We start from the raw sequence: 130,024 nt of genomic DNA on the forward strand, positions 1-130,024 counted from the left end.
CGCTTTTTGAAGAGATTGGCCAGGATTCCCCTAGTCCAATCTTTTGGGATTGTTTTGTTATTTTAGATGACCATTTGGAAAGCAGTAAAACCAGTTATGCAGGCCCGAAGGTATGTCCTCAGTATCTCTGCCGTGAGCCCATGAACTCCAGTTGCATGTCCATTTTTATAGTTTTTCGCAGCTCTCGTCACTGGTTTGGTGCTGGGAACAGAATTTAATTTAATGTGGTCAATTAGGTCGAACGCTTTCTGGAGATCAATCAATAAAAGATTCAACCAAGTATTAGGGTTTTCAAGACTTTTAAGAATGGTGTCAAGAAGACTAACAAGGTAGTGTTAAAGTAGACGTCTCCTTCAGGTTTCCAAACTATTGTTTGTCAATATGCTCAAGAATCTCTGCCTTTAACCAATTAGCTAAGAAACCTTCGTAATTTTTGAGAAAACAGGGGTCAAGGTGATCGGTCGTATTCAAGTAAAATCATTCAGGCCTCCTTTCTTTTGGATTGGAGTAATATAACCCAGCTTCCAGCACGACGAGTGACATCTGGAATTATTAATATCATTAAAAATACCAACAAGGAGTGTTGATAGTTTATTAGGGAATGTTTTGGTTTAGATCAATTGGGATATCAATGGGACAAATACTAGTTTTTTTCAGTTTCTGTATTTTTTCTGTTATTTGCTTCGCTGAAATTTCCGGTATTTGTAGTTTCAGGGATTAGTTGGTTTTCCGAGAAGGGGAACGCTTGCACAATGCTAGCTAGGTCTTCATTCAGCTCGTTGGCTGTCTGTTCAGGCGGTTCATCCAGAAGGAAATGAAGGTTCTTGCACAAGTGACCCCCTGTTTCTTTCATTTTCTTAAACCATTGCTGAGGTTTGCTCGGTTTTAAACCATTCAATTTATTCCTACCATAACGAGAAGCACCACGACGTATTTCTTTCTTTTTTTACGGAGGGTTGAGGCATCATCTTTCTGTAGTAGTAGGGAAATCAAGAATTTGCTTAAGCTTCTGGTCTTTGTACAGATTAAATAAAAAAAACAAGTTTTTTCAACTGAAAGTAAGGAGCGACATTAAAACTTAAAACGAACAGAAATTATTCCGTATACGAAAGGGGTAGTCCCCTCCTCGACGTCTCGCTTTTTACGTTAAAGTTTGACTCTTTCGCACAACTCTACTTTTTAAAACAATAAAAAACTTTAGCGTAAAGAGCGTGGCGTCGAGGGGGGACAACCCCTTTCATATACGGAATAATTTCTGTTCGTTTCAAGTTTTAATGTCGCTCCTTACTTTCAGTTGAAAAAAAAATGTTTTTTTTTAATTTAATTTCTGAACGTTTTTGAATTAATTCATGTTTTGATTTTGGCTCATCGTACATGAATAATTAAAACAAAATCTGTATATTAATTTTTTCTTCGGCTAAATGGATTTCTTATAGTTTTAATCGGATGATTTTGATAAAAAAAGGGTGGGGGAGGAGCCCCAGTTGCCCTCCAATTTTTGGTTACTTAAAAATGCAACTAGATTTTTTTTTACGCACGTTTTTGTTAGTAATAAACATACGTACCTTACAAATTAACTCACGTAACGAACTTCTATATTTGTGTATTTTTATTACGTATATGAGGGGGTTCGCCCCCTTGTCTATACCTCGCTCTTTACACTAATGCTTGAATTTTGTCCCAAATCTTTAAGAACGACCCCTGGATTACAAAGGGCGTAGAATAAATAGTTGAAATTACTAAAATACTTTAGCGTAAAGAGCAAGGCACTGTGGAGAAAACGAACCCCCTTATATACGTAATAATTTCTGTTCGTTTTAAGTTTTAATGCTGCTCTATGCTTCCAGTTGAAAAAACTTTTATTTTATTTATTTCCTCTTTTTTTTTGGTTTAAATAATGCTAGAAAATCCTGCACCCCCTTCATGGAAATAATCTTACCTCATCATAATTTTCTCCGTGGAAAGATCCTCCCGCGTAACCTCCCTCCGGGGCTAGGTGCCCTCTAATTTTTGTTCACTTAAAAAGAGCACTAGAACTTTTAATTTTCGTTATAATGAGCCCTCTTATGACAATCTAGGACCACTGGGTCGATACGATCACCCCTGGAAAAAAACAAAAACAAATAAACACGCATCCGTGATCTGGCTTCTGGCAAAAATACAAAATATCACATTTTTGTAGATAGGAGCTTCAAACTTTTACAGTAGGGTTCTCTGGTACGCTGAATTTGATGGTGTGATTTTCCTTAAGATTGTGTGACTTTTAGGGGATATTTTCCCCTATTTTCTAAAATAACGCAAATTTTTTTCAGGCTCGTAACTTTTGATGGGTACGACTAAACTTGATGAAATTTATATATTTAAAATTAGTATTAAAATGCGATTCTTTTTGATGTAACTATTGGTATTAAAATTCCGTTTTTTAGAGTTTCGGTTACTATTGAGCCGAACTGTTTGGTAATTAAGACTTAGTTCGTTTGCGTCTCCTGCTATGAAAATGCATTTGGACATCTTGTCGTCAAAAGTCAAGACTTGCAAGTAAAATATTATGAAAATTACGACAAGAACAAGCATTATGTCGGTGTGAATAATAAAATGAGGAAATGATCAGTTTAGCATAAGGCCGAGGCTGGCATTTGGGCTTAGTAGATATCCATATAATTTCATCACAATCACCTTGACCTGGCGCATGGTTAAGGGTAGGAGATAGGCAATTCTTTACGAAAATTATTACTACTCCTCCTTTTTTCCTCAGTTGGTGGTCAACCGGATGTAGCTTTATAAACTCCTGAAAACCAGTCATTTTAAGGTCACTAGTCGTTTACGCTAAAGTTTGACTCTTTCTCTTAACTCTACTTTTTAAAACAGTAAAAAACCTTAGCGTAAAGAGCGGGGCGTTGATGAGGAAGCAGCCCCTTTCATATACGAAGTAATTTCTGTTCGTTTTAAGTTTTAATGTTGCTCCTTACTTTTCGTTAAAACAATTTTTTTTTTATTTAATTTCTGAACGTTTTTGAATCAATGCATGTTTTGATTTAGGCTCTCCGCAGATAAATAATTAAAACGAAATTTGCATATTAATTCTTTTTTTGGCTAAATGGCTTTCTCATAGTTTTGATCGAATAATTTTGAGAAAAAAGTACCGGGGGAGGAGGCCTAGTTGCCCTCCGATTTTTTGGTTACTTAAAAAGGCAACTAGAACTTATAATTTTTACGAATGTTTTTATTAGTAAAAGATATACGTAACTTACAAATTAGCTTACGTAACGAACTTCTGTATTCTCATGTTTTTAATTACGTATATGAAGAAGTTCACCCTCTCGCTCTTTACACTTAAGCTTAAATGTTGTCCCAATTTCTTAAGAATGACCCCTGAATCACAAAAGCCTTAGAATAAATAGCTGAAATTACTAAAAATACTTTAGCGTAAAGAGCGAGGTATTAGGAGGAGGTGAGCCCATGATATGCGTAGTAATTTCTGTTCGTTGTAAGTTTTAATGCTTCTCCTTACTTTCAGTTGAAAAACTTTTTCATGTTAATTTTTTCATTGTTTTTTTTTTTTTAATAATGCTGGAAAATCCTGCGCTCCCTTCATGAAAATTTTCTTCCCCATGAGAAATTCCTCCATGGAAAGTTCACCCAACATATCCCCCTCTTATCAACCCCCCCCCCCACAACCTAAAAATTCCCCTGAAAATGTTTGTACACTTGCAAATAACCATCACTATATGTAAGCACTGGTCAAAGTTTTTAACTTGTGGCCCCTCCCACGGGGACTCTAGGGGGTGTAAGTAGTCCCCAAAGACATAGTTATAAGGTTTTTTGACTACCTGAATAAAATGGCTATCTCAGAATTTTGGTTTGGTGACTTTGGGAAAATAATTAGCGTGAGAGGGGTCCTAGATGCCCTCCAATTTTTTTGGTCACTTAAAAAGGGCACTGGAACTTTTTATTTCCATTAGAATGAGCCCTCTCGCAAGATTCTAGGACCCCTGGATCGATACAATCACCCCTGGGAAAAAAAACAACAAAAAACAAACAAACACGAATCCGTGATCTGCCTTCTGGCAAAAAAAATACAAAATTCCACATTTTTGTGGATAGAAGCTTGAAACTTCTACAATAGGGTTCTCTGATACGCTGAATCTCACTATGTGATTTTTGTTAAGATTCTATGACTTTTAGGGGTTGTTTCCCCCTATTGTCTAAAATAAGACAAATTTTCTCGGGCTCATAACTTTTGATGGGTAAGACTAAACTCAAAAACAAAATTTCATTTTTTAGAGTTTTGGTTACTATTGAGCCGGGTCGCTCCTTACTACAGTTTGTTACCACGAACTGTTTGAAACCCCTATTAAATAAATATCGATGACCGCACAGTTACCTGTCACATCCAACAGAATGAAAACTTTCTTATCTTAACGTATCGATTTACTAGTTAAAGCTGTTACGTTGACGGTTGGAATTCGAAGCTTGTTGCAACAATTTGTCAACGTATTCAAATCCTTATATAATAAATATTGATAACCGCACAGTTAACTGTCACATCCAACGAAATGAAAACCTTCGTAATTTAACGCATCGATCTACTAGTTAAATCTGTTACGTTAACGGTTGGAATTTGAAACTTGTTGCAACAATCTGTATACGTATTCAAACCCCTGACTAATAAATACTGGTAACCGCATAGTTAACTGTCACATCCAACGAAATGAAAACCTTCGTAATTAAACGTATCGATTTACTAGTTAAACTGTTACGTTAACGGTCGGAATTTGAAACACGTTGCAACAATCTGTCAACGTATTCAAACCCATATGTAATAAATATTGATAATAGCATAGTTAACTGTCAATCCAACGAAATGAAATCCTTCGTAATTTTACGTATCGATTTGCTAGTTAAAGCTGTTTATTTATTGCTTTATTTAGATATGTTTAATTTTTGTTTCAGCTTAGATAAATAGGAATGACTGCCTAAAATGCGAAGCAATTCTTCAAACTAACTGCTTAGTCCGTCTTGCACGGGCTATGAGTCTTGCCTGGACTAAACGGCTTATAATTCGTAGGCAGTTTTTAATATTATAAAATTATTTTGTCTTCCCTATGAATCAAGAATACTTACATAACTAAGAAATACACAGGTTTTGATATAGTTGTGGAAATGGATGAAGTGTAGATTAGATTCCAAAAGCGTAGAGAGCATACCATTGCTTTTCCTCAGGATTGTATCTTACCTGTAAAGGTAACGTTTACACCTGTTACATTTACACCTTACTGTAATGTAACAACATTTACTTGATACATTTACACCTGTAAAGGTGTTTCCATGTTTTTCATTTCCTGCGTGTAGTTTGTTAACTGATACAGGAACTATACCTTTTTAATACTTTTGTTTTTATGTATTTTCATCTTCTTTTTTTGTTCGTATATATTTCCTCTATATATGCATTTTTATGTATTTTTATGGCACTTGGTATTAACCAAGTGACATATAGCAATCGCAAATTCTGTCGGTCTGTCTGTCGGTCCCTGTTTTGCTACTTTAGGCACTTCCAGGTAAGCTAGGACGATGAAATTTGGCAAGCGTATCAGGGACCGGACCAGATTAAATTAGAAATAGTCGTTTTCCCGATTTGACCATCTGGGGGGAGTGGGGGACCGGTTAATTCGCAAAAAATAGAAAAAACGAAGTATTTTTAACTTATGAGCAGGTGATTGGATCTTAATGAAAGTTGATGTTTGTAATGATATTGTGTCTCAAAGCTCTTATTTTAAATCCCGACCGGATCTGATGACATTGGGGGGAGTTGGAGGGGGAAAACCTAAAGTCCCGGCTTTGCTACTTTAGGCACTTCCAGGTAAGCTAGGACGATGAAATTTGGCAAGCATATCAGGGACCGGACCAGATTAAATTAGAAATAGTCTTTTTCCCGATTTGACCATCTGGGGGGAGGGAGTGGGGGGCCGGTTAATTTGGAAAAATTGAAAAAATGAAGTATTTTTAACTTACGAGCGGGTGATTGGATCTTAATGAAATTTGATATTTGGAATGATATTGTGTGTCAGAGCTCTTATTTTAAATTCCGACCGGATCTGATGACATTGGGGGGAGTTGGAGGTGGGGGAAGCCTAAAATCTTGGAAAACACTTAGAGCGGAGGGATCGGGATGAAACTTGATGGAAAAAATAAGCGCAGGTCCCAGATACATGATTGACATAATTGGAACTGATTCGCTCTCTTTGGGGTAGTTGGGGGGGGGGAGTAATTCTTGAAAATTAGAAAAAAATGAGGTATTTTCAACTTACGAACGGGTGATCGGATCTCAATGAAATTTGATGTTTAGAAGGATATCGTGTCTTAGAGCTCTTATTTTAAATCCCGACCGGATCTGGTGACGGGGGCGGGGAATTGGGAGGGGGAAACCTAAAACTTGGAAAACACTTAGAGTGGAGGAATCGGGATGAAACATGGTGGGAAAAATAAACACAAGTCCTAGATAGATGATTGACATAAACGGAACGGATCCGCTCTCTTTGGGGTAGTTGGGGGGGGGGGGGGTATTTCTGAAAAATTAAAAAAATGACGTATTTTCAACTTACGAACGGGTGATCAGATCTCAATGAAATTTGATATTTAGAAGGATATCGTGGCTCAGAGCTCTTATTTTAAACCCGACCGGATCTGGTGACATTGGGGGGAGTTGGGAGGGGGAAACCTAAAACTTGGAAAACACTTAGAGTGGAGGGATCGGGATGAGACTTGCTGGAAAAAAAACACGAATCCTAGATACATGATTGACATAACTAGAACGGATCCGTTCACTTTGGGGTAGTTGGGGGGGGGGGGTTAATTCTGAAAAAATAGAAAAAATGAGGTATTTTTAACTTACGAACGGGTGATTGAATCTCCATGAAATTTGATATTTAGAAGGATATCGTGTCTCAAAGCTCATATTTTAAATCCTGACCGGATCTGGTGACATTGGGGGAAGTTTTGGGTGGGGAAACCTAAAATGATGGAAAACGCTTAGATTGGAGGGATTGGGATGAAACTTGGTTGAAAAAATAAGCAGAAGTCTTGCATACGTGATTTACATAATTGGAACGGATCCGATCAATTGCGGGGGGGGGGGGTAATTCTGAAAAATAAGAAAAAATTACGTATTTTTAACTTACGAAGGAGTGATCGGATCTTCAAAAAACTTCATATTTAGAAGGACCTCGTAACTCAGATATCTTATTTTAAATCTCAACCAGATCCTGTGACATTCGGGGGAGTTGGAGGGGGAAACCGGAATTCTTGGAAGACATGAAAATTGGGGTATTTATATCTTACGAATAGATGATCAGATCGTGATGAAATTTGATTTTTAGAAGGAATTCATGTCTCAGAGCTCTTATTTCAAATCCCGACCAGATCTTTTGACATTGGGGGGAGTTGGAGGGGGAAATCTTGGAAAAACACTTGGAGTGGAGGAATCGGGATGAAGCTTGGTGGATAGAATAAACAAATGTCCTTGATACGTGATTGACAGAATCGTACTGGATTCGCTCTCTTTGGGGGAGTTGGGGGGAGGGGTTCAGTGATTTGGCGAGTTCGGTGCTTCTGGACGTGCTAGGGAGATGAAAATTTGTAGGCGTGTCAGGGAGCTGCACAATTTGACTTGATAAAGTCGTTTTCCCAGATTCGACCGTCTGGGGGGCAAAAGGGAGAGTAAAAATTAGAAAAAATTAGGTATTTACAACTTACGAGTGGGTGATCGGATCTTAATGAATTTTGATATTTAGAAGGACTTTGTGACTCAGAGCTCTTATTTTGAATCTTGACCGGCATTAAGCCTCTTATTTTCCTTTTTAAATCAATCTATTGATTCATAGAATTTTGTTAGAGCTCATACCATATGATCTCTTGGCTCTTAGCTCTTCTCGCCTCGTCACAAGTGCCATATGAGCTCTTAGCTCTTGTTTTATAGGGTAGAAATAAACTGTTCATATTTCTAAGACAAAAAAAATAAAAAAAAAATGATGCCACTCAGAGTGGCCATAGCCAGGGGTGGGGCTACAGGGTTTGAATCTCCCTACCCCCTCTCATCCAAAGAGAAATTGTCTGACTTGTAAAAAAGTAACAATAATGCATATACGCAAATTTTTAATCCGTTTTAAAGTTTTTTGTACCCTCCCCCCCCCTCGAGGTAAATCCTGGATACGCCCTTGCTACCCTGCATTAGAGTTCATTTACGACCATAGGATGATGCCTGTATTAAAAGAAAAATGGTGTTGCAAATAGTTTTTTCCAAAAAGTTTTTCGAATAGCCTTAATTTAGGCTGTTGAATATTAATTTCATCTGCTTTGATGTTATTTTTTATTTAGTTTTTTTTTATAGAGAGAGTGAACCCACGGAAATTGAACTGACGACTCCTCCACCAACAAATACAAAATCTACTCCAATGAATATGCCCAGTGATGCCACATTTTTATTTGAAGATTTTCGGAATAGCCTACCAATGGTTATTGAAACAGCTGGATCAGCTGGTAATATATTTCTACTGCTGATTTTATTTTATTTTATGAATTTCGTAGAAGTTACCGATAGTAATTGAAAATCCAAATATTCCGGCCGAGACTTCCACTCAGCCGTCCTCAGTGCGAAGATAGAAGAATAATAAAAGACCTTAAAATACACACACTAAAATAAATAAAAACAAACCATCAAAAACAAACACTAAAATAAATAAACCATTTCCATTTAACGATGAAAAGGCTACTTGAAAAGGAAGTGAAAAGGAAATTATTTATACCCTGTATCGATCTCGATATATTTTTGGACGTTCGAAATGATGGACGTTCTTGATCCTTTGCACATTTGAAATGATGGATGATGTTCTTGGTGGATGTTCTTGATCCGTGGGACGTTCCAAATGATGGACGTTCTTGATCCTTTGGACATTCGAAATGATGGACGTTCTTGATCCTTTTGGACTATTGAAATGTAAAAAAGACACCATCGTAACAGTCGGGCATTTAAAAATGTGTTTGTGACTGGTCGTGTTGTTGTCAAAAATGTGCTTTTGACAACAACAAACAAAGTCTGGAAATATCTCTGTATGTTCTGATTCCAGTTGTCGCTGCCTCTTTGAACTTCGGTTTTACATAGAACGGACTACACAAGTGGTTTTTGTGCATATTTTACGTTTCTATGGTTAAAGTTCTTAACCATGAACCGAAAAGTTAAAATTATGAACTATGAGAAGTATACTAGAAGTCACGGTAATGACACTGTTTTCAAGACTGTCTCTAAAACATGTTTGCCTGAAATATGCACCTGCTGTCTCAGATTCAAATGAATAAAAGGTTAAGTTGGCTATGGCACGTTTTGCCAAAAAAAAGATATTTTATTGCAGAAAATTGTGCTTTTTGTCTATGCTGTTCGGGGCCAGACAAAAAGTAGGATATTCGAATGAAATGGAGAGAAGTCATAAGATTATATTTAAAAGGAAACTGAACTTTAAAGGAATCAAAATCGAAGCTTTGAAGAAATTAGGAGAATGGAAATCACGTTTAGCTGCATTAGTCGTAGGTGCTGCAATACGATAGCGCCTTGGTACTGCAGTTGAACTGCACAAGGCAGCTTAGTGCTATAATGAGATCATTTTAATTCCCATCGCTATCATTTTCATTTTAACACGTTTTTTCTCTAACTGTCACTTATCTGCTAACCCCTTTTTTTGTTCTACTTCATTTTTGATTTTCATTACTTCAGACAATTTGCCAATGCCCTTTGCTTTAGCTGCCCTTATTGGTATAGTCTTGCATGATGGTCTATGTTGTAGATTTGTTAATTGTTCAGGTGGTGGAACAAAAACTTCTTTTTCTCCAATAAACTATCATTTATAACACTTGTAAATTTTCGCTTTTTTTATCTACCTCTAGATAAGTTTTTCAGTCTGATATGTCTTTTCATACTGAAGTATTTTCAAAGATATTTGATTATTACCACAAGTCTGATTCGTAACACCAATTGTATTCTTGGAATAGTTTGAATAGTTAGAGACCAATTTCAGAGAATCAAGCAGGTAAGTAAGTAAAATATTGTGCCAAACTCAGAAAAGTTTACCAATCATAATGATGCCGCTAAAATTAAGGCTACTGCTATCAATCAATATTTCAGTTACTATTAGCTAGCGTTCTTTCTTTATTATATTCAAGTAAATTTTCTTGTTTTCCAAGCAAACCTATTTTCTTTGTTGTTCAAGCCAAGAGACTGTAAGCTTCCTGTATAGGCGTTTAGGAGAAGGCGGTTCTAATAGTGTACTTTGTGTTTCGATCTGACCCTATTTTTAGGAGTTATAGGTTATTATACTTTTTATTGATCTTTTGTGCAAAATTGGTCCTCATTTGTAATGAACTATATCGGTCCATTATATATAAATTGTTTTATTTAAATACTTTAATCACTATTGGCCATAGTGTGTTCTATAATATAATTTAAGTATAACATAAACTAGTTTAAAATTTTTACTTGAAAGCTTTTGTGGTGCAGTGGATAGCCTATTGGAATTATGCTTTGAAGGTCCCGTAGGAGGTTCAATTACTGCCGCAGTCAACTTTGACACATTTGCCAATTTAAAGTCATAACAAAACTTCTACTAATAAGTACAACATGAGATTCTCTTGACTAACACTATTTTTAGGAGTTATGGGTTTCTGGGTTCTTCTTATGGGTATTTCTTAGCATTGGATGTGATTGTCTCTTACTAGGTTGAAAGGTGCCGCTGCAGCCCGGATATAATTAAAATGGTGTACTTTGTAGTTCACTTACTATAGGTTATAGTTTGTTCTTAACTAAATCGATCCTTTATGTAATTAAATAAAAAAAACTAGTTTTTTTTTAACTGAAAGTAAGGAGCGACATTAAAACTTAAAACGAACAGAAATTACTCCGTGTATGAAAGGGGATGTTCCCTTCTCAACGCCCCCTCTTTACGCTAAAGTTTGACCCTTTCTCTCAATTCTACTTTATTAAACAGTAAATAATAAAACTGTAAAAACTGTTAATGTCGCTCCTTACTTTCAGTTAAAAAAAACACTAGTTTTTTATTTAATTTCTGAACGTTTTGAATTAATGCATGTTTCATTTTGACTCTCCGCACAAAAATTATTAAAATGAAATTTGCATATTAATTCTTTTTTTTTTTGCTAAATGGCTTTCTCTTAGTTTTGATCAAACGATTTTGAGAAATAAGGGGTGGGAAAGGAGGCCTAGTTGCCCTCCAATTTTTTGGTTACTTAAAAAGGCAACTAGAACTTTTAATTTTTAACGAACATTTTTATTAGTAAAAAATATACTTAACTTAAGAATTAACTTATGTTACAAACTTCTATTTTTTTATTTTTTATTATGTATATGAGGGGGTTTGTCCCCTCGTTAATACCTCGCTCTTTACACTAAAGCTTAAGTTTTGTCCCAATTCTTTGGGGATGACCCCTGAATCAGAAAGGCTGTAGAATAAATAGTTGAAATTACTAAAAATACTTTAGCGTAAAGAGCGGGGTATTAGGAGGAGAAGAACCCCTCATATGCGTAATAATATCTGTTCGTTTTAAGTTTCAATGCTACTCCTTACTTTCAATTGAAAAAACTTTTTCATGTTTATTTTTTCATTATTTTTTTTATAGTAATGCTAGAAAATCCTGTGTCCCCTTGATTGATTTTCTCTTCCTCCATGACATATTCCTCCAAGGAAGGATCCTCCCACATAGCCCCTCCCCTCAAACCCCCCAAGCCAAAAAATCCCCCTGAAAATGTCTGTACACTTCCCAGTAACCATTACTGTGTGTAAACACTGGTCAAAGTTTGTAACTTGCAGCCCCTCCCCTGCGGACTGTGAGGGAGTAAGTCATCCCCAAAGACATAGTTATTATGGTTTTCGACCATACTGAACAAAATGGCTATCTCAAAATTTTGATCCGTTGACTTTGGGAAAAAATGAGCATAGGAGTGGGCCTAGTGTCCTCCAATTTTTTAGGTCACTTAAAGGGAACTAAAACTTTTCATTTCCGTTAGAATGAGCCCTCTTGCGACATTCTAGGACCACTTAATCGATACGATGACCCCTAGAAAAAAAACAAAAAAAAAACACGCACCCGTAATCGATCTTCTGGCAAAAAATACGAAGTTCAACATTTTTGTAGATAGGAGCTTGAAACTTTTGCAATAGTGTTCTCTGATACGCTGAATGCGATTGTGTGATTTTCGTTAAGATTCTATGACTTTTAGGGGGTATTTTCCCCTATTTTCTAAAATAATGCAAGTTTTCGCAGGCTCTTTTTGATGACAAAGACTAATTTTGTGATGTAATTTATATATTTAAAATCAGCATGAAAACCCAATTTTTTATGTATCTTTTAGTATCAAAATTCCGTTTTTTTAGAGTTTCGTTTACGATTGGGCCGGGTCGCTCCTTACTACAGTTCGTTACCTCGAACTGTTAGATACCCTGAAATAAAATTTATATCCGATTTTCTTAGGAGTGAGGCTCATAGATTTCGTATTCTGGCGGAAGATTTGTATTTTTAATGAACAGATATAACTCGAATTTTTTTAAGGGAGCTTTGAGCAATCGCCGAGATTTATGGCATCTAAAATATTAGAACAGAGAGGATCTTGTAGCTCTGTGCCAAGAAGCTCTGAAGTTGAAAGCCAGCTACAAGAAAATATCGCTGACGCCATGCTGGAATGTGGTACGGTCACTTTACCACCTCAAGGTGAGTCAATCTGTTTTTGTGCAATAATTTCTCAAGTACCAATGACAGTGCAATGATCAAATGGTCTGATAATGGTGTATCTCATTGAGTATGCAAAAGCATCGTATACAAGAGTGGGAGCTGTTATTTTCCTACCTATTAGAGCTATAAAGGGCTATCTATATAGGGCTCAGCCTGACTTGGGAAGACTGTCATGATTCTTGAAGTGTACGGGAATCTTGACACGGACAGTGACCGGGAAATAAAAACAGTTTCCGTCATTGTCTGGGTGTTTAAACAAAGTCCAGACAGTAATTTGAATGTTTTTTGGCTGCTTGTGCTGGTTGTTGTTGCAGTTGGTTCAGTGGAAACAAACTGTCAAATATGTTTAAAGTAATAAAATATGGATTTCAATTTTTAACGGAAAAGACCTCTATATGCAGATACACAGTTTTAATGATAGTGGGTGCCGAATTTAGAAAAAAGAAATCTGGTTGAAAAATCAGCAAAAACAGAGCTAGCAATAAACAGCTAAAGAAGGTGCAGCTTTCCTGAAGTTCATGAAGTTTCTGAAGCTTCATGAAGCTTTATTTGTCCTTAGCAATCAACGTATTATTACAGAAAAAAAACCGCTTTCTAATTCAGTTAATTAGTTGGTGTTTATTTTCACGGCTCAGTGTGGCATTACTAACGAAAACTTGATGCTGCCCTAATAACTTCATATTTTTGAGACAACCAAAGGGAAAATCTTAAGAAATCGCGGTTTTTAGATATGAATAGGTATAAAATGGGCCCAGAGGATGGGGGACAAAAGTTGTTTTTTTTATTTGGACGTCCTTGGCCCGTTAACACTATTTACTTTGCTAACTCTAATTCAGTTAATTAGTTGGTGTTTATTTTCACGGTTCAATGTTGCATTACTAACGAAAACTTGATGCTGCCTTGTCGGATACCCACAGCAATTCTTAAGCAGTTTCTCTGGGAAAAATCTAGCCAAATCCTCCTCTGTTATTTGGAGCACCTATGTTTCAGAACCATACTTGACCACTCTCATCGCTGCAGCTTCCATTATTCTAATTTTGGTTCGCAGACTTATTTTCTGTTTCTTCTAACCTTTTTCTAACGGCGAAAAAAACACCCTGGGCCTTGGGTATTTGTACTACTAATTGTATTATTGATCTTCTATATTTGGACGTAAGCCCTGAAGGTGTTTCTAAAGAATTCTAATTTCAGTTTCTAGTTTCGCGCTTCTAATTTCTAGTAATGTTTATTTTGTTGGCTATGCCTTTTTTAAGTATGTTTAGATTATTTCTAAGTAAAGAATTGCTTATCCCTATTCTTTCTTACTTAAAAGTAAGGTCATTTGAATCTTCAACAATAACTGGTTAGGCTCGAAGATTAAACTGGTTGTATCGATTCCACAGACTCAAGTACCAAGGACATCAAAATTAAATCTGATTCTTTAATTTGGTTAAGTGGAAACGTATACAACCAGGTTAAGAGGAAACGTTATACAGAAAACAGGGGAATTAAAATTAGGAAATTGAGAAAACCTGGGAACTCAATTTTTCACGAAAAATATCTCCATACGCCGCCATGCAGTTTTAGTCCTTAGCGGGTACCAAGTTTGAAAATAAGAAACGTGTGTGAAAAATCACCAGAAAAATAGCGAAAAAACTGTATTGCCACGGAGCTCTATATAGCGTAACTTTTCTGATCGTTGTGGCAGAAGACAAACGCTGGTATTAATTGACTGTAAAAAAAAAAAGCTTTTTCGTATGCTGACCCATGGTTTAGCGCTGGTACCGATCTACTGATTCACTGTCTTTGACTGGGAGTAGAATGTAGGGTTGGGGGAAAATCATCTGAAGCTGCCAGTGTTTTTTCCTAGGATTTCTTCAGGTGCTCATTTGGAGCTTTCAGTTTCTAATCAAATGAGCCTTTTCCAAAATTTATCGAACTACTTCTTCCATAAAAACCTTATATGCCCCCGGGGCATAACTTACAACCCTAGCCCCCTGGTTCTGGGAATTTGTGTCAACACTGGAGGGATGGTTATTTGCTCTTCAGAATATTTTAATAAAATAGCAAAAGTTCAATCGGGTGTATTTGGAGAAAAGAGGACGGGTGGGGGTTAGTTGCCTTCCAATCACTTCTGACTTCTATAAACGGCGCTAGAAATTTCAACTTTCAATTAAATGAGCCCCCCTCCGAAGTTTTTACGAACACCCCTTCCATAAGAACCTTATGTGTTAGTAACGGGCAACTACCTTAACTTTTAGCTCTTTCCCTGAGGGCTGTGGGAGGGGGGTGAAATCCCCAAAGACATAGTTAGTTTAAACTTTTTACTAAGATAAACACATGGCTATCTCGTTTGGAAAAATAAAGGGCTTCGGGGGGGGGGGGCTGCTTACCATCTAACTACTTTTGACTCTTAAAAAGGGCACTATAACTTATTATTTCCAAATGAATTAGATCCTTTCGAAGTTTCTACGACAACTCCTCCTATACCAAGTGCCTTGGTCATGAAAAAAACATTGTGCCCACATTGCTCTTTACTTAGGCAGTTCTATTGCGTTGCCTGTCATTATCTAAAAATAACCAAATATGGAAATACAAGTTATTATGATTTGGGCCATATCTGCATACATAAAGGGGGTGTACGTAAATTATCTACTTAGAAAATATGTTGGAAAACCTGATTCAAATGTATGAAATGCTATAAATCTGCAGGGCTTGAAAGGCATTTTCCACAAAACGCTTAAAAAATTAGTTTATATGCTTTTTTGGAACTTTTTTTACGCGTCTAACAAAAAAATTGTACGGGGGGGGGGGGGACGAAACCTGGTGCTACATCCTTGGATAGGGCCTTGCCCATGGGTATGATGAACAAAACTCATTGAGCCATGAATTGAAGATAAATTGAATCATATTCCTTTTAACATTGTCTCTTTGACTATTTTACGAGTTTTCAAATTTTGGTGAATTCTAAATATATTTTGTGTGCTTATCAATATCGCCTTTTTTTTAGTTCCGCGTTCTTTTCACTTCTTTCAAATCGATCATCGGATGTGTGACATCTTTTCACCTGTTCGCGTTACCGTATAATGTCTTATTCTTCTTGTGTATATGTGTTTTAATCATCTTGTGATTTGACTGCTACCTGAGTCTTATTTTAATGAACTAACCTTTAACTTGGAAGCGTGCCCTTTAGTGACCTAATAATTGTTATCATTGCATGATCTTTTGCGGATAAATTCTGAAACCGAAATATTTTCAAGGCGGTGCTGTGGTCCACTTTTATGCAGAATCTGGAGAGGCGTCCACCCACTCGCCAGCTATACAAGGTGAATATATTGCACGCCCTTGTGAGTTTCGACCAATCAGAGAAGGAGAGCTGAATTTGCTTTTTATTGATGAAAAACGTGGAGAGCCAGTGATTCATAAAGATTTTAGTGACGTGTTTGAAGATTTTGGCATCAGTCCAGAAGTGGCCGAAATATTTAAACCAAGTGTCATTAAAGAAAATTCAACTGTGAGAAACACAGGTATTACGAAAAATGCATCTTGTGAAGCAATTAAGCGTGTGCAGATCAGAGTCACAGCTGATAAATCGTGTTTGACAAGCGACCTTGAACGAGACTCAGAAACTCAGAAACAGAGTCTGGATATGGCGAATATAGTTTCCAAAGTAGAAGCCAAAAAAACTTATTCGCCGGCCATTTTTCCAGTTGAATTTGACAATTCTGAATTCCGCTCTTCGGTTTCAGAACGGACTTCAAACTCTGTTGCAATTAATGACTTCTCTGTGCTGCCAGCTTTAGTTACAAAACCTAATATCTGTTTTGAAAAGGAAAACAGCAGTGACTCGGAAACCAATCGGTTTCCGATGACTCAAAACAGTAACGACTCGGAAAACCGACCGGGTTTAATTAAAACTGAATTTACTCGAGTAGAGGATGATGCAGCTAAATCTCCCAAGTTTATTGCAGCTAATTCAGGTAATAAGGTGGAACAATTCGAATCAGAAGCCTCGTATACGTTAAACTCTTCCTGCATTACCGCCCCGGGGCAGATATCTCATTTTGCTGAATTTAAGCCTAATTTTGATTCCAAGCTAAATTATTTGTCTGTTGAATCAGAATCCAAACTTGGAAATAAAAGGAAACCCTTTAGCTGGACTGCCCTTGAACAAACTTCTGATTTTCCTGAAGTAAAGATTAGTTTAAACCCAATGGAAATCGAATCATTTGACGCATTTGAAAGTAGCCCAGAAAATAAAGAGAAATGGTATGACAAATCAGAAAAATCCAAGGCTTCAGAATTAAATCGTAACTGCATCATTGCCCCTGAACAGACTTCTGATTTTTCTGAACTTCAGATTACTCTAAATCCTGAGAGAAGTACCTCTCTTGATGCGTTTGGATATAGTTCAGAAAAAGAAGAGAATCACTTTGAAGCAGAATCTGAAATATCAAAGGCTTCAGTATTAAATCGTAACTGTATCATTGCCCCTAAACAGGCTTCTGATTTTGCTGAGTTTAACCTCAGTTTAAGTTCTCATGAAAATGATTCATCTGATGAATTTGACATCAGCCCAGATAAAAAAGAGCGACGCTTGGAAACAGAGTCGGAAGATTCAAATATGTTTGATCATAACATGATCATTGCCCCTGAACAAGGTTTGAATTTCGGTGAATTTAAGACCAGTTCAAATTATGAGAAAAACGACTCATCTGATGAGTTTGATATTAACCCAGAAAATAGAGAAAACATTTCGGAAATAGATCTAAAAGTATTAAATACATCTAATCAGAACTTAACAACTGCCCCTAAGCTGATATCCGATTTGGTCGACCCGTGTCACAGTGACTGTGAATATGAAATTAACCTGATGGCTCAGCTTCATCCACTAGATTCAAATATATCAACTGACCAACCTTCAGAAGCTTCTGATTCTGAAGAATTTGAAATCCGTCCATTGCAATTTGAAACTCATCTTGATTTGGAAATCCCTGATCTTGCTGCTGACTTCTTAAAAGGTTTATCAGAAGCTAGGACAGATTCAGACATGTCTAAACTTGCTGTCACTGCAGGACTTGCTTTAAATGCTACAATTCTGGATAAGAACAATAGTGCTGATGTAGCTTGTGAATTGGATAAGAATTTAGTCAATGCTCATTCAGATGAGAAAACAACTAATAGTGATGAAAGTGATAAAGTGGTGCCTGAAGAAGGTGTTGAAACTCACTTGAAACCAATAAGTAAAAAACAAAAGAGAAAGGGAAAAAAGAAAAAGTAGTAACATAATTAATGAAAAGTCAAATCAAGAAGCGAAGCATAACAAAGTTCTTCTTTTTTCTTTTCGTTTTTTTTTTCTTTTTTAGAATCGGTGTGAACCAAATCGTAAATTAATTTGCGACGATATAGAACTAATGTAGATAAGCATCGGTGTACACAGGTCGGACCTTTGAGGGGGAATTATTTAGAACATTTTTTGGAAGGAGTATTCCTTCCATCTGTCCTCTGTGCAGACATTCGAATCAGTTTATTAATATAAGAGAAGGTATGAAGAAGAAGCTGTTGAAACTCACTTGAAACCAATAAGTAAAAAACAAAAGAGAATGGAAAAAAAGAAAAAACGTAATTTATGAAAAGTCAAATCAATAAGTGAAGCACAACAAAGTTCTTTTTTTCTTTTTCTTTTTCTTTCTTTTTTGGAATCAGTTTGAACCAAATCGTAAATTGATTTGCGACAATATAGAACTAGTGTAGATAAGCATCGGTGCACACAGGTCTGACCTTCTAGAGGGGGGATATTTGAACATTTTTGGAAGGGGTATTCCTTCCATCCGTCCTCTGTGCAGTCATTCAAATTAATTTATTGATAGAAGACAATGTGTGAAGAAGAAGATGTTGAAGAAGGTGTTGAAACTCTTTTAAAACCAATAAGTAAAAAGTAAAAGAGAAAGAGAAAAAAGAAAAAGTAGTAACGTAATTTATGAAAAGTTATATCAAGAAGTGAAGGACACTAAGTTCTTCTCTTTTTATTGAATTGGTTTAGGTTTACATCTTAAATTAATTTGCAATATTACAAAAATAGTTTAGATAAGTATAGGTGCGGTATCTTTCGGAGGGGGTATTCCTTCCATCCGTCTCGTGTGAATGCATTCAAATTAATTTATTAATATGTAACTAGTTCAAGGCAATTTATCTTCAAGCTTTTGCTTTAAACAAAATAAAGTCCCAATTTCTTGCAACGTTCATAAAACTTCCTCTTTTGCTGTTGCTAATTATTCCCCCCCCCCCTCACTCCAAAAATACCTTATTTTTTGAATATCACATTCCTCTTGGCCCCAAATTTCTAACGTTTCTCTTTTGCCTTAAGTCATTTTTGTAGAAAAAAGTCATGAATGCCTGTTGTCACAATATAAGTACAATTGTTCATGCTGTCATTAACATGAAATTGCCGTATTTTATTGTTTTACTGTTATCATACAGTTGAAAACCGCTAGAGAAAACCGTCCGTATCTGTGTATTGATTCAACAAATCTAATGATTCAACTAAACATTCAAATAAATAAAGAATAATAATAATTCAAATAATGTTGAATAATAATAATGTTGAAAAACAATAATGTTGAATAATAATTCAACAAATCTAATGATTCAACTAAATAATGAATAATAATAATGTTGAGTTATAATTCAACAAATCAGTGATTCAAATAAATATGATTCAACTAAACGCTAGTTTAAATGATAGAGCATTAGACCCTCAATTTCGAGGTCATGAGCTTGAGTATGATCTAAGGCTAATTTTTATAATATATTCGTTTTTGGGTAAAAGTTGTATTTTTGTGAAAAAAATCGGTCTTATTCTGTTTATGTGCGCATATGGATAAATCTCTTTATAGATAGATCTCTTTATAAATGAGTGTTTTTAAAGTTAAAGTTTGGTAAGTCAGCTCTGTTGTGTCTCACGGCATAGGGATCGACTTGTTGGGGAGGGGGAGGTGACTACGAATTTAGAGTGTTAAGCCTATTGCCCTACATGCTTTGCTACTAGTTCGTTATCATATATAGTTATATACATGATAATGTATAGTGATACTATACAGCTATGGCTACTCTGTTGTATTAGCTTGTAGTAATATTGAAAACTTCTGTCATACTGAGCTCTGAATCTCTTAAAGTATCAAGGAGGTTAAAATATTTTGTTCTGTGATCCTATATTATCCTTATTAACATCTGGAAAGTGCCAAATTCTACAATTTTTATTTAGATTATTGCAAAATTCTGAAGCTTTTAGGGCAGTACCTCATTGTCACTGTTACCATATTGAACTGTGAAAATGAATAAGCAAAACTAGTTAGTTAAATCTGACAACGCTTTTGGCTCGTAAGATTTAAATATTAACAGTTTGTTGATTCCCAAAGACAGGTAAACCTTTAAATTAGAGGTACATTTTTTTCAGGCTGTTTAGCCCCATGTGTTTTTAGCTGATTTTTCGTTGTTTTTTCATCCACGTTACTTCTTTTTCAATATGGCTTTTGCTGCTTCCAAAAACTGGATCTGGAGGCCTTTTTCATCTCTATAAAAAGAAAACATGAAATAAGGATGCAAAATATATAGGGAAAGCCAAAGCAGTCGCTTTCCTGGATCTTCGCACAAAATTGTGCATTCCTTGGCTAAGGTTTTTTTGTGTTTGTCTCGCTGACACGCCAGCTCCGGCCTTTGGTGCTTGTGAATGGCCATCCGATTTTCAAAAGAATTATGATGAGTGACCATCCAATTTAGTGGGTGATTGCCAGTGGCGGTAATTCATGAATATGTAGAGGGGGAAGTTCCTTCAATTTTTTGGAATTAAGATAAAAAATAGGTATTTTCTAAATTTGGGGCTTGGCCTTTTTTTTTATCCCAGTTGTTTTGATGAAAATGCAGAAAAGAAGATTTTGCAAAACCTAGGAGGGAGAAATGATCTTCTGTCCCCAATTGGTTTCCTTGATGGTTACGCCAACGTCACTTTTAACTGTAGCTCGGGATTGTAGGTTTGACCTGTGTATGCCTGCATGTATTCGAAAGCAATGCTGGCTGTTCGCAAACTTTAAATTTTGTTTTATTTTTAGTAACTTATTTTAGTTTAAGTAAATTATTTGATGCTTCTTATTTCATTAATTATCGTTCATTAAAAGAGTTTTAAACATGCAAAAAAAATTTTATTTGGTCATGCCATCTTTCTTTGAGTTCTATGTTGAAATAGTCTTAAAAAAAGGTAGCGCTAGTGGAAAAATCTTTGATTTAACCCCGTTCAATGTTTATTTTAATTAACTTGTTTGGCAGCTTTTATTTGATTGATTGTCTTTCAGTAAGACAAATTAAAGCTTTTCTAGTGTTTTTTTCTCTTTTGTGTCATCTTGTTGTGTAATTTATGTTTAAATTTTGCATTGAAATAATGCTGAGAAATAGCTTTAGGCCAAAATCCTTGATTTAATTTTGTTAACGTTTGTTTACTTAATTTGTTTTGCACGAGACGTCGCTGTTTGGATTTTATTTTGAACCAGTACCAAAGAAAATAATGTCTTGGTGCTACACATTTTCAGAGCAGTTGGTTATCCTTTTCTAGAATTTCCAAAATTTTTGCTGGATATCCGGAAGTTTTAGTCCTATATTTAGTGCCATAAAAAATCATTGAAAATCAACAAAAATTGCTAGACATTAGCCTTTGCCCCTGACAAATGGGATGGTAAATTCATAATCTGGACTGAAAAGTTATAATGTTCAACTTACAATCTAGATCATGAAAATGCTGTTCCTTCCACTGATAGGTGGGATTATGAATTCATAATCTAGATTGCAAATTCAGCTATCTGCAACAACCAAGATTGTGTTTTAGATTATTGATTTTGCCCTTTTTGCCCGGGGCCCGGGCCTTAGATCGTTTTTGGTTTTTTGGTTTCGTTTTTTGATTTTGCCCGGGCCTTAGATCGCGGGTTTGGAAATTGTGATGCATGCAATTATTGATTCGAGAGTCCGATTTTGTGGATTTCTTTTTACACTGATAATTCTGAATCTTGTTTCAAGAATCTGGTTTATCGTTAAAATATAAGGCTTAATATATCAAATTATTTCTAGTGGCTTCAATGCACTACAATTCAGGAGTGTCAACGTATAAAATAAAAGGAATTTAATGTCAGATGTCATTAAAACTTGGGGCGCTACTGCCCCCCTTTCCAGATCTAGAACTGCCAGTAGTATATATTATAGTACAATCTATACATTTTTTTTCTATATATTCAGCCTTATATATAATAACTTCATAATTTTGTGTCCACTAACAACTCAGGTTAATAACACAAGTTGAATCATAGTTTTTCTTAATAACACAACTTATATAGTCACATTAATATAGTCACAATTTATATAGTCACATATATAGTCAAATTACATTTCAAGTTTCATGACGTTACATAGTTACATCGAATGTTGTCACCGTATCATCTAAAAAGCATTTATGACACTCTTGTACTTATGGGACAACTATTTGCTAAGCTGGTCTCAAAGGGAAGATCAGTGGGGCAATATAGATAAGGGGATCGAAGTATGATTGAACATACGTGGTCCCGCTGATGCATTTGAGGGTACATTGCCTTTGAATACATCTTAGAAAACTGTTATTTTGAATTCTTTAAGAACTTGACAGAAAGTGTCAGATACGGCCCTTTGGTTTAATAGAGCCGGTATTACGTTGAAAAGTTGTTAAGTGGCAATAACACGAATTATATATCGGTTATATAGTTTTGGAACAACACTAGTTGAAGTATAGTTATAATATTTACTATTTTTGTTATCATTCTTATTTATATTTTCATTATTATTATTACTAATTTATTAGCAGCTTTTTAGTTTTTTTTTATTATTATGATTTTTTGGTTTCGTCATATAAAATCTGTCTTATTGAGTCGAAGTTACCCCAAAAAGTGGTAGTCAAATCGTTTCTCTTTGAATATTATTTTGAAACAATTTGGAAAATTATTATGTTTGGCATTATATTTTATTCTTATCTAGGATACCACGGAGCATCATGGGATATCCGCAGATTATAGTCATATTTTTGCTGCCACAAAAAACTGTTTTTTATGTTAACAAAATGAGTTAGATTTATCGATTAGATTAAACACTTTTAATGATTGAATTATTTGCACTCGGTGCTGAATTTGTAATTTCTATTTGATTTTAAAACTGATTTATGATTTTAATGTTTAATTTAATTTGTATATATATATATATATATATACATATATATATATATATATATATATATATATATATATATATATATATATATATATATATATATATATATATATATAGTGGCGGATCCAGTGGCATATATCAGTGGCGGATCTAAGGGGTGTGGGGGGCACCTCATCCCCCCACGTAGTGGTGGATTTGTAGTTGGGACCATTTGCTCCCGTTTGGGTTGGGACGAAAGTTACCTTTTTTTCGTACTTCGTTTTTAGTAGTTTAGTTTTTTTTATTATTAAGACTGTTCCTTTTTGCAAACAAGTTTGAAACAAGGTTTTAGTTGCTTTTTGCGGTCTCTGTTAGAGTTTACTAATGACGCATGCCGCTAAAAAGTATTTAATTAAATTTAGGTTTATCAAGGGAATCTTTCGTATTACCACAAAAGCCAACTGGGATTCGAGAATCTTCATTTCGTAATAACAATCAGGGAAAATTTAAAATCCTAACTTTTTTAGGCTGTCGAAATAATATTTCAGGATTGTGCTGTCACAATGGGGCTGAAAAACTAAGTATTGACTTGTTTTTACTATCAAAAACTTGTTTTTGAGTCTTGCTATGGCACTGAGGCGAAGAAAATTGATATCATTACTTTTTGGCTGTCTGTTTCAGTTCTTTTAGTTCGCTTTGTTTGCGAAGCGGGGTGATTTTTACACCATTGTTGGTTTTTACGGGGTTTGTATAATAGAAAATAAATGTGTGAGAAGTGAAAAAATTGTTAATTTAAGTTCTAGATTTTGGTGAGCTAATGATGACCACTTTACTGCCTATTTTCATTTAATTAAAGGTCTGGATTATATGACACACCACCTCCTCTGTTCACCCTAAAACATCAAAATAAAGGCCAAACTCATTAGAATTTTAATAAGGGTTTTTACATGTATATACTTAAAACTAAGTATACGAGTCGAAATACTCTTTCAAAGGTCGGAGTAATCATTTAAGAACGATGGATTGTCGAAAAACTGTTTATAAAAGTAGGCAAATAATTATGTGTTTATTTTTTTTTTATCTAGCTAGTATATATCGGTCTCTGAATTCTCAGTTTGAATCAGTGGAATGACATCGATTTTTTTTTTTTGTTCAAACATTTGCTAATAAAAGGTTGATAAAAATTGGAAATTCACACAACTTGAGTTAACCACGGAAACGGAATGCATCTACAGTATTACTTCGGAATTTCTCACATTCTCAATACCAACCGGTCACAAAATATAGTTATGTTTTTGTATAGGGGCTGCATATATTTGCCCATAATTGTCTAAACTGCTGTGTATACCGCTGACGATTTTTATACTTAATTTGATACATGCCATCCAATTATATTTCCACGATTAGTTGTTTATAAATCATGATTTCTATAGGACAGTTCTCTTACTTAATGCTAAATCTGAGTCAATTTTCAGATTTTATTTTTGTGTTCAACAGACAAATCGAGATTTAAATGTTTAAACTAAATATCTGAAAATCTCAAGATAAAAAAAAAGATTAATTAGAAATCTCCACCGCTTGAAACCCTGAAAATTTATATCACCAATTCGTACTTATCAAATACACAGAAAACAAACTCATAATTATTTGTTTTTTAAGGGGTATTTCAACTCATATACCTAGTTTGAAGCACAAACCTACATGCATCTTTAATAGAGTTCATATTTTTCTGAAGATTTTGGCCTTTATTCGAACATTTTAGGATGAATAGAAGAGGAAATCCTAACAACAAGCTTTAAACTGACAGGACTTGCCGTTATAAGCGTTCACCGAAATATTGAGGTGGACGTCGACCGTGTAATAAATAGATATGGCGGGGTGAAAATATATATATATATATATAATATATATATATATATATATATATATATATATATATATATATATATATATATATATATATATATATATATTCAGAAATTTTGGAGCTATTTTTCCTGGGTCAATTTCGGCATCTTTAATGGGATTTTCCCATTGTAAGAAAAAAAATGTAGTAATATGATTTTTTTAATATAAAATTATTTAAATTGCTGTAAATTATGCACTTATTTTATGGGAAATTATATGAGATAATTTCCTATAATTTTTCAGCCCTTTTGAGCCCTTTTCTGAATAGTTCTTTTAACTTTTTTTGGAAAAAAATTTATGATCTTTAGAAAGTCATTCATGGCGGAACCAGCTTTGTCTTTTGTTTATTGTTATTTTGCATAATTTTTAGGTAAACAATCGAAAGGTTTTTTAATGTATGTTGATAATTCTGACAGTTAAAATCAGCCGGTGTATTTTAAGGTGTGTCACATGTTTTGGCTTGAGAATCAAATAAGCCAGTGAAGCCTTTTTTTTTCTTTTTCTTTTTGTATAATAGATAAAAACACTACAGGGATAAGAAGAGACACTACTTGTGTGGCTAAATTAAAGGCGTTTTGGCCATCAGACCTTTGAACTTTTGGTTAAGACTACATTTTAGAATTTTTAGCTGGCAAATCATAAAATTTTAACCCATAGAAAAAGAGGGTTTACTTGTAAGAAATGTGGTGGCTCAAAATTTTTCATTTTGTTTACTGCTTTTAAATTTTTTACAAGAAATGCAAATTTTTTTACAAAATTGAAATTTGATATAGCAACAAGAGGTTCAAAAAAACAGTGGGTAAATGAGATGGGGCTGTTTGGCTGTTGCTTCTGACAACTGCATAAGGAGTAATGCTACTGGCTGAAATATGACAATTTACGTCGCAGAAATAAACCAATAGAATTAAAGCACACTTTTAACATGGAAAATAAGGACAGATATCTCTCTTTGGTGCTACTGTCTACTGTGAAACTTCTGGGTGCGCTAGGGTGCGTTGGAATGTCGTTTAGGGTACGTTGCATCAACAATGATGACGGGTGGTAAATTTTGCGTTGAAATAATGTCGGGAATAAGTATTGGGATACATTCTCTGGTTTAATTTAATTTTGTTTAATTTATTTATTTTAATGTTAGTTGATATATCTTTTTTATTTGATCATATCGTCTCTCTTTGAAATTTATTTTGAAAAATGCCGGCAAATAATGTACTTATTCTAAGTGAAGCTGGCTATCCTTTTCTAGTATTTTGAAAATTTGGGTTGAATGTATGGGAATATTGATTTTGAGTGCAATTCATCTCGTTCCGTGAATCTATCACAATGTGAATCCCCTCTTTCCTTCTTTTTGCTCTCATGTATGGAAAAGGGGAATTAACTCTGCTTTTACATATATTCTAAATTGATTTTTTGACTGAATTGTAACATAAGGTAGATTTTATAATGTATTTGGATTTTTTGTTGCAGCCTAGGTTTTCCTCCTTTTTTTCTTGTGTCGGAATATCAGAATTGGAATGTTGTATTCCCAATTCTTACACAAAATATAGACATACAATATGTTTATGTCCAATTTTAATTGACTTTTTGACTGAATTGTAACATAAGGTAGATTTTATAACGTATTTGGATTTTTCGTTGCAGCCTAGGTTTTCTTCCTTTTTTTCTTTCGTCGGAATATCGGAATTGGAATGTTGTATTTAATTGCGTCTTGTGGAACAATAAATCATACTAAGCATGTTTCTTTGTGTTGTTGATAGTTATATTTTTTAATCTTTTTACATTATATATGTTTAAATTAACGTCTTCAGTAGAGTTTGGTGGGAATTCAGATATATTCCTTCGAATGATCTAGACGATTTCTCTGATTCTTAGTCCTTTTGGTTTTTAAAAAGCCAAAATCACGGGATAAAATGAATAATAAATAATTGTTCCTTGTTTTTATGTAGCGTATTGTGCATTCGTAAACATATCTTAGAAATTTACTCAATGAGGATGAGTAATAGTTCTTACGACTTCTGAGTCTGATCATAGTGATTCCTGATGAAAATAGTGATTCCATAGTGATTCCGTTTAAGCGACGAAACAGAGTGGACCATTTAATAAGAAACCAGCTCCCTGTTGCACAGAGCCGTTAATGGGGCCCAAATCCTACAACTGGAATGAGTTAGTTCCGGAAAGGTCTCCTTTTTACAGAGAACATCATTCAGGCTCGTTTCTGAGAGGCAGCAATCGTTTATCCTATAATTTTTGAGTGTCCTTGCTTAAGCTTCTGTGGGGGTTCAGCCTCTTTTCACTCGCGCGGCTCGTCATACAAGACACCCCCTTGACCTGGTCCTATAACTTGAAAGCCGTAGTAGTATTATCTCTCTATAGTTCTTCTGTTTGCGTAAGGTGTTTTGTGGGAATAGATTTTATTCCAGTTCCTCAAGTCCTTTGTGTCCCGCTGCAGAAGCCATTTTACTGATCGGCCGTACAATCGATAGAATGTTTAACAAACACACCGCAGTGAGTTGCACCTCCGACTCTCAGCTTGCTTAGGACTGGGGCTTGGATTCCTGACTCCGAGTCTCCAACCATAGATTTTGGACACTGTAGCTCTTCAGATTTTGACTCCCATCATGGAGATTGGGAGGTTCAAGTGACAAACAAAACTATAAATGACCCTTACCTCCAAACGCACAAGAAAGAATATTTTTTTTTCCCTAAGATGTGATTAAATTGAATTTTTTAAGACTGAAAGGGGTTGGCGATTATTACATAGGAGGTCTACCTTTACGGGACTTCGTTGTGAACTAGTCATAAAAGTTAGTCATGATAAGTCACGTCCAACGCTTTCATTTTCTGTCTTACAAAAATTACTTGGGCAGGAACAATTTATTTTTATTTTTGTGCATTTGGAAATAAAAGTGTTTCTTCCAATTCTTCTTCAATAATTTTATTTTGCTTTTTTTTAATAGTAAGTAGTTCAGGACAGAAAAAGAATATATTCCCGTATCAAACAGTTCATGGTAACAAACTGTAGTAAGCAGCGACCCGGCTCAATAGTAAACGAAACTCTAAAAAACGAACTTTTGGTGCTAAAATATACATCAAAAGAATCAGATTTTCATGCTGATTTTAAATATATAAGCTTTATCAAATTTAGTCTTTGTCATCAAAAGTTACGAGCCTGAACAAAATTGCCTTATTTTAGAAAATAGGGGAAAACATCCCCTAAAAGTCACAGAATCTTAACGAAAATCACACCATCGCATTCGGCGTATCAGAGAACCCTATAGCAAAATTTTCAAGCTCCTATCTACAAAAATGTGGAATTTCGTATTTTTTGCCAGAAGACAAATCACGGGTGCGTGTTTTTTTTTTTTTTTTTTTTTTTTTTTTCAGGGGTCATCGTATCGACCAAGTGGTCCTAGAATGTCGCAAGAGGGCTCATTCTAACGGAAATGAAAAGTTCTAGTGCCCTTTTTAAGTGACCAAAAAAATTGGAGGGTACCTAGGCCCCCTCCCACGCTCATTTTTTCTCCAAAGTCAACAGATCAAAATTTTGAGATAGCCATTTTGTTCCACATAGTCAAAAACCATAATAACTATGTCTTTGGGAATGACTTACTCCCCCACAGTCCCTGGGGGAGGGGCTGCAAGTTACAAACTTCGATCAGTGTTTATATATAATAATGGTTATTGGGAAGTGTACAGTCGTTTTCAGGGAATTTTTTTTTGGTTTTGGGGGTGGGGTTGAGGGGAGGGGGCTATGTGGGAGGATCTCTCCTTGGAGAAATATGTCATGGGGGAACAGAAATTCAATGAAAAGGGCGCAGGATTTTCTAAAATTACCATAAAAGAAAACAATGAAAAAATAAACATGGAAAAGTTTTTTCAATTGAAAGTAAAGAGTAGCATTGAAACTTAAAACGATCAGAGATTATTACGCATATGAGGGGTTCTAAAAATACTTTAGCATAAAGAGCGAGGTATTTAGGAGGAGATAAATACCTCACTTTATGCTATAGTATTTTTAGTAATTTCAACTATTTATTCTACGGCCTTTCTGATTTAGGGGTCATTCTTAAAGAATTGGGACAAAACTTACGATTTAGTGTAAAGAACGAGGTATTAACGAGGGTAAAAACCCCCTCATATACATAATAAAAATAAAAGAATATAAAAGTTTGTTACGTAAGTTAATTCTTAAATTAAGTATATTTTTTACTAATAAAAAAATTCGTTAAAATTAAAATTTATAGTTGCCTTTTTATGTAACCGAAAAATTGCATGGCAACTAGGCCTCCTTCCCCATCCCTTATTTCTCAAAATCGTCTGATCAAAACTAAGAGAAAGCCATTTAGCCAAAAAAGGAATTAATATCCAAATTTCATTTTAATTGTTTATGTGTGGAGAGCCAAAATCAAACATGCATTAATTCAAAAACGTTCTGAAATTACATAAAAAAAACTAGTTTTTTTTAACTGAGAGTAAGGAGCGACATTAAAACTTAAAACGAACAGAAATTACTCCGTATATGAAATGGGTTGTCCCCTCCGCAATCCCTCGCTCTTTACGCTAAAGTTTAACTCTTTGCCACAATTCTGCTTTTTAAAACAATTAAAAGCTTTAGCGTAGAGAGCGAGGGATTTCGAAGGGGACAACCCATTTCATATATGGAGTAATTTCTGTTCGTTTTAAGTTTTAATGTCGCTCCTTACTTTCAGTTAAAAAAACTAGTTTTTTTTATGTAATCTCAATTTAAAGAATATCCTACGCACGACAGTGTGAAAGTGACGGAAAAATCCCCGAAAAAAGTTCAATTTAGCAACCCTGAGTGACTCTTAGACTTTAATATTAAATATTGCTTTTAAAACTAAACGCCCTGACCACGTCTACATCTCCTTTGCACATATTCATAGTAATGCTGGTAAGTGATATATCCCATGCCTGTAAATAGGTATTGGTAATTCTGAAGATTGGATTCTTGAAAAACTTAATTCTTTAAATAGTCAAAGGCTTAGAAATAACAGCCTTTTCGTAACGACTGTTTGTAATGAATTTGGTAATGACTGTTCTTACAGGCTAGGTGGCCATCTTTTCAGTGTGTTTCTACAGGCTTTTGGTAGACAGTGTAATCGAATATTTCGGTTTCAATGATTTGTTTTCAAATGTTAGAAATGACGCAATGGGAATCCACATATGGCTTTTCATTAGATTGTTAAGGACTTTTCCATTATTAATTTATATCTGATGTCGCCTAGATCTTGCACTTTAAATACATCAAATTTGAGCTAGCACAAAGCTACTTGAAAACTAAAAATTTCAAAAGTGAAAAGTCAACCTAATATCTTCCCCCTTTCATTATTTTTGGTTTTGACAGTTCAACTATAAAATTAATTCTTTTTTAGTTGTTGTTTAATGTTCCGTTTTCTAAAAATTGTTTTCGATGTTTTATTTCCATTTTTACTTGAAACAAAAATATATACAAAAAACGGGTATTTTTTAATAAGACAGTGAAATTAAAATATAAAAGTCCTTTACTCAAAAACAATAATAAAGTAAAATATTTGTATTTCATATCCTGAATCGTTTACCAACGGACAAATTGATAGACTGAAAAACTAGCTGAAAAAAAAAACAAACAAAGAAAACACATCAACACTAAACAAAACTCAGAAAGAAAAACAATAGGGAACTCACATTTAAACAAAATCCAATAGTGGATTATTTGTTACGGGGCATGGCAGGAGGGTTCATCATGTGGTTCTGCCAAATCTAACTAAAGGAAGTACGAGCCAAGAGTATTTTAAAGTGTTTTAGCTATTTTATTTACTTCTAAAGATGACCCATTTGTTTTAACTATTATGATGGTTTTACGCATTCAAGAGACAGCAACTGTGATTTTGTTATTACAAACAAAATGTTTTTGGTGAAAATACTCCTTATTTTGTGGCGTCAAGAAAGTTGACAAACATCATTTTTTGGGAACTAATTTCCTCTCTTGTCGAGAGTATGTCGATCGGGTCCAATTCGCATGCGTGAGGAAGCTGAGTGTGACTTCGTTCCAAGAATCTGCTACGATCCCGCTCGATTATCCCTCTGTACAAGTTACATTAGCCTATTGCTGAATACGGGTGTATGCCTGCTTTACGCAGGGGCTCCTGAGGCCAACTGGTATCATTCCTTGAGATCCAAACTAGGGCCTGAAAAGCAAGCTGCAGCCCGAATCGGGGACTTTTATCGGATTATGTTTAATACTGGTTTCTTATTCCTAAGATAAAAAGATGCTAGATCTAGCAGTTGTTGCAGATGTTCTTTACTTTCCGCTACTAATGCTATGTCATCCGCAAAAAGTAATGCTTGCACTTGAAAGCTTAATTATGGGGGCGCCTCTGCCTATCAAATATTCTTCAAAATCATTGCCTACTTGCCAAGAAAATCCTTGCCTACCCGTACCACAATCTTAATTATATTACATATAGATGCTATAATCTTAACAAATACGCTTGGTAGCCCTAGTGCTAACAACGACTCTATCATTAAACTTCTATCCTCTCCATCAAACGCCCTTTTAAATCCAAAAATGCAACAAATAGCCTGCCCTTTTTTCTCCTAACTTGTTTCCTAATTATCCCTAATAAAATAAAAATCTGGTCTATAGAACTATAGCCTTTTATGAATCCTGCCCGTGAATCTGATGAAATTCTATTTTGGTCTATTCAACTATCTATCCTATAACATAATATCTTAGCAAAAACCTTACTAAACACATTACTTAGGCTTATACATCCATAATTCCCATGGTCTAATCTATCCCCCTTTTTAAATAACGGCACTAGAATAGACGTAGCCCAAGACAAGGGCCATCCTGCGCTGTTCAGTATACCGGAAAACATCCCTGCTATAATAGGCAGTAGCCACACCCGTCCCCACTTCCAAAGTGCGGTTGGTATTTCATCTATACCTGGAGCAGACCCGCCTCTCATTACTTTCATTGTCTCCCATACTTCATTTACCGGGATGGGAGCAACCAATTCGTAATCACATTCTTTATTGGCCTATCAACTACATCAGGTACTGTAGATACCAGATCTACACTCAAACTAGCTCCTCCTTGGTCCCTAATCATTTCATTTTCTCTCTCCTCAAAATATGTAGGCCAAGAATCTACTGCTGGAATACCATCATAAACCTCTATTCCTCCTATAGAATTTTTAACTATATGCCAAAGGGTCCTAATATCCCCTTCTCTGTCATCTTTTTTCAGTTGCTCTCCTGTCCTAATTTCATGCTCTTTTTTCTTAATCTTCAACATTTTTTATACTGATTCCGAACCAAGTTATAATCCCTATAAAATGTAGTATTTTCCCTACTACCTATGCTATCCCTTGCTTTCCGCAGTGCCTCCAAAACCTCCTGGGGTTCCTTTTCACAATCATCATCAAAATATCCATTCTTAAAATCATTCTTAACTCTGCGATTTAACTTTGAACCTACCTCATATACAACATCATTAACAAATGCTAATGACTCCTCCACCATCACCTAATCAAACCAAACATTTCTCTACTTCCTGATGAACGTCTTCACTCGTCATCATACTCTGAAAATTTTTCTCTTTCTCTTCTGTTACTTTCAGTGCCTTTCTAATCCCTAAATGCTCATTTTCCCTGCGTTTTTTCTTCCTATAACTATTAGCCGCTAATTCCTTAGAACTAATCCACTCTAAAGTAGCCTTAAAGGCAAGTGATCCGAACTACCGCTGCTATCTCCTCGAAATCCACACATACACGCCAAAGAGGAACATCCACCAAAATATAATCAATCACACTTGGAGAAGCCTCAGAAAATAAGTGAAATTTCCCACACCTCCAGCTTTTCAAACTCTTCCATTCAAAATAAAAAAAATTCCTTACCACAAAAATCCAAAATTTTACGGCCCCAATTATTCTTTCGTCTACTATGGTGCTTACTCGTCCTCGGAGGGAGATGGATTACTAAACCTCTCAAGCATCTTCATCCGTACAGGCATGAGGTGACATCAAAACTTCTCGAGTAACCACAACATAACCATTAAAGTCCCCCATAAGACAAAACGAATTGGAAAGAAACTGAATAGAAAATTTACGTTTTTCATCCTCTAATATACACCACGTATCCTCCTCGTTGTACGTTTTTCACCGTTCATCGGCTTCGACTCTCAGCCATATCGAATTACAAGAAACAATCTTCAGTCGTTAGACTTTATGCATAGACAAAAAATTCTCAGATACAAAAATTGCCACTCCACCATAATTTCGTCCATTCCTAGATTTTTTACGATGGAAAAAAAAAAAATACTTAGCCTTGCGACACGTGGGATTGAACCTCCAAACCTTCGGTTAAAAAGTACGGCTATATCCATTACGCCATCACAAGTTTTTTTACGATGGACACCGTAATACCGAAACCTTTCAAACTGATTTTCATTTTCCAACTAAGTTTCAGATAATGCTACAATATCTAACATACACTGCGATACCAAGAGACTATTAATTTTCGATTTCACTCCATCCTTGAATGTTCCAATGCACTATATTTATTGTTTCCTGTACTACACCATGGCCCTGATCTCCTTATTCTTGCGGCTGATTACTTTGATCTTGGAAAGGTAGCTAACGAGGTGCGATCTACCTTTCATTTATTGTGGCCCTTCCTGTAAGAAAAGGTGGCTCCGTTGCATTTCGTGCACTATCATTCGGGCTAATAATTTCAGAATCTCCTCTCTTTGGAGCGCCCCTTTCAACTTGTGGTGCAACAACAGAAAAGGGTGTTTTATGCACTTCGATTACACTTTGTAATTGTACAGGATCACTAAATGCGCTATCGAAGGACTGCATAGATCTGACGCATGAGTTTGATAACTGCGAACCCGCTCTCGGTCTTACGCCATCTGTCAACGTTACGTTTGAACCTAGCCGATATCTGGTGTGCACTAGTAATTCCCCTTCTATATTCACCACCAGGTACTGTGCGCTCCTTTATCGTATCAGTTGCGAAATTGAATATATAACTCTTGTTCTCTAGAAACAATTTCATACCGCACAACTTAGCCTCTTTTCTCGCTGATTTCGGTGCCTCAAGGGCAAATTTGATTTTCTCTCTCGCAAGCAATTTTCGCGTAATCCAAATTTTTGCGTGTCTAAAATGTTGACCTGATTCTAGAACAAAATCGTGGCAAAAAGCGCTCGTGAATTTAACCAAAACGGGGCGGTGGTTTTGGGGCGGTGGTTTTGATTACATTTAATACGGAAAACGTCTTTTATGTCGCTAAGACGTATCGAGGCATTCGGAATAAACTGGTTAAAAGTGGCAACTGCATCTTCAAGTACTCTCTGTGCTCGTCTTGACGGATTGAAGTTGCACAAAATCATATTTGTTCTTTTCGAAACAGCCTCCATATTACTCATTTTAAGTCGCGTCTTCTCCAGCTCTGTTCTCAGAGAATTCACTTCTCGCTGCGTATTTATGTTTTCTGTCTGAACTTCAGTGATTGCTTCCTCCAACTTAGTTGGTAACTGTCCCCCATTTATTTCCACTATTTTTGATGAAATTGGGTCTATTGTTGCTAACTGACCGTTCATTATAGTGAGAATCGCCATTATTCGAGATTCCGCATCATTTGAGATATGACTACCCTTTGGATTCTGGCCTTGTGTAAACATTCCTTGGAACAAAATGAACAAATTCAAAGCTCTGCTTATCACAGGTCTTGCCAATACGAATGTAATTATGTGCCACTATAATCCTTATTATTGCCAAACTGGTATACCGCTCTTTCATTTTGTATGAAATTGTCTTACTTTAAGAATGCCAAAAGTTCAATTAATGCTGTAATGCTGTGGGCAAAAACTCCAGTCAATTCAATTTATCCAGTGACGTCACATATTCCACTCGGTTGCAGATACTGAATAAATATTTCTAAGATTAATCCTTTTAAAACAATAGATAGATCTTAAGTGTTCAACGACTGAATAGCTGAATACTATCATGTCTTAATTCCAAGGTCAATAAGGCTTAAAAGACCAAAATGTCTAACGAACTCAAATATCAAAGGTCAAATGGAATATCATCATGACTCTCAGTGTCTGTCCAAATCGTCAGCCATGTAAAAACCACCCAAATGAATTATAAACCGCCTCTAGTCTCTTGATGTAAAAATAATGGCTTCGGAGACTTGGTAATGTTAGGTATTTACCCACAGGCGAAAAACATATAATACATTTGTCCAAATGGCTTATCCTGAATTGTAAAGAAGGGGTCAGGCATTAGGCCAGCCTTGAAACTATTAGAAAATATGACACTGAATGTCGGAAAACAGTGTTGTTATGTATATTGAACGATCCTAGGATCAAACCTTATGATAAATCGCGAGAACACTTGTAATTATTCAACGATCAATTTTCATTTCTCTTGCGTTTCTTTTGTAGAGGAAATATTCTTAAAGTTTGTTTTTAACTGGCAATATTCATATAAAAATATTTTTGGAAGAAAATGAAGACAGACGAACATTCACCGACTTTGTTGGTTACCATAAAATTGATCAGTTGGCTGTCTATATTATATAGTCTTTGTCTGTGTCTTTTACTATGACTGTTTTTTCGCAAAATGATTTTTTAAAAGCAGGAATTTATCGTTTTGCAAGGTAATAGGCACTTTATCGGCAGGTCCCATTTTACCGAGTGCTCATTGAAATTTTTACCGTCAGGGGCAAACTTTGCACCGTTTCTGGCTGTTTTTTCGTTTTACTAATTTCTTGAAGATTTGTTTTTTGTTTTGTTTTTCAGAGCTTTATCGATTTCTCATGAGAAACAAAGGGTGGCCTTTCCAAATGTGAAATAAAGTTTTTAAAAGGCTGCTCGTCGTTATGTAAATTATTTTAGGATTTACGTCGATTTGTCGTAGTTTTCATTTTTTTTTCTTCTTTTTTTTGCTTGCTACTGTTTGGCACACTGACGAATTTTTCTTTAGGTTAATTAGAAGTAGCACGACAACATTGTCTTTACAAATGTTGGAATTTTCTAAACCAAGAGTGTGTCTTCTTTACTATTGTATATATTTCTTAATTTTTGAAAGGCTGTAAGTCAAACTATTTGTTATGAAGTTAAAACCGGTGCTTTTAGTAGGTACTACAAGACATTTCACCTAATTGCATTTTACATTGCTTGTCTTTCTTTTTCAGGTTGCGTATCTGTAGATGTTGCCCTTGGAAGCATTGAAGATTTGAGCTCAAGCAGTCTTGGATCAGCTAGCCAAGGCTCGAACCCTCGTCTTGATACTGAGAGCCGGTCTTCACCCTCTTTTTCTGCAGATGGGGTGTTTCATGCTGATTAAGTTTGGATCGAGTAAGTAAATATCTTTGAAGTTTTCTTCGAGACTTAATGACCGCTTTATGAACAGTAACAACATAAATTTACGAAGCCACCCTATTGAAATAAATACAAGTGATTAATCCAACCCACTTCTTTGTCTAGTCTATAACCAACATAGGCTATGCATTGAATACGTAGCGCTTTAATATCCTATTTTATATTATATATAGAATATTCTATATCCAGAGATCGCTTCTATATTCATTATATAAATATTCCAGGATATTAATTACACCTAAAATGCGTTGCGTCTCTTTTTCTCAAATATAGAAATGGTTGCAAATTCGCCCTGCTTTTTATCAAGACCACATCTATCTTTTCTTTAAATCCAAATAAAAACCTTCCTTACGCAAATATCTCTTTAATAATAATCATTGAAAAGCCCCAAAACATATTTTTCGGCTTTCTCGTTCTCCAGGCAAATTTCCAGTGAGGACTCTTATATTGTCTGTCAACGCTGACAATGCAAAAGCTAATAGCAATCCATAGCAAAACGGAATACAAGGCTCTGTTGATATTTTCATAGTTTTAGGTTGAACTACTCTAGAGTAGTTAATTAATATTAAAAGCAAAGTATAATTAAGTACCAGATCTACAAACAACCTATGGCTTAGCAAAGAGACATATGATTTCAATATACGTATATGTATGTATGCCTTCGATGTATTGTTTGTGTGTTTGTTGTTTTATTAGTCCCGGCCACTTAACACGAAAGGGATGGTCGTAGAAATCTGGGAGGTGTCTCTTTCGACGGATATCAAAATTTTAGTTTTCCTCTAAGGCTCAAAAGTGATTAAAGGACAAACTGTCCAAGTTCGCTCCGGGGAATTCCCCATTGCATCGAATAAAAATGTTCAGATAACGATTTTCTCAGAGTTGCTGAAAGGTCTAATGAATATGTCTCGGGTCCAGGGATAACATGACCCAAGCAGGCAGGTCCTATACTGTGCAAAATGCCCACTGTTTACGGATAACTTTTTAGAATGAAAGAATTGATATTTTCGACCGTGACTTTCAGATTGGTTTTAAACTTTCAGGGACTGTTCCGTGGCCTAGGGACCATACACTTTTGTTAGGAAGAGATAATGTATTTGGGGTTGCATATGAAAGTGGACCAAAAACCTTTGTCTCTTATGAGGTTAAAACTTACAGCTGTAAGTCCCTTGGCCATGGAGAGCATATTGTAGAAAAGCAAATCGATTTGGGTCGATTTCGTATAAAATATGACCCTCAACAGGGCCTTAAAAGGTTTTTTATTAGATCGGAAGTTGTATCCTCAAGTCTTAAAAAAAAAGGTGATCCTAGTTTCCAAAAAAAGTTTAAAAAAATTGTTCCCTTGGGAGAAGACCAAAAAATGTCTTTCGAACAACCTTAAACTTACATGTGTCAGATCTTAGACCAAGGAGACCACCCTCATGCGCAAGGTAAAATTAGGCTTGGGTCACGGACCCTCCAAAAATGAGGTTCATAACCAAGCTGAAAACTTCTTTGAGACGCAGGAGTTCCACGTCCGTCAATTATACGGTTGCAAATTCCGCTTCAGCTGAAAAAAGGAAAAGAAATTAATTTAGAAAAAAAAATTTGAAGGAAAAGTAAAGAGAAAAATTAAAACCTAAAACCAACAGAAATGTAATAAATCAAACCTAATACGAACAAAAACTGCTAAGGATGAATAAAGGAACCTAGAACGAACAAAAAGTGAAATGAATAACCAAGTCTGACATAAAAATCAACAGAAAATACCGCAAATAAAAGTGAGGATAATTCCCCCACAAACCCTCCAAAAGCTATAATGCCATTCGCGCTTTAACAATTCCTCCGCAGGTAAGCCGAATTTCCTTCAATGAGGCTTGAAATTCCTAGGGTTTCACGTTGAAATCTCTGGCTCAATAAGTGTAGGAGATTATCTTAATTGGCGAATAACGGTAATAAGTTAGTCAGTAAAATAGGTAAGGTTAAAAGGGCTTGTAACGGTAAAGTTAAGAGTCATTGTTTTTTTTTCTTATTCCTCTTATTCGATCAAAAGGGAGCAGGATATTGCCTTTTCTAATTGTTTTAATGAAAACACAAGGAAACTAATAAACGAAGAAACAGTTCTAATCTTCTTCAGGGGCAGATCCAAGGAGACTGGGGGGGACCTTCCTCCCCCCATATTTTTCTAGTGCCATCTTTTTTCTTTTCTTTTTTACCCTTTTTCTTTAAATAAACTTGTGAATTTTGTCAATTATTGACGCTCTTATCACATTGCCCCACTCCCCAGAGATTTTGGTCTAGATCCTTCTGCTCTTGAGACAACGAAAATGAATACTTCTGATTGTACATTAGCATAAGGGGATTGTTGCTTATTCTTTGGCTTGGCTTCAAGCAGCATAGCCACTACTCTTAGCCACTAGGGTCATGGATGTTGAGTAAGCGTTCTTTTTCTTCCTTTAGCGGCCAGGTTTCGCATCCATACAGTAAAATGGAACGAATACATGCCAAATAGACTCAGACTTTGGTCATCTGGCTGATATCTCTTCTAGATTAATTTAAAAACTTTTTCCAAAAAAAATTTTTTTTAAAGAACAGTAAAAAAAACTCCATAAAACCGAAATTAGCAAAAATACAATAAAAAAGTCGACCTTACGTAAAACTACCACAAATCAACATCAATAAGTAAAAAAAAACGAACAAAAATTACAATAGATAACCGAGTCAAATTCAAAACGAGCAGAAATTAACGTGAGTAGGGCTCACAACCCCTATGTCTTTTCAAAGCCAGAACATAATTTACACTTTCCTAAAAAAATATTTAAATGTTTTTACGTTTTTTAACTCTAAGAAATCCAAAATTAAAGACTTTAAGGAATAAATATCAGCATATCTATATTGAACTGATATTACAAATTCATTCGTGTTATTTCAATGAATTGTAAGTTCGAAGAAAGACAAGAGCCAAGAGCTCATATGGCACTTGTGACCAGGTCGGAAGAGCCAAAAGCCAAGAGCTTCTTCCCACTAAGTTTCATTACGATCTATCCACTCTAAGCGTTTTCAAAGATTTCTGGTTTCCCCCTCTAATTCCCCCCAATGTCACCGGATCCGGTAGGGATTTAAAATAAGAGCTCTGAGATACGAGGTCCTTCAAAATATCAAATTCCACTAAGATCTGATCACCCGTTCGTAAGTTGAAAATTCATCGTTTTTCTAATTTTTCAGAAATAACCCCCCCCCCCCTCCAACTCCCCCAAAGAGCCTGCCAACTTTCATCGTCCTAGCTTATCTGGAAATGCCCAAACTAGTATGTCCCCCCAACTCCCCAAAGAGAGTAGATCCGCTCTGGTTATGTCAATCACGTATCTGGGACTTGTGCTTATTCTTCCCGCCAAGTATCATCACGATCTCTCCACTCTAAGCGTTTTCCAAGATTTCCAGTTTCCTTCTCCAACTCCCCCCAATGTCACCAGATCCGGTCAGCATTTAGAATAAGAGCTCTGAGATACGAGGTCCTTCTAAATATTAAATTTGATTAAGATCCAATCACCTGTACGTAAGTTAAAACTACCTCATGTTTTCTAATTTTTCCAAATTACCGGATTAGGTGCCCCTAGCTCTCCCAAAGAGAGCGGATCCGGTCTGGTTATGTCACTAACATATCTAGGACATGTGCTTATTTTTCCCACCAAGTTTCATCCCAATCTCTCCACTCTAAGCGTTTTCCAAGATTTCCGGCTCCCCCCAACTCCTCCCAATGACACTGGATTCGGTTGGGATCTAAAATAAGAAGTCTGAGTTACGAGTTCCTTCTAAATATCAAATTTCATTGAGATCCTATCGCTCGTTCGTAAGTTAAAAATACATATTTTTTTCAAATTTTTCCGAATTAAACACCCCCCCACTCCCCCAATGTAAATCATGTATCTAGGACTTGTGCTTATTTTTGTCACCAAGTTTCATCCTGATCCCTCCACTCTAAGCATTTTCCAAGATTTCAGGTTTTCCCCTCCAACTCCCCCCAATTTCACTGGATCCGGTCGGGATTTAAAATAAGAGCTTTGAGACACGATATCCTTCTAAATATCAAATTTAAAAATACCTTACGAATGGTCACCCGTTCTTAAGTTATCACTTGTTCGTAAGTTAAAAATACCTGATTTTTTTCTATTTTTTCTGAATTAACCGTGAATTAATCTGGGAAGCGACAAATATCTAATTTAATCTGGTTTGGTCCCTGATACGCCTGCCAAATTTCATCATCCTACCTTAAATGGAAGTGCCCAAACCAGCAAAACCGGGACAGATAGGCCGACAGATCGACAGATTTTGCGATTGCTACATGTTACTTGGTAAATACCAAGTGCCATAAAAAATCTGAAAAAAATCTAAGGCATTCCTTATTCTGAGAGGTATCTAGAGAGCATCAAATTTCTGTTTTCCACTCATAAACAAATGAGATATTTGAGATAAATCTGTCGGGGGAGAGGGGTGATTTGACTTGGATTTTTTTTCAGAATTTTTGTTTTTCGAATTCACAATTCACTGAAAAAAACACAAATGAATATGTAATATCAGTTTAATATACACATGCTGATATTTATTCCTTGAAGTTTTTGATTTTGGATTTCTTAAAGTTAAAAAACGTAAAGACATTTAAATATTTTTAATAGGAAAGTGTAAATTATGTTCTGGCCCTGAGAAGGCATAGGGTTTGTCAGCCCTACTCATGTTAATTTCTGCTCGTTTCAAGTTTGACTGGGTTATCTATTGTAATTTCTCCTCGTTTTTTTTTTTTTTTTTTTACTTATTTATGCTGATTTGTGGTAGTTTTACGTATGGTCGACTTTTTTATTTTACTTTTTCTAATTTCGGTTTTATGGTTTTTTACTGTTCTTTAATTTTTTTTTTTGGAAATTTTTTTTAAATGAATCTAGAAGAGATATCCGACTGAAGACCAACGTCTGCGTTTATTTGGCAGATTCGTTCCATTTTACAGTATGGATGCCGGCTAAAGGAAGAAAAATAACGTTTACTCAACGTTCATGATCCTAGTGGCTAGGAGCTAGTTACGGCTTGCAGCCTAGCCAAAGAACAAGCAACAAGCACCTAATGCTAATATAGCACCTAACGTTCATGCATATAGTGCTATATAATATAGCACCTAACGTTATGCATATATTAATGCTAATATAGCACCTAACGTTCATAATATAAGCACCTAACGTTCATAATATAAGCACCTAACGTTCATGATCCTAGTGGCTAGGAGCTAGTTGCCGCATGCAGCCTAGCCAAAGAACAAGCAACAAGCACCTAATGCTAATATACAATCAGAAGCATTCATTATTTGTTGTCTCAAGAGCAGAAGGCTGGTAATTTTATATGATACCCAATGAATTTTTAAAATTCTGTTTCATTTCTATACTATATGGATGTCAACTTTTTCCTCTTTTTCTTAAAAACCACTGTCAAAGTTATATGATGAACCAAGGACGTTGTATAGGAACCAAATAGTTCTACAATTAACCCGTTACTTGGAATTAAAGTCACTCTAGATTCTCTCGGTGTCTGCCTTTCACTTTTCTTCAACTCCATGAAAATGTTCTCGTAGCCCTAAAAACTACTTCATCTTTCGTAACTGATTAATCACCGTACCATTTTCGCAATTCAAAGAATATTAATGTTCTATTTACTCCACCGGTGAGGTCTGATTTCAATCCTCTAATCGCTAGTCTTATCGTGTGGACTACCCTTCATGAGTCAGCTCGAGAACGTCACTCGTTTGGTACCTTCAACAGAATTTTACAGCATTTTTGTTGTTTAAGCCAATTATTTTATTATTATTATTATTATTGGATGGATGTCTCTGGGCTGTTTGGGATTTTTTTTAGTTGTAAATGATGTTTGCCTTGTGCACAGCATCTCTCATGGCTGGGTTGTGGCTGGCTTTGAAGGGTGGGGAACAGTTTTCCATTTGAGGGCTATTGGGTTTTTTTTATGTGTTGGTTTAGTTGTGTTTGTTCCTTCTACGCGTGCAGGCCATAGAGCCTATTGTGTGACCAGATGTCTGGTCACACAACTGGTTTTTTATGTCTTATATCTGGGTTTTTTTTTATATTTTTTTATGTGTTGGTTTAGTTGTGTTTGTTCCTTCTACACATGCAGGCCATAGAGCCTATTGTGTGACCCGATGTCTGAATTGTTTTTATTTTGCTTTTTTATTATTATTTTCATTATTATTCCTGTAAATTCTTATTTTTGATATGTGGAATTAAGAATATATGAAACACCTTTCTCATTGTGCAAGGTTATATAGAAATAAGAGTCACGCTATGCTTTATAGCTGTTTGCCTTGACTATGGATTTATTACATAATTAGATACCACATATTCTAGAAATAAAATATAGCAACACGCCAGCAGGCATACAGAATGTTTCATTTTTTTATTATTTAAAAAATATATTATCTTACCTGGTCCCCATTCCCTCAAATTAAATCCCTCTTCCCAGAAGAAGAGAAAACAAAGAGTTCAAACTTAAACCTGGTCTGTCCAATTAAAAAAAAAGACCTCGAGCATGAAGATGGATTCCAGAAGCGCGGATGCGAATGAGAGGAAAAAGAAGAAGAAGAAGAGGTTTATTTTTATTCATTACAATACAAAATAAAGTTCAAAATGGAATTACAATACACTTATTCCCCCTCGAAAGGCTCCATGGAAAGGGATACAAGGGGTATACTTGTATCCCTGGCTATTTTCAACTATGGTTGAAAATCATTTGCCCCCAAACAGTTCACTGAACACATTGGTAGAATATGGTCTAGCGTGTTTCGGTGCAGAGTTGGGCTAAAAAAAAACCTGTCTCCTATCAAGTACAAGACGTTTCAAGACGGACCTAAAGCCTAGCTTTAAACTTGGGTGCTGTTAAAATAATTGCTATAAAGTGTTTAAACTCTTTTCGTTCTAGGGTTTTGAAGAGGGAAGTACACACGGTGATTCGGACTGTGCATCGTCGAATCTTCTGGTCATTCGGAAAGAGAAGTTAATTAAAAAGTTTTTATTTTAGCTTTTACGCGTACGAACGTTTTAGTTTAGTTTTTTGTATCATGGGTCGTATTCCATTAATTATTCGAGACTATTAAATAAATTTGTTTTTCAACTGTTCACTGTAATGGGAAAGGGGTAAGAATCTATTCTGTTTCTTGCTTTTTTTTTTATTAAATATGCTTTGCAATGTTAGTTTTTTTTTCATTCTCGTTCGGGTTATATTAAAGGGTAAGCTAAAATACGGTAAAGTGCTTTTCACAGTAAATAAAAGTAAGATACTCATCTGATTCGATATACCGTCACCCATCCACTTCAAACTCATGTCTCTACCATCGCTAACTTTTTGGCAGAAAGATTGGTATTTTGCACCATGTTTGAATCAGAATCACGCAGGGATTTTTAATCGGTAGGATTCAAGAGACAAATTTAGCTATTGACCCTACCAACATCACCTTGCTTCTCCCCCTAACAACATCACCTCGCTCTTCCCCCTTCCGACATCACCTTGCTTCTCTCACTACCAACATCACCTTGCTCCTCCCCTTACCAAGATCACCTCGCTCCTCCCCCTACCAACATGACATTGCTCCTCCCCCTACCAACATCACCTCGCTTCTCCCATTACCAACATCACCTCGCTCCTCCCACTACCAACATCACTTCGCTCTTCCTCCTACTAACATCACCTCACTCCTCCCCTTAATATATCCTCGCTCCTTCCACTACCAACATCACCTCACTCCTCCCACTACCTACATCACTTCGCTCTTCCTCCTACCAACATCACCTTCCTCCTCCCCTTAACATATCCTCGCTCCTTCCACTACCAACATCACCTCGCTCCTCCCACTACCTACATCACTTCGCTCTTCCTCCTACCAACATCACCTCCCTCCTCCCCTTAACATATCCTCGCTCCTTCTACTACCAACATCACCTCGCTCCTCTCCCCACCAATATCACCTCACTCCTCCCATTGCCAACTTTTCTGCAGAAACTTAGGTAAGTTAACAATGTTCGAAATAAGATGATCCTCAATATATATGATCAGAAGACCAAAGTGTCTTCTCAAACAAACCCCCATCCTCCCTCATCGTCAACTTTTTAGTAGAAATACTTTCACACAAACAGTGTTCTTGTTATGAATATTGGGTGCTCAAGTATTTTTTTTTTTTTTTTTTTATTAGACTTACCCTTTAGACTAATCCATTACAAATCAGCTATATACTTATATTAGCCATTATTTACTAGTTGAATTGATATACATTTGAACTTTGCGCATGCACTTTTTGCTCAGCGGTTTTCTTGAGTGGCAGAGGGAACAAAAACCTACCCCTCCTTCTTTTGGGACAAGAGAGTCAAGTTTATATACAAGACAAAATTATAAAATTCAGCAATAACTAAGGTAACGAAAATTAAAAGATTTACAATGTTATAATTATTTTACACTGGAATGAAACGAGAGCTCCCCACGAGGTCAGTCCCTCTTCTCCCTCGTAAAAGCCTTTAAGATGAATAATATAATATATTGCAAGTAATTTTTTGGATAAAAAAAAACTGTTTCCCTATTTTAATAATTGATTAATTAATTAATAGTTTTCCTATTTAAGTTCTTGACCCTACTCATTCAGTCAATCACCTAAGACCAAACAGTATAACCAACAAAGAAAGAAAAAGATCAAAAATGGGGTTTTTAAAAACCAAACGAAAATACTGAAGAAAACACAGAAAGCCAATATTTTAAGAGGACAGCCACCTCTCTTCTTCTGCGTGAACAGTTTCAGGGGTTGCACCATTATGACAAGAGCTGAAACCAAACTGACATTGTCCCTTTTTCTGAATGAACGTATCAGTTTGACGAAGTTATACGTAAAACAGTATATTATAAGTTAACTTCACCAGAAGTACAACTGGGTTAAAAGTATTCGTTCAATAAGTAGTAATTTTTAGAGATAATATTCGAAATGACATGTTTAAACTTCTGTTTAAACATGTCATTAACCATGGATAGAAAAATTTTGGTGAGAAAGCCATATTAACTAAAAACGGCTGTCTTTTAACTTCAAACTGACGACTATTACAGCTAACTTTCAATTGATAAATTTTGTAGAGAAAAGCAAATTAATTTAATGACCAATAAGTGCAAAACGGTCAAATCAGGAAAGGTTCATCAATATAAATTAATTTCAAATTAAAGAAATTAATTTGAAAGACGGTCAGCCGACATTGAGACTTGAAAAATGATTTTTAAGCATTGATTTAAGTCAATGATTGATTGATTTAATCAATCAATTGATTAAATGATAATCAAACATAAATTTAAATCAATGTTTGAGGCGTCTGACCCTCAATACCTTTGACTTGCTTAGGGTTAGCTGCCCCGAACACCACATCTGGGGGGGGGGGTTGTCCACTTTCATTAAATTTTTCAACCATTTATGTTTTAGGAAAACTTCGTGCATCTTCCTTAATCATAATTTTTATTACGAACTGGTAAACTAGATAGATGGCAGGGGCAGATATTTTTTTCATTTTGATTCTTGCGTCTGTTAAACAAGAAATTAGAGATAAGGCGGGAATTAATCTTTGTTATTACATGTATTTGTCTATTTTAAATTTTGTTATCAGTTGAAGATAAGCTGGAATTTGCGTTTTGTTTATCGCCTGTTAGTACTTCCTTACTAATGAATTAACTTCGAAATTTTGTTTACAAAATGGAAAATTTTAAACATTAGCCGGCACGTACAACTATTAAAAGCCATCTTTCGTTCTAGTATATTTAAATAAGATTCGTTATTATATGAGTGTTAACACGAAAATCGTTATAAAATTGCCAAACTTTGTACCGTTAAATGCAACGTTTTGTAACATTATGATAACATTTTAAACGTTGGTGTATTTAAACGGTTAACTTTTCTTAATGTTAATGTTCGGAGAGATTTTGTCGAATAACGTTTGTAATGTTAGTGTATCTAAACTGTTAACTTTTATTAATCTTAATGTTCAGGGAGATTTTGTCAAGCCTATTTGGAAGCTATTTAGGGATTTACTCCCTCTAAAGGAAATTATAAAATTTTGATAATTGCTCTAAAAGCTCTAAAATACTTACACCATTCCTAAAGGCGCTTTAATCCCCCCCCCCCCGCCCTTAGTGATCAAATATGTATCCCAAACTATATATTCTCCATGAAGTTTTCCGTCGCTTGTTTGCAAAATTTTGTGCTAAAGTCACGTGTTTGCCCCTAAATTAATTTGAAAAAAAAGAGTCACATATAGAAATTCATTTAAAATATTTATTTTGGACTACATATTTAACCATGGGGGTTGGGGGGGGCGGGCAAGGTAAAGTGGATTCCTTTTAGGAATGGCATAAGTAAATATTTTAAGCGTACGATGTAAAATATATATGGTTCTATCCCGCTTTCTAGGGCCATAATGTTAGAAAGGTTGAGATGGCTAAGATACTCTCTGTGAATTAAGGATGACAGATTGCCAAAGATCACCTAGAGCCAAACAAAAAGCAGGTCGTCCTCGAACGCAAAGGGAGGACATCGTAAGCAAGGAGTTAATAGAGGTTGGAAGTTCGGTAAATCTATAGCAAACCATATAACTGGCTTTCGTATAAAGTGAATATGCCACTCAATGCCTTTTTTATGCTCTTTACGAATGTAATAATTGCTTCTACCTTAAATCCAGATTTAAGCACCTTTGTAGCTCTTAAAAATAACGAATTTTCAAACATCATGACAGTTCATATGACTGACTTACCAATAAAGCGGTCATACCACTTGAGGCCTTTTTTTATGTTCTTTACAAATATAATACTCGCTTCTACCACAAATTCAAGTTTAAGCACTTTTAAGCTCTTAAAAATGACAAAATTTTCAATTAAAGTACGAGTTATCCGTAGTTTCCGACAAAATAATGCTGCGTTTTCTCCGCGCCGTTTTCGACAAAATAATACTACAGGTCCAACATATAGGAGGGAGGGAATCAAAATGTTTTTCCATTGGGGAAGAGATCTGTTAGCATTTTAGGCAATATTCTCTTGTTTTTCTCGGTGATAAAATTATTTATAATAAGGTTAGGTTAGGTTGAAAGTGCTTAAATTTGAATTTAAGGTAGAAGCGATTGTTATATTCGTAAAGAGCATAAAAAAAGGCATTGAGTGGCATGTTCACTTTATACGAAAGCCAGTTATATGGTTTGCTATAAATTTACCAGAAGTTCTTGGGAAGGTGTAAAGAGGGAGGCTTTGGATAGATTGGGATGGAACAGGAGTGTGCGTATATGTGTTACAATCAGGCGGCTTGGTGCTGTAGTGAGTTGTTAGTAGTAAAAGCAGTATAAGTATAATAGGATTTTTAAAGGTAGTTTCGGGAATTTTATAGTGTTTCCTTCTGACTTTACCTAGAGCCTACTATTTCCAACTCACTAAACTTCTAAACTAGAACTGTCCAGTTTCTTTTGGGAAGTTTGGGGAAGATGCGAAGAATTGAGAACTGTGTAATCACTGCTAGATAGCTCAAAATTTAATTTAATTGAATTTTCAAGTAAAGCGTCTGGAATTAGCTGGACGGTACTGTGAATGTCTTCTGCCATCTATCGTGGATAATTCAGTTTTCCTAATTAAATACCCCGTGCATATTTACTTCGTGTTCCTAGTCAAATTACATTGTTAATCATTTTGGGGTTTAAAACTTGGATTTTTTTTTCATAACTCTTTTTTTCCTTATCCAGTTGTTTTGGGCATGGGGAGCTGAGGGGTAAATAAATTCCTAAAAAAACATCTGAATGATGGTAGATGGGTAGAAAACGTTTCGTCCTACTGCAAGTACAAAAGAGATAAATATTCGATACTGCTGTCATTTTTTAATTATTAACTGAAAAAGAAAATTACCGAAAAAGAAGTTTTTCAAAGAAAGGTAAAGACCATATTAAACTTGAGATCAGTAAAAATAAACTGGAATATTTAAAATTAAAAGGATCAGAAATTACTATTAAAGAATAAATGAAACCCAAAACGATTAAAAATTAAATTAAAATCATAGCAAAATAAAACTTAATTGAATATTCAAATTGAGTGGGGGGACCTAGCCCTTTTCTTCTGAAAGGGTAGTGCCTTCATTTTTTCAATTTGGTCAATTATTGGCGCCTTTTTCACATTGCTCCTCTTCCCCCAAGATTTTGCTTATTGGTGCCCTTATCACAATGCCTCCCTTCCCAAGATTTTTTTCAAGATCCACCAATGCGTGTGACTATTAAATATGATAGTATTGTTTTTTTAAACTTTATTGGTTCCATTCGCAAGAAGTTCAAATTTGGTATTTATTGCTTGTGAAAGCTATTTTCAAAATTAAACTTGAAAAAAAAAACTAAAAAAGCAAAGATGGAGAACCTCCTTGTAAGTAACAGTGACCAATTGAATAAAGGATTACAATAAAATCCCTTTTTTTCCAGCAATGCATTTGAACTCAAGTTTCCGTATTTATGACGAAAAAATAATGGTTTTAAAGTCTGCTAGTATAAGCTTAATTATTACTAAAGTATATTCGGTAAGTACAATGTAAATATATTTGCTACAAGATCATACATAATCTTCAAAAAATTTTGAAATGTTTGCTGAAATATAGTAAACTGCAATTTTACAAATTTCAACACAAACAGTTGCGAATTTCAATTGAAAATTAAGTTGGCTTAGAAAAAAATGGCTCAAAATTGTTGTTAATACTGACTAAAAGGCGAGCCATTGAATTATCAAATCATTCAAGAAAAAATATTAGCCTCAGGAATTTATTGAGGTATTACTCCCCATCATTTTATAATCTTGAACTTCCTTGCACTGGTTTCACATTCCAAGCCCTTGGCGTCTTGTGGTACTCCAGACAAGTGAAATGACATCAGAGTAGAAACTGGTGCTAATGCCGGAAAGTATTCGAGCTATCTAGAGTTTGATTTTTTTGGCATTTTTAAAAACTTCGCAATTATGCTCTTTGCCGAAAATGAGATCAGAAACTTATTACTACAATAATTTTGCAAGTCGCAATGATTTTGCCTGATTAGTGCACAAAAGAAAGTCAAGACACACCAAACGCCCGATGGCGTTGGTAATTTTTTCTTCGACATCATTGCCAGTTTTCACTCTTATAAGCCACCCAGGTTCTTCGGGTCTATCCACAATAAAAGGCTCAGAGATGAATTCATTTTCATTTCCAACGTCTTTCATATTTTCTGGAATCACCAAGCAGCTCCAGGTCCTTACCTACCATTCGCTTGGCTGAAAGGTGTAGAGGGTGTCGTAGGAATGAGGTCCCTACGGAGGAGTAAATTCCCAAGGGAAGTTATGATCAATTTAACCGAACAAACTTGTATTAGCAATTACTGCTGCTATTAGAAATGCATCGTAACAGAAAGCTGACTGAAGCCAGTGCAGCGCAAAGCCATATTAGTGCCAACAGCTGGTTTGAACCGAATTCTAAAGAGTTTGATTTATCCAGTGTGTCATCAAAAGCTGATTCTGACAGGATTAAGATTATGGAACGTTTTCACGAATACTACCTATTTTATCTTAATTACAAAATGACGTCAGATTCATAGCTTTTTAAAAGCCATAATAGCAAGATTCAGATTGCGCTTGAAAAACCATTGGCCAAGTTTTTGTTTGAATTTTGGTGATTTTTTTTCGCTTCAATAGATCCCAATTTGTAATTGATGTAGGTATTTAACTTCATAAATAAGCCCGAAATGATGGTTTTCTTTAAAAATTGATATATAAAGGAAACAAAACTTTGCTCAACACAGACTGAATTTTGAGTTTGTAGACTACCTAATCCTTGCCTTAGGCCCAATATTGCACTTGTGGTTTTCCACTAATCACGAATTTCAGCGGAAAGAAGAATGTCACCCTGTTAGTTATATCACGAGTATTATCTTTGTATTATTAATCTGCTTGGGGGGTAAATTACACCATGAAAGCTCTAAAAAAAGGATTTCCATCAAAAGAAGCAAAAACAATAATGAAAACAACGAAAATTTCGAAGTTACAATAGATGGATAGAAGCAGGAAACGGCACTTAAAATAGTATAGTCTAATATATAGTAATAAGTCTTTATGACAAATCTATGACGTGTCAGTGTAATCTTAACTGAGTCAATTCAAAATAAAATAAAAAAGTATTTAGTATGGCCAAAACATTTAGCTTAACAACCATCCTGAGAAACAAAACATTGTTCAACGAGGGGGTAAATAACATATATTGCAGCAATAAAACACGGTAATGAGGCTGCTCACCCCCCCCCCGCTCCCTCAACAAAATAATTATATTTAAAAATCATGATCCTGTAAAATTTATTTCTTGTATTTCTGGTGCCACTTTTTCAAATACTCCAGCCATTCTCAGCACCAGCCCCATAAAAAAAAAAAAAAAAAAAAAAAAAAAAAAAAAAAAAAAAAAAAAAAAAAATCTGCGTAGAACAGCACTAATGTTTTTATTTATGAACAGCTCTTCTCAGCCACGTAAACGGGGGTCTTCTCGATAAACGATAAACGATTTTACTATCAAACATCTTACACGGTTATGCCGATCAGTGGCAGTTTTTGTCATAATAAAAGATAAGCCACTAACATAAAAAAAATCACAGGTAAACATCTTACACGGTTATGCCGATCAGTGGCAGTTTTTGTCATAATAAAAGATAAGCCACTAACATAAAAAAAATCACAGCCATAGCCATCGTGATACAAATTGAAGTTGGTTTGAAATATCACAGAGTCAAACTAAAACATAAGCCACTGAAATATCGAACTTTCTGTAAAAAACAAAAAAAAACTCCAAGTTCGAATTAAAGAAAAACCTTTAAAAACAAAACTAATAAAAAGACTAATGAACTATAGCAAATAAATATGTAGAATTATTGAGACTGAGTGCAGTATTATAAATCTTGATGAGCGAGGGGAAAAAACTACTCGCGTAATGTATATGCCGAGCTGGTACTGGCCAATATTTTTCACCGGTTGAGCTACTTGTCGCGGGAGGCGTTGGCGCGAAGAGAGATGCTCGGGGGGGACGATTTCACGAAGCTGTGGATTTGTCAAAATACCGACACCAAATTTGAAACACAATTTATCACGGCGTGTCGAAAGATTTGTAAGGGAAAATTATTTTTCAAATTGAACAATAAGGTACTTTGGGAGATATAGACACTACCAGAAGAGATCAGTATCAAATCCTTTCCAGGCGGTCCTTCTGGTCCGAAGACAGGCCGTAGTGCCAAACTGGACAAGCATATTTTACCAGCGGTCTGATAAATTTAAGAATCATACACAATAAGTGGGGGGTTGGAACGCATGGCGAGCAAGGAGGTTCAAATAAAAGATACCAAGGTATGTCCATTTGATCATCTCCTTTGTCTGTTTTTTCTACTTCGGGTCACATGTGAGATTTATTCCTAAGAGTTTGATATCCATGATGCTGCAATCTTAAACATTCTGTAAAGCAAGTGAATAGAAAAGTACTTTATTAGCAAGCAAATTATCACAACATAAAAATTGTCGAACTTGTTGCCTTCAGTCATCTAGCCCACATTGTATACAAAAAAAATAAAATATAGGTACATGATTGAAATATTAAAACATTGCCAACAGCGATGGACCAAACTGGCTGGTCAAATAAAATGAGCACAATGAATAAAATAAATAAAAATGAGTACTCAAGTACACAAACATAATTACATAAGTAAAAGGTGAGTAAAATAATTTATTTATTCCTGGAACAAGTGGGAAGTTCTCGAGTGAGGGATGTGCTATAAAAAGTACATATTATTTGATAAGTACAAATTTATTTGATAATCTGAACAAGAAGTGCCCTGAATGTCAGAGAATATACGATTTTTTTTTGGGAGAGGCAGCAGGTTCAAGGCCTTCCACATCCCTCCCGCATAAAAAAGAAAAAAAGGTAAAGGATACGGCATTAGACTTTACGGTCCGTACCGGCGGTGCTGATCTCCGTTTCTTGGCCCTTCAGCCAGGAAGTGCAATGGGGGGTTGGGGTCCAGCCATCCTGTGCTTTCGCACACCCTTCTTGTTTACCTTCCCCCAGTCGACTCTGGCTAAGTTTACAGAGTCACGCCACTGACCCCCGTCCCAAACTGAAGAATTGGGTACACTGGGATTCGAACCCGCGTCCTCTCAGACAAGGGATCCCGAATCCAGCGCCCCAAGCCACTCGGCCAGGACGGCTCGAGGGATCCAGTATGGATCCCTCCCGCATATCCCTGATTCAACTGCAGCTTTGATTATTTGATGTAAATTTTGCGCCTGCTGCTTGGGGGATATTTGAGCATGAGAAGCGAAAAGTCATATGCAAGTGAGGTGCCTTTTGAAGAAATCTGTTGCGACATTACAACCACTTAAGACTTTTTGGAGGGCTAGTTATATTTATCAAAAAAGAATTTTTGGCAATTGAGACAGTCTGGGTACTATGAATTATATCAAAAGCAAAGTTTCCCGTTTTATAATTTTAAGGCCTGTTTTTTCATCAATCAAGTTCTCCTGTTGCATGTTTTGTCTTAAACATCAGATGTTTTATTGAGAAATTATTCCTTTTCTGTCTAAATATCTACTTGGAATTATCAAAACTTACTGCCAGAGAAAATTATTTTTTGATTACGGTTGCTTACCTTCACACCTTAGAAGAAATACAGTTAATCAGAAAAGGGAAGTCAAATTACGAATTATATGGATTTCTGTGTACTTTCAAACAGTTCTTGGTAACGAACCGTAGTAAGGAGCGACCCGGCTCAATAGTAAACGAAACTCTAAAAAATGGAATGTTGATACTAAAAGATACATAAAAAGAATCGGATTTTCATGCTGATTTTAAACATGTAAGTTTCATCAAATTTAGTCTTTGTCATCAAAAGTTACGAGCCTGAGAAAATCTCCCTTATTTTGGAAAATAGGGGGAAACATCCCCTAAAAGTCGTAGAAAATCACACCATCGCATTCAGTGTATCGGAGAACCCTGTTGCCAAAATTTCAAGCTCCTATCTACAAAAATGTGGAATTTCGTATTTTTTGCCATAAGACAGATCACGGGTGCGTGTTTGTTTGTTTTTTTTTTTCCATGGGTCATCGTATCGACCAAGTGGTCCTAGAATGTTGCAAGAGGGCTCATTCTAATGGAAATGAAACGTTCTAGTGCCCTTTTTAAGTGACCAAAAAAATTGGAGGGCACCTAGGCCCCCTCCCACGCTCATTTTTTCCCAAAGTCAACGGATCAAAATTTTAAGATAGCCATTTTATTCAGCATTGTCGAAAACCATAAAATCTATGTCTTTGGGGATGACTTACTCCCCCAGTCCCTGGGGGAGGGGCTGTAAGTTACAAACTTTGACCATTGTTTACATACAGTAATGGTCATTGGGAAGTGTACAGACGTTTTCAGAGGGATTTTTTTGGTTGGGGGGATTGAGGGGAGGGGGCTATGTAGGAGGATCTTTCCTTGGAGGAATATGTCATGGGGGAAGAGAAATTCAATGAAAAGGGCGCAGTATTTTCTAGCATTACTTTAAAAAAGCAATGAAAAAATTAACATTAAAAAGTTTTTTTCAATTGAAAGTAAGGAGTAGCATTAAAACCTAAAACGAAAAGAGATTAATACGCATATGAGGGGTTTTTCTCCTCCTAAATACATCGCTCTTTATGCTAAAGTATCTTTAGCAATTTCAGCTATTTATTCTACGGCCTTTCTGATTCAAGGGTCATTCTTAAAGAACTGGGACAAAACTTAAGCTTTATCGTAAAGAGCGAGGTATTAACTAGGGGACAAACCCCCTCATATACATAATAAAAATATAAGAATATAGAAGCTTGTTACGTAAGTTAATTCTAAAGTTACGTACATTTTTTACTAATAAAAACGTTCGTTAAAAATTAAAAGTTCTAGTTCCTTTTTAAGTAACCGAAAAATTGGAGGGCGACTAGGCCTCCTTCCCAACCCCTTATTTCTCAAAATCGTCTGATCAAAACTAAGAGAAAGCCATTTAGCCAAAAAAAAAGTAATTTCCAAATTTCATTTTGATAACTTATGTGCGGAGAGCCAAAATCAAACATGCATTAATTCAAGAACGTTCAGAAATTAAAAAAAAAACTAGTTTTTTTTAGCTGAAAGTAACGAGCGACATTAAAACTTAAAACTCGTATGATATGCTCCCTTCTCAACGCCCTGCTCTTTACGCTAAAGTTTTTTACTGTTTAATAAAGTAGAATTGAGAGAAAGAATCAATTTTTAGCGTATAGAGCGGGACGTTGAGAAGGGAACATTCCCTTTCTTACACGGAGTAATTTCTGTTCGTTTTAAGTTTTAATGTTGCTCGCTACTTTCAGTTAAAAAAAACTAGTTTTTTTATTTAATCTTGAAAGAGACGTTTAAAAACCATTGTATTTTCCTATTCCACAGTTTAAAAATTAAACTTTCACCTCCTTCCTTTAACGCTTAGTTTAATTTCTTCTCAGGATAGCAATTTACAACTTGGATCATTGGAATCATGCATTTAATACAATAGGTTTTCATTAAATGCCCTTATAAATTTTAATGTTGTAAATATATCTTTGCTCTAGTTTTAGCCTTCTGTGTCACCAAAAGGAAATTATTCCCACTGCCACATTTATAAACGCGGTGTTCATTTTTTGCGACTGATGAAAAACCTTAATTAACATCTTAGCTACAGCTAATTAACAATTTTGTCCCAGATAAAATTTGTCCTGGCCGAGTAGGTTGGTGCGCTGGATTCGGGATCCCTTGTCTGAGAGGACGCGGGTTCGAGTCCCGGTGTACCCAATTCTTCAGTTTGGGACGGGGGTCAGTTGCGTGACTTTGTAAGCTTAGCCAGAGTCGACCCAGCTCTAAATGGGTACCTGGAGAAATCTGGGGAAGGTAAACAGGAAGGGCGTGCGAAAGCACAGGATGGCTGGCCCCCAACCCCCTATTGCACTTCCTGGCTGAAGGGCCAAGAAACGGGGATCAGCACCGCCGGTACGGACTGTAAAGTCTAATGCCGTATCCTTTACCTTATGATATTGTATAGTACAATATAGTAAATTTTACACACAAAGAAACGCAGGGTTATGGCCACAAAAAAGAGAACAACATACAAATGCAATTTCAAGCATTAATTTAAACACGGTAATAATTTAAATAAAAAATCCAGTTCAAAAATTTAATTTCAATTCGATTAAAACAAGAAAACACCATTCAAAATATTAATACAGACAAAGTCATCATATAACATCGTTACGGTGCGTTATGTCTACGAAATACCGCGCCAGATTCCTATCATGAATAACATACCCATTTCACAAAAAGTTTTACATTCAAGGCTCTTTCCCCTCATCCGCCCCAAAAATATCCTTTATCGAATCATTTAGCCCTTCACACTTCCCTAGAAAATGAAACCAATTTCTGTCCTACTTTCCACACATCAGGGAATTGTAAGGACCACTTTTCATTCTAAGCCTTTCTTAATATATTTTTCTTCCTGTGAGTGGCAAAAAAATACCTCTAAACGATAATTTGATTATCAAACTAATAATACATTACATATTTATAGAGCTACGGATCCTATGTGCCCTTTTCTAAAAGGGAGGAGAGCGTCCGTCTGGGAGCAGACGGAGCAGTCCGTCTGGAGAGCGTCCGTCTGGGATCGGAGGACGGAGAGCGCCGGACGGAGAGTGATCCAGATCTGAAATGGAACATAGAGCTGAATATTTTTATTAGCAAGAATGAGGTGCTAAGGGAAACAGAACCTTCAGACATAGATCCTCCCTCCGTGCCAGACACTTGTCACTGATCAAAAAGTATTGAATATGGTTTGTAGTAAACAGATCTGAACCCACTTGTAGAGATGATATAAGACTTATTAAAGTGTACTGTTTTTAGATTTATTAAAGTGCTATATTAAAACTTCTTCTATTTGAATTTATTCTTGCAAATTCTTCTATAAATTAAAAGAAAAGTTTAACTTCCTGCTACCATAGATTAGGTTTGATTCAGCCGCTAAAACCCAGTCTTACGCTATCTATAAAAAAAGAGAAATTGATAAAAGTAGATGTCAAATGCTGCTCTGGACAAAGTCTGCAACTCGTCAAAGGGTGTGAATCATTTGCCATTTATCAGAAGTTACTGTCTAGCTTAGGCTATCTTTCTTTTCCTTGAAAATCTTAGGAAACCTTCAAATATGAGTGGATCTTGGCAAGATTATATTGACAAACAGCTTTTGGCAGGAGGATTTATCAGCCAAGGGGCCATAATTGGAACAGATGGTGCATTGTGGGCAAAATCAGATAATTTAAATGTAAGCTTTTCTTTTCAAAATCTTTCTTTCATATTATTGTAGGCCTAACCATTCCTTTTTATTGCTTGTTTCTTTTGATTATAGACTCTCAAGGTTTTGGTAAGTTTATTTTTCTTGCTTGTAAGGTTGTTGCTAGGCTACCTGAATAAAAATTTCAAGATGGAATTTACAGCCAAAATCTGGGTTTCTAATTGTGTTTTTGGTAGCCCAGGGCTTAATGATGGAGGGTCATTTGAAGGAATGACAAAAAATAATAATAAAGCGGCCTGCTTAGCCTGTCTAATTTCCAAAGCACATTACTCCACTTTACCTCCCTCTCCCCCTTGTAATAGATAAACATGCAGTCCACTAAATTTTAAGATAACAAAGAGTTTTAATACCCTATTTATCTGCATCTTATTATGAAGCATTACACCCATTCTATATTATAAAATAGTGGATAAATAGCCTGTAGAGTAGCCTAGGCTTAACATTTGTCCATCAGGGATAAAGAAGGGTAAAGTGAACCAATATATTTTTAGAAATAAGTCAATTTGATATTTAACCTTGGGCTGTGCTAGTTTTAAATTAGTTTTCCAGGATGTTTTAGGGACCCTATCTTTAGGTAGGTCTAGGTCCTATGCTTTTGAAACTCCTACCTTTAACCTATCACTATTTATAAGGTTCATTGTAAATTTGTAGATATTTTCAAGTGTTAGGGTAAAGCTGGGTTAAAGTAATGCACCAGTTAACAGCACCTGAAAGCATGGTTTTGACTTTTAATGGAGATCAAATTTGACTTCAAAACTTTGCACTATGCTGGAATAAGGGTTAGGTTAGGAGAATAAAACTTTCAGGGATGGGTCTACAGACTAAAGTATAGAGGAGGGTAGGGTTGGTTCAGACATAAATTTTGGGATGGTTGTGGCTTCTACTTCAGTCACTTTTTAGTTCCATTCTATTTTTTTTTTGATTTTCATCTTCTGTCTTTTAGAGCTAAGCAGAAATTATTCATGTTTCATAAATGTCCAAAGTCACTCCATCATGTGGGACGAGTTTAGACTGTATGGGTGGTGGGTTTGGCCAGCACTTAATTTTCAACAAAATGCAATGTTCTTAAAAATCTGGATACATAGAAATCTTAAAAACTAATAATATGTATGAATCTCTTTATCTCACATTATAGCTGCTGAGGTTGTTATGAAAAGTGAGACCTTGCTTTGTCTGCTCTATCCTTTTAGTAGCAGCAGGTGATAGAGGTGCAAGAACAATGTCATCAGAATACACAAATGCTTTGTCCTTAATATCTGGAAAGACAAACCATGCTCCATTTCTCTGCAGCAAAGAGACTTCTGCTTTTTTCTGTGAATTGGCCAAAAACATTACGCTTTTTAGACTTTCTTGGCTTAAATTTCACAAGAACAAAGATTTCAACTTGAGCTTTTTCTATGTCAAAAGGTTCAAAGTCTTCTCCAAGCCCTGCACAGTGCAGAGACTTTTTGCTTGATCAATCATTCAAGGCAGCCAAGCTGGAATAAAGCTCTGCTCTGTTATTTTTGTTGTTGTCACTATGGCCCACTGTTTTTGCATTTCTTTACAGGTTACTTTGGTGGTCTGATCTTTTTCTGCTTTTTAGATGCAATATTTTCCTTTTCAGGTGTGTCTGTTAAAATGCAAGTCTTGCCTTGATTTTTAATTCCTGCAATCTGAAACAGAGCTAGCTTCAACTTAGGGGAAGGGTCTAACTCTTCTGGACTTGGAGTCAGCCTGCAACAGGGGACTTGTTGTGAAACAGCTGTTGTATCTAGCAGCCTGTCTGTCACTAGCAACAGTACAAAAGCTCCCTTCAGAAATATGTCTTGATTGAAAGATATGTTGGCTAGCATATAACTGTAGCCATTCACTGAAGCACCCTTTTAGTATGTTCTTGAAAGGAGAAAGAACACCTATGTCTAGTGGTTGCAGTTTATACAAACAGTCAGGTAGAAATGTCAAAAGTGTCAAAAAAATTTTCTTGCAGTGTTCAATCACCCTTACATTTAGATGGCTGTCATGGTTGTCCATTAGCAGGATGATCAGAGTCTGCATCTGGCTTGGTGATCTTCATAAAGTGTCTCACAGATTCCAAGAATAAGTTGCCATTGACCCATCAGCTGGGGTGAGGAAGTCCCAGGCAACCATCATCACTTGTGGAAAAATTAAAACCAGAGGGATAGTTGCTCTGGATACACCTGTAAAACAGACAACATTAAATTTTGACCTCTTTCTGCAGACACTGTCTGACCAACCTTTGTTGTCCAGTCAGTGCTTGGACTTTAGGTGGTGGAAGCAGCATGGGTATGCCAGTCTCATCCACATTTCAGATGTGATTGGGTGTCAGCTTGGCTTCAAATCTTCTGTAGAAATCAAACAGCTTATCAAAAACGTCTGGACTACAGGTTTATTGAAGCTGGAGGCTTTTGCCTGGGTTCTGGCTTCCTGATCAAAATGTCTGGATTCCACTTAAGAAATGCAAGAAGCCAGTCCTTTGATGCTGCTTCGTTTCCCATCCAACTTTCTGGCACAGAAATGTTATTTGCACAAGTGTAAGAGTTTACACTTGTTTTGTTGTAAGTCTGAGGTTCCTAGTAGAACAGGTTCAGAAATAGTTTGCAAGTTTCCTCTTGTGTCCCATGTCAAAAACTTGCCTGTTGTGTTTGGCTTTCATTGGGAAGTTGATAGAGAGTGGCTGAGGCTCTTCATTGGCACTTGCTGAAGCTTCTTCCCTTGATGGCTTTGATTGCTTGATGTAGTCCAGTAGTGTAGATTTTTTAATACCAAAGTTTTCTAGAATTCCTCTCAATATGCCTTCTTTCTTGATATGACCCTCAACAGCTTTTTCATATTTTCTTAATCAGGAGGAGAATCTTGCCACTTTCGTTTGTACATTTGAGGCATTTTGAATATATAAAAAAAATAGAAACAGGTAAAAATAAAGACCATGAAAGGTACATGATAAGAAAAACGATTGGAAGGGGCAAAATAGTTGGGGAAGGGGGTTGGTTTGGACAATGTCTGAATGTGCCCTACTGTGGTTGTCCAAACCAACCCCACCTGAGAGGAAAAGCCTGAAACCTCGCATGGACCTCAGAACTTACATATGGCACCAAAAACTAAAATCAAAACAACTTAACAAAGTCTAAGTTATACATGTTATGCATTAAGAAAGCTAAATGTTTATTAATATAGGCTTCAATCTCAAAGTAAAGAATATAGAGGATGCCTTACCTTTTTTTTCTGTTTCCAAAACAACTGCATGGGGGGTAACAAAACTACATACACAAGTAGAACGCTAAATGGCAGGTCCACAGTGTTTTTTCTGTGATTAGCAGATGGGGCTGTAGGAACAGAAGCGCTTGTCTGGATTCACCCCAAGTCCAAACTAACCCCACTCTCTTTCAGGGAAGGTATTTCGAATTTCATACCTCCACTTCTTCTCCCTCTAGAGGGCAGTGCCTCTTGATGACCTTTAAAAACCCTTGTGTTATAAAAGTGAAACCTTGCAAAATAGATCTTCTGCTTAAATTTTAATTAAGTACAAGAAAAAGTTTTCAGCATCACAACTTTGCTCAATCCCAATTTATGAGGTTTCAAAGATCTGAAAATACATTTCCTAAATTTAGAAAGAAAAAAAAATCTACTCAAATAACAGGAATTACATTTTTCAGAACTAAAACCAGAGAAAAAGAAACTGAAAATTAATGTAAAATATTGTTTTGTCAAAATTGCAATATGCATAGACATCTCAGGTAGGCAAATTTCTAAGACTTAGAAAATTGGAAGAGGGTTAACATAGAAGCTATGCTATGCAATAGCATATTATCTATGCTATACCTATACCTTCTTATCTATACCTATCTATACTATATTATATATCTATACTATATTATATATACCTATTATCTATACCTTCTCAGAGTACGTTTTGACCCTGGATTCATTACTGAAAGTTATGTTTGCCTAACCTAACCCCTTTCTAAGATAGCAAAAATTAGCTAAACTAGAATTTTTCCTTTTGTGCCTTCCAATTATATTATATTTTTTTATTTGATGAATTTTATAATGCATTGAAGCTTGTCCTTTGGGGTTATCAGCTTGACACTAACTTCTGTGTATATAACCTGTAGAAGATAGTAAAGATACTTATCTGGCAACTAGATAACTGAAATACTATTGACAACTAGCCCAAGAACAACATTAGTTATGTGTACCCCACTATAAATGTAGTTAATTTACAAATTTCTTATGGTTGTGCCATATTTCACACTTAGTTTTCCTTCTTGTACTCTGTATATAATTTCATGATTTATTGTCTGTTTAAAAAAAATTGAATGTTCTGTTTACTTGGGATTTTATTGTCGTTATATATCCTGTATTTTCTGGGTTAACAGTTGTAACTTATCGGATAACTAGTCTTTACTTTTTCAAGTAGTAATTCTCATAACCTCCAACTTCATTTATGCCTTATTCAATGCTAAGTGCAAGTAATTGGCCTTGTCAGATAAGTAAACTTGGGATACTACTACTACTAAAAACTCAATGTGGCACCAAGGTGCCCAAGGCCAACACAGCTATGTGCACTCAGTTAGTTAGGTACCCAAAACAATCAGAAGGCTTCTCTGAAAATATCTATCAAGTCATCTTCTGTTTTTCAGCACTCTCACTTTAGAACCATACTTGACCACTATCATCACTGTAACTTCTAATGTTCTAATCTTGGTTTGCAGACTTATCTTAATATTCATTCTTCCAAACTTTTATCAACTATTAAACAATACCCTGACTTTTCACATCTTCACTGCAACCTCCATCTTTACTAATAATTCTGTCTAGGTAAGTGAAGCTGTCCACTTAATCCATCTTCTTGTTACCCACATCACCTCATCAGCTTCACTTATTCCTAGTCTTACCAACTTAGTCTTCTTGATATTAATTTTCAAACCTATTCTGGCACCCTGGATACTAAACACTTAAGTCCTTGCAAGGCTGAGATCAGGGATAGATTTTTTGCCCTCTCCTAGCTTTTAAAAAATACATTTTTTGGTATTTTGACTGAAAAATACCCTTTTTTGCTGTTTTTGGCATTGAAGAAGTTTGACACACAAAAAAATTGTTCATCTTACTAGACATTGAAAAATATATTATCCACCTCCCTTACATTTTTGTGAATTGACACCATTGGCTAAGTCATGAAAATATGAAAGAAAAATTGTCTTTGTGTATTTCCACCATGAAAGAGACCCAATATGAAAATAAAATATTTGTTTTTGAGTTGTTGAGTTCATTCTAGGTTTCTTGAACATGATTCCATGTAGCATCATCTGTTTTGACTCATCATTATTACAGTCAGCTACATGGAAGCTATTCATAAAATGGTATAAAAATGTGCATGCCCTTGCATTGGAAGTTTTCAAGCGGTTCCACCCCTAGAAAAGATATAAAGAGGTTACACACCTAGTACATCTGATTCTTGCATAGGCATGGCACAGTCGATAGTGACTCTTGCCTCTAATTATCTCAGGCCATTACACTTGCCCATCAAAATGCAAGCCATCGTACAGTAATGGCTTCATAATATTTGGTCTTGTAGGTGTGGATGGAGCATCCACACCCAAGAACTTGGCCTACCTTGGTTCCCTGGAGTATTTATTGAAATGAATGAGTATTGATGAGTATTAATTGATCCTGTATCATATTTGACCCTGGTGACATCTATACCAACAATATAGGACCCATGCATCAACTACTGACACATCCAGAAAATAGAAGAATAGCCTCTAATATCACTCTGAACATCTATCCAATGCAGTGGATCTATTCTACCATGGAGTGATTGTGCTCTGTGATCCTGTATCACAGGATCTATTCTATCATGGAATGATTGTGCTCTGTGATCCTGTATCACACGATCTATTCTACCATGGAATGATTGTGCTCTGTGATCCTGTAGGGATGGAAATATTCATTTTTTGTTGTTATGTCCCATCTTTGGAAGTTGTCAGTGGGAAAAGGCCCAAAAAACAGTGATACAGTTGTTTTACCATTCATAATTAAATCTCAGTTCAATTATACAGTTAAAGCTTCCATTGCCTCATCATTAGCATTCAAATCCTTTGAATGCTAATGGCTGTCAAGCAGGTGAAAGGCTGTCAAGCAGGGGTCTAATGTCTTAAAATAAAAAAAATCTAAAAAAGAATTCGGTGCACAAGTGGTTAATAAGATCTGGAAGTCAAAAGGTCAAGGAAATTATAGGACAAGCTCAAAAACAGCTGACAGTTTATGGCATTGAAGGTAATCTTTAAGTACTAATCAGATTAAAACACTTTTCAAATAGATGTCGATGAGCTACTTGAAATGGGACCATAAAACAAATTCTGACTATTTGTCCCAGGAAGTGTATGACAAACTCAAATGCCTTGCCACCATGAGGAGTAGTTACACCCTAGAAATTTCTATTTGAGAATATCCCAAGAAGTGTATGACAAACTCAAATGCCTCGCCACCATGAGGAGTAATTATACGCTAAAATTCCTATTTGAGAATATCTTAAGAAGTGTATGACAAACTCACATGCCTCGCCACCTGAGGAGAAATTACACACTAGAAGTTCCTATGTGAGAATACCCCAAGAAATGTAAACGCCTCGCCACCATGAGGAGTAATTACACACTAGAAATTCCTATTAAGTTGATAGCTAATTGCTCTGAGGAGATAAGGCCAATTCTGGCTACCCGTTTCAGTCATGTAGAAATCCTACTCAGAAACATAGTGAAGGCATTTGACAGTATCCAACACCGGATATTCATAAACTGAGGAAAAGAAATGGGTGTTCAGCAATTTCTTGTGAGAATGGGTGTTTGTGAGAATGAGGAAAAGAAATGGGTGTTCAGCAATTTCTTGTGAGAATGGGTGTTTGTGAGAATGAGGAAAAGAAATGGGTGTTCAGCAATTTCTTGTGAGAATGGGTGTTTGTGAGAATGAGGAAAAGAAATGGGTGTTCAGCAATTTCTTGTGAGAATGGGTGTTTGTGAGAATGAGGAAAAGAAATGGGTGTTCAGCAATTTCTTGTGAGAATGGGTGTTTGTGAGAATGAGGAAAAGAAATGGGTGTTCAGCAATTTCTTGTGAGCTTATTTCCTGTAGAATCAAAACCAATGTGTTTCACTCATGCAAATTCCATGAAGTATCCAAACTCCAAGAAATATGCATGGAGCACCCCATGGGACAAAATTAGGACCTCTGAACTTTTTGACTGTTTTTAACCCTATTCTAGTGCAAATACAAAATTCCTACAAGTTTACTGATGATCTATCAAGCTTATCATTCCGCACCTCAGCAAGCCTAGCAGAGAAAATCGTCACTTCGTCAATATTTTGTCAGCTACAGCATGATCTTGAAAATGTAATGTTTGCAGTTAGTGAAAAAAGAATCATATTCTATGGGTTAGCTTCTTAATAAACATAATTCCATCCGAGAAGACATTGGACTTGCAATTAAAATAAAATTCTAGGATCAATTTTCATATGAAACATGATATGTCAACTATACAGACTATCCTCCAAAAGCTTCCTTCTGTCTAAAATCATTTACATGTCATGCTAGCTTTAACATTCGAATTTCCATTATATGCAGTATATATGCACTGTAGAGGTTTCAAGCTCATATCTGCAAAAATGGGGAATTTTGTAATTTTTGCCAGAAGAAAGATCACAGATGCGGGTTTTTTTTTCCAGGGGTGATCGTATCAACCCAGTGGGCTTAGAATGTTGGGAAAGGGATTATTCTAGTTCTTGTACCCTTTTTAAGTGACCAAAAAATTGGGGAAGGGGCAGCTAAACCCCCTTCCACGCCACTTTTTCCGAAAATCGTCCAATCAAAATCTTGATAGCTTTTTTTTCAGCATAGTTGAAAGACCCAATAACTATGTCTTTGGACATAAAATGACCCCCTAAAGCCCACGGAGAAAGGTTTTCAAGCTATAAAATTGCCCATTGTTTTATTTTTTTTATTAAGAAGTGTGCATATATTTTTTGGGTGGGAGGGGACGACGAATTGTCTGCTGGGAGAATTTTTCATGGGGAGGGATGTTTCCAGGGGGGAACTTTTCATGGACAATTTTACGCTGACTGAATTTGCCAGAATTCGTATATGAAATTTCTTTTTGTGTCTTGCTTTCCTTTATCGATTCAATTTTGCGCGTGGAGATATTGAGGGTAATTGTCTGGAGTAAATTTTCACCAGAATTGAATTGTCCGGAGGATATTTCTATGGGAAGGGGGATTTTCCGTGGAGATGGAACCAGGTATCCTGGCTTTATTTAAAAAAAAACGATCAGAAATTAAACAAAAAACGAGTTTTTTCAACCAAAAGTAAGGAGTAACATTAAAACTTAAAAGCAAACAAAAATCATTACGTATATGAGTGGGTTGCCCCCTGCTCAACACCTCGCTCTTTACACTAAAGTTTAAATTTTGTCCGAATTCTTTAAAAACGACTTCTGAAACACAGAGGTCGTTTAATTAGAACAAAAAGTAACTTTTTTCAAAGTGCCGAAAAACTGTAGCGTGAAGAGTGAAGTGTTGAGCAGTGGGCAACCCTCTCATATACGTAATAATTTATGTTCGTTTTAAGTTTTTATGTTGTTCCTTATTTTCATTTGGAAACACTTTTTTTTTTTGTTTTCTTTTTTTGCTTTATTCCATGAAGCTTAGAGACTAACATTTTTCTAAAGGCAATGGAAAAAGTATGTCAATTAAAGTAAAAGTATATGAAAATGAAAAAAGTAAGTAATTACAAAAAATACTCAAAACAATAGCCTACTTACAAAAACTAACATGTAAACTACCAGCACTCATTTCTGTTGAGCAATGCCGAGGTGTTGGACGGATATTTTTTAATAATTTCGACAGTTCTGAACTTGGTTATCAAACACCAAAATATTTAATAACTTTAGACTCAGTGTTCATAAAAAGTAACGCATTATTAAAGTAGTTTGTTCAAAGTAAAACATTAAGATTAAGAAAATCAGATAGAAATTTTTAAGTCAATATTTTAATTTAATTTTGAATACCAAAAAAACAATATATTGATACCTTTATACTTCATAACTGTAAAAAATTAAATCTTTTTCAAAGTGACAACTAGATAAATGCAATCACTCCTGGAAAAAATGATAATAAAACACAAAAAAACGTGTCCGTTCGGGGAAGAATACAGAAATGCGGAACAACCTGTTCAGGGGAAACATTTCTGATTATAGTGGCTTCGTATGTTCGCTCACGGGTACTCTTGCAATGCAAGTAAAAGTTGACCGCATATTTTTACCGAAATTGCCCCTTATTAAGTTGTTTTCCTTGTGTTTTCTATAATTATACGGACTTTCTTGTGTACTAATAACTGCACTAACTAACAATAAACAAATAAATATTTAGGATCACCATAAATAACTGATTCTTTGGTTGAATGTTACTAATAGTTAGGCTCTTATACTTTAGTTATTGACGAGGGTTGTTATTTATTTACCATTCATTATTATGAAAAATTTGAATTTTTTTTTGTTGCTCCAACCAAATCATATAGAAAAATTGGTAGGCAGCCAACAATGGGGCAACACACATTTTTTCAATGGCTTATCCCTATTCTGCTCTCTTTTCTTTGGTTTCCTTATAATCACTTTATAGTCTCGTTTTTCCAGGGGGGTGGCCCCGCCTGCCGGCACCCCCGGGTTACCTGAAAGCTGCTCCATTTCTTTGTTGATCACATACAAACTGGTTTGTTCGTTCTGCATTGCCTATAGATTAGTTTGATAGACCAAATTTCCATTCATGGAGTAACCAAACAAAATTTTGAAGTATCTGACAGGGGTTATTAATTCAGAAGAAGGTGTGGGAAGAGATGATGTCCCCTATGTGGTTGGAGGCCCCAAGTTAGCTTTCTCGAATTTTAGCTTCTTAGAGATTGAGATTTCTTTGAAATCTGACAGGCTCTCGTCTTATGAGAAGATAAATATGGAATAGAAAGCTCTGGGATCCATCTCTATCCACCAGTATGGAAAGGAGCAAATTATCTTTGTCAATGACAGGATTTTCCCTATTGTCTGCATTCCCAAGTAGATTTTATTCTAGCTCTATGTCTACTTTCATATTTTCGTCATCTTTGAAAGCGAGCTTTGTCATTTGACCATCAGGTTCAAGGTTGTATTGAACAAGCAAATACCATCAGGCAAAACATTTGAGACAGCTGTTTGTTGTAGGAAAAAAAAAAATGAAAATATGCGAAAATCCAGGGGATGAAGTCCAATGTTCCTGAGCAAATGAATTTGCAGCATATAATTAAAGAAGGAAATCAAATATAGGGATTACTTTAATATGAAAAATTTGTTTCATGCTAAACGATTACTGGCTATTACGCCAAATGTAGTTAGTCACGAGTGCCCTCCATGGGCTTTTCATCACTTGTAAGCACTTCCCCCTGTGCTGAAACCTTTCCATACCTCTGCAAAAAGTTATGAGCTATCTTTCCTCTAGAAGTATGTAAATTCACCCTTCAGCTTGAAACAACATTTTGATTGAAGCCTTCAAGGGTTGTAGGTACCTACTACTTAGGCTCTTTCAAAGCTACCCTACACTGTATATTCAGTTTCTATAGCAACCGAGATTAAAGTCATCATTCAAACATACAAAGTGCTGCTAGTCATATTTTAAGTGTGATTAAAATTACTCTGGCAATTTCAACCCAGCCTCCTTCTGATGGGGCTTGACATAGCCCTAGGCTATATACAAAAGTTTGTTTTTTTGTGTGTCACATTTGCTTTGTTTGGCATCATGAATCAGCCGTTGATAAAGGATAAGTATAAAAACTAATAATGGCAACCCTATAAAATCAGCAAACATTGTATACAACTTAGGGCTATATCCAGCCCCTTTGGGAGGAGGAGGGAGGGATGAAATTGTGAGGATGGTACTATCATATCTGGAAAGAGTGTTAAATAGGGAATTGATTGGTCTCAATCTTTTGTTATTAGGTCTCTTGCAGCATGGGACTCGAATTTGCATCAGAATAAAAAAAAAAACTGGTTCGCAATGCTTTTCTCCTTGAACTCAAAACTGTTTCATAATAATTCATATAATTTTTTTTACTCTAATTTTCCAATCTTTTTGTCATGGATTTTCTAGCCAACTAGGCATTAGCCTTGAAAAAGGTTTTAGTTTTGTACACTTAAGACTAGAACAGCTATTAAAACATGCGTAATAAGCAAATTGAATAATACAATAAATAAGCAGAATGGCAGGCAGAACAAGACAGAAATGTTGGCACATATTGAAAGTATATGCATCAATGTTTCAACTTTGCTGCCTTTTGCTACAACCCTAGCAAATACCATTGTGTATTGTCAGTTCAGGTGATGTCCTGAGTTGTTTTTTTTAACTGCTTGTTCACTTATTTTTTGTTTGATTTTTTGTCTTCTGTCCGTTGATGTAAGCTATAAGTAGATGTGGTTGTGGTGGCTTTAAGTAGCATGGTTGCCACCCGGACCAGATTCTAAAAGTCCCCTCCTTTTTCTAAGTCTAATGAATAACCACCCCCTTCCTTATATGGTTTAAAATGGAATGTATCTGAAAATAGTGGGGAAAACATTAACGCCTTTCAACTTTCAAGAGAAGGGAATAATTATTTATACCAATAATAAAATACAATAAACGATTGGATTACGTTCATGATGCTCGGGGGTGAAAGTAAATTAATCCTGTGAACTTTAGGTTTCTGACTTGTTATGGGTGTGAACGCGGTTTTGGAGGCTTAGTCTCCATCGTCAGCATTGGCTGCTACCGGTGTCTTCTTCTCTTTTGTCAGTTTTGAGTGGACAGATCAGTTCGGCATAGAGTAGGAAGGGTCAATGCTTGAGTGGAGCGAGGCAAGTATTTTTATTTGTGGTGCGTGAATTCGTGTGACTCAATGTGTTGAATAAAGTCTGGGATTTGATGTGTAGGCTGTAGGTTAACTGAAATAATAGTTACCACTCCTGAATTAGTTTCTATTTGTTCTTTCTTACTAGATAGTTTTTTTTCCCAAAGTTTCTTTTTTAATTCTGGTTACGATGGGCTGTGGTTCACTCTAGTAGGTTGCAGCTATCACTGCTGAGGTTTTTCTGGATTCAACAGTAGCACATTAAAATTTGGTACTAACAATTTCTACTTCTGAATCCAGATCACGCATTCCACAACGTCTCTAACGGTTGTTTTGATGTCTGCACAAATTGGAGCTCGATCTTTCGTGTTTGTAATATACTTTAGAAGTGATCCTCCACTCGTTTTGTTCCCTTCATCTCTTCTCTCCATCCCACCGCCTGAAAGGAGTCATCTGGGGCGACCCACATCCGCCCATCCTCTTAGTTACGACCCTGAATGTAGTTTTTAATTTGTACAATTTGTTAAATGCTTCAAATATATTGGACATGGTGTCGAGCTCTATATATTTTCTATTGTTAAGCTTTTTCGTATGTTTTGCAGGTTTTTTTTTTGTATTGGTTTTATTTTTGACTGGCCGTTCACTGTTTTTCTTTTTTCAAGATTATTGTAATTTTTTTGCAAGTATTTTTTATTATGTTAATTTTTCTGATAATAAATTCAAGTTTAGCTATGTTTGCTAGTAAGTCATTTTGAGAATAAAACTTTATCTTGTCTTATCTTATCCGATAGGCCTGACTCAAACTGGATAAGGTTCATCCTTTACTTGTTTGGGAGCTGAGAATAGGTCTTTATCAGTATTCATAACATAGATTGTATGATTCTTTATTGATTATAATTTAAACTGAATTCTTAGTTTTATTTTACCAAAAACTGTCCATACAAGGAACTGTTATGGGTACATCAGTACTGTCCACAACACAGATTATGTGATCTTGTACTGGTTCTTCTTTGAAGCAAATTCTGATATTCATTTTCCCAAACACTTGCCACACAATGAACTATCATCTGTGTAAAATATGACTTTGATTGTTTGATCCCGCACTGGTTCTTATTTAAACTGAATTATGAGATTTATTTTCTCAATCACTTGCCACACAATGAACCATCATCAGTGTAAAATATGACTTTGATTGTTTGATCCCGCACTGGTTCTTATTTAAACTGAATTCTGATATTCATTTTCCCAAACACTTGCCACACAATGAACTATCATCTGTGTAAAATATGACTTTGATTGTTTGATCCCGCACTGGTTCTTATTTAAACTGAATTATGAGATTTATTTTCCCAATCACTTGCCACACAATGAACCATCATCTGTGTAAAATATGACTTTGATTGTTTGATCCCGCACTGGTTCTTATTTAAACTGAATTATGAGATTTATTTTCTCAATCACTGGCCACACAATGAACCATCATCAGTGTAAAATATGACTTTGATTGTTTGATCCCGCACTGGTTCTTATTTAAACTGAATTATGAGATTTATTTTCCCAATCACTTGCCACACAATGAACCATCATCAGTGTAAAATATGACTTTGATTGTTTGATCCGCACTGGTTCTTATTTAAACTGAATTATGAAGTTCATTTTCCCAAACACTTGCCACACAATGATCTATCAGCAGTGTAAAATATAACATTGATTGTTTGATCCCGCACTGGTTCTTATTTAAACTGAATTATGAGATTTATTTTCCCAACCGCTTACCACACAATGAACCATCATCAGTGTAAAATATGACTTTGATTGTTTGATCCCGCACTGGTTCTTATTTAAACTGAATTATGAGATTTATTTTCCCAATCACTTGCCACACAATGAACCATCATCAGTGTAAAATATGACTTTGATTGTTTGATCCCGATTTATTTTCCCAATCACTTGCCACACAATGAACCATCATCAGTGTAAAATATGACTTTGATTGTTTGATCCCGCACTGGTTCTTATTTAAACTGAATTATGAGATTTATTTTCCCAATCACTTGCCACACAATGAACCATCATCAGTGTAAAATATGACTTTGATTGTTTGATCCCGCACTGGTTCTTATTTAAACTGAATTATGAGGTTCATTTTCCCAAACACTTGCCACACAATGATCTATCAACAGTGTAAAATATAACATTGATTGTTTGATCCCGCACTGGTTCTTATTTAAACTGAATTATGAGGTTCATTTTCCCAAACACTTGCCACACAATGATCTATCAGCAGTGTAAAATATAACATTGATTGTTTGATCCCGCACTGGTTCTTATTTAAACTGAATTATGAGGTTCATTTTCCCAAACACTTGCCCCACAATGATCTATCAGCAGTGTAAAATATAACGTTGATTGTTTGATCCCGCACTGGTTCTTATTTAAACTGAATTATGAGGTTCATTTTCCCAAACACTTGCCACACAATGATCTATCAGCAGTGTAAAATATAACATTGATTGTTTGATCCCGCACTGGTTCTTATTCAAACTGAATTATGAGATTTATTTTCCCAATCACTTGCAACACGATGAACCATCATCAGTGTAAAATATGACTTTGATTGTTTGATCCCGCACTGGTTCTTATTTAAACTGAATTATGAGATTTATTTTCCCAATCACTTGCCACACAATGAACCATCATCAGTGTAAAATATGACTTTGATTGTTTGATCCCGCACTGGTTCTTATTTAAACTGAATTATGAGATTTATTTTCCCAATCACTTGCCACACAATGAACCATCATCAGTGTAAAATATGACTTTGATTGTTTGATCCCGCACTGGTTCTTATTTAAACTGAATTATGAGATTTATTTTCCCAATCACTTGCCACACAATGAACCATCATCAGTGTAAAATATGACTTTGATTGTTTGATCCCACACTGGTTCTTATTTAAACTGAATTATGAGATTTATTTTCCCAATCACTTGCCACACAATGAACCATCATCAGTGTAAAATATGACTTTGATTGTTTGATCCGCACTGGTTCTTATTTAAACTGAATTATGAGATTTATTTTCCCAATCACTTGCCACACAATGAACCATCATCAGTGTAAAATATGACTTTGATTGTTTGATCCCGCACTGGTTCTTATTTAAACTGAATTATGAGGTTCATTTTCCCAAACACTTGCCACACAATGATCTATCAACAGTGTAAAATATAACATTGATTGTTTGATCCCGCACTGGTTCTTATTTAAACTGAATTATGAGGTTCATTTTCCCAAACACTTGCCACACAATGATCTATCAGCAGTGTAAAATATAACATTGATTGTTTGATCCCGCACTGGTTCTTATTTAAGCTGAATTATGAGGTTCATTTTCCCAAACACTTGCCCCACAATGATCTATCAGCAGTGTAAAATATAACGTTGATTGTTTGATCCCGCACTGGTTCTTATTTAAACTGAATTATGAGGTTCATTTTCCCAAACACTTGCCACACAATGATCTATCAGCAGTGTAAAATATAACATTGATTGTTTGATCCCGCACTGGTTCTTATTTAAACTGAATTATGAGATTTATTTTCCCAATCACTTGCCACACAATGAACCATCATCAGTGTAAAATATGACTTTGATTGTTTGATCCCGCACTGGTTCTTATTTAAACTGAATTATGAGATTTATTTTCCCAATCACTTGCCACACAATGAACCATCATCAGTGTAAAATATGACTTTGATTGTTTGATCCCGCACTGGTTCTTATTTAAACTGAATTATGAGATTTATTTTCCCAATCACTTGCCACACAATGAACCATCATCAGTGTAAAATATGACTTTGATTGTTTGATCCCGCACTGGTTCTTATTTAAACTGAATTATGAGATTTATTTTCCCAATCACTTGCCACACAATGAACCATCATCAGTGTAAAATATGACTTTGATTGTTTGATCCGCACTGGTTCTTATTTAAACTGAATTATGAGATTTATTTTCCCAATCACTTGCCACACAATGAACCATCATCAGTGTAAAATATGACTTTGATTGTTTGATCCCGCACTGGTTCTTATTTAAACTGAATTATGAGGTTCATTTTCCCAAACACTTGCCACACAATGATCTATCAACAGTGTAAAATATAACATTGATTGTTTGATCCCGCACTGGTTCTTATTTAAACTGAATTATGAGGTTCATTTTCCCAAACACTTGCCACACAATGATCTATCAGCAGTGTAAAATATAACATTGATTGTTTGATCCCGCACTGGTTCTTCTTGAAACTGAATTCTGAGCTTCATTTTTACCTAATTCTTGCTACTCAAGATATATTAGCACCATTCGCAGCACAGATTTTGTGATACCGCACTAGTCCTTCTTTCAAGGGATTTCTGAGCTTCAGTTTACCAAGCCCTTGACACACAAGCTACAATCTTCGGTACCATTTAAAACATAGATTTTATTATCCTACTCTGAATCTTCTTTAAACTGAATTACGAGCTTCATTTTTACCAAGCTTTTGCCACGCAAATTACAGTCTCTAACAATTACCAAACGAGATACCGATCAATGCTGTTCAGTTTGTTACTGTCATGCTATTGACCTGCCCCAAAATTGTTCAGATTTACTTGTTGGGAAGAATGAATTGAATCCTAGGGAAGAATCAATAACTTAAGAAAATAGGAGAAATCTAGCAATCAGGTGCTACTGTCAATTCAAAATACGAAACCAGCCAATGACACGGCTTTTCTAATCTTATTTTATGTAATATCAATGATGCTAGCCAATCAAAATCGCTCTTAAAATTCAGACATAGTTGCTGGTGGCTGGAAATTCATTAGCTTTAATTCGTAACTCCAAATTCGTAATTCGTAACTCAAATTCGTAACTCCAGCTACACCTTGCTTCATTATCTCAGCTAACCACCATTTGGATGCTTGAATCTATCCTCTAAACTTTTGCCACGGCTGATTCGTCTAATAAATGTGCTAAATTATTTTTAAAAGAGAACTTAGTGATAAAACTGAGTCTATTCAGGAGATCTCCTTCTGAATTGCATTCAAAGAAGGTAGACCTCTCCATGTCTCAAAACCACATGCCTTACGACCCCGAAAGACAGGAGTGACAGAACTTGTCTGCATTAACTGAAAAACACGTCCAATCGAGCTGTCTGCACCTTCGCAACTCAGTCTTTCTGTTTAGACTTTTGAAAAATTCTGTTATTCACCAATCCATGCTCTTACAAATAGATAATGGAGAGGCCTTTTGGGAATCAACAGATTGTTGCTTTTTAATTTCTATGGACAGAAGTCATTTTTAGAAATTCCTTGTAGCTGCTCTGTCGTATTTTGTTTTATTTCATGTACATCTTGAAAACGTTTAACCTTAAGCGCTATTTTTATCTTTGTGAATATAAAAAAAATCACGTGGGGGTAGGTCTGGTGAATAAGGGGGGGGGTGAGAAACAACTGGAATATTATGTTAGGCCAAAAAATGATGTAGAACATGGGCTGAATGGGCTGGTGTATTATCTTGATGCAATTTCCATTTACCAGACTCTTTAAATTCGGGTCTTTTTCTTCGCACAACATCTCGTAAACGGTCAAGAACATCAATGCAGCGCTCCTTGTTATGATCTTGTCTTTTCGAGCATACTCATGATGAACAACACTTTGGTAGTAAAAAAAACAACAAAAAAACAGTCAACATAGCCTTCACTTGACTCCAAACTTGACAAGTTTTTGGGTCGTGGTGAATCAGGTGTCTTCCACTGCAAAGATTGTACCTCCGTTTCTGAATCGTAGCCATACGAGCCTCTTATATCCAAGTCTCGTCACTAGTTATAATTAATTACAAAAAAAACATCAGAGTTGGAAGACTCTAGCAAAGCAATGGTGATCTGTTTTCGGTTTTCTTTTTGCTCATCTGAGAGGGCGTAAAAACTGACTTTACTTGTTCGCACCTAGAAGCCGACTGAGACAATTTAAATCTAATCTATGTCTAATTTATTTTCCCAGCACATACAGTCAGATTAATATAACAAGTGCAAGTTCACACTCAAACCGATCCGCGATTAATCTTGTCGTTCTCGATACTTTTTGGTTAGACCTCGTATATCGAAAAGACAACCACCTCTCTTCTTCATCACGAACAACAAAAAAAAATAAGGAAAATGCCAAAAAAGACAAAGAAAAAACACAAAACAGATATGGAGACTCAATGTGCACAAAACCTAAAATTTTTCGAAGGATAATAACAAACGACCTAAGATAACCTAAGATAAATCCATTTTTACTTTGATGCTGATCGCACTTCAAATTGAACCCACAGAGCTCCTGCACCCACTCTTGCGTCCTCTGACTACCCTTTGTGCAAAGCTAATTGTAAGGGTTTATTTTGCCAGAGCTTTTGGGAAGAATGTCAAAAACATTTCTTAGCTAAAATGTCTTGGATGATGCGGGGAAACATTTGACCATGCTATGCAGAAATTTTCTTGTAAATAGTATAAACTGAAAGCAAGATTATATTCTTCTATTTTGTACATATTTCGAATATTTTTATTTTCTGTTCACATTTTAATTACAGCTTTGACACTCTTACGTTATAGCATACTTTAATGATTTGAAGTGTAACAATTACTTTCTATTTATTCAAACCGAAATAAATTTCCTTGGGTGTGAAAGCTAAAAAAAATGGTTCGTCTAGATATAATCTCAGATTTCCCTTTGGATGGTTCTCCTTAATCCCTTTATCTAAACGCGTTTCAATATGTCAAATACTATTAATTAAATATATGTATAATTTATTCTAGGTTGCACAGCAAGAGCTAGTTACTCTAGCGACCAATTATGCAAACCACGAATATTTCCAGGCTAATGGTCTCACCCTAGCTGGCACGCGCTATATTTTCTTGTCAGCATCAGACAGAGTTATCAGAGGGAAGAAGATGAAACAGGGAATTCATTGCATCAAAACGGAAAAAGGTTCATTCTTATTTGTAGTTAGGATTTATAGCTTTATTCTGTGGATTTAGAGCCTGTTGTTGAATGTTGAATCTTAAAATTCGCTAATACTTAAGAGCAATCTTAAGTATTAGCTAATTTGCTTTGATTAATTCGGGAATTTTTTTTGGATGTTGAATTTCTAAGGCTGTTCAAAGCGACCCGCCCCCCTCCCCTCCTGGAAGATCCAAAAATTTGTGATTTTGAAATCGACCTGTTTTGTGTCCTCAACACCATCCTCCCACCCCCAACCAAAAGTCTACCTTTTTAACGGTTGCAATTTTTAGCTTTATTCTGCATATTTAGTGGCTTTTTTCGGTTACGCTTAAAAATATTGTTGTGTTTTACCTAAGTTCATATACTTATCAACAGTTCAGTGTATTACTATCATAGCCTCCCTTGTGTGTAGCCCCGCTTTCAAGACCCTTCGTGTAAGACCCTTCGATCTGTTCTGTGTCCTCAATACCATCCTCCCACCGCCAATCAAAAGCCTACTTTTCATAATAGTTGCAATTTGTAGCTTTATTCTGCATATTTAGTCGTTTTTTTTTATTATGATTTGAAATATTGCTGTGTTTTACCTAAGTTCAGATACTTATCAATAGTTTAGTGTATTACTATCATAGCCTCCCCTGTGTATAGCCCCGCTTTTAAGACCCATCGTGTGTCCTTCGTGTAAGACCCTTCGATCTGTTCTGTGTCCTCAACACCATCCTTCCACCTTTATAGCCCCGCTTTTAAGACCCTGCGTGTGCAAGTAGACTAATGGGTCTTTTTATTACCTACTATTATTATACATTACCTTTTTTTTTTACCAAACAGACAGATCGTATTCGGATCCTATAAAGTGCTTGATGGCTATTGGATTTTTTGAAACACAATTTACTCGTGTCCTGTGTGTTGTATTTGGCCTTTGATACTGAGTTTTATACTCTTTTGTTTCCTTTTTAAAGAAACGAGGATAGTTGTTGTATTTACCTATTTCTGCTCTCGAATTTTAAACTCGAATTCTAACGCAACACCTGGTAGGGTTCTTATCTATGAATTTCTAAGCAAGTAAAAAAAAATACTAAGAAGCATGGTTTAATTCCCCAGGTTTATTTTTTGCGCCGTATCGTTTTTACTAATTACATCATTTTTTTTTTAACTTCTGTCAAAAAGATAAGTCAAATAACTGAATTGCTGGTCAACTTTTACTCGTTGCTGTGTCAAATTACGGGGCATTTTTTTTTTTTTATGAAACTTGGTCAGTAAAAGAGAAGTAAATTTTTATTCGGAACATCTTCAACAAGTTATGTCTAAGTTACTCTGTGGAAACCGCCGAGAACAATCCAATCAATGAAACTATTGTTAATTTTAAAAGTTCAAACTTGGTAATCAAACCACGGTCGAAAAAGCTACGTTTATTTTAAGTTATGGTGTGTTTTTATTCACAGAATAGTAGACTTGAATAAAAGAGTAAAATTCAATATTGAACAAGAGTGAAATTCAATAAAAGTAAAAGAATAAAAATTCGATCAGAGTAAAAGAGTAAAATTCAATATTGATTGAATATCGAATGAGACTAGGGGACCAGTGCAAACTTTGTTGAATTTAGTCATACAATCATTGGTTCTTATTCATATTGACTGAGAAACAAATATTTCATCTTGAAGTAAGGAGTGACATTAGAACTTATAACGAGTAGAAATGATTCCATATATAAGGGAGGCTTTCCCATCATCTACCTCTTGCTCGTTAGGCTGAAGTTTTTTAGTGCTTTGAAAGAGCTTGTTATTACAATTCAAATGCCCTTGTGTTTCAGCAGTCATTCTTAAAGAATTGGTAAAAATGCCAACTTTAGCAGAAAAAGCGAGAGGTAAAGTAGGACGGAAAGATCGCTTTACTTTTCGGGGTTGTTTCCCCCTTTTCCTAAAATCAGGAAAATTTTCTCTGACTTAGCTTTTTATGGGCAACATTAAACTGAATTATTGTTATATATTTGGAATAAGCATAAAATGCCAATTTTTTTTATGTATTTGTTCTCAAAACTCATTGTACAGATTTTCGGTTACTATTGGGTCGAGTCGCTTCTTACTTACATTTGCTACTTCGATCTGTTTGGTTAATTAATTAATTTTTAACCAATACAATACAACTTTAAATACTTAACCTCAAGGGTAGCCGGAAGATTCAAAAATATTAATTTATTTAATAATGAAATGGGGGGGGGGGGTCTGATAAGGTTTATCTTGCGTTCGGCTTTTTCTGTTTTCATGCCTGGAAAGTTGCACCATCCTTAAAATGGGTCGTTCAAATATCTCCTTAAGAATTTTCTTTTGTTTTCACTGTTAAGCCATTTTCCCGAAAAGCAACTCAAATACATGCCATAGGCTTATGACCCTATTTACCCCATTGGCTCATGCCTGCCCAGCATACCCTCTGGAGACTAACCTGATCTTCAGGTAGATTGAAGATGTCCTTTCTTCTGGGTGATCTATTCTTTTGCATAGCTATAATCTATATAACAGTTTTTATACATAAAATATTTCACAGCCCATATGCTTTTCTCTGTTAAAAAGATAGTATTTTCCCTAGGTCTTTAATACATAATAGATGCACTCAGATCTGATCTGACTGACTTTCTAATCTGACTTTCGGGTGGGTATCGCGATTTTGTCCAAGGATAGGTGGGCTAAATATCGCGACCTAAAAATCTTGGGCTAAAACTGTGTTTTGGGTTCAAAATTTGTTTTCATTTTCTTGGGGATAAAGATGATAAAGATCCTCCAGAACCATTGCTGGCGTCGATTCGACGTTTCAGCTGTTGTATTTTCATAGGGGGTGGGGAGGGTCTTTTTGTTAAGTTTATCTTATGGGTAATTCAACTCATAATACTTTCCTGGATATAGCCATGATAATCAGGGAGATATTTTGAACCAATTGATGGAGTCAAAACTTGTCTAGTTGCTAGTGTAACTGATAGTCTACTTGAGATGAGGACAGTCTTAAGCAGGGGCAAATACCTGTATTGTAAGTTACTGTGGATACCTACCACAGACCTCTAGCTTTAACACTTATTTGTTGCAAATTAAAATGTAAGAAAAAACGACGATAGGTAATATCCCTAGCTGCTAAAATTACCCTTAGACCTCGCTATTCTACTTCTGAATGACTAGCTCAATTAAATTATCTATCTTAGATATTATTTTTAAAACTAATTGATCAAGTTAGTTTAATTTTATAATTAAAATTATATTTAATTACTCAATTAAATTTTCTATCTTAGATGTTATTTTTAAAACTAATTGATCAAGTTAGTTTAATTTTATAATTAAAATTATATTTAATTACTTCAAAATTATTTATCAAGTAGTTAGAATTTCTTAACCAGACTGTCAAGCGATCCTTTCCGCAATCTAACTGTCGAATTGGCAATCGAAGTCAAGCAAAAATGGCTTGTAGAAATGAAGAAACTTGAATCTCACTTTAGTCTACGAGAGGGAAGAATGAAGTCGCCAGCGCCATCTAAGGACTAATAGTAATTGATTTTTCCATTGACTTGTCATCTAAAGGCGAGTCGTTCTACAATTCTATGTTGCCAGTTGGGGGAGCTGTTGGTGGTTTATAGGGCGTCAACAAAGCCTCTCCACTCGTCCTGAAGCGGTGCCACAGCTGTGACGACTTGCCATTCAGCTGCTAACGAGGTCGGTCTCGGCCGTCCTCAAATCTCGGTCAAAAGGTCGCTACAATATTTTCTTTAGGCTACTTCGTCTTCTTTTGCCTTTTGGTTTCCAATTTTAGACTGTCCGAGGAAGGAGGCCTTTTTTCATACAGAGCACATGTCCTAAATATTTTCACTGCTTCTTCATTAGAACAACAGTAATGAGAGACTGACCCGCTCTAATGCGGATATCGGGGTTACTGACTCTTTGCTCCTAAGGCACATATTTTGAATGCAAGGAGTCTCTTTTCAAGCTTTTGGCTCATTTTCTAACACCCTCTAATGTAGAGGAGTATGAGGAGCACATTGCTGTCGAAGAGACGTGGCTTTAGTCGCAAAGATTATGCTTCTCCAAATGGCCTTTAGTCTATTAAAGGCTTCCGGTTTACAGACTAATTCTGATTTTAATCTCGTAATTACTATTATTGTAATTATTGGCGCTTAAATACATTTTTTCTTTGTCAAGCAATGTAGTAGAGGAGGAGTGACGTTTTGAACAAAATTTTACCTGGAGTATGTCTAAAAGGGGCAACAAAATTGCTCCTGCTCCCCAGCCCAGTTAATAAGGTTCTTTTTTGACCCAGCATTTAATGGCATCCCGTTTGGCCATACAAGTTCCATTTGAGTGTATTTAGCTACTTGTTACTTTGTTTTCCACACAAATAAGCACTGTTGCTCTATTAGTGGCAGTCTTTTACGTAGTGGCACTACGTTATTATTAGTGGCACTCTATTAGTCAGTCTTTACGCGTTGATACAACACGTCCTTTGGCAGTCTATTTTCCGGAATCTATACATCCCTTGGTCGAATACGGTAGTCTATTTTTTTTTCAAATTAGTATTATGCGGAGATTTGTTGTTAAATTGATATGTGACCTCCTCCCTTCCCCCGGTCGAGTACACTCGATTGATTGATTTGCACTCTTTTTGGTATATCACTTGGCTCTCGAGGGACCTAGGGGTTTCGGTTTTCCCTAAAGCTGTTGTCCCATGTTTCATTATAGGAGACACATTTGTAGTGAGAACGTTAATAAACGTTCTCATTTAACGTTCATTTAATAAACTATGTTTGTTATATTTTAAAATCCTATACTTTCTGTATAAGAAAAAAGAAAATAGTCAAATCACTGAGAGGCAGGTAACAGCTATTCTAAATGGGTTATGTTCCAGTTAAGTCCTGATATTTTAGTTCTAGTTTGTGACTAACAAATTCCTACCTTCTTTTGACTTCAAATCCTTCTTTTTCTGAGAGAATTCTAAAAAAATTGAAATTCTCTAAATTTCTTTAGTATTCTAAAATTCTTAGAACCTTCTTCTGACTTTAAGTGAGCAAAAATGCTTATTGTATTATTTGTGTTGTCATACTGGAACATGTGGCTTGTCACGCATGTTTGATAATTTCTTTATTTTGCTATATTTCTATTACATTTATATATTATATTTATATTTATGCAATTTAAGCATTTATTTAAACTTGAATTTAAACTTATATTTAAGCTTAATATTAAAATTACATTAAATTAAAATTAAACTTATATTTAAACTTAAATATTTATATATTATGTTTATATTATATATTTTTTATGTTTCAGCAATTGTCATAGGAATCTATGATGAGACCCACTGCACTCCTCAGCAAGCCGCCAACGTTGTTGAACGACTAGGAGAGTACCTTATGCAATATGGGTACTAGGAACATGTTTTTTATTTTGCATATGTAAGCTTATACTATTCTGTAATTTTTTGAAAAGTGGTCAAATTGCATTTTTCTTCCTTTTTTTCCAATAAAAGCTATTAATTAGTCTGGAATGGCTTGTTTGTTAATTCCAAAGAAATATTATGTGTATTGTAAGGTTTTTGTATGTATTAACTTCGTTAGTTGAATTCAGATATGTAAATCTGGTAATCTTACTGCAGGTGAATTTTACGAAAAATATCTATGGTCCCTTTTTCTTATTTTTATTTCTTTTTCTTATTTTGAATAAAACAGCTTCGCAGAGTTAAGATCCTTGAGAATAAACTGATGCCCCTAGAAATGACTTTTTGGAGCCCTCTTAATCGCTCTGGTACTCGTCTAATTCACCCTTTTAACGCTTCTACACCTTATGTAGCCATATAACTCACCTCTCGACTACTTTTATTCCGATCCATTTCCCCTCCCATACTCTTCTAAGCTTAATGAGAATCAGTGTTACCAGCCCTAGCGATTTTCCACCATTTCTAGTGATTTTTTATGCTGCCTAAACAAAAAAAAATCACTAAGTCAACCAAAAAATCTAGTGATTTTTTTTTACCGGGTGGCAACCCTGGTGAGAACACAGTATACTGCAGAGCACCAAATGGGTTGATTGCCTATGACGCCATAGTAAGAAGTGACTTGGTTCTTTTGTAGCTTACAATCTATCTGTGAGACATAGGTCAAAAAGATCTAATTCATCCATTTTTATACTCGGGACGGATTTGAATAGTTCCAACTTCTAAAACCTTTAAGTTTCGTTTATGGATAAATTGTATCTACACAATATATAACCAATGCTGATATTGCAAATCAATACATTTTTTTCAAGCCGAGTTGCTACGGGAGTCACCATAATTAAAAAAAAAAATCCAAAATTTCAATTAATAAATTAAAACTTAAAATTACAAAACTTTCACATCTAGCTCTGTTCTCTGTTGACTAGAGTTGAAGTTTTGTCGTACCTGTTTGAATTAATAAGGAATTCTTTCCTTTATTTAACTTTATTTCTTCTTAGATTGTTCTTGTCGAATTTTAGACTAGTCAAAAGGATTGACAAGTTTTTGAGTTTAAAGACTTCTTGCAAATGACCTCCTTGGTCGTATGTGCTATTGCTATTCTGCTTCCAAAGCTAACTCTCCTACAACTACCATCCTCGGGGAAATTGAATACAAAACAACAGTTTTTTCCGACTGGAAGTAAGAAGCAACATTAAAACTTAAAATGATCAGAAATTATTCCTTAAATGAGGGAGGGGGGCTGTTCCCTTCTGCAATCCCGCTCTTTACGCTAAAGGTTGACTTTGTCTCAGTTATTTAAAAACGGCTAATCAAACATAACCTTAGACTATAAAGCGCTATAGATTCTAGAGGGTGCAACATCGAAAATTCTTCATGTGGGTTCAAGAAACTTACATACAAGCCCCATCCCCAATTTCTTGCTTTTAAATCAATAATTGTAAATTGACTAATGGCGTTTCGGTTTTTCAGTTGTCTGCTTGAGAATTGAAATGTTGGATTATAAAATTCAAATTTTGGACTACATTTGAATAAACGTCAAATTTTAGCCAGTCAATGGATAGGCGATTTTTTACTTACAAGACTTGTTGCAAATAACCTCTGTGCTATGTCTATTACATTTCCTATATTTTAGCTTCCATTCATTTTAGAATTTATTTGGTGAAAGAACAATAAAACTATTAAAGGGATTATTTATGATTGTGTTATTTTAATGGATTTTCCCTTTCCCAAGTTTTGAGCCTCGGGGGATGAGACTTTACTGTTTCTCCCTTAAATAGTAAGCTCGAGTCAGCAATGTTATTTAGGAAGTGTTATGAAATTTCAGTTATATTTATCATGGAAAATATTAAGGTGAAACATTAAGAATATGAAAACAGAACGATAATACCTAAGAAAACTAAAATAGATGAATGATTAGATAATCAAACCAACAAATAGTTACGCAAGCGGTAAAAATTAATCTTAACTTCTGACAAGAAGCAAGGTTAAGGTTCGAGTGAAAGCTCGTTTTTTCGCCGTTTCTTCCAAATATTTTACCATTTTGTCAATTTATTTTTTCCAAAAACGGGAAAAGTAAATTATTTTGTTAAATTTTGGCTTTACATTATGCTTAATTAAATCCATACTGAACTAAATAATTAAAAGTAGTTTTGAGCTTCGGTGGGACGTGACCCCACTATTTCTCCCTTAAATAGCACGAAGAAGGCCGAGGTACCAGTAAAGCTTGTTGTTTTGCCATTTGTCCCAAAAATATACCACCATTTCATACGTGATTAACATAACCGGAACGGATCCGCTCTCTTTGGGGGAGTTGGGGGGGGGGGGGTTAATTCTGAAAAATTAGAAAAAATGAGGTATTTCTAACTTATGAAGGAGTAATCGGATCTTATTGAAATTTGATGTTTCGAAGGATATCGTGTCTCAGAGCTCTTAAATCCCGACCGGATCCGATGACATCGGGGGAGTTTGGGGGGTACCTAAAATCTTGGAAAACACTTAGAGCGGAGGGATCGGGATGAAACTTGGTGAGAAAAATAATCACAAGTCCTAGATACGTGATTGGCATAACTGGAACGGATCCGCTCTCTTTGGGGGAGGGTTAATTCTGAAAAATTAGAAAAAGAGGTATTTTTAACTTACGAAGGAGTGATTGGATCTTAATAAAATTTGATGTTTGGAAGGATATCGTAACTCAGATCTCTTATTTGAATCCCGACAGGATTCAGTGTCATTAGGGGGGGGGGACCGGAAATCTTGGAAAACGCTTAAAGCGGAGAGATCAGGATGAAACTTGGTGGGAAGAATAAGCATAAGTCCAACATAAGTGACTGACATAACCGGACCGAATCCGCTCCCTTTGGTGGAGTTGAGGGGAGGGAGTAATTCGGAAAAAATAGAAAAAATGAGGTATTTGTAACTTACGAACGGGTGGTCAGATCTTAATGAAATTTGATATTTAGAAGGATCTTGTGCTTTAAAACTCTCATATTATATCCCGACCAAATTCAGTGACATTGGGGGGAGTTGAGGGGTAAACCGGAAAGCTTGGAAAACGCTTAGAGTGGAGAGATCGGGATGAAACTTGATGGGAAGAATAAGCACAAGTTATAAATACGTAATTGACATAACTGGAACGGATCCGTTCTCTTTGGGGGAGCTGGGGGCTGTTAATTTGGAAAAATAAAAAAATAGGTATTTCCAAACTTAAGAACGGTGACCGGATCTTAATGAAATTTGATATTTAGAAGGAACTCATGTCTCAGAGCTCTTATTTCAAATCCCGACCAGATCTGTTGACATTGGGAGGAGTTGGAGGGGGAAATCGGAAATCTTGGAAAACGCTTATAAATGTCGTAGATTCGTGATTGACGTAACTGGACTCGGTCAGCTCTCTTTGGGGGAGTTAGGGGGTGGGGTTCAGTGCTTTGGCGAGTTTGGTGCTTCTGGGCGTGCTAGGACGATGAAAATTTGTAGGCGTGTCAGGGAGCTGCACAAATTGACTTGATAAAGTTGTTTTCCCCGATTCGACCATCTGGGGTGCTGAAGGGAGAGGAAAATTAGAAAAATTGAGGTATTTTTAAATTACGAGTGGGTGATCGGATCTTAATGAATTTTGATATTTAGAAGGACCTCGTGACTCAGAGCTCTTATTTTAAATCCCGAACGGCATTAAGCCTATGATTTTCCTTTTAAAGCAATCTGTTGACTCTTAGAATTTTGCTAGAACTCATACCATATGAGCTCTTGGTTGTTGGCTCTTCCGACCTCGTCACAAGTGCCATATGAGCTCAAAAACCTGTGTTTTTTCTCAAAAACAGTTTAAATTTGATATTTAGAAGGATATCGTGTCTCAAAGATCTTATTTTAAATCCCGACCGGATCTGGTGACATTGGGGGGGAGTTGGGAGGGGGAAACCGGGAACAAGAGCTCTTGTTCCCGGAGCATTGATTCTGCCTTTCAGTGATCAAATATAAAAGAAAAATAGGTTTCTTCAACTGAAAGTAAGGCTCAGCATTGAAACTTAAAACTAACAGAAATTGTTTCGTATATGAGAGGGATACCCTTCAGATACGTTTTTTCTAATATTTTAGAAAAAGCTTCTTATTCTAATTAGGTTTTTAAGTTTCAATATTCCTCCATAGTTTCAGTTAAAAAAAACTGTTCTTTTTATTTAATTTTTGATCGTTATCAAATAATGCTGGGAAACCCTCACGATAAATCTGTCCTTGTTCACAATTTCGCCTAGAAAATTCTCTTTAGCCTACATTCATTTGAAAAAAAAACATTCATTTTATTTTTTTCCAAATCGATGCCGGAAAAACCCTTCGATAGGAAATTTTTCCTTGAAGTTCCATCCTTCGAATGGAAAGTTTCTCCCGCGGAAAATTATCCTATGAAGAATTTCTCCCAGGGAAATCCCTTCCTCCCACGAAAAAAAAATTCCCAAACAATTTTAACCTCTCTGAAAATTTCCCCCGGACAATTTCCCCGGAACATCTCTAGATGTTAAATTGAATCGACAAAGAGAAAGTAAGATAAATTTTGTACGGGTATTCTGGCAAATTCTCCCGTGTAATATTTCCCCTTGTAAGTTCATCTATAGAAACTTACCTGTCCATGGGAAATTCTTGCCATGAAGAATCCCCCTCATATATCTGTTTACTTCCAAATAATAAATTCTACATGTAAACGATAGGCAAAATCCATAAATTATAGCCCTTCCTCCGGGTCCTGTGAGGGATCATGACAATTTCCTCGGAACGTCTCTACGTAAGCTAAGAGCTCATATGGTATAAGCTCTAGCAAGATTCTAAGAATCAATGGATGATTTAAAAGGAAAATCAGAGGCTTAATGCCGGACGGGATTTAAAATAAGAGCCCTGAGACACAAGGTGCTTCTAAATATAAAAATTCATTAAAATCCTTCTCCCTTCAGCCCCCCAGATGGTCGAATCGGGGAAAACGACTTTATCAAGTCAATTTGTGCAGGTTCCTGACATGCCTAACAATTTTCATCGTCCTAGCACGTCCAGAAGCACCAAACTCGCCAAAGCACTGGACTCTCCCAAAGAGAGCGGATCCAGTCCGGTTACGTCAGTCACGTACCTACGACCTTTGCTTATTCTACCAACCAAGTTTCATCCCGATCTCTCCACTCTAAGCGTTTTCAAAGATTTCCGGTTTCCCCCTGCAACTCCCCCCAATGTCACCAGATCTGGTCGGGATTTAAAATAAGAGCTCTGAGACATGAGTTCTTTCTAAATATAAAATTTCATTAAGATCCGGCCACCCGTTCTTAAGTTAAAAATACCTCATTTTTTCTAATTTTTCTGAATTAACCGTCCACCCACTCCCTCTCCCTCCCAGATGGTCTAATCGGGGAAACGGCTATTTATATTTTAATCTAGTCTGGGCCCTGATACGCCTGCCAAATTTCATCGTCCTAACTTATCTGGAAGTGCCTAAACTAGCAGAACCGGGACAGACAGACCGACCGACAGAATTTGCGATCGCTATATGTCGCTTGGTTAATACCAAGTGCCATAAAAATTGAATGGGCAAAGAGGAAGTACGACGAATTTCGTATGGAAGCTCTGACAAATTTTCCCGGGTAAAATTCCCCCTTGTTAGTTCATCCGCAGAAACATCCCTGTCAGTGTAAAATTATACCCGAGGAAATTCCCCCTCCCCAAAAAATGTCTGCTTACTTACAAATGAAATTACTGTACGTAAACAATAGGTAAAATTCTTAGCTTAAAGCCCTTTCTCCAGGTTGTTTGGTGTTATTTCTGGAGGTGCAGTTATTTGATCTTTCGGCTATTGTGAACAAAATGAATATCCCAAAATTTTGATCGGGTGACCTCAGGGAAAAAAGGGTGTCGGAGGGGGGTAGTTGCATTCCAATATTTTGGGTCAATTTAAAAGGACACTAGAACTTTTATTTTCTAGTTGAAGTATTAAATAAAAACTTTCTATTTAGAATCTAAACTTTTTTAGGAGATCTAAACGTTCTATTTAGAAAATAGAAACTTTTATTTTCTTTAGAACTTTTATTTATGGATATAGGTATGTTTGCTGTTTATCAGCATGTTTAAGTAAATGGATTAAACACATCATTGTTCTTCTTCTCTTCCATTCCAAAATAATTTTCCCTGTTGGACCTTGTCTGAAGGATGTTTACCAGTAGATAACAGAAAAAGCCGATAATAGTCGAGCTTTACCAAATATCGTTTTCGATATCAATATGTATGCTTCCATATTTGCTCCGATATATCAATATCGATATTAAATATCACCCAACACTAGTTTGAAGGTCTTGCTTTCAAATTATAATCCTAATCGTGTTTTCTTGACCCTCAATTCATTAGTTTTTGTTTACCAACATTTGGACTCCTGTGCATCAACGAGCAGTGTCTGTCAACACCTCTAGGGACCGTAAGATCATACCTTTTTTCAGGGGGAGGGGGTTAAAAAGTGTTGTTTACGTGTATTTTTGTTGCGTTCTTACGAATCGAACATTAATTTCGGGGAGGGGTCAAATCCGGTGAGAAAAAAAGGGAATCAAAATTATGATCTTCGAGTCTAAAAACTCATCAAAATTGTAACACCCCCTCCCAAATTCATAGACTTACTTGACGCCGAGAGTTGCAAAAATTTTAGATTGTTGGATGTGGGGCGGGGAGGTTTAGTTGCAAATCGATGATTTGGTCACCATTCCTCCGGATGTGGGGGGACAAATCTTGTGTACAACCTCCCTCTCCTGTGTCTGCAGGTGTATTAACATTGGAAGCCAAGGGTGGAGGAGAACGAAAAAGGGGTTCGGCTAAGAAATACTATAAATAAAGTTTTAAGAGAATAACAGTTTGGTTTCTTGAAGAGGAGAGGATGCGGTGCCCAAATTTTTACTCTTTTATTAATATTGGAGAAATGTCTGAATCACCAGACCCCTTCAGTCCTCAATTTTATAGATAGTGGGCAGGCTTTTGATTCAGCTGATAGAAGAGCTTTGGTGAAGGCCTTACACTTGTACGATACACAAGATAAGTACATTAAAGTGATTACACAAAGGAAAACAACAGTATAATCGCTAATTACTTCAAAGAGGGTAAAAAGTTAGACAGAAAATGGGTTAATAATTGGGCAGTGATTTGACCGGATAATTGCATGCTGTAAAATCCCAAAAAAAGGCTTCACACATGTATCTAGATTCTTAATAAATGTCCTACTTTTAACAGAAATCCCAAGAAACCATGGGGAAATTAAATATTTCACAAAATTTGCGGGGGGGGGGCGTTCCCGAAGCCCCCCCCCCCCCCTGCGTACCTGCCAGGAACCAAGACTAGGGTTCCTGGAACGCGGGTGCTTCGGATATAAGAGGATGATTTGTCAAATCGTTGACGGACATTGTGTCAAAACAACAAGTTGTACAAAAAAGGTGGTTCGATCCCACTTTATGGGGCTATAATGTCAGTGATGCGGAAAGGCATTACATATTACATTTAAAGTGAAAGGGTAGGTACTCCATTAAAGCAACATTGTACTTATATATTTTACTGAACACACCCAAGAAATGGGCTCTGTTTGATCTGATTTGTCTGTCTGCAATTAGCTTGATCTAAGTGAGAAAAACTTCGATGCAAATATATTTTAATTAAGTGTTTAATATATAGAGGTGGTTAGGTTAGGTATTTAACGTAATCCGTTCTGAGCGGCCATCTTCCACGATTCTTTGTTGTATTTTTCATAAATTTGTTACTAAGATATTATATTTTCACCATATTTTGGTATGGTTCGTTGTGACTAACTTCACTTCTTGAGTGTGTTCGAGTCAGTACCCAACTATCTACAATATTTATGAACAGAACACCTTGAAAAGTTTTTTGACCCTACACTTCATTGTTGAACTTTAGTCTCCTACCGTTCAAAACGGGTGGCATGGTTGGCATATTCTATAGCCTTTTACAATGATTGAAAAAAAAAACATTCAAAATATTTCTAGCGGAAGTTTTGTGGTTTATTCTGCAAGGATATGGTTTTAAGACTTAAGAAATCTAAGATATGATGACCTTAAACGTAGGAAACCAGTAAACCACGATAATAAGACAGTTCTGAAATATAATTTCTATTAGATATAGTAACAAATGTAATAAAGTCGAACCTTGGTAACCCGAAATCATCGATATCTCGAATTATTTTTTATCACCTTAGAAAACATTGTCTTTGAAAGTCGAAGAAAAACCATATGTAAATCGAAATAATTCTCCCGTTATATTCTACCTCTCAAAGTCGAAGTAAGCCGAATTTTACCTCCGTAAGTCGCAGTTTACCTCTGCATCTCGAAGTTTTTCTAACGGATCTCTGTTAGTTGAAATCCCGGTATGCAGGTCGAAACATATAAGCTTTGTAGGGAGTAAATTTAGCGATTTTGTACCTCTGTAACTCGAATTTTCATTTGGCTTACTTCTATAGCTCGCTACCTTTATAAGTCGAATTTTAAAAAGAATGACCTCTATAGCTTGAATTATGCATAAGTCGAACTATACGCAATTCAAAGAAAAATCATGTTCCCGTGAACTTCGTGTTAGCGAGAGTTGACTGCATTTATGATTTGTTTAAGCATATGTACATACAAAATTAAATAAGCGAATTATAAGCATAAGAAAACTTAATGTCGACGAAAATAAAAATATTTTCTCCTGAATTTATCTTAGATCTACTAATACCTGAAGAGCGGGATTTTCTAATCTTTTTTACGTGGTTCGTTTCAAAATTATAAAGTTTCTAGGGCAGTACCACATTTTCATCAGTGTTGCCAAACTGAACCATGATTTTTTTTTTTGCAAAACTACCTAGTTAAATTTGACAACCCCTTTCATCTTTATAAATTCAAAAAAATCTTGACTTTCGATTTTTCTGCTTTTTTCTAAATTTGACGTCCGCTATAAATTTTGTAACTATAAATAGAGCTCTTTCTCATTAAGAGTTGTTTCCTGATTTTTCTGAATCTTTAAGATATATTTAGTTCCCCAAGTTTTCACTTAATATATCAGATTAAGACAATCTTAATCAATCAGTTTTAACTTAATCAATCAGATTTAAGCAATCAGACTTCATCAACCTCCTTCGTGCATTAAAACCAAACGAGAAAGAAACTTATAAGGGGGACAAAACACGCCTGTCAAAAAGAAAAACAAGAGCTAAGAGCTCATATGGCACTCGTGACGAGGTCGGAAGAGCCCATAGCTCATATGGTATGAGCTCTAGCAAAATTCTAAGAATCAGTAGATTGATCTAAAAGGAAAATCAGAGGCCTAATGCCGGTTGGGATTTAAAATAAGAGCTCTGAGACAGGAGGTCCTTCTAAATATCAAAATTCATTAAGATCCAATCACCCACTCATAAGTTAAAAACACCTCATTTTTTTCTAATTTTTCCTCTCCCTTCAGCCCCTCAGATGGTCAAGTCTGTTGATTTTTGAATTAAAATGGAATAGTTGTGGGCATCAAGTCATGGCTAATTGTGGAATTTTTCCTCTACTGATAAGTAGAGGAAAATAGAGGCCCACCGATTTTAGAGGACATACAGGCCCACCGATTTTAATCGTCCTAGCACGTCCAGAAGCACCGAACTCGCCAAAGCACTGGACCCCCCTAACTCCCCCAAAGAGAGCGGATCCAGTCCGGTTACGTCAGTCACCTATCTATGACATTTGCTTATTCTACCCACCAAGTTTCATCCCGGTCTCTACTAAGCGTTTTCCAAGGTTTCCGGTTTCCCGCTCCAACTCCCCCCAAAATGTCACCAGATCTGGTCGGGATTTAAAATAAGAACTCTGAGACATGCTTTCCTTCTAAGTATCAAATTTAAAAATACCTTACGAATGATAACCCGTTCTTAAGTTAAAATACCTCAATTTTTCTAATTTTTCCGAATTAACACCCCCTCCAACTCCTCCAAAGAGAGCGGATTCAATCCGGTTATCTCAATCGCGTACCTAGGACCTGTGCTTTTTCGTCCCACCAAGTTTCATCCTGATCTCTCCACTCTAAGCGTTTTCCAAGATTTCTGGTTCCCCCGCAACTCCCCCCAATGTCACCGGATCCAGTTGGAATTTAAAATAAGAGCTCTGAGACAGATATCCTTCTAAATATCAAAGTTCATTAAGATCCGATCATTCCTTCGTAAGTTAAAAATACCTCAATTTTCCTATTTTTTCGAATTAACACCCCCTCCAACTCCCTCAAAGAGAGTGGATTCAGTCCGGTTATGCCAATCACGTATCTAGGACTTGTGCTTATTCTTCCCACCAGGTTTAATCCTGATCTCTCTAGTCTAAGCGTTTTCCAAGATTTTAGGTTCCCTCCTCCAACTCCCCCAATGTCACCGGATCCGGTCGGGATTTAAAATAAGAGCTATGAGACACGATATCCTTCTAAATATCAAATTTCATTAAGATCCGATCACCCGTAAAAATATCTCATTTTTTCTAATTTTTCCAAATTAACCGTTCCCCCTCTCCCTTTCAGATGATCGAATCGGGGAAACGACTATTTCTAATTTAATCTGGTCTGGTCCCTGATACGCCTACCAAATTTCATCGTCCTAGCTTATCTGAAAGTGCCTAAACTAGCAAAACCGGGAACGATAGACCAACAGAATTTGCGATCGCTATATGGCACTTGGTATACCAAGTGCCATAAAAATTATATATAACACTTCCACGGTAAATCTGCTATTAAAATGAGTCAACCTGTAAGTATAGTTACTAAGGTATTCATTTCATCACAATTTTTGTAAGCACCACATCGTCTAGATATCCATGTATTTCGAATCCAGATCAGAATACGGAGAAGCTATTCACAAAATATTAAAAATTGCAAACGATTTCCTTTCCGTTCAAAATGGTAGATAGCTTGCAAGGAGGAACCAGAAATAAAATATAAGGAGGAAAAACGTAGTATTAAGGCAGCCCAGCGTTTTCTTATGAAAGTAACCCTTCACTCTGAAATGAAGCCCATTTAGTATCTACTTTGATGGATAGATAGTGAGTATTCGTGTTGCACCGATGAAAATATCAGATGGGGCTACATGTACTTTGAATGGGGCTACATGTACTTTCGAATTTATCAGACGGGGCTACATGCACTTTAGTGACATAGAAGCATGTATAGTGTCAGAGCCAGTTGCGATCTTTGAATCTGGAGGCTGAAGACAATCGAAGCCAGAAAAACACCTGAAGAAACAACTGATAAATCAACATCAAGTTAACCAGCATAATAGGCCGTCAATAGTGATCTGTAGCAGATGCAAATCATCGGACATATAGATAATTCTGTCGGTCCAAATTTCGCAGAAAATTACCATTCTTAGGTAATTTTTTCATGATGGAAATATTCCTGAGCAAGTTGTGCTCAGCAAATAGGACGATCGATCAGGTCAGTCTTGAGCTTATTCAATACGTTATTTGAATCAGCTCTATTGAATGCGGTGTAGAATAATTTTATAGCCCATGTTAAATAATCCCTTTCTGGGTAAACTCTCTTTAATGTTACATAAAAAGTGGGGTTTAGTAATAAATAAATTTTAATTCCAATAGATTGAGAGAATTTCAAGAAGTTGACTTCATAGAAAAGAACGTATGAAACTACTTTTGAAACGAACAGAAACTTTTCTGCATCGGCTTGAATTATAAACAGTTGATAGAAATCCAAAAACTCCCACAACCCAGTAGAAATTATTGTTTGTTTTCGCTCCCAGATTGCTTTAGATAGAAAATAATTCTACCGTGTGAATGCTTTCGTGTGAATAAATCTGTCTATCTATTTATTTTAACTATATAGCTAATTTGATTGGAATTAGATGAATTCAGCAATTTAGACCAGGAACAGATACATGAGGTCGGAGGGGGCGACCCTCCTCCTAAGACACTTCTGGCATACTTATTCCGTTCTTTTTTCTGTTCTTAAATCATTTTTAAAATAGACTTTTTAGTTGGTCCAGTGTCCCCCCCCCAAGATTTTTCTTTAGATCCGCCCCTGAATGGCTCCCAGAAGGCTTTAGATGGAAAATAATTCTTCCCAGGAAAATAATGGCTTCCAGATTGCTTTAAATAGAAAATAATTCTACCCAGGAAAATAATGAAAATAATGGTTCTCATAAGGCTTTAGATAAAGAATAACTCTACCCAGGAAAGTAATGGCTTCCAGAAGGTTTTTGACGGCTTAAGAGAATTCTATAACGGCAATCCGCCCTTCTTTTATTATTTGTGTATTAAGCAACTCGTCCTGACAACGACTAGACAAACTGGGCCAAAGCCCGTAAGCTTTGCGCCCACTTTGGCGATCCCTTTGCCGAGGTGTATTCATATTGTCTGGCATTTATGTTGAAAAAAATAAATGCATTAAATGTCAATTTTGAGAGTGCGATAGTGTAGATTAACAATTACCTGAAAGATGCTAAGGTGATTTATCAAAATATCGTGAAACGCTTCGTGAAATCGACACCATGAACAGGGCAGCTGATATTTTCAGCGTAACCCTCATACACAACAACAATGCTTCAGATCAGAACCTGCATTTAGGGCTAAACAACGAAAAGCTCGTCTGCATCCAAAATACCTACCAGATGCAGCTCGAGGAGGAATAGAAATATGAAGCAATTCACAATAGCATCGATGGCAGGGCATCTTCTCCTTCCTCTAGATTTCGAAAAACCCTTTTTTTGGTAGGCTCATAAAAAAACATTATCTATAATTTTCATTAAAAAATCAAAATAAGCAACAAAAATCCCCCCCTCTTTGATTTTTAAAAACAAGTTTTCTCCCACCCCCCTCTGTATAATTTCAATGACTTGTCACCAATGTCCATTAAAGAGCTGCGGTCTCTCCAATATGATCGAATTATACAAGCCACTAAGTCTATTAGTGGCTCTGAGCGGAAAGGTAAGGAGTCTAGTTTCATTACTTGCCAAATTTTGAAACGGAGACCGGAATGACGGATCAAGTAAATTCAACAGATTCAGAATGGTCTAGTATCTACAAGCAGGAGGATTTGTCCAGACATTAATATGGTGATATTACTGAGCTTAATCTGTTCTGGAAACAATAAACTCTGTGAAAGACAGGAATTTTTCGTGGAAAATACGCCGGGGGGATACACCGGCTCCCAGAAGAGACAAAGCTGGGCATCCTATATTCGAAAACCTGTGTGACATTATGCTGTCTGGTATACTCCGTTAGAATCGGAAAGGTAGGTAGTTCTCTATCTTAAATAATGTCAAGACGAAGCTGCGAAATAGACTTTGAAGAGAAAAAGTGGCTGCAGTTATGTTTACAAGGTAATTGGTTTTTAATCGTAATCTTGATGGAGTGTAGAATCAAAATAGAAGCAGGAAAAAAGGATATTAGAAATGTATCGAAAAGGAAAAAATCAAGGACACAGAGAGGAAGACACATTTGACTTTGGTGATTTACATTGCAATTTCATAGGTAAAGACAACGTCAAGCTGTAGTTGGCGCAACTCAAAATTTAGTCGGCCGCGACCTCACAATTTCAGCAGGATCGTTTGGACTCTAGTGACAACCAGGACCAGATTTACAACTTTGATGCTTCTAGGCCCAAGCGTTTTTGCCATTCCGTTTATGCGATATTTTCCAGGAAATCCGCGAAAATTCGGGGATAGTAGAAGCACTAAACCAAAGACAGCTGTTGAGCCACAAGCAATGAAAGAGAGAGGTGTTCCAAACTTTCAGCTGCCATTCTTAGGAAATATCTGACAGTTTATAAGCGGTCACACTATTCCTGTGTTATTTTAAAACTCTTCTCTTTGAGTAGACAGCGCGTCGGTGGTGTGCACCTGGTACTTTGACAATAGATCAAATCAGTCTAGTTTTCGCTAAGAAAAAAAAATCCCTGAGTTATAATTTATTGCGCAGCCTGGCGTTGTGCGCCCCTAAGCACGGGCTTAGGGGCGCATCCTGGTCCGGTTGGTAATCCTGTTTTCTAGATGTATAAGGGGCAAAGAAATCATCTCGATATCTTCACCAGCAATGCAAACATGCTGCCTTTCCTTCCATTTGGATACATGGAAGGATTACCTAGCTATAATTGTTGGACCAAGCTAGTCCCATGGTCTATCCAACTATTTGAATACAGTCAATGTCTGTTTTTAAAAACAATTCTACGCTTTCGAACTGAGTTGACATGGTTTTTGAACTAGCTGGAAAGCTGCCAACCCTCATAAGGATCCATAATTTTTAATTTCATTTCTTGATATTATTACTCAAAACCCATACCTTGGTGATGCAGCTAAGAAAATTGACGATCAAAGTTAAATTTGCTCCGTAATTTGTTAAAATTACGCATCAATATAAATTACGTAATTTGTTAAAATTACTCAAAAGTTAAATTTGCGCATCAGGCTTATCTGATTAGTTCCCCACTAGGACGAAGCTTGCAAACATAAAACAGCCATTTTTCACAAAAAGACGAGCTAGGCAGCACCCCCTATGACAATAGTTACATCAAGTCGAAAACTTTTTATGAATTAAGAAACTATTAAAAATCAAATATTCAGCCCGTACAAACTGTATAATTACTAAAAAGAGAACCAGCTCATTTAAATTTTTTAAATTAACCCCTCCTGAACTTCATAAATTCTATTTTACGGATATATTCAATCTACAATAATTTTTTCCGAATTTCTGTTTAAAAACAAAACAAGGGCTGTTACTAAAAAAGAAGAAAAAAACATTTTCTATTTTTATTGCTCAATAATAGGTGGTTCCTTCCCCTAGTGGTATTCTAGGTATGCCCCAAGGATGCAAACAGGTTGAGTACCTTTGGATAGGGTTGACTAGCCTTAAACTAGGGTAGTGAATGAAATATTCGAAATACTAGCATCTTATAAATGCAAATGTTTCTTGTAAGAGGGGAGTTAATTTATCGATGGCAACAAAGTTTGACCATTTTGTAGGCTTATTTTTTGTAGGTTAAACTTTGTGCTTATTTCGGATCAACAGTTGGTCCAAAATGCCAAATGTAGCGAATTAGAAAAAAAAATGTAGCCCTATTAAGCGAAGGGGCTTCTGAGATCCGTTTGTGATGGCAAAGATAATTACATTTGAAAAGACCATTGAATTAGGAATTGGACAGTATGGTTCAGTTTATTTTTTTCCCCGATTTCTGCTCTATATGTGTAATTAACCATTATTTGCTGGCCTTTTAATTGTTTAGCTATGATGGTCAGAAAGGCCAAACAAACTTTAAGCACAAAATGTCTACTCTGTGCCTGTGATGCTACTCTGAATCTTTGCCTCGCGGAGTTTGCTCTTTTCGTCCTTTAAATAATGAATTAAAAATTATTTTGTTTGACCTTGAATTTTACTCTGAATCATTCTAATATGAATTATTGCTCATTAACTTATTTGTCAACATTTCAAAGCCATATAAAACCAATTCAGGTTTTTTAAAATAAAGTACCAAGAATCTGGACATGTTTTACTGCGTTACCAGTTACTGTTCCAAATAAGTCTTTTATGGTATTGTTATATACATATTTAGATGTGCTTCCAGTTTCTAAACATTTTACTTTTGTGCAACTATTTTCAAGCATAACTTCAAAGCCCCGAGGACATCAAAACGTTTTGCCGTTTAAACTAATCTTAGGTCTATTCATACTTTGAAACTTTAATTTTTAAGGTTTTTCTTTTGTTGGTTTGAAAATTATGGAGTTTTTAGGACAGTATCCCATCTCGTCGCTGTTGCCATGTTGAGCTGTAGAAACAAATCAGCGAAATTAATTAGTTAAATTCGAATACAGTTTTCATCCGTAGAAACTAAAACATTAATAATCAGTTGATTGCCGTTGATAACTATTCTTTTAAAGAGCTTTCTTACTCTATTTGGTGCCATGTGTATTTACCAAATTTTTAGCTGAATTTTGGCCCTTTTTTTAATTTGGCACCCACTACTACCAAAACTGCGTAATTGCGCATGGAGGTCTTTTTCAGTGAAAATTGAGTCCCTGATTTACATAAAATTTAAAAGGTATATCTATCTTTGCACATACCCCCACCAACCCAATTCAAACAATAAGACTTCATTTTCACTGTCCTTTATACCAAAGAGTAAGGGTAACTTATAAGAGTGGGAACTGGCGCTAGTGTCAATAAAAATAACTGTCAATGGCATCTAGCGTGTGGCGACACTTGGCATTTTTTCAAGATACACATTTCTACCCGAACTTTATCAAATACACCGATTACAATCCATCAAAAGCGAAAAAGCTCTTAATCCCGAAGGCGCGAAGTTCGAAAGATTACCTGGTTTCAAAGGAGAGGTAGTAACAAGAGTAGATACACAATGCCTTCTCGGGGTTCAGTTTTCATTCGATCTTACATGGCTGGACATCCCAGCAAAGTGAGATCCTCCTGCTCCTTGGAAGCTGGGAGTCACCCTAAGATACAAAAGTATCCACTCTAACGAATCTATTTTGATACTATTTACTTCATGCATCAAACCGTCATGGAATATACATGTTCTCTCCTTGCTGGTGCCCCAATTAGCCACATCGATGCTCTTCAACGTGTCCGAAACCGATCAGTTTGCACAACAATTTCTACTAACTCAGATGCCAAACCCTGGTAGTCGACACGAGGATCATTTTGATGTGGCAACTATGCTGGTGTTCTGAAAATACAAAGGCTCTCCATCTGAGAAAGTATCAAAGCTCATTCCTGATAGAACAAATCCTTTGCGACTAACTCGCCAAAAATACACCTCGACAGGACTACCTTGTGCAGGGTACATCCCGCCGGGGAATACTTGAAAATGGGTTTCGCCTGACGACCCGTCGTCACATGGAATGGCCTCCAAGCAGAGGTAATCCCGAAAGATCCTCTCTTGAGATATATTAAGTACTTCAGGAATGAAAAGTGATGCAACTATCAGGATTAGCCACATCTTCACGGCTCCATGAAGCCTATGATAAACTGTTAAAATAAATGTGATGTCTCGTCCCTTTCTTTTTTCATCTTTTTTCAAGCCTATGATAAACCATTAAAATAAATCTGATGTTTCATCTCTTTTTTTTTATCTTTTTTCAAGCCTATGATAAACTCTTAAAATAAGTCTGATGTCTCGTCCCTTTTTTATCTTTTTTCAAACCTTTGATAAACCACTAAAATAAATGTGATGTCTCGTCCCTTTCTTTTTTCAAGCCTATGATAAACCATTAAAATAAATCTGATGTCTCGTCCCTTTTTTTTATTATCTTTTTTCAAGCCTTTGATAAACCACTAAAATAAATGTGATGTCTCGTCCCTTTCTTTTTTCAAGTCTATGATAAACCATTAAAATAAATCTGATGTTTCATCTCTTTTTTTTTATCTTTTTTCAAGCCTATGATAAGCCCTTAAAATAAATCTGATTTCTCGTCCCTTTTTTTATCTTTTTTCAAACCTTTGATAAACCACTAAAATAAATGTGATGTCTCGTCCCTTTCTTTTTTCAAGCCTATGATAAGCCATTAAAATAAATCCGATGTCTCGTCCCTTTCTTTTTTCAGATATTCAATTTAAAAAGCGAAAATGGTAAATAGAATATACCTTTTGCAGCAAACCTTAGACAACTTGTTTCTTCTGAGATTTTTCGACGAGATATTTGTCCTTATATCATGTAGAAACTCAAAGCTTGGGTGGTGACCACGTGTCTTGGAAAACCATCTTAGAGGAATCAAGTGAATTGGGACCCAGTGGTAGAGACCCAAGTTTCTTAAGACAACTTTTAAGTTCAAATAAAGTAATAGACGGTTTATCTATTACTTTGAGAATATATGGTTAGACACTGGGTTGTAATTTGCTATAAGGCAGGAGGGACTGCCCCTCCCAGATCTTGGTCCCCCCCAGACTCCAGTTTGCCTCCCCAGCTGAAATTTAGTTTCTTCAAAAATCTTGTTGAGACTAAGATAGGCCTGCATAATTCAAGCATCTACAGAAACTGGTCAGTTTATGGTACTATATGGCTTATTTTTCAGCTTTCACTGTTGTTTTCACTTGACTTGGGAAAATTGGCGCCAAGTATGTCCCCCCCCCTCAACCCAGGATTTTGGCGAAATTACGCCACTGGTTAGACATCGTAGTCGTAATTCACCGTACATGTTAAATCTAATTCATATCGTTTTCTTGTTCGGAAGGGGTTCTCTCTTTATTTAGATTTTGGGTCGTTACTGACCCTCAACTTTACTGTAATTTTTAGCAACTCAGCCCCCTAGAATAGTAAAGTATGGTTTGTTTCAAATTAGAATTTGACAGTCAAAATGTGCTAAGGTTTTTCGCACATTAGCACACAAGATTTTTCGCAATTCGCACAAAATGTACTAAGGTTAAAACAAAATACCAGCATAAAAGTGATCAATATGTTAATCGTGTAGATCACTTAAACAAATTATTCCATCACTAGTTTTTGTATTTATTTCTGTTTGATAGTTTGAAGAGCCCCTCACATTTGATAAGAAATTGATAAATTTGGACTCTACTATATTTATTCTCCCCCCTCCCCCAATACTAGACTCATGTGCAACATGAAGCCGTCTACATAGCCTCTATAATTCCAAAGTGATGCTTTAATTTGGTCGCCAGGTACGATTGACATGTAGATGGCACCATCGTAGTTAACCTATGCAAACCCGTTTAAATTTAAAAGAAAACTATTGGAAAATAGTAAGTTTTCAAAAGTAAACAGTTGAATATACTAATAAGGTTAAGTCATTATAAACAGAACAAGCAAAACTAATCAAGATTCCAAGGCAAAAAATGTCTTCGACCCTAAAACAATTGTAACAATTCATTAAGATTTACTCTAATAATGTCCTCTTAGTAATGATGTACGGATGCGAACTATTGGCGTTAGCTAAGCAGCTCGAAAAACGAACTCAAGGGTTTAAGAATAATTGTCTTAGAGATATTCTTGGAATACATGAAGCTGAACGTTTTCATTCGTGAAAAAACGAAACTAACGTTTGTGACCAATCAAATTGCAAGTAGTCAATGGCGCTACTGGGGCTACACTGGTAACGATCGACTCCCTCATGAGGTGTGAGTGCATCAGAGGCCGAGGAAGACAAAACAGCAACGCTAAGCCGACGCCTGGAGAAAGATGTTATGCTGTTCAAATTGTCAATGGAAGAACTGGATAGGTCATCGTTGTTGTCTTATACGCCAGTCGGTGTGTGAAAACCTACGTCTAAGTAAGTGTGGATGTTTTTGTTGACATGCACTATTGGTGAACGTTGAGCCTTTTCTGAGATTTATAACCAAACCTGTCACCATCAAACCTTGCATAAACAGTCGCTTGGTGTATGTCCGAAATACCTGTTAAATATCCTTATTTCTCACTTTCACTGGTGAATGTCGACATTTACCAGATTTTGGATCTTTCACGGTAACGTGGATTTATAAAAAGACTCTTATTTTCACCACTGAAGACCCATTCTTTCAAAATATATAGAAAAAACATTGGCTAAAGTCAACTTTTGGTTTACACAATCTACCAATTTTTCAGTAAAAAGCAAATGACACCCTAGTCTTTTTTAGGGTTTCAGGACACACAAGAGCAAACTTTGGGGTAATTTCTGTTCATTTGAAGTAGGAATGTTAAAAATAAAATAGCTTAAGCTTTTGATGTTTTAGGTTCTTCAATATTTGTTGAAGAAACAGCATTTTTAAATTACAGAAGTGCTTTCAATCAATTATTTAGGGACAGGTTTTTCTCCCAGGAGGGCAAGGATTCCGGGGTAACGTCATCCTGTTATTATTTTTCTTGTGATTGCCCTTTGTGCTACTCGCGTCAAAAAGTATGAAAGTAAACATAAATACAAAACTGGATCAAGTTAAAAAAAAATAAACGAAAAGGTACTTTTCACAATTTCCATTAGGGCTGACATGTTTATGTTGTCAAATTTCCTTATAAGACATCAAACTATTATATTAGCAATTATTAACAAGCTTCTAGATTTGTTTCTCTCTTCCCTTGAGAAGTTAGAATTTGAAACAGGTTGCACACTCAACAACCACAAAGTGATAAGGATGGGCCTTCAGAGTATAGATTCCTGAATTTCCGTTCGGGAATCTAGTTCAACCAGTTAAGAGGAAGGGGGAAGATGGTAAGAAGACCTAGAGATCTAGATTAAAGTTTGTGAGAAATAAAAGCACTTACAGCAATTATACGAATAATACAAAAACTTGGTTTATCTATACGAGTTATACTCACTTTCCCATGGTGTCAGAATTAATAAGATGCGTCCCCGATGTTAAATATTTTTTCAATTTACTGGGAAACAAGATTAGTAAAGTACTTTCCTGATAAACTAATAAATAAAACTAATAAATATATTATAACAAGTGACAACTTTTGTCAAGCTTGGCACACATCAACCTCTTGGTACTTATTTGACTATAAATTAAAAAGTCCTCCAATAGCCAACTTAAAATTTTGCATGTGTTTTAAGGTGCGCCAATCAAAAAATTTGTTCAAAAAAAAATTTTTTTTTGGAAAAATTAGTGTTTCCATAAGTACAAGTCGAAGTTAGTATTTTTTATAGAAACAGGTCGCACGCTCAACAACCACAAAGTAATAAAGCAACACTTCAATACGTGTCAAAGGCTGAAGAAAGATAAAAGATATGGGTCACAGCTTTATTTATCTTGGGCTTACAACATAAATGATTGAGTGTCCCACACCAGAATTCGAATTACAAACGACGACCACGACGGCCTCCCTTTCGCCTTGTTGCATCTGAAGGAATTGGAGTTACATCTTCAATGCGACCAATTTTCATTCCTGAAATAGTGAATATTTTTATTATTAAGCTACCGTAAAGATTTAAAAAAGTTTTCCCAGGGAAAATGCTACCCTTTTCTTCCTTTACATAAACTTTCTTTTTGAAAGAACGCAATTAAAACTACGACAAGATTGTTGGAGGGGGACGGGGATGGCTGTTTGTCAAAAAACCAAAGTAAATTATCTATTAAACATGGCAAAATTTTCTGATAATCTAGATATTTAGGGTTGTTGGGGCACTGGCGCAAAGTTCCCATCCTATTTACTTGCATACTTTTGTCTTACGGTACTTATGCACTTTCAGTCTCACTTTGAGAGAGGGAGGGGGAGATGCTTCATAGCAATTTCATGGCATGAGCTCTAGCAAAATTCTAATAATCAATAGATTAATTTAAAAGGGAAATCAGAGGCTTGATGCCGGCCGGGATTTAAAATAAGAGCTCCGAGACACAATATCCCTCTGAATATCAAATTTCATTAAGATCCTATCACGCGTTCGTAAGTTAAAAATACCTCATTTTTTCTAATTTTTCCGAATTAACCGTCCCCCACTCCTCCCCCCCCCAGATGGTCAAATCGGGAGACGACTATTTCTAATTTAATCTGGTCTGGTCCCTGATACGCCTGCCAAATTTCATCATCCTAGCTTATCTGGAAGTGCCTAAACTAGCAAAACCCGGACCGACCGACAGAATTTGCGGTAACTATATGGCACTTGGTATTTACCAAGTGCCATAAAAATTATATAAAATACGTTATAATATAACAGAATACTACCATATGCATACTAAGTAAAAAATATAATGTATATGACAAAAAAATAATATAAACAACAGCTTGAGTAACATAAATAATGCAATAAAGTGACAATATAGGTATATACAGTAGCCTAACATAATTACTAGCAGTGAAATAATAATAAAAGTGATTTAGAGCTACTAATCTTCCTTTACTTGAGTTAAAAGAAATTTTTATTTTCGTTAAGAAGATTAAATTAACATGAAGTTTGGGATAATATTTAAAAATTGAGTTGCTACATGCATTTACCAGATTTCCACAGGGCACCAGAGCAATGATCAGGCTTGTATACATGAAAAGGGGGAGGGCTTTAGTAGCTTCATCAACCCTAAATCTTAACCAGATTTTGATGGTTGTTACATATTTCTATAAGTACTTCAGTGATAAGTTACAAAATAATAGAGCTAAGATGTACGAAAAAAACATAGAAACAAAATGACTAAGAGTAACTAAAAGGATAATTTATTCTGTGTGAATAACGAAAACATCCATGATATTTTGGCAAGTTTTCATGCCAAGCTGTCTTCAGTGTTTGTCCCCTTTGTGCGAGATTTTCAAACTTAAACACCATGGACACCAATGACCGAGATGTTTCGATAGCTGCATGATTGATCCCAACTTAGTTCTTAACCCCAAGAAAATGATTTTTTATGATGATGATGAGATTCGGTGCCGTTTCTATAAACCGCCACCAAAAACTAGAAAATGTTTCAAGCTCGAATCACTGCCATTTTCTTTGCAATTCCTGCAGAAGAGAAGGAAACGATTGAAACACAAATTTGGGGAAACATTTTTAAGGCATATGAATATGCAGAACCCCAGCAAATTTTTGGCAGGATTTTTCTCAACGGGGAAATTTTCTATGGGGATGGAAGTTTCCAGGGGGTGAACTTGTCAGGGGAAATTATACACTGGGGAATTTGCCAGAATTCCTATACAAAATACTTTTTAAATGTCTTGCTTTCTCTTTCCCATCTCAATTTTACGCATAGAATTGTTAAGGTTAAATGTCCAGGGTAAAGTTTCACTGGGATTGAGTTATCTAAAGGATATTCCCGTGGGGGGGTTTCTCCGTGGAGGTGGGCCAGAGTTCCTGGTATTACCAGTCACTCTGAACAACAATCAGAAAAAAAAAAGTTTTCTTGCCGAAAACAAGGTGCCGATTTGGCAAATTAGTGCCGAAAAGGCTATGTGTGTCCGGCCCTTGAAAGAAAAGCCAAACCATAGGATACTCAGGAGTAAAAACAAAACAGGAAAGAGAAAATAGGTAAAAACTTAAAAAAGAAGTTATCTCATGGTAGACGAAAAGGATCAAAGCACAAAGGGATCGACCATACAGAAATTGGACTGAGCACAGATTCAGTCTGTCTATCAACCCAACTTGTGTTAACTGGACTTCTAAAACTCGTATTTGCCACGTATGATTTACTGTTGTTTCCTTGAATGTTTTTCTATTCATCCCTCAAGAGTCCCATAGCCCTTCATTAATAATTATATTATGATTTTTTTTTTCATTTTGCATACCTAAAATCAATAAGAAGCCGCAGAACCTTGTTTATACTAGGAGCTAAAGATTTTGAATTACAGTCGCTATGATTATTTACAACCCCTCTTTTTGAAAAGAGTTAAGATCAAAGACGTCTCCCATAACACTCCATGATTCAATAGCTCTCACTCTTATCTATATAACGCTTTAAGCTTCAAAATAGGCGATATGCTGATCTAGAACGATCTTTCTGAAAAAATTTGGCAACACTGCATAAAAAATAATAATTTATTATTAGAAAATTACCTGAACGAGCTAAAGCACGGAGGGCAGATTGGGCACCAGGTCCTGGAGTCTTTGATCTGTTACCACCAGTGGCTCTGAGTTTAATGTGGAGGGCAGTGATGCCAAGAGTCTTGCATTTTTCAGACACATCCTAAAATGAATATGTATAATAAATGAAAAAAAACATGTATTGATTTGAATCCATCGAGTAAAAAAAAAACACAAAAAAACCTGCCAAGTCATCATAAAATGTGCAAAGGATAATCTCATCTAACTTTATTTGACTTGGCTACTTCGTTATTGTACAAATATTCAAACCCACTTTTAGCTTTGCGTAACCTTCAACCTTTATTAATGTAGATTTTGCCATGATTTTAACCCTATAAAGTTTGAATTTTGCAAAAATTGGAATCAGAAATATAGCACTATGATCACTCTCGGAATGGAAACAGTTTTTCTTCTTGATCTTCAGTTTTTCTCACTTCATTTTTTCAGTTTTTCAGTTTTCAGTTTCTTCAGTTTTTTCTCACTTCATTTTTTCAGTTTTTCAGTTTTCAGTTTCTCCAGTTTTTCCTCACTCATTTTCTTCAGTTTTTCTCACTCTTCGGTCAAGAATTCTTAGCTTTTTACGAAGGCTACTGTTTTAAATTCTGCAATTTGCTGCAAATCTGGAATGCTCGTACACAGCCCTGGAGCTGACACACTACACCACTGTTGAGCCAAATGTTCAAACAGAAATAGGGATATGTTGGGTGAGGCCCACACATCTTGTAACTTGTTCTCGATTTGATCCGCCAGCGGACCGCTGCCGTTAAAAACTTATTACCTGAATACAAGGTTGCCCTAGACGTTAATTTTGCAATGATTTTTATCGCGTTTTAATTAGCAGATTACAACTGACTTCACAACACTGACAACAATAGTTTTTCACCATAATTTCAAGACTATTAAAAACTGCTCAAACGAGTTTATCTGTTCTCAAAATACACCATTATACAACCCCTTTTCTCAAAAACTTTTAAGACCCCTCCTTCTGCCCTATACCAACTCTCCTATAGTAAAATAATATTTTAATACATTTATTTATTACAAGTGTGCTAGGTTAGACATTGACAAGACAGGTTTTTGGTATATATTGTATCTTTCCTAACCAAACCTAACCATACATGTTGTTAACCCATATCGGCATTGTCTGTTGAGATGCATGGCAAAAAAAAAAAAAAAAAAAAAAAAAAAAAAAAAAAAAAAAAAAAAAAAAAAAAAAAAAAAAAAAAAAAAAAAAAAAAAAAAAAAAAAAGCTATTCTGAAATTTGGGCTGTTTTGGGATATTCTGAAGTTTCATTCACTTCTTTTTTTTTCTCACACTTTCAAGACCAAAGTTTTTAGCATATTCCAATCTTTAAGTTTTTTTTGTTTCCTCCCCCTTTTTTTAACTTTTTTAAGGTCCTTTTTTTAACTTTTTAAGGTTCTTTTTTCTTTTAACTTTTTGAGGCAATTGACGTAACCGGTCGGTACGAGCGGAAGCGACTAAACTATAGGTGCAAAATTTTTCCTAAAAAGCACAGATAGCATACACTTGTTAGGCCAAGTCCCCAAGCCAAATGTATTTCTTACCAATTATCTTCCTCTTTCATATTAGTCTTATAGAAAGCATTACTTGTGTTGGATTGAATCTGATGGTTCTGGATAAGAACCACCAAATCTCAAATTTTTGCGTGCTTAACAATTGACATACTTTCCACTTTCAAAAACACTTGCTCATTTAAGAAAAACCGATCAGTACTATGGATAACCTTAAAAAAATTGCCCAAAACTGATCGATACTATGAGAAGAACCAATCCGTTTCCCCATAATGCCGAAATATTTTTCAGTGTTTCCTCATGCGTCCGAACAGACTATTAACAGTGAAATAGGAGAAATAGAAGATGAAAGTTCAAAAATCCATGTCCAGCACATGATATTTCTAAAAAGTAATGGGGAACAGTCAGCAGGCAGGCCTTTCAAATCCCTTCCTGAATCCATAGTTATTCAGATTTAAGATCAGATTTACAATAACGTAGATCAGGTGGCTGGACCTCTAGAAGCCACTAAGAATTCATTGCCTGGGAGTTTGTTTTGATTCACTTACACAAAGAGAAATAACAATTCTGAAGCAACTATTAATTTTCTTTAGTATTCCAAAGAAAGTGTTTGAGTTATATTATTAAAACTAAAACTACAACTACAACTAAAAAAAAAAAAAAAAAAAAAAAAAAAAAAAAAAAAAAAAAAAAAAAAAAAAAAAAAAAAAAAAAAAAAAAAAGAATCAAATTCATACTCCTGGAAAAGGGGCCATTTCCAGGATTTTTTGTGCAAGCAGGGGGGGAATACAAAAAAGAACTTTACAAAAAGCTACAGCATTGGTTTTGCAAGTATTTTTGTTCTTTTGTCTGAGACGGAGTTTTCTTTGTTCTTTTTGTTGGGGGGGGGGGGTCAAAACAGGTACCCCCCTGGATACAGCCCTGCCAGAAAATCTCTGAAAGTTTGGTTTATTTAGACCAAGCACTGTCTTCATAAAAATTCACAACAATGTGTTCAGAGAGGGATTGGAAAGAGCATTGAATAGGGAATCAAATAATATATTTCGTTTTTTTCTATCTGATTTCTGTCACATAAAGAACTGCCTATGTTATCATCTACCCCTTCTATGTGATTACCTGTTAACATTTCAAATTAAATTACCCACCCTACAAAGACTATACCACTGGTGTAATTCTTCCTAATAAGTAAAGGATTACAGTTTGGATCTATCTTCAGTCACGGAAATAATTATTAGTAGTCACGACAAATCCCACCATGTTGACAAAGGCCACTAGGGGGCTCTAGGGGCTCTAAGGGCTATTTCCCTTAATAGTAACCAGCCAAGTTTTTTGTGGACAACCATGGTGCTTCTTGTAAGTGGGCTAAGGCAAGCAGATTTAACAATTCTTTCCTCTATATATAATATTTATATATATATATATATATATATATATATATATATATATATATATATATATATATATATATATATATATATATATATATATATATATATATATATATATATATATTTCCTCTCTTCATGCATGAAAAAACAAAGCCAATCATTATAGTTGAGAAAATCAGAAGTAGTAGATGGTGGTATTGGGGCCACATGGTCAATATGGGCGATGACGGGCACCCTTGTGATGTTTATTCCTAGGATTAATTTGTTATTCCTAATAAAAGCATTAACGTGTTAATTCCTAGCATTAAAAGCTGTCCGTTGAAGCACTTAATGTTATTACTATTATTTATCCATGAATTCATCTTTGTCATTTATAATCACATTCGCGATAATCAGAAGAAGTACTAAAATCAGTTTTTTCTTTATCCCAAAAAGTTGAAATCTTTGAAAAAACAACAAAATAATTGTTTGAAGCATACAGATTACGTTCGAAGAATTAATTCAAAATAAAACTCAATGCCATTAAGTCGATAAGTCGACAGTACTATTAGAAGTGACCAATCACTTGTAAGTGCTTCTTCTAAGTGGGCAATGGCAAGCAGGTTGAATAGTTTTGTTTTATAAAATAGTGCTTGAGTCGTTCATGAATGCGCTGAAACCAGGAGATCGGGGATTTTTTTTATGATACTGTACAAAACATTATTCTTAAGTCTTTTTATTTGATACTCTGTTGGAAAGGCGGAGAGCTAAAAATCTTCTTAGACCTCTTCTTCTTCTTTTTAGACCTTTTCTTCTTCTCTAGACCTCCTCTTCTTCTAAAACTCTTCTGCATAAAATAATGCCTAGCCATGATTTACATAAATGAAAAGGTAAGATTTGAATCTACATGACATGGCATTACTTTTACTTGCTGCTGGACCAGACATCAACGCCTCACCCCCCCCCCTTTCTGCCAAACTTTGGAAATCCATAAATAGTACCGAGGTCGTTTTTGACAGTTTCCCATCAATTCTTCATTGACCACCAGGACGTCGTCGTCAATCTGACAGAGGAGCAGCTAGAAGCACTTGCTTGATGATGCTGTTGTTGAGTGTATGGTCACGCCAACGCAGTCTTCTGTTTGACAACCCTGGCTACAAAAAGTGCTACAGAACCTATTCTAGGCTGTATCTAGCAACATATATCTCAACTGAAGAACGCAAAACAAGGAACGTTTTGGGGGTCATTTATATCATATTTGGTTTTGGCTCTATTTGTCACGAGACCAAGAGAGAAAGTGGAATCAGGATTTATGAGAACCTCTTTTGCGCTGAAACAGGAAGGATGTGCAAAGCTCTGGATGGCTGCCCCCCAATCCCCTATTGCACTTCTTGGCTGAAGGGCCATGAAATGGATATCAGCATTGCCAGCTTGAACCATAGAGTTTAGTTGCGGATCCTCTTCCTCCTTTGTGCTTTTACAGCTGCGTGAATATCCCAATATAGAGTTATTGCTCACTTGAATTAATATCAGTTTAGTGGAAGTCATGGATAAAAACTTGAGTGCCATAGGTAATTAGAGTTAAGCCAAGACAGATAACCTCTGCGAGAGGTGGAGCTACCATAACTTTTCAGAATTATGAATAAAATGATTTATTTCACTTGTTGATAGATAGTCTATCATCCATCCTAGGGCAGAACTAAGGTAGATAAAAATAGAGTAAGCGTAATTCAAATAGTGTATCAGTTCAGTGAGCTATTTGAATGCAATTAGAGACTGCAAAAACAAATAATTCGAGGTTTTACGACTATGTCCATAGGACTTGCAGGCAGTCGAGGCTTATGCTAGCAATTCCTTGAAGCATCACCACTAGGCAGAACCAAGGTGCATAGGCATAGAGTAAGGGTAATTCAAAAAGTCTATCAATTCACTGAGCCATTTGAAGGTAATTGGGAACTGCAAAAGTATGATTCAAAGGTTTAAGACTGATCATATCCACAGGGTCTACAGGCAGTTGAGACTTATGCTAGCAGTTGCTTGACGTATCACCACTAAGGAGAACTAACGTAGATAGGAATAGAGTAAGGGTAATTTAAATATTCTATCAATTCAGTAAGCCATTTGAAGGCAACTTGAGACTGCAGAAATACGATTCAAAGGTTTATGACTAATCATGTCCATAGGATTTTCAGGTAGTTGAGGCTATGCTAGTAAGTCCTTGACATATCACCACTTGGCAGAACTAAGGTAGATAGGCATAGAGTAAAGGTAATTGGAGACTGCAATAGTATGTTTCAAAGGTTTATGACTGACCATATCCACAGGAATTGCAGGCAGTTGATGCTTATGCTAGCAATTCCTTGATATATCATCACTAGGAAAAAAATCACAAGGCTAGAAATTCAAAAAGTCTACCAATTCAGTGAGCCATTTGAAGGCAATTGGAGACTGCGAAATTACAAAGATTTATGATTGACCATGTCCACAGGACTTACAGTTGAGGCTTATGCTAGCAGTTGATTAACGCATCACCACTAGGAAGAACTACGGTAGATAGGCACAGAGTAAGGGTAATTCAAATAGTCTATCAATTCAGTAAGCCATTTGAAGGCGATTGGAGGCTAGCAATTCCTTGATGCATCACTACTGTATAGTCAACTATTCATTCAATAACCCATTTAAACAGCAATAATGAAAGTACACATCCATGCACATATCCATAGTTGACGAGCAAGATCATAGACGGTCTACTGATAATTTGACCACTGCTTGCATCTCTTCATAAACAGCTTGAATCAGGTTGACTGATTTTTCCAGCACCCTATCCTTTGCCAACATATCAAATAGTGTAAAATAGCAAAAAAAATGCAGAAGAGGGTACATATTAAATTGTGATACTCCTGGATATATAATTTATTTGAATGGCTTCTTTTAAGGGTAAAAGGGTTAATAAATAGTAAACTACAGTAATACATTTTGAAAAAACACACAGAAAAGGACTGTAATAGAAAATCTTACTTGTGCAGCCAACATAGCAGCATATGGAGATGATTCATCTCTGTCAGCTTTCACCTTCATACCACCAGTGACACGGCAGATGGTTTCCCTAAATAAAAATAGAATATAGCTACTAGCATCAAGGAAAACCAGAAAATCGCGAGAACTATCATTTGGAGGACATATGATCAGCTTACATTTCAAAGCCTCCTTCAATGAACCAAAAAAAGTTTTGAAATAAACATTCCTTGAACAGAAAGTTGTTGAGTCGAATTGAAGACCTATCCCTTAGTTACCTCCCTCCAAAAAAAAAATGTATTGAGTTGTATCCTTTAAATGACTTCTTGACATTGGGACAGATATAAGACAGACTGTTAGATGAAACTAAGTGAGAAGTTAGAACCAGTGTACTGGTTATGCTTTTGGACATCGTGGCACAACTATTTATAATTTTTTTTACTATCAAGACATAAAAGAGGAGAATGTCAGATCTCAATGTCAGACTAAAGATAAGCTAAAATTAATAAACACTAGAGAACACCCATACTTAAACTGAAATCAATAAAGGTTAAGACTCCAGACAGAAGAAAAAACTAGTACTGCTTAATTTACCAAGTGTCAAAAATGTTTCATTGCCTAGATCTAGCAAACTAAAAAAAAAACTTAACTACACAATATATAATCCCCTTCCCCTTTCTACATTTTACAGAACAGTAGACTGAATTCATTCTAAATGGGAACAAGGAAATTAAAAAAATGAATACCATAATTAAATGTTAATAAAAGCATTAAAAATATCAATTTAAGTATTAGCTTAAGGTTTTACCAAAGCTTTATACAGAGCCATACAGTGACTTGGTTTAAATGAGCACCCAGATTATTTCAATGATGGAATTAGTTTTCATAATTAAATCTTTAATTTCAATATTACCACCAAAATTTTTCTTTGATATTTTAAAACGATTGTAAAGAAGAACAGAACGTTGAAATTTCTGAAGTGGGAATCAGGGATTATTACATTGAAATACCTCAGTAACACTTGAAATTTCAACAGGAACCATAGATTATCACAATTAAATATTAATTTTAACAGTAAATCTTCAATTGCAGTACTAACAAAAGATCTTATTTCTATCATTTTAGAATTATTTTAAATAAAGGGAACAGTGACATTTAAATAATTCATAATAATTAATTTAAATAATAAATAATTATTTTAAATAAAGAGGAAGAGTGCATTGTATTCGCTTAAATGGGTACCAGTGATTATCCATGGTGTCATGTCATGTCATGAAAATTTAGGAAGGAAGAGGGGGGTGGGGCAGCAATGTATTTTTCATTGGAAATAACCCCCAAAAAAGGTATTTTTCAAAAGTGATAGACAGGTTTACAAGGCCCACTGCTCAATTGACAACACAGGTGATTTTAATACTTAAATATTTTAGCTATTAATACTTTAATTTTAATATTAGCAATAAGTTTTATTTTAAAAACATCAAAATTATATTTAAGAAAAGCTTTTAGAGAACAGTACACTGCATTTGCTTGAATGATAATCATGGATTATTTTATTGAAATATATTAACATATACAATCAAATATTCAAACATTAACAAAAGGTTTAGCTTTTGTTGTAAAAAAATATTTTCACTACTTTTTTGTAAAAATTAATATTAAAATGTAAATTTTAACACTAAAATAGATTTTACTCACCTGCCAGAAAGGTCTGTTACATGAACAAAAGTATCATTAAAACTGGCAAAAATATGTGCAACTCCAAAAACTGTCTCTCCATCCCTAACTTGGGGGCCAAGAGAAACTTGAACTTCCTCTTTTTGAACCTTTCCTTTACGTGGGGCCATCTTTCACCTATTAGAGGGAAATAATAAGACAGAGGGATAGAAACTAACAATACACCCAAACAGTTTGAATAAAAATAGTACATTAAATTTAAACCTAATTTTCATTGAGCATTATCACTTCAATGATTGATTGAAGATTTACAAATTTAAATCATATAATAAATATAGAATATATATATATATATATATATATATATTTCAGGCTATCAAAATACATTTCAGGGGTATTTTCATTGAAAAATACCTTTAAGGGTATTTTGCAAGATTCGTCATTAATTATATGTCTCTACAAGCTCAAGTCCTTCTGATTAAACTCTGTGGTTTGTTATAAGGGTCTTGTCACCCTTATACAGAGGGAAAACTATGCTCAGGCAATGCTGAGCTAGGGATGCACCAGTCCCCTGTAAAACTTTGTTAACTCTTTTACCTATCTACAAGCTACAGTCTCCTGATAAAACTTGGTAGTTTGTCTCAGAACCTAATTCTTTTCATGATCATACTGTAGAGAAGCATACCTAAGTCAATATTGAGCTAGGACTGAAAAAATTCCTTTGAAAGCTTTATTGTGATTTTCCCCTCTATACCTTAATTACCTTAATTTGCACTTCGGAGCAAATTAAGATCTGTTGAATGCTCCTGAGTTGAATCGGTGATGTCTCATAGCAGGTATGAGCAGGATGGAATGTCCCACTCATACTTCCAGTCTTTCGTGGCCCACTCTTTATCCAGTGCCTTCTTGAATGCTTTGGGGGTGGGGGCTGAGACTGTTGCTTTGCACAGTTCATTCCAGGGGTTGACGACTCTGTTGGTGAAGAAACTTTTTCTGGCCCCGGTTCTGACTGACTGCTTGAACAGCTTCTTTGAGTGTCCTCTGGTGCACTGTGGGGGGCCTGGGTGGATGGGCAGGATCTTGGCATATGATGAGTTCAGCAATTTGCGGGTCATCATCATGTCGCTACGGTTGCGCCTGTACACGAGGGTAGGGAGGTTGAGAGCCCGTAAACGATCTTGATAAGGTTTGTCTCCAAGGTTATACAACCTATAGTCCTTCTGTTCAAACTCAATAGTTCATTTATGAACCTTTTTATAATAGTTTGGTCAGCCTTGGACAGAGCAAATCCTGTGTTGAACTTTGTCATGACTTTTCCCTCTCTATAGGCTATATTCCTCCTGACCAAACTTAGTAGTTTGACCTTGAGTCTTTTATATTTGAGTTTTATCAGTCTGATAGGGTGGGGAAACTGCATTCAAGTAACATTGAGCTAAGACTGCACCTGTGAAACTTTGTCATGTATTTTCCCTATGTACAAGCTACATACTTCGTAATTCAAACTTAGTAGGTTTTCCCTTACTTTTTTATAAGGGTCTTATAAAGAGACTATGCTCAAGCAGTGTATGTTGGAACATCATTGATGTAAAAACACAAGCATACCAGGTTTTGTTGCTGCTGGGGAGAGCCAATTTTTACATCAGCTCAGCATTTTGTAGTCATGCAGAACAATTTCTAAAGTAAGCATGCTCAACTTGGCATCCAGCATAGACAAAGAACTAATATGATGAACAGGTATACAAAAAGTTTCAAAGCAGCCAGTTGCAGAACTTGAAAAAATTCCAAAAGCTGCCAACAATTTTGGGGATAGTGGAAGCACTAACATTATCTGACAAAACCTACCAATAAATTTCCCTAGGCCATGAAAACTGCCAAGTAGCATTACTACCATGCTACCCCACTTTTGAACATTGTGTGACAGACTTGAGACAATACAAAGTACAATACAGTGGAAATATCCTTTGATATAATTATTCGACATCTCAATTTTAGACTCTTTGATGACTGCTGGCGCTAATCTACTGACTTGGACATTTTGCAATTTCAGCAGCAATGGAATGGTCATTCAACTCAAGATGATTGACAGGAAATTGTGAAATGATAGCTAATCTAAATCCTAATTTTGGTTGAATCAGATTATTTTGGTCAATCTCTCTTGTGCCTGATGTGCCAGAAAATGAGCTTACATGCTTTGCAAGATCCTGGCTCCAAGGTTCCTAGCTCCTTAAAAAACCTGGCCTTGGACACTAGCAATGACACTAAATTCTAAGCAAATTGAAAAGAAATTATAATGCTCTCTTGTAGAACAAATGTTAGAGCTAATTAGTTTCAAACTGCAAACATTCTGTACTTGTGGATGATCATCAATAGTAGTGAGTAGACTAAACAACACTTAATTAATTTTCAATAATGAGGATTAAAAGGGTTAAAATTGCAAGGCTTGGAAAAAAACCATTTGATAAGAACTTTTATAGCAAAAGATGATCCACCTTATCTCACTGGCAAATGCAATTTAAGGTAAGGTAAAAGATAACAAGAGCTAAGAGCTCCATGGCACTTGTGACAAGGTTAGAAGAGCCAAGAGCTCATGCCAAATGAGCGCAAATTGTGAAATGATAGCTAATCTAAATTTTAAATTTGGTCGAGTCAGATTATTTTGGTCAATCTCTCTTGTGCCTACTGTGCCAAAAATGAACTTTGCAAGACTCTAGACAAGATCCTGGCTCCAAGGTTCCTAGCTCCTTAAAAAACCTGGCCTTGGACACTAGCAATGACACTAAATTCTAAGCAAATTGAAAAGAAATTATAATGCTCTCTTGTAGAACAAATGTTAGAGCTAATTAGTTTCAAACTGCAAACATTCTGTACTTGTGGATGATCATCAATAGTAGTGAGTAGACTAAACAACACTTAATTAATTTTCAATAATGAGGATTAAAAGGGTTAAAATTGCAAGGCCTGGAAAAAAACCATTTGATAAGAACTTTTATAGCAAAAGATGATCCACCTTATCTCACTGGCAAATGCAATTTAAGGTAAGGTAAAAGATAACAAGAGCTAAGAGCTCCATGGCACTTGTGACAAGGTTAGAAGAGCCAAGAGCTCATTTGGCATGAGCTCTAGCAAAATTTTCAGAATCAATAAGTTGATTTAAAAGGAAAATCAGAGGCTTAATGCCAGTCAGGATTTAAAATAATAGCTCTGAGACAGGAGGTCCTTCTAAATATCAAAATTCATTAAGATCCAATCACCCACTCATAAGTAAAAAACACCTCATTTTTTCTAGTTTTTCCTCTCCCTTCAGCCCCTCAGATGGTCAAGCCTGTTGATTTTTCAATTAAATGGAATAGTTGTGGGCATCAAGTCATGGCTAATTGTTGAATTTTTCCCCTCCCTTCAGCCCCCCAAAAAAAAATTCCACCAGATGGTGGACTTTTCCACAGATTGGGGAAAACGACTTTAGAAAGTCAATTTGTGCAGGTCTCTGACACACCTACCAATTTTTGTTGTCCTAGCATGTCCCAAAGCACCAAATTTGCCAAATGCCAGGACCCCCCCCCCTAACTCCCCCAAAGAGAGCAGATCCAGTCCAGTTACATCAATCACATATCTACAACATTTGCTTATTCTACCACCAAATTTCATCCCAATCTCCCCACTTTAAAAATTTTCCAAGATTTCTGGTTTCCTTGTCCAACTCCCCCAATGTCACCAAATCTGGTTGGGATTTAAAAAAGAACTATGAGACATGAGTTTCTTCTAAATATCAAATTTCATTAAGATCCAGTAACCCATTCTAAGTTAAAAATACCTCAAATTTTCTAGTTTTTCCAAATTAACACCACCCACCACCCACTCCCAAAAAAACAGCAGACTCAGTCCAGTTATGTCAATCAAATATCTAGGATTTGTGCTTATTCTTCCCACCAAGTTTCATCCCAATCTCTCCACTCTAAGCATTTTCAAAGATTTCCTGTTTCCCCCTCCAACTCCGCCAATGTCACTGGATATGGTCAGGATTTAAAATAAGAGCTCTAAGACATGAGGTCCTTCCAAATATCAAATTTCATTAAGATCTGCTCACCCATTTGTAAGTTTAAAAAGCCTCTTTTTTCAATTTTTCCTCTCCCTCCAGCTGGTCGAATTGGGAAACGACTGCTATAAAGTCAATTTGTGCAGGTCCCTGACATGCCTACCAATTTTCAACTTGCCAAAGCACTGGAAATCCCCTCAACTCCCCCAAAGAGAGCAGATCCATTCCAACTATGTCAGTCCTGTATCTAGAACTTGTGCTTTCTTCCCATCAAGTTTCATCCTGATCTCTACACTCTAAGCATTTTCCAAGATTTCTGTTTGTCCCTGGATCCAATTTAAATTGAAAATGGAGCATCTGAGACATAAGGTCTTTCTATATATCAAGTTTCATTAAGATCTGATCACCAATTTGTAAGATAAAGATACTGCAATTTTCATGTTTTCCAATATTTCCAGTTTCCCCCTCCAACTCCCCCCAATGTTAAAAGATCTGGTTGGGATTTAAAATAAGAGCTCTGAAGCATAAGATCCTTCTACATATCAAATTTCTATAAGATCTGATCACCATTTTGTAAGCTGCAAATACCTTATTTTTTCAATTTTTTTCAAAATTAGCCCCCCCCCTTCCCCCAAAGAGAGCTGATCCTGTCTAGTTATGCAGTCATGTATCTTGGACTTGTGCTTATTCTTCCCACCAACTTTCATCCTGATCTCTCCACTCTAAGCATTTTCTAAGATTTCCAGTCCCCCCCCCCAACTCCCCCTATGACACTGGATCCAGTCAGGATTTAAAACAAGAGACCTGAGTTACAAGGTCCTTCTAAACATGAAATTTCATTAAGATCCAATCACTCCTTTGTAAGTTAAAAATACCTAATTTTTTCTAATTTTTCAGAAATAACCCACCCTCCAACTCCCCAAAAAAGAGCACATCTGTTCCAGTTATGTCAATGATATATCTAGGACTTGCGCTTATTTCTTTTCCACCAAGTTTCATCCCAATCCCTCCACTGTAAGTGTTTTCCAAGATTTTAGGTTTCCCCCTTTAACTCCCCCCTCCCAATGTCACCAGATCTGGTCAGGATTTGAAATAAGAGCTCTGAGACACAATATCCTTCTAAATATCAAATTTCATTAGGATCCAATTGACTGTTTGTAAGTTAAAAATACCTGATTTTTCTAATTTTTCCAAATTAACCATCCCCCTACTCCCCCTGGGATGGTCAAATTGGGGAAATGACTATTTCTAATTTAATCTGGTCTGGTCCCTGATACACCTGCCAAATTTCATTGTCCTAGCTTATATGGAAATGCCAAAACTAGCAAAACCAGGACTGACAGACAGACAGAATTTGCAATTGCTATACATCACTTGGTATATAGCAAGTGCCATAAAAAGGATAAAATAAGTACAAAAGATAGAGCATCAGCAAAGCTATGCACACATCCTGCATGGCCCTATTAGGGATTTAATATGTTGCAGAGTTCTTGATGAGGGGTAAAGTATGGCAAATGAAACTTTTAAATTAAAAAAACCTATTGGGGCTTAAAATTTAACCTAAATAATTACAACTATTTTTTTCTGAATCTACAAAAAACCAGACTAAAACTAAAAGAATTCTTGAAAACAATTCTAGCAGAGGGGCTTCTAGATATCTTGGAAAGTAGCTGCATAAGGGTAATAAAACTTTCAGAATTGAGTCCATGGCCTAAAATGAGGGAAGTAAATTTTTCATGGAAGGTGAACCAGGTTTACCAACATTATTTGAAAAGTCATCAGAAATTAAATAAAAATAAGTTTTTTTCATGTAAGGAGCAAAATTAAAGCTCAACATGAACAGATATTATACCATATATGAAGGGGTAGCCCTCCTCCTAAATACCTTACTCTTTGTGCTAAAGTTGGAATGTGTGTCCTAATACTTTAAGAACAAATCCTAAAACACAAGGGTTGTTTGATTAAAATAGGAAATTTTTTTTAACTGGGCTAAAAACTTCAGCATAATGAGCAAGGTAGAAGAGAGGGACAGCCCCTTGACATGTGGAATAATTTCTGTTTGTTTTAAGTTTTAATGTTGCTCTTTACTTTCAGTTGAAAACTTGTTTTTTTATTTAGGAGTATGATTAACTCTAATGTTTTTATCTATAGATAAAGCTTGACATATTTATCTAAAAATCTTTCCAATGCTCTGAAACAATAGCAGAGCCTAATTTTGGAAAATGCAATCTAATCTAGGACACAAGTTCTTGAATTACTTTAAATTGCAGCTTGGATCAATCTAAAGATTTATTTTGTAGAGTTCTGGAGTTAATGATTTGAATTGTTTTGAAAGTTCTTTAGTGACCAGGTGTAATTGGATGATCAATAGCTTCCCACTATAACTTACACCCTCTGAAGGACTATTCAGCATCTAGCTGTTGTTTGAAGATATCAATGGATTCAGCAGTAACTGTTTCTTTGGAAGAGTTTTTTCTAACTGTCTATTATTCTTGAGGAAAAGAATTAGGCCTAGGTATAGACTTGGGATTGGGTAGACTGCTTAACAAGTTTCAGTTGATAATCTGTAGTTCTTGAATTAGGGCAAAAAACAGAAAATAATACTGGGAGAGTATTAGCCCTCAGCAACTTGTAGACTAGAATGGCATCACCTCTATTTCTTGTTATGCAAGAGTGGGAGTTTCAGCTTTGCAGTTTAGTTATCAGCTTTTGGAGTTAAGTCTTGGTAGGATAGCTCCCATATGCTAGATATCACTTTGGTGGCACATCTGCCAAAACAATGATGACTTTTTTAAAGTAAGGGGAGGCTAGACTTCTAACTTCAAGCTGGGGATACCCATGTCCCTTTTATACAAGACTGATTACTTTAGGGGAACAACAAGAAAGAGTAGGCTAGGCTCAATAGTACCTGAAATTAAAACAAAGTATTTAGATCATAAACAGACTCAATCATGGAGAGATTTTATCTAAACAATACACCTATAATTGAATAAACTAGGCTGTAATATCCAAGTTTTGTCAACTTCAAATGTTAAAAAACTTTGTTTCCAAATTGTAGCTAGCTAATCTAGCCCAATTCCAACTATCAGGCAATCCATACTAGGCTATCTAAATTCATATACAACATGTCCAAGATTTACCACTATTTGGGTAGCCTAGGCCATGGAAAGGTATTAGGATACTTTGTTATTACCTCTATTTTTCCTGTCTTTCTAAGTTTAGAACATTGCACAGACAAAAGATCTACATGTACACAAATTTTTAGGACATTTTACCTTAGGCTAATTTTGGATTTTAACACTCTTGAATATAAGCTGTATTCTTTAACAGGATTAGAAGCCATCAAATTTAAGACGATGTAACCCAGCCTTTCAAACAATTTTCTATGCCTTAAGTGAAGGAGTGGCAATGGGAGCATGAGGACGCCTTCCAAAGGACATTAGACTTCAAAATCATTCCTGAAAGTTTTATTTTCCTATTAAAAGTGTTCTATAAGATAGCAATTTCACAACATATGTCAACTTATATGGTTTATTTCCAACTAGAATCTAGGTGTGACTTATTTTAAATCTTGGCGAGAAATCTTAAAGATTGTAGCTAAGCACAACAATTTGACTTAGGAAGACAGCAATCTTGAGAAATTTACTAATTAATTTGAAATTTAAACGATGCTACCTGATAAACTTTTATTTATCACAGCTTAAATATTTTGCTTCTTAGATTCTTTTCTTCAGTAATCATAAACACGTTGCTAGCCGTAAACATTTTGAGTTCAACCTGAGTTGCGTTCGAATCGACTCGAAAAAGTCAACTTAAAAGTTGACTTTTTTCTCTGCTGCCGTTTTATTTGGTAAAAAGTTGACCTAGAAAGTCAACACAGAATTGCGAATCGAACGCTTCAATGGCAAAAAATTTAGAAATATGAAATTGTTTTTGTCTAAAGACAAGGAAATTGTTAATAGGCCTAGTGGAAATAATCTTAGCTTTTCAGTGACCTGTAAGTAATCTTATGCATATTCCTTAGGATTTAAAGGGTTTTTGGTGTTCTAGGCCTATCTTGCATAGGCCAAGCTTAATAAGAAATGAAAAGAAAAATTTTATGTTGTTAAAAACGTTGATTCTCAGGAAGGCAGCTATCACATTGGTGAGTTATTCTAATATTACCAAATCTAACAAGCTTAGTTTCTAAACCAACCTATAATTTTTAGTTGAAAAAATTAAAAATTATAGGTTGGTTTGTAACTTTATATTATAGGTTAGTTAAAAGCTAAAAATTATTGGCTTCTTTTCCCAGTAAAATTGGTGCAAACAGTATTACTGGCTTTCAAATAAAGTGGATATATCACTCCATGCCCTTTTTTATCCTCTTTATAAATATAATAATTGCTTCTACCACAAATTCAGATTTAAGCACTTTTTGACCTCTTAAAAATGACCTATATGTGGGGTCATTACAAATCTGTAATAGCTTAGAAACAAATTTAGGATATATATGTGTACATCAGGGGGTGGGGGGTAAAGCATAGCATATATTAAATACGTAAACTAACCATTGGTGTATTTTTTTTATGTTTGTGCTGTTGCACTGGTGATTTCTCTTCTCATTAAAATTCAATGTGCACAAACACATAAAAAAAAATATGGCAAAGATTAGTTTACTTATTTAATATATGCTATGCTTTACCCCACCCCACCCCTGATGTGCAAATATATAGCCCAAATTTGTTTCTAATCTATTACAGATTTTTTATACCCCATATTTAGGTCATTTTTAAGAGGCCAAAAAATGTTTAAATCTGAATTTGCAGTAAAAGCGATTATTATATATGTAAACAGCATTAAAACAGGCATCAAGTGGTATATTCACTTTATATGAAAGCCAGTAATACTGTTTGCACCAATTTTACCCTTTTCCCTAGTTATATAGTCTGTATTCATTGAGATTGCTGTTTAAACTAGATTTTTAACATAAAGTAGGGGCAAAATTTTACTTTGGCTACTTTTGACTATCTTTGAAAGAGGTTAGGTTAGGAAAATGAAACTTTCAGGGATGTGTCTGCAGGCTGAAGTATGTCCCAGGAAAGTATTTTGAAGTACCTACCTCCATTTCTTTTCCCTCTAAATGGTCCTGAAATTTTGGGTTATCAGTTTCTTTTTCTCTGGCTTTAGTTCTGAAAAGACAATTCCTGTTGATTTGCCATACTGTTGTTGCCATAACACTGGGTTTTCTAAATTTAGAAATAATCTTTTATGCCACCTCACTATAGGTTAAATATTTGGCAGATATTATTTATTCTCCATGAATTTTTTTTTATTGGATTTCATATGATGTCAGTTGCTTTCTGTTAAACATACATTTATTTTTAAAAATCAAGCTTCTTTTGAGAAAAAATTTGAATGATTTTTCTCTGAAAAATATCACTGAAATATAAAGTGATATAAAATATGAGAAATATATGAGTGATATAAATATCACTGAAATTTTCTCTGAAATATCACTGAAAGGGGATAGGTTAGGAAAATGAAACTTTAAGGGATGGGTCTACAGGCTAAAGTATGTCCTGGGAAGGTATTTCAAAGTACATATCTCTACTCATTCTTGCTCTAGAGGGCCTTGACCCTTGATGACCTTCAAAAATAGGCTATCTGTGTTATAAAAGTGAAACCTTACAAAATAGATCTTCTGCTGAAATGAAGTACAACAAAGTTGTTCTCAGCTTAACAACTTTGCTCAATCCCAATTTATAAGGTTTTAAAGGTATGAAAAAACATTTCCTAAATTTTGAAAAAAAAAAATTTTGATATGGCTCAGAATTCTACTCAAATAAAAGGAATTGAATTTTCAGAACTAAAGGCAGAGAAAAAGCAAATGGTACCTGAAAATTAAGGTAAAATGTTGTTTTGTCAAAATTTCAATAGGTATAGACCTGTCATGGAGTCAAATTTTAGGGCTCTCTAGAGGGAGAAGAAGTGGAGGTGGGTACTTTAATATACCTTCCCAGGATATACTTTAGCCTATAGACCCATCCCTGAAAGTTTCATTTTCCTAACCTAACTTCTTTCTGAGATAGCAAGAAGTAACTCAACTAGAATTTTACCTTTTATCTGTCTGGTAAAAAACATCCTTCAAATTTTAGATATGCTCTAATTATATAGGGGCAAAAAAATTGCTTTTTAAAATTGCCATTATGAGGTAAGATATTAGCTAAAATGCCTGTATAAAGCAAACTAGCCTACCTAGGGAGTCAAAACACTTGAATTTGCTTGCTGCTTCTTCAACAGTGGCAAAAGGTCTGACAATGAGTAAAGTATGGAATTTAAGTCAGAAACGCCTTTTATGCTTTTTCTATTCTCACCAAAATAAAACACAAATCCCATGTTGACTTGCACAAAAACCTCAAGATAAGTTGTAGTAATTGGTCCTTTAGCCTGATGTAGCTGCTATTTGCTGCTATGAGTGCATAGTTTATAATGGGAGCTTAAAATTGTCTTGGCAAGCTGCATGGTTGAGTATACAACCCTCTAGGCTATACTCTCTTTCTTTATGTGCATATTATTGTTTAAAAATGATCAAGCTTCACATTAATCTCCTTTCATGACCTATAGTTGAAATTTGCTAGGGAAATATTTATTCCACTAAAAACTCACCACCTATTTTTGAACTTCAATTATACAGCCCTGTTTTTTTTACCCCCCTTAAGCCTGTATCCAGTTTCTGATAGCCATTTAAATTTCATTTTGTCTGTTGCTCATTTCTTGTCAATATTACTGAGGGGTCACAGATAAGCACTAGAGTCCTCATTGATAAATAATATGTGCTTGTATATATATAGCTTGTTGCTACTTATTTTTCTCTGGGAATACAATGTTTGATGTGGCATAAACCAAAGAAAGGACCTGTAGGCCAAGAGAAAAATATGTTAAGAAATACGATTTTTATAATTGCACAATAATTATAGCTTACATAATTTTACATGCAGTCCTGCTCTACTTTACCCCCAACCCTCCTAATATAGAAATATATAGCTGAAGTTACATGTTACCTGTTGATTCTGCCAATCTATCCCTCAACCTTTAACTCCCTGTTAATTGAAGCAATTGCAACAAAGCAAGAATGGCGGAAAAGGTAACAGGTGACAGAATACATTGGAACTACATAATTTTGGCTATATATTTACACCTTAGGCAGGTTGGAGGTAAATTATAGTATAAAGATGCATGTTTTTCCCTTTGGTATGTAGGCTAAGTAGAAGATCACTTGTACCTGATGCTGTCCCTGTTGTTTTTAGTTGGATTGGAAACATCCAAAGAAAGTTTCCTTTGAAAAGGAAAGGTGAGATTGCCCAAAAGTGAGATTGAATTTGTCAAAGCTTGGAGGTTTGCCCCTTCAGTCTGTTTAAAGGAAAATGGATTCATAATTGAAGCTTTGTTCATTTCAATCTTAAGGGTAACCAATATTTGTGACAATTCATTAAATGGTTGTAAAGGGATACTTTTGTTTATTCATTAGTCTTCTTTGTTTTCTAACAGTTTTTTTTTTAATCTTTAAATTGGTATCCATTTCTTACAAATTTTTATTGATACCAGAGGTCCATTTGCAAGTTTTCACCTACTTTGTAATCCCTGGTCTCACAATTACATTTAAATTTACTGAAGCTAGGACACACAGAACTCCTATCTATTTAAAGAAAATCAATGGATATAAGTAGGTTTTATTGTATTTAAGCCCTAGGGCCATGGCAATTAAAAACAAAATAAAGGAGATTAACTTTAAAATACTTGACATTAAATAAGCATAATAGCCACAAAGAAAAACAAATAACAAAATTATACTTCTGTGTTCAGTTGCCAACCTGAGCAACTGTCATAAATTTTTAAATCTTACAGAACATTCACCCCCATTACATTCACAAGCTATCTCTCATGACCCACAAATTTGTCCATACATCCACATTTCAGGGAAATGGAAGGACCATCACACTGGTATTCTTCATTTCTACTTATATTTAATGGGTTTGAAAGAAAGTTTCTATGGCTAAGTCAGTAGGCCAGTAAAGGACCTGGTGGTCCTTTAGCCAGGTAGTGCAATAGGAAGCTAAGGACCAGCCAGCCTATTCTCTTGCATGCCCTTCCTCCTTACTGTCCCTAGATTTCCATCTGTACTCATTTAAAGTTGGGCCAATTCTAGCTGAAGTTAGTCATATCACCAACCCCTATCCAAAACCAAATAAACTGGCAATGCCAGGAATTAAACCTATACACCTTGGACAAAGCATTCCGACCCAAAGCGCCTACCACTTAGCAAGGAACACAAATTTGACCAGAGAACAATAATTATTTGAAAAAAAATTGCTATAGTTGTCCCACTACTGTCCTATAAATGCTATAGGCCCATTTTATTTAGACAAATCAATTTAAGACAGGTATCAACAAAACTCCATCAGGTATTGTATTTGCTTAAAATACAATCAAGCTATGTGAATGCTCAGCTTTGTGATATTCTAGTCTTGAAATAATAAAAAAAAGAGAAAATTTATATTTTCTATTTATTTTTCACCAACTCATTTGTGACAGCCAAATGCCCATGGTTGGCTTAGAACCTCTCTAAATGCTCTGAAACAGCAGGAATTAAAAAAAAATTATACTAATCAGCATTAAACTGTCCCTTAAATTTGAACACGTGTATTTAATTTGAAAATGATGCTACTGCTAGTCAGGTTACTGTGCTGTTCCCACTGGCTCTACTGCAGTTAAAAATGGGCAGTTACCACGCAGTAACTGCAGTTACTGAAAAACCATCAGCTGGAACACACCCATAAGCAATTATATCTGTATATTATATCAATTATATATCTTATATTATATTATTATATTATATATATATACATAAGCAATTATATCAATTATATCTTATAGCAATTATATCTGTAAAGAACATACAAAAAGGCATCAAGTAGTATATTCACTTTATTTTTAAGTCAAAATATGAAAAAAACAAAAAATTTACTCCCGACCTGCCTAATTTGCTAATATATAGCCCAAATTATAAATTTTAAATGTATTTTGCCACCTTTTAGCCTACTTATTTTTCCAGTTCTTGTTTTGCCACAGTTGCTTCAATTATCAGGTACTATGGTTGAGGTATAGATTGGCAGAATCAATAGGAAATATGCAATTTAAGCCTTAGATTTCCATATTAGGAGGGTTGGTGCTAAAGTAAAGCAGAGCTGCATACTTCTCTAGTGCTTAAATATGACCCCTTAGCAATATTGACAAGAAATGAGTAACAGAAAAAATTCAATTTGGACTAAATGGCAATCAGGAACTGGATACAGGCTAAAGGGGGCCAAAAACAGGGCTATATAATTGGAGTTCAAAGAACTCCAATTATACAGTGATTTTAAAAAAAATCACTGTATATAAGTGATTTTTTAGTGAACTAAACGCTTCCCTTGCTAATTTAGGACTTTAAATTGATTAGCCTACTGGAATTTACCTATCCTATGCAATTGAAATATTTTACCTTTCCAGAGCATTAAGACAATCCATCACAATAAAAAAAAAAAAATATCCAAGGCATCTTGAATGGAATGACTAAAAGAAGACAAATGAAAATCACAATTTGCAATCTAACAATTAAACTTCTGGCCACACAAATTGTATTAGGATACCCAGCTCTGAAATAATTGTTCAAGTAGCTTTGCAGTAACTTTAACTAATATTGCAATAACTTTATAAGTTTTTTCTTAACCATTTTATTATCTACCTATCCCCCCACCCAGTAAAAGATAAAACCCACCAACCCACACAAGAAAAAAGCCAGTTTTAACAGGGATAATAACATAGTTTCTAAGTCTATTTTAGTGCAACCTACCCAACAACAAAAAATCTGGCTCAATAACTCACCACATTGGTACACAAAAGTGGTGCCTTCATCCTGGATCCATCTGAACACATACTCCATGATTACCTATAATTGAAACTTTTGCCCTCTTTCCGAGTTAACTTGAGACGAACGTACAAAATGTAAAAGTTGTTAAAAGTCAACTTTTCATTAACTTTCAGTCAACTTTTACAAATCGAACGCTAAAAGTTAACTCGGAATCACAAATAAAACGTCAGAATGCTGGTTTCAGTCAACTTGGAATGTGATTCGAACGCAACTCTGAGTTCTTAAGCAATTTCGGGCAGATCGATTTTGTCGAGAAATATATACAAATACATAAAAAAAAACAAAAAAAAAACAGTCCTTTTTTACAAGATTGTGATCTAGATGAAAAACAGGCTCACATCCACGTGAGTCTGTGTTTTCATCTGTATTTGCTCATCAGAGTATATTGCTGCCTATTTCTACCTCTCATCCATCTCTTGTCGAACCTCACGAAGAACATTAGTTGAACTTTGCTTTGAGGCGGGAACAGAGCTAGATGAGGAAATCAACTACTTTTTAACAAGTAATTATGATTGTAATAAAGAGTAGGAAATGAGGATTAAGATACAATCGTATATGCGTAAAAGATTAAACATTAAATACTAGTTCTTTTAGGGGTGTAAAAAGAAACATTGAACGAAGAGATAGAAATACATAGAAGAAATTCAAAGCGAGGGTTTTTGTTTTCACAAAGATTGGAGGATGGGTCAAAATTAGTTCATCTACCATTCTTGTGAAAATGGGACTACATATTTTGACCGACCAAAGAACCGATCCCTATAGTTGCTTTATTTTACGTTTTATGGACGATTCAGGAAGCAAAGCAGCCAATGAAACTGTTGAGAAAATATTTGTTTTTCATAACATGGGAAAACAGAGTTTTTTAGGTAGTCTAATATTATTAACAAATTTTAGAGCACAATGAATCATAATTCTTTGTGATAGTTTACATACATTTTAAAGGCAGTCGAACGTTTGGGTGAAAACCCTATTGCTATTTTTTCACAAAACGACAGATAAGAGCAAAGCTTGAAATAATAAGTTGTCTTTTGGACTATTAAATAAAATTATTTGAAACTGTTAATACACCGTAAATAATGAAAAAGCAACTGTCAGTTGCGATTTTAATTTGGGATAATTTACTATTCCCTCGTTAAATCCTATTACCATTTAAAAGTCTAGAAGTCAATTACCACTGCATTATTTTTTTTTCTCACACCAAATTATTCAAGCGAGGATACTATCTATCCTCATTTTTACTCACCTGGACATTAAAATACAGTATTTCTACTTGCATTTTTGTCGATCTTTACCTGTAGCTAAATGCATTATTCATCGGAGTGACTAGCGTCTCCATCAGTCAAATCTGCTTGACATATAATACTCTGACTGATGCCTCGTACTTTGGATAGGAAACCTTCTCAACCTAAGAAAGATTTAAAATTTTCCTTATTAATTGTAAGCCACATCCCTTACCTTTGTACCCGATGCTTCTTGCAGGAATAATTATCCGCTGGCGTGGAAAATACTTGAGTTTAAGTAAGTTGTAATAGCAGAATTTTTATTTCTTTTTCTGGGATTTTCATGTTTAACCTTGTTATTGATAGATATAATTGTAAATTGACTATTTATGATCACACTATCAACATACTTCTTTATCATATTTATGGTTAACTCTCTCGCTATCTGAGAGCCAAATTTGGTAATAGCACATGGTATAGAGGGTTTTAAAGGTATCCTATATCTCAAATAGTTTATTACTACTGCTACTAACAGCCCACCTCAGTACCAAGTCGCCTGAGGCCAACAATGGTGAGCACGCTCCTCCTCCCCCAATCAGTTTAAAGATTGGCCTTTCCTACAAATTCTTTCTTATGATCTCTTCTAACCCCACTTGGGGACAACCTGCTTTTCGTTGGGTCCCAGATGGATGGTTAAAAGGACAAGCTGTCCGGCGTCACTTGTAGGACGTGACTTAACCACCTTCACCTTTTGTTCATCATGACTGTTGAAAACAGAATCAAACCACATTTTTTGTAGGCCTATTGTTTGATATGTGCTCAGTCACACGAATACCTAAAACTACCATTAGGCACAGACGCTCAGGGGGCGGCAACCATGGCAGCTGACTTGGAAACCGCCGCTTGAGGGGTACTGCGACTGGAGGGTTGCTCACTTTGAGAGTAACTAAAAAGCCTTTCTTCTACTAATAATAACAAATTCCAAATATTTTGGTTTTCCTGGATTACAGTATAATTTAAGCATCCTAGTTGAAAATTTTAGCAAAATGAAGGAATTTTTTAGAGGTTTTGAGAGTGCAAAAATAGGTTTTAAATCTATTGTTAAGAGGACTAAGTCGCTAAGGCTGGGAATAAATGAAAATGAAGAAGTAAAGTGCTGGGTAGCAAGAAGATATCGATCAAGCGGACAGCATAACTTATATAGTCATTATTATAAATAAAGACAGAGGGTGCAGTGAATATTAAAAGTTCGTACGTAATTCGTTTGTCACCTGACATAAACTCTCCACCTCAGTGAATCCTATTTGAGGCGACTTAGTCTTTCTATTTTTAAACCTACTCTTACACCCTAAATTCCCAGAATCTCCAATAACTCACCCACTTCACTAAAAACACTCAAATCGTCTGCATAAACTAGGTCAGGGAGAAGTTTCACATTACCTTTTGATTCCACGCTCTCCCATAGCCATTGCCGTATTCCTTACGATGAACTGCATCAAAATAATCTATATTATCTTCAAATGGAGATAAGACATAACCCTGCTTAATTTCTGATTCCATAGCGAACCTGCTGTTAACCTCACTTTCTACCTTGAACACAGAAATATTGTTCTCAAATATGTTACTAATCACTTAAACATACTTATCCAATATACATTTGCTATTTTAAGATTGAAAATCTGGTAGATACACTCTCTCCCTTCGTAGAAGTTCTTGTTCTCTAAACTTTATCTCCAGGAGTCTAATAAGTACAATGTTATAATTTATTTACTTCTTATAGAAATCAAGCTAATGCCCCAGTCATTTCCACACTTACTCTTATCACCTACCCAAGAAAGGGGTTTAATTAAGATTTTCTAGAATCACTCAGTACCTTCCCTTTTCAAAATGCTATTGATGATTTTCAACAATTTAACATTGATTTTGCAACTACCATATTCGGAAGATATACTTACCATGCTATTATTATCAAAATCCTGGGGGGGGCAAAGTTTAAGCCATTTCTCCCAAATCAAGTGAAAATAAAAAATTAGCCTTATAGCACCATAAAGGCAAAGATAAACTGAAAAAAAAAACTGACCCGTTTCTGTGGATGCTTGAGCTATGCTGGCTACGTTGGTTTCGACAAGATTTTTGAATAAACTAAATTTCAGCTGGAGGAAACCGAACTGGGATCCGGAGGGAGCAGTTGTCTCCCCGGCCCCATAGAAAATTACACCAGGGTTCGTTACATGCATGAATAGAATGCAGTGAGACACAAATGAGATCAGTATACAAACTAACTTGAAAGTATCTTTGATTCAACCTCTTCAAAGTATTTAATTCAAAGGTCCAAGACTTTTCAAATTGTTCTGTGAAAAAAAAGAAAGAAAAAGAATCCGTGCCGAAACTTCGTTCCCACGAACGAACTGACCTGCTACTATGAAGGGAGGAGGGGCGGTTCGTCAGTGACAATGTCAGCCATTTTGACGAAACAATTTCCTCAAAGCAAAGCTACGTAAACAATCAGTGGTGAATCACTCTAGTAACTACCTATTACCGAATGTCTACATTATTTTTCTATATATTATAATACAGTGCTTAAATTCATTTTGACACATCTTTAAGTTTCATATTTAAACAGAAGCATTTCCTCCCGCGAGTTTAGTTTAGCGAAAAATAATGCAGAGGTTCGACACAACAGCGAGATAATACTGAATTGTAGTAG

At 35.6% G+C, this 130,024-nt stretch overlaps 3 protein-coding genes across 5 annotated transcripts in view; 2 read left to right on the top strand and 1 right to left on the bottom strand.

Moving 5' to 3' along the window:
- Positions 1-43,421, top strand: part of LOC136038477 (BCAS3 microtubule associated cell migration factor-like) — a 115,600-nt gene extending 72,179 nt beyond the window's left edge. For all 3 annotated transcript variants that reach the window (XM_065721548.1, XM_065721547.1, XM_065721549.1), the window contains exons 8-11: positions 8,387-8,535; positions 12,610-12,768; positions 36,095-36,257; positions 43,227-43,421. In XM_065721548.1, the coding sequence (XP_065577620.1) occupies positions 8,387-8,535; positions 12,610-12,768; positions 36,095-36,246 (460 nt within the window). In that variant the 3' untranslated portion in view covers positions 36,247-36,257; positions 43,227-43,421. The remainder of the gene's footprint in view (positions 1-8,386; positions 8,536-12,609; positions 12,769-36,094; positions 36,258-43,226) is intronic.
- A 12,987-nt stretch (positions 43,422-56,408) lies between these two features.
- Positions 56,409-81,122, top strand: LOC136038478 (profilin-like). The gene is made up of 3 exons (XM_065721550.1): positions 56,409-56,659; positions 75,422-75,593; positions 80,906-81,122. Exons 1-3 carry the CDS (start codon positions 56,543-56,545, stop codon positions 81,004-81,006), a joined length of 390 nt encoding a protein of 129 aa, XP_065577622.1. The 5' UTR covers positions 56,409-56,542; the 3' UTR covers positions 81,007-81,122.
- A 20,625-nt stretch (positions 81,123-101,747) lies between these two features.
- LOC136038486 (small ribosomal subunit protein uS11A) lies at positions 101,748-119,929 on the bottom strand. The gene is made up of 5 exons (XM_065721562.1): positions 119,821-119,929; positions 112,134-112,289; positions 110,442-110,529; positions 104,497-104,626; positions 101,748-101,906 (listed from the first exon to the last, which is right to left on the bottom strand). Exons 2-5 carry the CDS (start codon positions 112,280-112,282, stop codon positions 101,818-101,820), a joined length of 456 nt encoding a protein of 151 aa, XP_065577634.1. The 5' UTR covers positions 112,283-112,289; positions 119,821-119,929; the 3' UTR covers positions 101,748-101,817.
- Positions 119,930-130,024: the final 10,095 nt, after the last annotated feature.

This window comes from Artemia franciscana, chromosome 18 (genome assembly GCF_032884065.1).
Source record: "Artemia franciscana chromosome 18, ASM3288406v1, whole genome shotgun sequence".
Classification (NCBI taxonomy): domain Eukaryota; kingdom Metazoa; phylum Arthropoda; class Branchiopoda; order Anostraca; family Artemiidae; genus Artemia; species Artemia franciscana.

Excerpts from the sequence above, each read along its gene's own strand:
- LOC136038478 (XM_065721550.1), top strand. The coding sequence starts at position 56,543 with ATGAGTGGATCTTGGCAAGATTATATTGACAAACAGCTTTTGGCAGGA. Across the intron at positions 56,660-75,421 it reads CAAAATCAGATAATTTAAAT|GTTGCACAGCAAGAGCTAGT; the intron begins GTAAGCTTTTCT and ends AATTTATTCTAG. Across the intron at positions 75,594-80,905 it reads TTGCATCAAAACGGAAAAAG|CAATTGTCATAGGAATCTAT; the intron begins GTTCATTCTTAT and ends TTTATGTTTCAG.
- LOC136038486 (XM_065721562.1), bottom strand. The coding sequence starts at position 112,282 with ATGGCCCCACGTAAAGGAAAGGTTCAAAAAGAGGAAGTTCAAGTTTCT. Across the intron at positions 110,530-112,133 it reads GTAACAGACCTTTCTGGCAG|GGAAACCATCTGCCGTGTCA; the intron begins GTGAGTAAAATC and ends ATTTTTATTTAG. Across the intron at positions 101,907-104,496 it reads CCGTGCTTTAGCTCGTTCAG|GAATGAAAATTGGTCGCATT; the intron begins GTAATTTTCTAA and ends TCACTATTTCAG.